Source organism: Halichoeres trimaculatus, unplaced genomic scaffold (genome assembly GCF_033239565.1).
Source record: "Halichoeres trimaculatus isolate MK-OKI-2021-1 unplaced genomic scaffold, fHalTri1.1 fHalTri1_scaffold_3, whole genome shotgun sequence".
NCBI classification, from domain to species: domain Eukaryota; kingdom Metazoa; phylum Chordata; class Actinopteri; order Labriformes; family Labridae; genus Halichoeres; species Halichoeres trimaculatus.
The window spans coordinates 14,533,455-14,677,633 of NW_027437181.1; the positions used below are offsets into that span (position 1 = coordinate 14,533,455).

The 144,179-nt window shown below is 39.9% G+C and overlaps 1 protein-coding gene across 1 annotated transcript; it reads right to left on the bottom strand.

The window, feature by feature from the left end:
* Positions 1-42,285: 42,285 nt before the first annotated feature.
* pcdh17 (protocadherin 17) lies at positions 42,286-101,805 on the bottom strand. Its single transcript, XM_074666414.1, has 5 exons — positions 101,132-101,805; positions 97,572-100,371; positions 77,482-77,540; positions 76,946-77,118; positions 42,286-46,848 (listed from the first exon to the last, which is right to left on the bottom strand). The coding sequence occupies exons 2-5, from the start codon at positions 100,065-100,067 to the stop codon at positions 46,148-46,150; spliced, it is 3,429 nt and encodes a 1,142-aa protein (XP_074522515.1). The 5' UTR covers positions 100,068-100,371; positions 101,132-101,805; the 3' UTR covers positions 42,286-46,147.
* Positions 101,806-144,179: the final 42,374 nt, after the last annotated feature.

Below are 144,179 nucleotides of genomic sequence, written 5' to 3' on the forward strand. Positions count from 1 at the left end.
ATGGTGCACAGAACAAAAGGGCAAGAGACCATTGCTGTAATTAGAGGAGCCTTCTTGTTTTGGAGCAAGAAATAGTGCAAGCTGTCATCCTAAACAAGTTAAAGGCTGCTGAAAAGCAGGAGATAGTGATGCTGAATTGAGTTTGTGGAGATATTAAAAGTCTGGTCATCAAGATATTTCTGTGTAATGGTGCACAGTTTAGTTTGAAGCTTTATCATCCATAAATAATGACATTGCAGTTACTGCCTGTGTAATATAATTCAATTAGTACAATAAAACCACTTAGGGTTTGGAGGAATTGCTTTTCATATTCACAGTTTCAAGCTCAAAGTAAAGACTGCTGATGAAATCATTCTGGATTGTAGACTTTCCAACCCTGGTTTCAATTCACTTAAAGAAAACACCTCTGTACGGTGCATGTAGTTTCAGGGGGATAAGTGATGACTTGCTACAAGGAAACTAACAGCTGCATCCTGAGGACATAATAAAACATGTTTGAGAATGGTGTATTTACTAACCCTTTTAAGTTAATTCTATTGGTAGCCCTTAATAGAATGGACCCTCACCAGTTTCTCGTGTTTTAACGGCTAAGGATGGGATACAGCTGCTGGGTTGGATGGAAGCATTTCCACCTCTAAAAATTGATGTAATTATTTTAAGTGTGTCGGGGGAGACACTGTGCAGAGACCCAGGGCAGAACAATGTGGCTAAGGTTAGTAATAAAACAAAAAGTAATTGTTTCAGTTTCCTTAGAGACTGCTTGTAATCCATATGGGAACCTCAAGATTAAAGCTTTTGACCCCAGTATGGACCTTTGTAAGCAGTCAGAGCAAAGTTTCATTTGGTAGGATGAATGACACTGGGAAGAAGCACACTAAAATCACAATGATGACTTGACTTTTGAGCTTCTATTTCGCTGTAAGAGGAACCTTGCAGAGTGGTTTATTCATAACTCAAGTTTGTGTTTTTTAAAGCAGGTCCTTTTGGCATTAAACAAAACATTTAATTTCTAGTCCGTCAAGACAGGACAGTTCTTAAATTTATTCTTTCATAGCTAAAGTAAAAATTATAGCACAGTGCCTCACTCACATTAACTGTGGATAAGCAGAGTGTGTTATCAGACCTGTGGAGATGTCTCTGTGATTCCTCTGTGTTTTATGATAATGACAACCTTAGCTCCTCTTGATAATGTTTAGATAATTACACTGAAGAACACTCTGGGGCCATAATTTAAAGATCCCTGACAGACGAGTTTTAAGACATAAAGAAATACTGAGCTGGGTATAATCATTAATGTCTGATATGGTTTTCAATTAACTAACTTAATTAACAAGGAGTACTCCTTGCTGATTATTTTTTCTTTCCAAAGTCTAACTGCTGGACTCAAGATGTCTCAGTGAAAAGTTCATTATGCAAACTAGAGGCTATAAGTTTCTCTGTTACTCTCACCCTGCATACCAAATTTTGATTAGCTTTTATACAGCTGCAAATTTACACATCATGCCTCAAGTACATGTTTAAGGTCAGGATGAGGATCCCCTTTTTCCAGATGGACATGAAATCAAGCACTTTGAATCCAGACTTACATTTTAACCCCTTACTGCCTGAAATAATAAACAATTATAAAAACAGATTGTTTTTTATTTGTTTTTGCAGTCTGACAGATTTTAAACTGAATGGAGATCGTAAATTTGAGTACACAAAATAGTTATACCTAAGTTATATAATATATAGATATATAGACACGAGAAGTTCATCCCCTGACCAATATATTATGACATGGTGGATCGAATATGATTTGCAACAACAGGCATCAAGGGGTTAACTGCCCTAGATGAGATCATTGAACCAAGGATAAAAATGTTTTGGTCTTGAGAGGGACTTCAACATGCCTAAAGTACATGAATTAAGTGGCTAGTGGCTGGAACTTACTTATCTTCTTTTTACTAAATCTGTAACGCTAAACCTATTGGAATCAATGAGACGGTTTCTTTGAAAACCTAAAAGCACCCCAATTGAGTCCAAAATTACAAAAAAAGGAGGAAAAAGAAAAGAAAAAGTTTTTCCAACATTTTTTCTCTTTTCTTCTCTAATTCTATTTATTCATTCATCATAGATACAGATGTTAAAGGTAATCTGATCATGTCAGGCAAAATTAGTCTGTGTTTCTAAACATCTGGCCTGTTAATGACACAGAAGGTAGTCAGCTCAAAGAAAGCTGTTAAGCAAAGACAGAGAAACAGAGGGAGAAAATTAAAAGCACAGCAAGTGCACCTTAGACAAAGGGTAGTCACAGAGAAACTCTGGAAAAACCCTGACAGCATATAAACTCCTTCTCTGAGTGACAAACAAACTCACATACTCCTATAAATACATGGCATTCTCCTCACTTAGTGACAGCACTTTTGATACTGCAGTTCTGTGTCGTGCATCATCATCATTCAAAGAAATGTAAAACAGATGCACACAGTGGATGTCAGTCCTTGAATGTGAAGAGTTGTGTTTTAACTAAGGAAGAAATGCTGCTGTCGTACTGACTTACAGCTGCACATACTGACTTACAGTATTCAGAGGAGGATTACATAAGGGTGCCATGATTGTGTGGCCCAGATGGCTGCAGCAAGTAAGAGCCAATTGATATAACAGTGCCACTCAACAGCTCTGCCACCAAACCCATTTTGATTAAGCCTGAGATACTGAAGTCTGGCAGCTGCAGTGCTAGCAACACATTCTGATGTCTTGATGTCAGGATCTCCAGCCCCCTAGAACGAAACAATCACTCCCACGCAGGCTTGGTCTGGAGCCTCAAGACAAGGCCTCAAGAGTAAAGGGAAATCGAAAACTCGTTCAAATTGTGACAGAGTGCGACCGATTTTCTGAGTAATAAAAGGCGGTGAAACAAAAATAAAATGCTGTTTTTCAACCATTCCTGAGAAGCTGAGATGTATTTTTGTCATCAATACAACACCTGGATTCACACAATAACTTTTCTGTTCTCAAAAGAGACTAAATTTTGATAGATGTACTGTACCTTTAAAGGCACTGTTCCTCAGAGACCCTTTGTCATGACAACAGTAAGGGAAATTAATTTCAACTGAGACATGTCTGCACTAAAAAAAACATGGAGGAGTATTCCATTTTGATCATTTTCTTTGCTACTCCACTCCAAATATTTTATGTAAGTGTGGGGTTTTGCGCACAAATTTTTGGCTCTTGTGCCATTAACAGCAAATTAAAACATTGCCTCAGAGCACAGGAATGAGGAGGACAAGCTGTTTGAAGTTTCTGTTTCAAAGTAGAGAGTAATTGTGCGTTAAACAATGAGCTCAATAAATGTTTCAATTGTGATATGTTTAAGCTCTGTACTCATGTTTTAGATATGGGGCAATGAAAATACTCTCACTCCCAGGCTTAAGTGCTTACATTCTGCTTTAAACAACATATCATGAACATGGCTCTTACCACCACAGAAGGCTTATTCAACCTGCTACTTAGACGCTTTTAGACTGCATGTCAAAACCTACTTTCAAAAAAGGGGTTAACTTTTCTGACGAACACTTAAGAAACTCATGAAATGACTGCTTCTGTTTTAAGACAGACATTGGTGCCTCCTTAGTAGTTAATGAGGTTTTTACTAAGTCTCAACATGTTTTCCCTCGACTGCAGAACAACACGTTCAGACGTAAGATTGAGAGTGGATTTACTGTGATAAAATCCAATATAAAATCACAGCAGAAACTGAATCACTACAGTTAAACAAAAAAAGAGCAAAAGACCCATGAATTGTTCGTTTTCCACCAAATAAGTGCACCTGGAACAAACAACAGGCTATGAAAGTAGAGCCATGACTGTTACATTATATTCATAATCAATTTATTTGAGAAGTTTTAAAATAAATAAATAAATAAATAAATACAATTATTATTATTATTATTATTATTATTATTATTATTATTATTATTATTATTATTATTATTATTAGTAGTAGTAGTAGTAGTAGTAGTAATAATAATAATAATAATAATAATAATAATAATAATAATAATAATAACAAAATAAATAAACTTACAAGAAATTGCAGTTTTTCTGTGGCATGTTCTGCTCTTTTTTATGCAACCCACCTATCCCTTGCTTGATAGTATAAACCCCTTGGGTGTTATCTATTCTACATAAACCACAAGATTCATCCTAAAAGACACACTAATGGCCTAATAGCTACACATCCGCATAGAAACTAGATGTTGCTGAATGCCGTCGAAGAGTGAGTGTTTTGCATGTATAGGCAGGCCTCTGTACATTATTCTCTCATTCCCCGACCCCCCAAGCTCACAGGGTTGTCACAAAGAAATGAGAACACTTCATTTATACCCTAGTGCTGTCATGCCTCTGCACTTCCTTCATGAAATTCATAACCACTTGCTAAATATGTCATTCCAATCAATATGATTGCCAGTAAATAATTATTTTACAAGCACTCTGGTTGTCTGCTATGTAAGTGCAACTGTAACTCAGCATGCTTTGACAACAACACATGCTGAAGCAGGGGAAATAGAGCTTTAAGGTACAAAAACATCAGCATAGAGAACTGAACAAGTTCAGTAATGGCCCATCACATCAGCTCCTTTTATTCACTATAAAGGCAGCAGACAATTTTTCTAATGGGCAGGGGAAAAAAGTCTAAGGCAGCCTCTATTGAAAGAAAAAAGAAGCAAACAAAGCAAAAAGATTTGAGTCTCTCAAATGCTGCCAGAGGTAGATAAGATTTCCTTTCAAAACAAATTTGTTTGTACTATACCCTCAATCCCTGTTACAATGATTTCCATGCTGAGTTTGCATATGCCAGTGATGTTGGTTACGTATGTGACAGAATATTTAAAGTAAATAAATTGAAAAAAAAAAAAAGATACTTATTGCTTTTCATGGGAATTCTTTAAAGTATTTGCTTTTCAGCTGGTACACACATAATTAAATCATAGAAAGCCAATATGCTTAACTAGTTTTCCTCTGATTAAGATGCTAACATCGTGCAACAAATCGCTGTATCCTTTTCTTTTCTTTTACCCTCAAAATACTAAACTGGGGGCATTACATCACTTTCTTCCCGGTCAATTCCGGGCATTGACGGGAGATCAATACGACATGCTGCTCTCCTCTCGTGGTGTTTGGATGTCATGTCAGGATGGAGTGATGGATGGAAGGAGAACAGGCTCGGCAGTCGGGAAAAATGAGCTGGACGGGGAACAGGAGGTCGACGGGGTTAATGATGTTGGCCGTGATTATTTGCAGGTGTGAATGATCAGAGATTAATCATTCAGGAGTGAGCTTTGAATGACGGGAGGTGAGGAATGGCCGTGATCAAACTGGTGGAAATGTTCATGAGCTGTGCAAAACCTTCACTGAGGTCTTGCAGCAATGAAGGGGGGGTGGGGTGTCAATGCAGCTAACAATGCTCAACTGCATGTGGCATGAAAAAAGCTACATGTGTACTCTGCAACGATTTCAACAAATTGATTTTAGACCTTTAAAATCTTGTTAATTATCTTAACAACTTGTGTTGTTTGGTTAGTTTGAATAAGCATTTCCAATCAGGGGCCAGTGGGTGATGTCACTGGGACTAGGACATGTTTTATGCAGACTATGGCAGTTAACTGTAATATCAGTAATAATTTGCCTTCTTTTTCACTGTCGAAGATATGACTCGTACATATTCCCTTTGAAAGTTATAAGGAAAATGCACTTCTGGTCTGCTCCCTTTAAATTGCATGCATTAAAAACAGAGGTATAAAAAGAAACAATCTATTTTGTGAAGGTCTCATTCAACTGTGGAGATTATAAAGAAGGACCAGTTCTAGTTTCAGTCCCTTTCATTCCACTTTTTTTTTCAAAACTCCACACAGAAGCTTCAAGGAAATCAATGTCCTCCACATGAATGCAAAATCCTTTTTGCGTCAAACTAAAGACATGAACTCAAGGGCATTTTCAGCCAGGCATAATTATATAAACAGATGTATCTGCATTTTCCCCTATAAAAAATGAAAGTCTCAGGTGTATTGAAAGGAAAATAACCCAGCGCTGCACTCTCACTGACATGACGCACGTTGTGCTGTGTTGCCTGACTGGACCAAAGCAGATTACCCAAGGCTCTGACAAGTGGAGATACATATATGTTTTTAAGACACACTTGAGAGCCTCAGAAAGCAACTGATATAGATTTGTCAGCTCTGTTTAAGATGCAGCAGCACGTACATCCAGAGCCAGCTGTCTGTGTGGCGCAATGAGCAGCAGAGTTCTGGGAATACTTCTGCAAGTATGGAGAATGTGTGTATATGTGTGTGTACAATTCAAGAAGAAAATAGTCTCATATTGAAATCTGTATGTGAATTTTATATTCATATTTACAGTACGTCTCTCAGTGAAAATATACTCAAGTACAGACACAGAGATCCGAGCCAAACCTTTTTTTCTCTCTGAGCATTTTAAATCCAGCATTTGTTGTGTAACATCCACCTGGACCAGCATGTGGTTCTCTTCATTACATTTGCTTAAGCGTTGCAGCATATCTTGATGTGTTACCAACACCTGTTGATCTGTAAGATTGTGTAAAAGAATTGGCAGGAGAGTGAGACATGTAATTCACACTCACAGGCACATGGAGCCTCTTTATGCATGTTAATTAACTGGAAATTAAAAGTACTCCTATTCATGATTAATTTTTTCATCATTCTCAGCTTTAATATTCATTTATCACAAGCAAACAAATATAATAGTGCCTTATCCCTCTGGTCCGCTAGTGTTTTCACTGACCCATCAAAAATTGACCTGGTGGAGCACCAGTGGGATCAGTTGCCCCATGTATAGGAGTTATAGTCCGGGCACGTTGATGCACATTACTCCTCATCCTTCCCTGTTTCCTGCTCTGTTAAGTGTCCCCTCTCTTGATAATCACATGTGTGAATCAAATAAAAACAAAAAGACACACTTTTCTTTATATCATAGCCAAATCACCATCATCATAATACTTCCCAGGTAAAGTAGTTTTTCCCTGTACTTCTTTTAATGTTATTTTCATTGATTATTAATATCAACGAAATGCTATCTTGTTATTTGACTATTTTATTTTCACACCACAAATAATCAGTCAAAGGGTCCCCTTGAATGTGAACTAAGCAACTTCTTAATCCAATCTTTTTTAGTCTGCTCCTGCATCATATTGACAGGTGTCCCAGGCTGTGAAAGCTTTCTGTTTTTAGTGTTAAAATTACGTAGCATCTTTACATAACAATTTCTGTGAGGAGTGAGCGGTGAGTTAGGTAAGCCTTTTTTTAATTATTATTATTATTATTTTTTTTTTTTTTTTTTTTTTGTGATCATTGTTGAAGAGCAAGATAAAACTTAAAGATAGGGGTCTTTGAGGACCATGAATCTTAAGACATGATGGTATGCACACTTACACCCACTCATACAGTTTGAAGCCATCATTGTGACATGTACCCATATATTCATTTCCCATGATAGCCCTAAGATCCTGTGGTGATATTTAAAGCACCATCTGGCATTTAATGTAATGCAGAGATAATTCATTATTTCAGGACATATTGTCTATAAGTGTCAAGGGTTGCGTATGCAGATTGCGTCTGCGTTCAATGCATCAACCTGACTTATACGAACAACACGATTCGTCACAAGTATTGCACATGCTGTTTTATAGTGCAGCATTTACATTCCTATAATTTAATGATAATGACAAGGTCCATTTTCATAAGGCACACATTTTATCATCAGCACAGCGGCAGGATTTTTTCATCTTGGTGCCTGTCATAGAGAAAATGCACGCAGCATGAGTCTTATGCTAATCAATGGCGCGACCTCCCACAGAGCTGTTTATGTCTTATGTATCTGACACATAATCGATTGATAAAAGTGGGATTATGAAGTTAAACCAATCAGCTGTTCCTTCAGAGTTGCTAGTGATCCGTGCATGAGCTGCATGAGTGAGCAGCAGGCTGAAAAAACGTGATTGATGTGAGGCAGAGGACTCCATGAAGGCCACATCCAGAGCACTGTTGTACAGGGCTGCAGTAATAACTGTGGATGTTTTATAACGAGAAGGGATGATGACAGAGGACTCGGTGTACTGAGATATATCCTAGAATGCTGCAACAGTGATACATTAATGTATGCTTCATATCACCAATGCTATAAGCCTGCCATTTTATCCTCAATGGGAACATTGATTGCATAGTTAATCATGTGTTTTTAATTTAAAAAGAAATCACCTTTACCTTGAAGAGACTGTAAAATACGCCTATACACTTTATATTAGGCTGTTCCTTGCATTCCAAGTTTGTTTGTAGTTAAAATTTATGACACAGAGCTGCAAAACACTGTATCTCAGGTCCGGCGGGGTGTGCGGATGGAGCCAAATTACACATCATCTCAACTTCTAGGCTGCAGATTTGTTAAAAATTGATTGGGTGCTTTTCTTCACGTGTTTTCTGTTGTCTTTAGGTGTAAATTGATGACTACAGAGTCAATCAAAAACGTGTTTTTCTTAAAATGAGTGAATACTGAACTCAGAAAGGAGGAATATTTGAACTCTGGAATATATATATATATATATATATATATATATATATATATATATATATATATATATATATATATATATATATATATATATATATGTATATATACATATATATATATATATATTAACAATCTACTTAAGATATTGACTCTTGGGATGAGGAGTCTAATAGTAAAAATAAAATCCAGATAACCTGGGTTTAGCCCTTCTTTTGTCCGCAGAATATATTTCTCAGAGCCCCTGAGGTCCAATGAGGTAACCCTTTGTACACAAGGTACCTTATGTATACAAGTTCTCAACCCTTGCAAATGCATTAGTGGTAATACGTCTTCTTGCCATCAGTTACCATTAATTGTCATTAGTTACTATTAAGGCCCATTGATGTGCAATGTTAAAAACTGATCTTAGTACAGACAAAGCTTTCTGTCTGTGTTCTGTGTTCATTTCATCCATATTTTTGCACATTTCCACAAAGCTTACAGATATGTGCCAAATGGTTAGTACCACCAAAATCTGTGGGGGCAGTGTTACTGTTACTACCCATTAAACCATGGTCTGGGTGAATACTGGATTCTGATTGGCAGTTGGGTGTCCGTTAAAAAGTGTTAAAGGGCAATATAAAAAATTTCAGGTCAAATAGTCAGATTTTTCTAAATTATTGCGCTGGCTCAACGCTAAGTTGGTAACCGTGGCAACAGAAACTCAGAACATACCTTACCATATGTTATTTTACAGTTAATTTCAAGACCAGAGTGAATGGTGGATAACATTTCCTGCATTAAAAATGATTCAGGAAACCGTCTGTGGACTTTGATTCTTTGAAACAGAATTTTCCATCAACCTCTGGACACACACTAGTGGTAAGAGGTGCACTTGCCCTTTGAAATGATACTTTGTATCAAGTAACATAACGTTAAGGGTAGCACTTTAGATTACAGCCCGCGTCTTACAGTGTAGTTTCCCGTCTCTTACAGTGTAGTTTCGTCAACTGTAGGGGTAACTCTCACACATGTACCTTGACATTTTGCGGTACCTATCGGGTAGTTACGCTCTCGTCTTACAGTGTAGTTTCCCGTCTCTTACAGTGTAGTTTCCTCAACTGTAGGGGTAACTCTCACACATGTACCTTGACATTTTGCGGTACCTATCGGGTAGTTACGCTCTCGTCTTACAGTGTAGTTTCCCGTCTCTTACAGTGTAGTTTCCTCAACTGTAGGGGTAACTCTCACACATGTACCTTGACATTTTGCGGTACCTATCGGGTAGTTACGCTCTCGTCTTACAGTGTAGTTTCCCGTGTCTTACCATGAACTTGTCAAAACAGTGTAATTTTCCTGGGCATATGCTTTTGCAGTTAATGTGCCACTTCCTCTTAACAATTAGTATGGTGAATAAAGTAGACCAATGATGAACCTAAACACTGTAATGTATTGATGAGTATGTGTTTCACACAATAATGATAAGACTTGCAAATGTAAAAAAAAAAAAAAACTTTATTTTTTTAAACACACAGAGACCCCACATAGTAATTCACCTTTTAAGTAACCCGGCCATTAAGTTAACACTTGCCACTGCTTACTGTCTAACTGTCCAGTTCTTCCACTGCGACAACCCACTACTTTACCTGTAACTACTGGTCAACAACTGGAACCGGGCTGGATTATAAAGTGCACACTTGTTGGCTTGACTTACTGTGTAACTACCCACTACTTTACCTGTAACTACTGGTCAACAACTGGAACCAGGCTGGATTTTAAAGTGCACACTTGTTGGCTTTACTTACTGTGTAACTACCCACTACTTTACCTGTAACTACTGGTCAACAACTGGAACCGGGCTGGATTTTAAAGTGCACACTTGTTGGCTTTACTTACTGTGTAACTACCCACTACTTTACCTGTAACTACTGGTCAACAACTGGAACCGGGCTGGATTTTAAAGTGCACACTTGTTGGCTTTACTTACTGTGTAACTACCCACTACTTTACTGTAACTACTGGTCAACAACTGGAACCGGGCTGGATTTTAAAGTGCACACTTGTTGGCTTTACTTACTGTGTAACTACCCACTACTTTACTGTAACTACTGGTCAACATCTGGAACCGGGCTGGATTATAAAGTGCACACATGTTGGCCTTACTTACTGTGTAACTACCCACTACTTTACTGTAACTACTGGTCAACAACTGGAACCGGGCTGGATTTTAAAGTGCACACTTGTTGGCTTTACTTACTGTGTAACTACCCACTACTTTACCTGTAACTACTGGTCAACAACTGGAACCGGGCTGGATTTTAAAGTGCACACTTGTTGGCTTTACTTACTGTGTAACTACCCACTACTTTACCTGTAACTACTGGTCAACAACTGGAACCGGGCTGGATTTTAAAGTGCACACTTGTTGGCTTTACTTACTGTGTAACTACCCACTACTTTACTGTAACTACTGGTCAACAACTGGAACCGGGCTGGATTTTAAAGTGCACACTTGTTGGCTTTACTTACTGTGTAACTACCCACTACTTTACTGTAACTACTGGTCAACATCTGGAACCGGGCTGGATTATAAAGTGCACACATGTTGGCCTTACTTACTGTGTAACTACCCACTACTTTACTGTAACTACTGGTCAACAACTGGAACCGGGCTGGATTTTAAAGTGCACACTTGTTGGCTTTACTTACTGTGTAACTACCCACTACTTTACCTGTAACTACTGGTCAACAACTGGAACCGGGCTGGATTTTAAAGTGCACACATGTTGGCTTGACTTACTGTGTAACTACCCACTACTTTACTGTAACTACTGGTCAACAACTGGAACCGGGCTGGATTTTAAAGTGCACACTTGTTGGCTTTACTTACTGTGTAACTACCCACTACTTTACCTGTAACTACTGGTCAACAACTGGAACCGGGCTGGATTTTAAAGTGCACACTTGTTCGCTGTACTTAATGTTTAACTACCCTCTACTAGTGTGCATTTTATAATCTAGTCCAGTTCCAGGTGTTGACCAGTAGTTACAGGTAAAGTGCTGGGTTGTTGCAGTGGAACTGTTGAAGCTTCTGACATCTGTGTTTCTATGATGAATAATGCTTGGACACTTTATCCACACAGATACTCCGGTCAGAGAGTAAAGGCAGATACACAGTTCACAGTTCAGTCTTTTATGAATCCTTTCAGTAACAGCATTACAGCAACGGCCGGATGCATGGAGATTGAATGAACGAAGAGGATAAATAATGTGTGTGACATCAACGTCCAACAGCCACTTATCAGTAGTGCATCTCAACAGGGCTGGCAGTGTATGGTATCTGAAACAATAAATAACAGAAGGTGAATCAAAGACAGTGTCTACCAGACGTTAATGATGCGCCCACTAGCTATTTAGCATTAGCAGTGCAAGGGAAACAAGAGCCAAAATTCCTGCCACATAAACAAACAAACTAAATGTTTATTCCCCTCTCAACACTCCTTAAAGATAACTTGTAAGCTATTAAAGTACTTACTTCCTCAAGAATGCATCACTGATAACTTATAAGATGTTTTGAAGATGCTTTTAAACAATCGCGGAATCTCCGTTCGGGATATACAACTTTTAGGACCCCAGGCTGCCCGCATAAAGGCATGAACGCAAATACGCAAAATCATAAGGACCCCGGTCTGCCCTCCAAGTTGCCTGAATAAAATTATATACAAAATGCTTACAACACATCAACGAAGAACAAAGGCAATTTATAACAGAAAATACTGGATAGTTAGCCAGTAAGCAAAGACAAGTGTGATCTTAATGGATCAGTAACTTAAAAGGAGAATTACAATGTGGGGTCTCTGTGTGTATAAAAAAATAAAGATATTTTATACGTCTGAATATCATTATTATGTGAAACCCATACTCATCAATACATTACAGCTTTTAACTTTATCATTGGTCTACATAATCTTTATCCATGCTGATTCTTAAGAGGAAGTGATACATCAAGGTTTGCATAGTTAGAGCATATGTCCAGGAAAATTACACTGTTTTGATAAGTTCATGGTAAGACACGGGAAACTACACTGTAAGACTCCGGGACTTACACTGTAAGACGCAAGCATAACTACCCGATAGGTACCGCAAAATGTCAAGGTACATGTGTGAGAGTTACCCCTACAGTTGAGGAAACTACACTGTAAGAGACGGGAAACTACACTGTAAGACGAGAGCGTAACTACCCGATAGGTACCGCAAAATGTCAAGGTACATGTGTGAGAGTTACCCCTACAGTTGACGAAACTACACTGTAAGAGACGGGAAACTACACTGTAAGACGAGAGCGTAACTACCCGATAGGTACCGCAAAATGTCAAGGTACATGTGTGAGAGTTACCCCTACAGTTGACGAAACTACACTGTAAGAGATGGGAAACTACACTGTAAGACGCGGGCTGTAATCTAAAGTGCTACCACGTTAAGCAATCATCTCACTTCCCTCCAGTGATAAGGCCTAATATAACAGTTGCAGCCGACCAAGCTACAGATTCTGGGGCCAGAGCCGGTTACTTTGGCAAAGTGTCACAATGAGAGATATTAAATAGTCCACTTAGCCGCTTCTTGTGAAAAAAACTTTAACAGTAAAAAAGAACATTAACTTATTAATAATTGATCTAATATTTTTTTCTTTCATTAATGACTATGGTATAAGCAGGATAATGTCCTTCAAGGTGTCCATTATCAGAAATGAAAGAACTTTGCTGAGGCATGTCCATTCATTTCTGATAATGGATGCATCTTTAGGCATTACCCCATGCGTAGCTCTAGTTGAGACATCAAGGAGACACTACAATGGCAGAACTTTTGAAGAAAGGCATTTTGAGTTGGTGAGAAACTTCAAACAGCTATACTACAACACTGCCTCTGTTTTTGCTTTTTGTGCAAGAGATACATTAGCAAAACCTCCTTCACAGTCGCCATGTTTGTTTTTGAGTTTGTTGTAGCATAATACCCCCTCTCTTATCTCTATAGTGCAGATCAGTGGCAGCATTTTTGACCTGTTTAAGAAATTGAGTGGCTGAATTTTGTGGGAATTTTCATACATCACTGCAAACAACTGATCAGTATCATGCTTAACTGGCATTTATCATGCTTGGTGTAGCATGTAGGCCTTTAACACTTTCAGTCTAATTGTACACTGAGGTGCCAGGAGGTACACTTGATGAAGAACGACTGAGAGCGTTATCATCAAAACCCCTTGTTCATTCTTGGAATAAACTCTAAAGATTTTTAAGTGGATTTCCGTGGTAAGACTTGTAACTGCCCAGGTCTGTATGTTTGTGAATTAGTGTCTCCTACCCTCTGAGTGCCTTTTATTTTACAGAAAAGTGGTAAACACACACACATACAAAGGAAGACAGAGGAAAATGAGACAGGATCGATAAAGTGGCTATACAGACACATTTTTGACCCCACCAGTTGTACACTTTATATTTTTAGTTTCTTTCAGTGTTTTTAGTCTTCTCTCAATATTCTCTCAAGAAGTTGCCTGTCTGAACTTTGCTCTTCATTACAAAACTGTGGAGGCACTCTGGGAGACAGTTCAGTGCATCATTTAAAGAGAAGCCAAAGAGAGAGTTTAATTGGCCATGAATGATGACAAGATTCTTCCTCACCCAAAGCTAATTTATGTCCTAAATCCAACACCTTTTTACGACTGTGTGGCCTGTGGACCTGGTCGCAAATTGACCAACGCTACCTGTCTTAGAAAAGTAACAACTTAACTGCCGAGGCAGATAAATGGCACTACATATTTTAACAGAGATCCAGACGAGAAACAAGTGAACCCTAAGCCCGTAGCCCATAATAAGGTCTTTAGATAGTGTATAAAGTCCTTTTTTGTCAGAATAGTCTACAGGTGCCTACAAATAGACAACTCAGGATAGACACAAAAAAACCTACCAAAACTCATACTGTGCATTACTGCAGTCAATTTTAAAAGGCTTTGTCTTTCCTTCTTAGCCTTCCATTGAGGAGTGACAAAGACAGGCCAATCAGTCTACTGTTGCCCTGTCATCTGATTTTATGGATCACAAAGTGCAGTGGTCTGAAACCCCTCATTGATTTTGAATTTCCCCTGCAGTAACAAATTTGTGAGATTATAAAGTTTCAAATTTGTTGGAAAAGGTAGCAAATTATTGGGCAAACAAACTCTGAAAACATTATTTCTAGAAACCATGTTGCTTCACTTTGGAACATCCTGGTTATGCAGCAAACACAGAAAGTAACCAAGGGATGTCACAATAACACCATGTGAGGAGGTGTAACACGAGGAAACACGACTTCACCGGTTAAGTTTGCTGAAAGTTAAGTTTACAAAAAGTTAGTTTATAGTTAATTTGGGACCAATAATTTTATTCAGATGCTAAGTCCTTAATAAAGTCGATCATGGAAGGCTTGATGCAGAGCAGCTGTGAAAGGCGATGAAGTTGTGGTAAAATAATTCTGCATTTTCTTCTTTTTCAGTTTTGTTTTGTTTTATTTTTTTGTGTGTGCATATTTGTGGCTTTTTAATATAACACATTTCAATATAAAAAATAACAAATTAAGCATTTTCTCACAAATCTAAAGCATTGATCTCCTAATCTTCTTATTCCCCATATCATGGCCTATAGCAGGTTCCATAGACATATGCAGACATATCATTATGCTATATTTGGATGCTTTAGCTTGGGATAAGTTATTCTAACTTTTAGTTGTTGGTTAACAAGGGATTTACAGCTTGAACACCAGCAAAGGAAATGATTTAGAGATGGAGTATTCACTGCGGGCCAAAAAACAAGACCTTTCATAAACACCTTTAAGGTTAAACCTTAAATATTAAACTGTCAGATGAAGCCAGGGACATTTCAGTGTCTGAGAGAGATCGATCCAAGAAACAATTTGTAACTTAGTCCACGAGGTCACAGTTTCTGGACCTTTCAATCAAGCAGAAAAAATCTAGGGATTTACAGGCATGCAGTGCACATAAGGTAGCGATAATACCTAAAAGAAGAATCAAAATTTTATGTATATCCCTGTCCGTCTGGAAAGCTTAGAAACTTAAATGAGATTTACTATGGTAGTTACAAAGGCCTTACCATAATACTGGCACCTTTGAACTGTTATAATATGTTATTTCCAGTCTCTTTATACATTTGCCAATATTGCTTCTATATGTTCTGTGTTATCTTTAAGGTCCTCAGAGAAACCTTGAAAAATAATTCTCACTTTGCAGTATTCTAAAGGGGCAGTTCAAAATGAGTGCAAATGCAGGATTAGAACAAGATGTGCTGGATTCATAGTTTAAGTAATGGTAGGCCACTGATCAGAACAGATAGTCTTGATTTAAAAACACACCAGCTCACATACACAATATAATGGTTGTCAAAGGCTTGACTAGTATCTCTTTTTGAGATCATCTCCAGAATTGTTTTAGACTTACACCATTTTTCAAAATTTTCTCTTACACACATTATACATATGTTTGGCTACATTTGTGCAAAGCCTTATCACTTTGGAAATATAGAAAAAACTGTAACAGCCAGGCATAAACACATGGCACACACAATGTGTTGCTCCTAAACACAACATATCTGGATAATAGCATATATAACCACTGATTAAAAACAGAAAAATAGCTTGCAAGTTTAATGGCTTTTTCAGGCTCTAAGTTTCCTTGATGGTAAGAAAGTGGGAGTTTGTATACTTCAACTAAGACCATCAGCTCCTGAGTAGTCTTAAGATCTTCTTGGCTCCATGCCTCTCCCAAATCTCAAGCCCATTTTTTGTTGTTTCCAAACTGCTCTTAAACAAATTAAGGCAAAGAGAAACTTTACAATAACAAGGCTTTCTTCAATGCTGAGTGCCTCTTGATAACATATGATCCCCAGACAGAAGAGAGCAACAATTTTCTAAAGTGTTCTTTAAACAGGCCAACAGTTGAAGAAGTGAAATGGGGAGGAACAAAATGAAAGTTTGGCCTTAAAGCTGTCGTTTTTAGATATCATATAGAATGTAAGCAAAGGTGTAATCATCCTCAGAAATGTCAGATATTGGAATTACAACCAGGCGGATTGATGGTCATTAAGAAGTGAGCCTAAACACCTTTGCATCTGTCAGTGAATACGTTGAGATTAAGGAGGCTCTGGAGTAAAATATTACTTTTAAAAGACAATGCAAATCCAAGGTTCTTATTCATTCTGAGTGGGGGTGCCAGGGTTACAGGCAGACTCCCACTCCCTCCCCCTCTTCCCACTCCTCCCTACTCTAACTAATGAGAAGCTATAAACGAGGAGGTTTGGAAAGTGTTTATCTATGTGGCTCTGAGGGGGCCAAGGTGCCCTCACACACAGCAGCGTGTGGAGAGGGTGACTGCTGGGCATAATACTTCACACATCAGCTGCCGCTCACATATGGCTGTCCTCGCCTCGCCCTGGCTCCTGCCCCATCTGCCTTCCCCACCTCAGTCCCCAAAGTTTGTTTATCAAACCTGTGATTGGCTGCCTCCCAGTCCTTATTGTGCTGGCCCCAAAAGCCGACCATGTTACAGTTCCATGCCCTCTTCTACTTCATTGTCATATACACATTAAAAACAAAATCCGCCCTTTGCCACTTATTGTGAGCCCTGGCACCCTCCTCACCATCGTAACCTTCCCTCCGTCCCTGCCTCCCCTCTGGATCACTGCCCTCGCCCTGCCAGGCTTGGCGTAGGGTCACATCTGGAATAGAGAGTCATTGCTGCCCTCCCTTCCATTGAGTCACAGATGGCCTGTTGATTTTAAGCCCTCTACTGTACGCTGAATGCAGCCTGTTGGCATATAGAGGGTGGTTAATGTAGGAGGAAGCCTGTCGAGGCCTAATAGTTTTTCGGGAAACAGATGCAAGGATTATTACTAAACATTTCCCACTTATAATTTCTAGCAAAGTAATGATCTGCTCAGGTGACTGTGGGAATTGGCTTCCTGCTTGGTCGGACCAGACACCACACTCTGATGGATTAGATGGTTGGGGTTGATGAGGCAGAGTATGACCCGTTTGGCTCCAGCTTTGCTGGGGAGGGATGAGGTTAAACCTGACATATGTCGCTCTTGTCATAATCTTTATTACCATATTCTGAATAAACATAGCGCATGACACCATATTTGGTTTCAGTAACATGGTGTGTGTTTGTAATTCGACTGCTATAGTCAGCTAGGGTTGTGCTGGCATGGAAGTTGAATCCATGCAGCAATCAGGTAGGATTCTTGAATTGTATGGGGCATTGATTATTAATAGGAAAACAATTTGTGGGGACAAAATGTAAAGGTCCCCTACCATGTTTTTTTACCTGAGGTTCATATTGAACTGGTAAAGCTGGCGACTTGTCATTTTGTCATTTGAAGTTTTTTTTTTTTTTCTTTTTTTTTTTTTTTAAATAAACAGTAGCCGAATGCAAGCATAAACCACTTGGTAAATACGCTTAGTGCTGGTGCCAATCAAAAACCTCTGCATTCTAAACACAATAACTAATTCAAAGTTTGTTTTATTAATTTTATGAAACACCTGTGCATTTGTGCGTAGAAATTTACAAATCAAGTTTGAACATGGATGATCTTAAAACTGACATTGTTGAAGATTCACTGCAAGTGCACCCTTAAAATTGACAATATAGAAATTGAAAAAGTCTCTGAGATTATGTTCTGATGGACCATAAACTCAGCTAGAAACAACATGTTGCATTTTTGTGTTCCAAATTATCAAGAGGTGTGGGAATCATAAGTAAAACAAGACAAATATTGAATCAGATATCTCTTCTTATGTTGTACCATTCCCTCATTATTCCATATTTGTCACAGTGTGTTGAAATTTGGGGTAATACATACGTAGGCAACCTGAAACAGGGTATGCACATTGCATTAATGAGCAATTGAGCTAATTCATCTTACTAGTCATCTGGACCATAATAATAATTTCGTTTTTGCTTCAAAAACATTTAAATTTCTTCATCTTGTGAAATATAAGACTGGTCAATTTATGTTCAAAACACTGAAAAAATGAGGTTCCAGGAAACATCCAAAAGATGTTTTTCCATAGAGATGGGAGCCATTATTTAGGAGGTCATCGTATGCTGGAACATCCAGCAGTCCTCACGACAAAAAAAAGAAAAACACATGTGCATCTCAGTTTGTGTTGTAGCACAACAGAACAGCCTCGATGATGCATTAAAACTGACTAGGAACATCATTTTCAAATTCAGGTACGAACAGTTTTTTACATGCATGTGTAAGAGAAATGAATTGGAAATAGACTAAGAATATACTAGTGTCTTCTGATCTATAACATAAATTTTTTGTCCCTTAGTTTTGTACTGACACAAAATTTAGTTTACAATTTGAACTACCTGTCTTTAGTTTTATAATATGGAGTGTTTGCCTTATGATTTAAATAATAATAAATAAAAATAAAAAAAAAATATATACTTTATTCATCCCCGAAGGGGAATTCAGGTTGTTTGGGCTCATCTTCCGATAAAAGAATTATACACTCTGATGGCTGCAGGGAGGAACGATCTTCTATATCTCTCAGTCCCACAGCGCACAGAGGTGAGACGTCCCCTGCTGCTTTTTCTCCGGACAATGATGGTGTGAAGTGGGTGATCAGTGTGACGAATAGATGGTTGATAGATTATGCAGACAACTCAATTTTTGTTTGTAAAACAAATTATTTGGGTTCTTTGCAGAGTTATATGAATCATTTTGTGAAACACAAAATAGAATATAAATAATGTCTGTATGAAGCTTGATCAACAGGGGCAGGACATGGTAAGATTTGTTTATTTCTGTCCCTCCTTGTCCTGATCTGCTTTTATTTTCTTAACATACTTTTTGCTTATTTTTCTTTTTAATATTTTGTAAATGGAGATTATGTTTTGTTTGCTGTGAATGGTTATTTTTTTTCACTGTTGGTATAAAACAAAAATTAAAAAAAGGGCAAAAAATCTCTTGAAATGCTTCTTTTTAACTATTACTCAGGTCTATTTACAGATTTTTTTATTTTTTTATTCTAATTGAAGATCTCAAGTTAACCGTTTACATGTGATGTGATCTATCCTATGTGTCGACTATATGTGCCACGACATTTTACAGACAGGTCACATGCGCAGAGCCATTACAACGTCACATAATTATCAAAGATACAGTAGCTGTGACTGTTTTACATTTTTATTTGAGAAAGAGCTTGATCGTAATGCGCTCCTGCCGGAAGCACTGGGGATAAAGACGCGCAGAAAGGGGTACTTTGTAGAGTTTGCCTGTTCTGCCCAGTGTTTCCAATTCCTCAGTACAAAAAGTAGGATGTCCTATTGGCTGTCCCAGAAATCGCTAAAAGTTATCACCAAATTCTTTGAAAAAGAGTCCCTAGAGGGGTCTTATAAGCATGCACGGACAGAACACAGTCTGACAACTTATAATTCACCATTTACAAGACAAAACTTCACTTTTGATCAGTTTGATAAAAGGGGTAATCTATTTCTGTAAAACCAAATGAAATTCCTTTCGGTTTCAGCCTGTTTATTCCGATTGAGATGTTTGGTATGGAGCATTTTTATTTGTTTGGAACTCTAACCCATTTATAATAAGAATATTAAGCTCCATGTAAACCCAACTATTGTCACCTTGCTCACATTTGTACAGTATTAAAACAATCTTGCTAAATTGAATGTATTGCATTATAGTGCCTGGGGGTCCTTTTTCCAGCAGCTGATCTATATTTGATTTAAGCCACCCTTCATTCTATATTGATTGCATGTTGGACAGAAACACAACATGCTATTTCACACTTGCACATTTACTTGCAGATAATCCATGCACTAAATAGTTGAGGGGTATGTAATCAAACTATCAACTGGGTTTTGAATTTATGTAAATATTATCTTGTATTACATCTCTTTCTGATGTTGAATCCATGTAAACATTGTTTTCTATTATTGCTGCCTTCACGTCAGAAGAGCCTGGGGTTGGTATTTTCTAGCCAATTATGTGCATCAGGGATCTATGAACAGCTGCCGGATGCTCTCGTTTGAGGAAGGTGTTGTCGTTTACACCGAGGTGGTATGCGATGATTAAAAAACAAAAGCCACAAGTGGTAAGCTGCTTATCACTTTTGTCTCATGTTTCCTTATTGTGGAATTCCAGCTGTTTCAGTCATATGTTTACACTCATTATACACTGAAAATGAAATGGAGTAAAACTGACTGTGTAAAAGTAAGAAAATTGGGATAAGTTGAATCGTTTAAGGTGACAAGCATCATTTAGAGAGTGTTCTTTAACAGTTCATGAGTTTGCTGGATAAATGTTTGCTTTCACTGTGATTCGTGTAATCCGCTCTTCTGAAATCAAAACAAAGCTATGTGATTTTCACAGCCATATTTTTGGCATTGTCTGACAGATTTTTAAGTGAAGAAGACGGAAATTTTTTCAAAAGCATGGCTCATGCACAGCATATGCTCCTTTACCTTCATTTAGCCAAATATATGTTATTCTGAAACCATTTGCAGCTGTTTGTGCTCAGGAATTTGGCAATAATAGTGTACCCTGTCAAAACCAACTCAGCACCTAAAGCCAGAGAGGTGATTGTGATGCTTAAGAGTGGTGCCCCAAATCTGGACAATCTTTATTTCAGCTGCCTGAAAAAAAAAAGAAAAAAAACTTAACGGTGAGAACTGCAACCTTCACAATATGATGGACCATCACTGGGTGAGTATGAGACAAAGTTGCGACAGGGAATTTCTGTTACAATGGAAGTAATCATTGCAGCCCTGGAAGTTAAATCCCCACAGCAAACAGGTCAGGTCAAATTCTCAAAAAATAAAAAATAAAATTAATAAAATAAAAAAAGGATAGGTTAAATAATCATGATCATCCGAAAGTCTTTTCATAACCAAACTCTCTAATCTCCTGACCCCAGAACAGAGCGCTGTGATGCAACTACATTTTTATGTGGTAAACAAAGCAAAATGGGATGTTCCTATCTTTTTCTATTTACTGTAACTTGCTAAAGAGAGACAAAAGCACAGAAGGTTTTAAAAAAGAAAAGGTCACCAGTTTCATACTAATATTGGTGTATCCCCACATCAACTCTGACGTTTGTAGTCTTAAAAACAGGCAGTGCAGTAAAGTATCATGACTTGGTATTTACACAAGACTAAACCTTAACCACAAAAAAGGACAGTAAATGGGGTTTACAATGAAAAAAAGCTAATTTAATGCACCATGAAGTTAAAAAAACAAGGTTGTAAAAACTGTTTTAAAGCTTTGTCTGACATGTTTACCTTGAGGTGACCTCCCCTAGCTGTGGCATAAATGTGCTGAAATGCCTCAGAGAGAAAAAAAATAATAATAATAATAATGGAAAAAAGTCACCACTTTTCTTCTCACCCTAGATGATTGTAGAGACTTTCAAATTGTGTAACCTCCTCAGCAATGTTTCCATACAACCATCTTTGTTGACATGGCCGGTTTGTTTTTCTTTTCCCATTTCATGCATTGAAAAAGTAAAGGCAATCCTGTTATCCCCATTCTTCCAAGCCAAACAAAGGCATTGTGCCACGCAGGAAGAACAGTATATTAATAATAGATTTTAAAACACAAGGTGTCAAATGTAGGAACACACTGCAGAATAGAGCGGTGGCTTGATGTTCCCATTAAGCTGCTGCAACTTGATTCATCTGCAGCTGCCTCTTATGCACAATAAAACAGTTAGCCTGGGGAATTTCTGTCTAAATTCACATTTGGCAAGCTTCCCTTAAACACCTCTTTCCCCTGATAGCTCTGTGCTGCTACTGGCAGCAGAGGTCTATCTATATTTAGGATCAGTGATTATGATAGTATTACCACCAGATGTTTTATGATGCAACTTGTGCAATTTATTCAAAAGGTACAAAAATAGAGGATAATCTTTTAACATTGAATTGCACCTTGTTTCGCCCTCAGAACAGGGTTGGTTACTGCTGTGCAGATAGTGAAGGGTGATGAAACCACAAACAGACATCCTACTGTAGGGTAAGTTCTATATTTACACCTATGATAGGTTGGCTAAATGTGAAAACTTGCTACGGCTGCAGACGCCACTAAAAAGTCACACAGCTAACCTCATGGCTATGATTAAAGATAGGCCTTTTTGTGACATTTAGCTGCTAAAACTTTTATCTGTGACACAAGAGACAATAAAAATCTGCAGGGAGTTCTTTAGAATTCAATATAAGTTGATAGCTCAGAAATATCTAATGTAAACATTCAGATACATGCTAGCTAGTATAGTATCTAGCTAGAAGTTGCTGAAAGCTAATATTTGCTCACTACTTGGTTAAGTTACTTAGAACAAACTTTAAGTAAATTCCAAACTAGATAAATTAATTGCTAACTAAATGCTGGAAGTAATTCCTTAGCTAAAGGAATGGTTGGTAGAAAGCTGAGGCTGAAAGCAGTGTTGGTTCTTAGTCAGAACAGTGGGTAGTGGAAGGTGTCTCGAAAGTGCTGGCAGGGAATGACTACTGTTTGAGTCATTTTATGGTACGATATGGTATGGTAAGGTAAATCTAATAATGTATCTCAAGACCTTTTTTCATCTCTACCTTCATAGGGACCTCTCAAGGTTGTGCTTTAGAGGATCTTATCTGGAGTCAGCATGGACAGTTAGCGTACTATCTTGCTCATATATATGAGATTTACAGTCATATGGTCTTGAAACAAGGCCTTCCAGTTGAAGAGTGGCACCCCTGCTTATGCCAGCCTGCTGCTTATTTAATGGGACATACTGACAGGGCAGGCAGCGGTAAGTGGAGTTTGTTGTGTTTGTGGGACAGTTCGTGACCAGCTGTAGCCTTGTGGTGTGTGACATTATCATGCTATAAAAGTGAGAGATGGATTCATTACTGCAGTTAAAGTACGCACCAGCCTGGTAGTGATTGCAGTAGAACCTGTATGCTCATGCAGACATCTTAGTGACTCGTGACACATACAAGATTGTAAACAATTGGCTAATTTTAGGCCCTCTACCTCTTTACCTCCACAAAAACAAACACAGGGACAGAAAATGAGCTGTTGATACCATCTAATTAATTACAGGAGAGTAAGGTTGCAGACAGTGCCTTGCTTGTTTGTAGAAAGAGCTCATTTATTAACTTTTTTTTTTTCTTTTTTCTTTTTTTTTTTCTTTTTTTTTTGTAAAAGCAAGGAATTCATGCATGCTTTGAAAAAAAATCAGCAGGGTGATATTAAATCTTAAAGTAAATTTCATTGTCGAGTAAACTTGTTTTCTATGTGTCTTAAGGCACAATCTTAAGATGAACATTTTTCCTCTGTTATCTGTTCATTGTCGATTACTGGAAGTAATTGTAGTAAACCGTGCTTATTACTCCAATATCTTCTGGTTATTTTTTTATTGCATGTGGAAACAGTCACTTTGAGGGTATAAAAATGAATTTGGGCTTGAAAAGTGAAAAACAATCTTTACTTTGTCAAGCACAAATGGCAAGGTTAATAAAGAAGAAAAGGATTCTTTCTAAAATGTTTGATTATTCGACCATCCTTTATTAGATATTCAAGCCAAGAAAAAGAGCAGTTGTGTGTGTGTGTGTGTGTGTGTGTATTAGAGAGAGAAGAGAGCAAAAAAACCTGGGCTCGAATTGAACCAGGGCCATTGCAGCATAGACTGAGATCCAATGGTACGGACTGCACTCAGAGAGCTACCAGGGCGCACTGGGCTATTTTCTGTTTTCCTTGGACAACCCTCTGTCTGATTATAGTAGGAATGTAAAAAATATCAATATCTACTGTTATATACAATCAATACAAACAAGGTCACAAATGTTCAGAGACGCTGCAGTGTAAGGGTTGTAATGGCCTGCTAAAACATTTGAAACCACAATGAGCCTGTTTCTGCTACTCCTGCATTGACAGAGTCTTCTGGTAGCGGTCACTGTTAAGAAAATAGAATGGATAAAAGGTAAAATTTGCTATTTAAAAAGTCATGCTTCAATAGCCCTTCATCCCTAACAAGTCTGAGAATTCTGTAAGGCAGCAGAATGAATTATCACCAACTATATCCAACAAAACAGCAACCAGCTGCAAACGAACAGGTCTCTACTCTGCATCACCCTACTGGCTAACCTAAACTGGCATCAGTCTGCATTCTGCCTCCAAACAAAGTAAATATTTTCAAAAGAAGCTTTGATAGCTTGCTGGGATCATGCACACTTGACTCAAGCAGTAGCCTGGAGGTTAGAGAAAAAGCTCTGCAATTGAACGTTTGCCAGTTCTGGACCGGCTACAGAAAGCTGAGCTGAATGCAGCTCTTACCCTCACCAGCTCCCATCAAAGTGCGGTTGAGCAAGGCACTGAACCGTCAGTTGTTCTAAGGGAGCTTCGTGGTTGCCAACAGAGGAAAAGCCATAAAGATAAGTGGGCAAATGTGTGCATGTAAAACCCTGAGTGGGTGTCAGACTCTTTAGCTTTCAACTTTATGCCATGTGAGTAAAAATATCCTTTACACCAGCTTGCCTTGTTAAGTCAACATCATAAAATCAGATGTATTACAAAAAGGCTCTTCTTGGAAATCTGTCTTAGAAAATATACTGTAACTGTGAAAGTCAATTTTATTATTCATTGCATCACCTCAGCATCAGTTTTTGTATCATTGTGTGAACGGCAGACGATGTGAACTGACTACTGATGTACCTTCATTTTGCATTTGAAAGTCGCAGCGATTTGTGTTATTACGGCTCTGTCAGGCTGATGGAGGCGGGATTGATGGACCCGCTGAGCTGTTCTCGAGCGCCTTGTGTGAGAATAGAGGTTATGGTCTCTTTCTCATCACCACCTATGACACTGTGATGAGTGGAGGCTTGTAGTTTTGACTGACAACTAAATGCGGAGGCCTGCCATATACTTATACTTGCATAAGAGGCAGCATGTGACTGTAATTTCAGGAAAACACTGCAATCCACTGTGCATGGAAAGACATTGTTATGGAGCCATGTGAAGAGAGGTGATATAAAGGGGAGTACGAGTGCAGGGAGAAAGAGAAAAGTTGGCATTAGAGCGTGTGAAGTCAAGGAGAGCAGAGACAAAAAAAATCATAATCAAAGTGGAGCTCGAACAGGGAGGGGGAAATATATCATGAACTGGAGGGAAGAATGGTGAATATCTTTATTAGTCTGAGCTGGTAAAGAGCAGCATCATTGTAGACTGCAGCAGGCAGAGGTCCAGACAGAAGCAAAGAAAAACATGTCCAGCAAAAGCAGGAACAGAAAACAGCTCATGAAACTCTTGCACTATCCCAGCAGAGCTTGGCTACTCAATTGACCCCGATGAAAAGAAGGGGTAAACAAAACCAGGTGCAGCAAACAGTTTTGTCTGCGAGAATTGAGAGGTGATGACTGGCGCAGCAATGAGTGCCTGGTAGGAGAAATTGGACTTTAGTAGCACAAAGAGGAGCTTGATTTGGTCCAGGAACACATCCAGAGACTTTTTTTTTCCAGCACCTGTTTTCCCCATTTTTTTATTTTTTACTTTTTAGACAAGAAATAAAAAGCATTGACTCTACAGATGGAAAAAGAAATCGAATAAAGCTTACAACCAGAGATGAATTGGCTGTCAGGGGTTTGAGCATGCTGATGCAGGATTGAGGCCTGAGCAGCAACCAGTAGATGATGCATCCCAGATTTTTCCATGCCTTTTCTTTATGTGCAAGTAGTTGCATATCACTCTTCAGATGTTGGAACTGTGAAGAAAAAACAAGCATCATACAACATTTTGCTTGTAAGTTGCATTAGGTTTGCCATGCTCGGGCAAACTGCCTTGTACAGGAAGGTTTTGACTTTGTCAGAGACAGGGTATAACCACTAGGCCAAGATTTTTATCAATCATGTTTAAGTGGTACAGATTGCACACTGATTATATGAGTTTAAACAAATCCCAGTTAACTTATGAATTAAATGTAGTCACTTTCACTGACCCACACCAGAGTAGCTTATTGGATTAAAATCACTGCTTTTCCTATCATTGTTGGCCTGAAATGTTGGTCAACTAGCCCAGATGACAGATGGCACATTGTATCTATTTGGGTACAGTTTGGTGGAATTTTGATCTTGAAAGCTGAGATAAAGTTGCATGTGTACTGTGATTGGTTATTGTAACATATGAACAGTTATATAAGCAACGTGTGACCAGGCATGTAATTGTTTTCCTCAGAGGCTGACTAAAGGTTTGACATATTTGTTCTACGAACTCCCATCAGTCTTCCTAAAAAGAATAATGGGATGCTGTGACCATATACTGTATAATGCCTGATGCAGTTTTCTTGATGTTTAACATTTGTTTCTGATTCCAATTGTTGAAGCCCATCATCCGTGAATGCCATATCAAAAAGCTTCAAACTAGCTTGGTGTGAGTTTAGTTGAGGTAAAGAGGCGAGTTTATAACCCCGGCCTGTCAGACAAATCAGCCATACCCTTACATGGACAAACCCTGTAAATATAGACTATAAAGGCTTCATATCCCAAGACCAGGTGTTGCTACTGGTTTGTGACTTGTCTGTTAGCTGTTTCATAAAGGTTTGGTAATTTCACCTGAAGTGGCAGGACAACTGCAGCTCCTGTTGTCAAACAGTCTTCGGACAGTATCCAAGGAATCTTCCAGCATGATGGTTCTTTCATCCGAGTTTAATGTCTTCCAGGCCTGCTTCCCAATCTTTACTGCCTTTCTTATCAAACGATATCTATTGCTTTGCTAAGAGGATGACCTTGACCTTGTCCCCAGTCCCTGATTTAATTTTCTCTATTCCATTTTCCACTATAAATCAAGTCATATTCTGTGAAGACAGTAAATATGAAGAGGATTTTTTTTTTTTTTTTTTTTTGAGTTTTATGTATTTTTGGGCACTATCAAACCTGTATGAACTTATTTGGCACAAATAACGAATCCTTGCTTTGCAGTTAAATTCCTTCTCTTATGTCCACTGCTCAGGGCCTGGTAATAAACACTTTCAGTGGTAGTTAGCCATGTTAGTGAAAAGTTATCCTGTTTTTTACAACAGGAAACAACACAGCTTGACCTTTTCAGTGTCATGTTCAGCTGTTCAAACATCTGTTCATGAACAAAAAGCCAAAGAGAGAACCAAGCATGAGGACTTGAAAGGAAGACTGGTTGGTAATAAGCTGCCCTTTCTCTCCCTCTCTGTGTTTACATGGTGGATTTATGGTGACATGACCTCTATAATAATCAAAAGGGACAGGCAGAGGTTACACCAGAGGGTGTAAGAAGACATATTGTCAACATGATCCAGCCATACATGTCCTCCCTTTCATCTCTCTCTCTTTTTTTTTTTTTTTTGCTGCACTCTGAGTCCAGTGTCTTTTTGCATGAGTGCCTGTATCGCAGATCCTAGCCCTCTCTAAAGCAGACATCAGTTGGCAGTTTATCTAACTCCACAGGCCTCCTTCATCACAACAGACCTCCAGCTGTCATGGTAGACATCCTTCCAGCCGCCACACTGAGGGGAGAAGAGGTTCAGTCCAACAGCGCTGCTCAGGCTCCTCTCCGACACATCAGGCCCTCCTAGGAAGCAGGAAGCCAAAGCAAAGGGAGCTTTTTCCTTTCTCCTGTGGCTCGCTGTGCAAAGATAGTTATTATCCTCAGGAGGAGGTGAGGGAGCACCGTGTGAGACAACGAGGCGCAGAATGAATGCAACTCTTTCTTCCTTTTCTTTCTTTATCTTTTTCCTTGTACCCACCGTGCAGCATTTCTACCTCGCTGTGCTTCTTTCACCTTCTCCTCTCCAAGTAACTACCTCTTCCAAACAGCTGACACCGACACAGGTAATTCTGACTAATGTGACAAATAAACTCTTCTAATCTCAACAAAGTGGCTGTTGCTTTCTCCTGTGCACTCATCTGTGCTAAATCAAAGGTTTTATGCAAATAAAGGCTCATACTTTTCATCCAAATAAACAGCTAGATCGGGTTGTAAGCCGGACAGCTTTAAACTTACCGGGTAAACAAGTGTCAGGCTACGTACTGAAATGCAAAACCTCCCCGACATTCACCTGTCAAAAGCAGACTTTTTTCCTCTAAATTACACCTTTTCTAACCAAGCAAAACCTCCCGCCGAGAGGTTTAAGTTTTTAATCAGGTGTGTCTGCTCAGTGATTCACCTGCTCTGCTATTTGAAACTCCTCTGACCTTAAAGAGCTTAGCACAACATCTTCACTTCCACTGTGGAGCCTTACTGTACATGCAAAAGCTTAAGGCTGTCATCTGTGCAAACTAGATAAATAATGTCGCAAGAATGCTTAAATTCCACAAGCAAACACGCCAGATTTGTAGGTATGCTCAGTCAAGTCAATCATACTCCAGTCTGCAAAAAAAGCCAACTCACAACCTTGGTCTGTTTTTTTCTGGGAAGTACATTGCTGTGTTTTCTATTGGCATGCCAGTAGAGGCATTTAAACATTAACAACAATGCATCTGGATATATGGAGCCTGTCTGGGACTGTGTGCTGTGTTCAGCTGCAGCACATTGCCATCGCGCAGCTGTCTTGTCAGCGAGGGTTCACTGCAGCAGAAAGACAAAGCTTCACCTTGCAGTATTTATGAACAATTTTTCGAGAGGTGGCACTGAGTACTCTCCTTTGTACTCACCAGTCTACATATCTTGACCTACATAACCTATGTGTGACAACAGGCAGTCATCTGCATGGTGCTGTCTGCTCCCTGGGGAAAAGTCTTGTTTTCATGAAAAACTGACAGCTTTTTGGGCTCCATTTTAATGTGCCAGACAATTGATTCTTTGGAATTCAAGTACACACTGAAAGCTGCAACTTGTGTCAATTCAGCCTTAACACAAATAAATACATTTCCCCCAGAAGCAGTATCAAGCCATGCAGATAGCCCGGTGGTAGCTGCCAAGGTTTTGAGATCCCTGCCAGGGAGAATTATGCCACCACACAGACACAATGAGAGCAAAAAGAACTATGTAGTGCTCAAGGACTGGTGAATATACATTTTAAAAATTCATCAAGCGCATGCCTTTCCAGACGCTGTACATTGTTTTGAGGAGCAGCTTTTGTGTGAGAGCACTGTAGATAATTCATTTGCACTTTTCTCTGCCCTTTCATATTTTCAAAGAATGCATGTTTTCCCGACTGTAGAATCATGTTTAAACTAAAATGTAAACTTCAAAGTACTTCAGTTCATCTTTCAAATATGTCTAGCATTAAAAAAGGAATCTTCTTTGTAACACCATGACCAATAGTCAGGGAGCATGTGATGGTGATCCACTGGGCTTTAACAGAAGGAATAATGACATCACAGCCTTTCTATCCAAAACATGCTTCAGGCTGAATTGAGGTCAACATGTTTGGAAAACACTGGAGACAAAAAATGTCAGGTTAAGCTTTTATCATCCTAATAAAAATAGAAAATTATCTCATTTAACACTTTTACATATTTATTGACATTGTTTTGTGTTTACTTGTTTTCAAGCACTATTATTACACACATTTGACCTACATGTAAGCTCAGAGCAATCAGACTGTGCTGAATATTTCAGCAGTGAGAAGACATGCATACTTTAGCTTTCTAAAACAATACACCAGTAACAGAACATTCAGAGATAATACCCAGCCAAATTAGGTTCATTGTTTTTCTTGGAGTGCTCTAAATTTATAAGATGATCGTAATCATTGCCTCTACTTAACCCAGGCAGCGAGCAGTTCTTCATGCAACCCTGCCGGTCGTGATTGGGCATGAGTTTGTGCCCCACTGGTCCTGGATAGTGCCATCAGGAATGGATGTGGTCTAGATACCACACAGGCTTCTCAGTACTATGCCAGATGCAGCTTTGCCACCCGTGGCACCATCTCAACCTTCTGAAATTTAACGGTTCATGTACGTCAGGGCTGAACCATCTGGCCCACCAAAGGCTTTTTGCAATAAAAAAATGACTTTGGAGGTGATAAAATGGACAACCTGGGCATAAAATGTCTACAGTTTCTCCAGTTCTTTATTATGACTTTTATTCAGCTGGTGATTTCCTCAGACATTTTGACTGAATGCTGACAAAATGTCTTTCTTTGCCTTTCCTATGACTATGTAACAGTTTCCTTGTGTGAAGACAGCCCTTACTTTGAGTTTCTGTTTGGAAAAGAGGCAGTCTGTCCCCATCTTAAGACTGAAGCTGTTGCTTCACCAGTTTTTAATCTTTCCTAATGTTAATACGGAAAACTATCGTTTTAATGTCCTAACACATAAATTTAGAGTGGGTTTCTCAGTGGCTTATAGGCGTTTTCTGTTGCAGAAACAGACAAAAAAGTAAAACGATAAGATAAGATCATACTCAGGTTAAAAACATGGCCATTGTCTCTGTGATGTCATGCACTGATTTCTGAAGGAGCGTTTAAAGCCTAGTGTTGACAGATTTCATGATTAAAATGCTGACTCAGCCTAACTTTCAAGGCAAAATATTGTGATGAGGCTTGTAAGAGCCTTAAATGTAATAACAATTTACAAATTATAAAAAAGAAGAAGTAATAAAACCCAAAATGTAATAACCCTTTTCCCCCTAAACATAACAACCAGTTATATACATTTATTTTATTACATTTTGGGTCAGTTCATAAACAGCAAGCTACACAGCTTTAATATCTTCAGAGCTAATAACTTATTTATGGTAAATAACTCTATAACTGGGAAACATCTATTCTGATTTCTTAAGTCTATCATCCATGCCAAATCACAATGAATGGTATCCCAAGATGTTTCAAAACCCTTTATATTTTTAACAGATACTCAACATCAAGATAATGTAAAAGATTTCCATCCCATCTTGACCTACCATGAGTATGGCAAGGAAAAAAATCCTTTTACCGGCAGAAACCTTGAGCAGAACCAGACTCATGTTAGACAGCCATCTGCCTCAACTGTGTTGATTTTTTCAATCCAATCCAATCCACTTTATTTATAAAGCACATTTTACAAACAGAGCGTTACCAAAGTGCTGCACATCAAAAACATAATAATAAAAACAGTAAAACAGCTCCACCAATTCTCATTAAGGTAATAAAAACAAGTAACAGTAGACAAGAATACACTAAAACAATAAATAGTACATAAAATAATAAATACAAATAAAATAGATAAAATAAGGAGAACAACAATAAACTTAAAACTTTAAAATAATTAAAAGAAATAAAAGACACAGAGGACCACACAACTCACGCAGTGTTAAAAGCCAGAGAATAAAAGTGGGCCTTAAGACGAGACTTAAAACAGTCCACTGTGGGGGCAGATCGGATGTGGTGGGGCAGAGCGTTCCACGACTTAGGGCCGACCACAGAGAAGGCCCTGTCCCCTTTGTTTTAAGTCTCGTCTTAGGCACCACAAGCTTGGACTGGCCCTCGGACCTCAAAGCACGCGCTGGAGTATAGATTGAACCCTGGGGAACTCCACAGTGAAGGGGGGCAGAAGATGAGGAGTCGTCCTCCAGCCTCACTGAAAAGGACCTCCCACTCAGGTAAGACTCAAACCACCTTTTTGAACGAGGGATAGAGGAAAATGCAAAATAGAGAGAAAGAGACAGAGATGGGCAGTGTTTCAAAACAACATTGGTGTTGTAGCAGTGATGATAATAGCAAGACTTCAAGAGCCTTAGTAGCCAGAGACTGGCAGGTCCACAGCAGCAGGCTGTCTACAGCTTTGATCCAAAGGAACTTATGTACAAGGGAGCTCAGGGACTCCCAGAAAGATCTGTGATAGGTAATATTTTTGAAAGTCTGTGTATGTGGTAACAGTCCGCATTACCCAAGACTAGAGGTTGTTGTTTGGATAAGATGTTAAGATAATGGACACATCACATAAACCCCATCATAGATGCTAAAGACATCATGCAAACTACACATTGCTCATGCCAAACATCTTTATTTGAAGCATTTGAACATATAAGTAAATCTGCTGTTTTCATATTACTGATTTAGTGTGCACATACTATATCCCAGCTCTTTTGGGAATGTTAATGTGGAACTATTGACATGAAATATGGATGTCACTCATAAGCAACATTTTTTTTACGTGAGGTGTGTGATGCAGGCTGAGATGAATCAATTATTTTATGATTAGCTTTACCTACTGAGATCAATACATTGATGAATCAGTCAGCCAGGATTGATCAGAAGAAAAGTCATGCTGTCTGTCTTACATGTAGGGGTTAATATCTTTGGCTGTGCGACACCTTATTGTGAACTGGTGTCAGGCACATAGTGTCACACGGACAGTGAATCTGAGACAGCGCTGTCACTGTCCTTCTGCCACTCAACTGACACTCGAAAAACAGGGTGTTCAGATGTGCACTGGGCTGTGATCTGAGCTGTAACACTAGCTCACTCTCGCACATGCACACACACACACCTTCTAGAGCACACACACATACACCCTTGCCCTGGGTGGTCTGGAGGAAGAGAGAGAGGCAGTATATCTGACAGGAGAAACATTAGAAGGGCATCTCTTATGTTTTCCATTAAGGTAACAGAGATGTGATGGCAGGGATGTTGGACCAGATAAGAACAGAGAGAGACATAAATGGAAATGGAACAGGTTTTTTTTTTGTTGTTTGGGTTTTTTCCCCATTGACCTTAGGCTAGCATGATAGTTGTTTGAAATCTTAAAGCAGTATGTCAGTGTGAGGTAAGTTCTCTATTTGAACTGTGATTCCCATGTCGTACGCATCTCATACAAAATATAAAATAAAGTGTTTTTGTTTTTCAACCCCTGAGCAACCACTTTCCCAAATAAACTCTGAAAAGTTTCAAAAGACACTGCTAACATACTATTCTGATTTACGCTGCAGAACATGTCTTTATAGGCTGAAGTTTGGACACTTGTCTTCCTTTTTTAACACAATATTCAGTGATGTTTCTCTGACTGTATTTGAGCTCAGTAAGAAAAACACAGAAATGGGTTGGTTAACAGCATTGACACAAGATTAGTCTTGTGTTTATGGTTCAGAATCATCAATCATTTATTTCACAGTCAATGGATAAAAGGAAAGCCACAACTGACCACAACAATCTTCACGCTTTCTGATGTTGTTGGTCGTTTATATTGCGAGTTAAACGCTTTTTATTGACATGTTTTAGTTTACAGAAAACATTAACTAGTTTTGTCATTGAAAACGTGTAATGCTTAGTTACTACTCGTTTTTGAAAAGTGTAGTTTTTTTGGATAAGGTTAAAAAAAGAGATTGTATGAGTTGGGGTTACTAGTACACCACAGCATTTATATATGTTACACAGGTTTTCACTACAGTTCATGAAATGGAGAAACCTGACACAGGGTACTATCACTGTTGAGCCAAATTGAGAATCCTTAAACATAATTTCCCTCAAGCTGGTAAAGTAAATGTCAGATAACATTCGAATAAATCAAACACCAAACCCAGGGAGTCTTTGTGTTATGTGGCACAGATCTCTGGGGACAGCCTGTTATTTACACCCTCTCATCCTGTCTAGGTTGGTGCTGTGCAGATGCATCACATTCTCACTTTGTTGTAGATCAGCTTTGGACTGCTTTAACTGTCAGCCGTGGCCCTTTAAATCCCACAGGGCCCATTCTATTTGCACTAGCCATTAGCAGAGGAAAAGGCCTCTGTCTGACGCCCGGCTTATTTAGCAAGTCTTTGTTTGTTTTTCCCTTGCTGATTCCCATTTGATCGTTCATTCCTCACTCCTCATTGATGTGGCGTGCATTTTTATTTTTTTGGTTAGTGTTTCATAAGTTAAGGGAGTAGCTGGAAGGGTTGGGGTTCAAAGCTCAAAGGATGGTCTAATCACATGCAGGCATGCTGTCAGAGGCTTTAATCGCCTTTGTCAGCCATGTCTCTGGGTTCAGAGAAGGGCCGACATCCCTGCATGATACCCACTGCTGTGCTCGAACTAGAGATACATGAACTTTGAAAACAAAGAGAGGAAGGCAGAGGCAGAAGGCTTTGATCAGACAAAAAGTTGCCAGATGCCATTGTTGTACATACAATAGCATACAAAAGTTTGGTTGGGCTAAGACTGACTCTTTGAAAAGGTCCCAACAGACAAATCCCTCACAGATCTTCATTGTGGACAATTGACTTGCAGGGCCGAAGACCTAAGCCATCAAACTGAGGCATTATTCTGGCTGACATATTCTCCATGCAAGTAGACTTCAAAGTGAGTCACCGCAGCATTGCTACAGTTGACAAAGGAAAGAAAATTGTCCAACATCTCGCCTTTGCATCTCTAAAACACAATTTTTAAAATACATGCTTGTGACGTTACATTTCCTAACATTTTTTCCAATTTTTTTTTTTAACTTAACTGAGAAACAGGAACACTTCAACAGCCTAAATCACAACACAAAAAATAAGATTTTAAGGGTTAAATGAAATAAGGAAGGACTGGAGCTTGAGAACTGCTGAATAAAAACAAGGAACAGAGTGCAGGTGGGGGAAGAGGATGTCAGTTAAGGCCCATATGGAGCAGATAGGTACTTCAGTAATTGATAAAGAGGAGAAAACAGAGAAGATGTAAATATCAATAACAAGAAGAGGAGCTAAAGTTTAAAGAGGAAGGAATGATTAATAACTAATGCTAAGGTCAGACCATGATTTTAAAGTGCTTACAAGGGATTTAGATGTCATTTTTGTCTTTTCGTATATCAAGTGAAGACATTTTTTTGGACTTGTCAGGTGAATGTAGCTGATATTAGGTCTAAAAAGACTATTTTTTAAGCACATGCTTGGATGTTAGTTCTTGCAGTGCAGAGAGAAGTTTATTTAAGCAAACTTAGTTAAACTTAGGCAATGTTTGGCTCTACTTGTGTGTACCTACCACAAGATTTATTGAAGGCTTTTAACTCGTGACAGATCACAGGGCTGTGCTGTATTCTTTGCTCTTCATAGGGTCAACTGACTTTCATACAATCAATGCAAAACTCTTATGATTACCACTGCTTGGTTTTCGAATAGAAATGACTTCCAACAACAAAAAATGTTTCACGCCTGCTTTGAATGCAAAATCAGTTAGTAAAAGCCTGGAGTTTAATTGAAGTAAGACTCTTGCACCCTTTATCCAGTTTATATTTCTAATTTGTTAAGTTCCAGGTTTACATTTCTGTGCCATGCTGGATAAAACGTGTCTGACAAAAGCCACACTGATCCTGAAAAATACTGAACTCCCTCCATAAACTTGCATAATTGCATGTAAATCTCATTGATGTTCTTATTTCATCAGATAAAGTCAGTATGGGGGATAAAGAGAACAAGCTATTAAGGTACATTTAATCATCTGACCTCTAATTTATTCTTCCTAACATGAGATTCATCATGCAGCAGAGGTAATTGGTGTGGGTTTATGTGCATGACTCTGTGTGAGTTAAAGAACCAGCATTTGTTCACTAAAACCCCAAAACCTGTACATAGTCTGTCTGTTGACCTCAAGCCAGATGGAGAGTTTTCCCCTGGAGGCCTAGTTATCTTATTTTCCTCACCTGACATGACTCTAAAAAGGTTAAAAATATACACAAACAAACCTCAAAATCTTCTCCCGAAGAAAGTTTAATTACAGAGCACACCAAAAGGGTTGCTAAGGATATATCCAAAAGAACATTGTCAAAATGACATTGGGATAGAGCTCGGTTAATGATGCCATAGCTAATTGATATTAGAGCAAAGGATCAATGGTGCATTGCTGCCAAAAGAGAACAGCATCAGTTGTAAGACGTTCATCCCCAAGGTCATATTCTGTTACTGTAATATTGACCTCCCTGTTCCCTCCTGACATTCTGTCCAAATCACATCCTGTCGTTATCCTGCAGTCATCCAGGTATCTGTCTTCTCTTTCATCCAATACATCCTGTCTGTGTGACGGCCTCTATGGCAACACATCAAAATCCCGCTATAAAATCACAGCAGTATTGACTGGTGAAGTAACTGACCATATTCTACTTTGCTTGGCAAATGAATCAAAGTTGTAAATTTGACCATACATTTCAAGTTATAAGACTTTTAATGATATCTTTTGATGTCCTGACCGTACAAAGCTGTGGCCAAGCTAGGTGCTGTCACCCATTCTTCCTGAAGAGGGGCTTCTGAAGGTAAACAAAAGTGGTCACCATTGTGAACTTACAAATTAATTAAAAATCAAACCAAATCCATTTTAATAACAGGCTTTAAACATGTTAAGCTCTACTAAAAAAGGGACATTTTTGTCATTGGTGTTAATGAGGCATCCTGGATTTTGCGAAGTTAGCCCCAAGAGGACACCAGAGGAACTGCAGTTCATAGCTCTTCGCAGTTGCCTTTATTTTTCAGCTTGGCAGGTTGACGCTTGATCACACCTTGACATTTATCTAAAAGTCAAAAACACAATTAATCTATATCATGCATCTTCACTTTACGTGGCATGATGGTCTTGACCAGTGGTTCTGAAACTGGGGTTTGGGACTCAGGGGTCAGGGAATACTGACAGGGGCTCATAAAATGCAAAGTATTTACAGTTGCATAAAGTAATCCATTATTGTAAAAGAAAACTAAAACTATGGGCTGGATATTTTCTACCAATCAACTAATTTAAGTGCCTTAGACTTTTGATTGGCCTATGATTGTTTCCCTGATGGGGGGGTCAGCAGTCTCAAGCACAGCACTATTTTGGGGATGATCAGCTGAAAAGTCTTAAAACCTCTGGTCTAGACTGTACTCCAGATTATTTTACTGAGAGTTATTTATCAAAAGCAAACACTTAGAAAGAGTGTCAATAATAAAGTTCCCTCTTACAGGAAGGACCAGATTAACAACAGTTATTGTTGGATCAAGAAAGACTGCGAATAACTACAACATTTGGAAGATGGATGGTCCCGAGTTTTTACTGGTTAAGAAACTTTCTCTATGCTAGTGGTGCTTTAACTATGAAAGTAAATGTTAGTGTCAAAAAGAAGATCGACTTTCTGTCTTAGATATTTGTACACCTGTCAGCGCTGTTATCAGGTTTTATTTTGACAAAACTATTTGCAGAACGCCGACTGAACCTACTTTTGTTTACATTTCACTTCATAAACTTTCACAGTGAGTGATATGGTAGACAGATGAAAGGCAGCAAGGGTGAAACTTTCATGGGAGAATGCTTCCCAAGCATGAACAGAGCTGATCTTCAACAAGATAGTGAACACACAGTTTCACTTTGTTCACACAGGGTGTCAAAGTTGACTCATAGTAAAATGTCTATACAGTTGCTACAGTTACAGGTGTCCAAAACAATTAAACGAAGGGGAACTCTACACTTGACAATGGAGCAACTGATGCCTGTACAAATAATTATTTAAAAAAAAAAAAGATTAATGCGCTGCAACGTCAGGAAGTCCCCTTAATGAGTCATCCTGTGGCAAGATGCCTTAGCTGTCACAGAAGACACAAAAAACAAAATTATTGAAATCATTTTAAGTATATTTAAGAAACATTACAAGCAAATGGGATAACAGAATTGGTTTTAAAGTCCAGGTGGCATTTACAGAAAGGTCCTCTTACTTCCTGAGTATCACACCAGACATTGGATATTAGAGAATTGATTTGGTGGTGTCAGTCAGTTCCACACATTGCCTGGGGCACTAATCTATGTGATGGAATTCATATGTCTACTTCATATTAAGTTCCCTGTGTTGCTTATTGACCTTTTCATCTAGCATTTTTCCCTCCCTGATATGAGTTGGCCTCCTTCACAGAGGCTGTCTGGAGCCATTATTCGGCTGCTTTCTGTTCCGCTTCCGGTGAGAAACAGAAGAACACTTACCACTCGGCTTCATCTCGAGGTGACTGGCGATGGAGGGCTTGAATGATAAAGAGAACTGGCAGCATGAGGTGTGTGGTGCAGTCTGGAGAATGTGTGAATGTAAGAAACATATGTTAATTTTGGGTGCTTTATTTTGTTGCTGTATTAAATTGGATCCTTAAGGATGTAATTTGCAATGGTTTAATGTTTAAAAAACAAACAGTTTACAGATGATACAAGGGGGCCTTCTAGACAAGGCTGCATACACATTTATATTAAGCGTCTCAAAGACACTTATCACCATGGCACATTCATATGACCGTGTGTTGTTGTGTGACATTATTAAGGCATATAATTTGCCCTGATTGTGCACTCCATCATTTCTTCTTCTGTTTGATGAAAAGTGATACTTTCCAACACTCTCCAGCCTACCGTAGTTATGTTTCTATATTTTTATTTTTATTTTTCTCTTGGTGGCATCAAATCCAACATGACATGCATGACTGTTCCTGTTTTGAAATGTACATTCATATTCCCACCTCTCTGTTACACTAACAAACACGCACACACAGCCTCCCTGAGCCCACACACTCCTTTTCTGTCTCTCTTGAAGTCACGCACACATTCACGTTTTTCAATTTGCCCCTCCTTCTTAAACACTACCTCATATGAAAGGAAACCCCTGTCCTTTAACTGCAATGTGATGAATACCTTTTCTTCTGCATGTTGAAAGGATCTTCTCTCCATTTGCCCTTTTAGCCAGCTCGATATAGAGCAATACTTGATTAAATCCTATTTGCACCGTTGTTTGAGTCAAGGACCTTGATGAAATATGCAGAAATAAAATTTCTCTGTTCTTTTTTGTGTCCATTTAAAACATGTCCTTTTAAGAAATTTAAAGTTTAAAACTAGTGAGAGTTATCAGTTTCAAGTAAAGCTGTTAATTTTCTTGTCATGTGCAGTAATGAAAATCATTGTAGTTGCTTTTGATACATACATCTGCTTCTCTGCATGTTTGTCTAAGCCATGAGTCTGCAACCTCCACTCTCAAAGGAGCTATTTTTCCTCATTTCACCTGGATTCAACTCATTCAGAGGCCACAAAATCTACTTTATCTTCCCAGTAAAGATAATGTGGTGTATAAAATATGTTGTTAATTATTTACCACATATCAAGCATTTATATTAAGCAAGCACACTGACAGTTAAATGATTTCATCCACAAAAAATTCAATTATTATTTTCTTCCAGATTTGTCTTTTTGTTGATTTAGTTTTCTTACCCGGGGTGAGAAACTTTTGGTTAGCCACAGGTGTAGAGAAAGTTAGTAGATCGTTGGTGTTGTAGGACTTAAAGTGGAGAGGTGACAGGCTTTATTGCAAAATGTGATGGAAAATGTTAAATCATGATTTTATTTAGAATCTATGTTGTTAATCATTAATACCCTCTGCAAGAAAAATAATAAAAAAAATCTGTATGTCAATATGAAGCCACAGGGAGCCACTACAAAGGAATCAAAGAGCCGCATGAGACTCCAGAGCCACAGGTTGCAGACCCCTGGTCGAAGCTTTTGTTTGCCAGAAAGTTGTTGGCTTAAAAAAAACAACACAGAGCCAAATGAGACGCCATGTTAGCCGTGCAGTGCTTAAAAGTGGTGATTTCAAGAACACTCCTCTGCTATCTTTTTAATTATCATCTGCCTTGAGGCGACTGGTTGGATACAAACAGAATAAAACCTTGGTGCATACCAATGGTCTGCAAATCAGTGAAACATTCCCTCTGTGGTCAAAATGAAAATTAATTTGATCGAATGCTCTTCAAGTTATAAATAATTCCTGGAATAATTTATCTTGATGTATTTGAAATGGTTCTTTTTGGAAAATTAATTTTTTGTGCACGCTGAGCACTTACATTACCATCCCAGTTAGTTCTGAAAATTTGAAGTGTATTAAGATGGCTCTTTAGAGAAGTACAGGCACTGGAGACAGGAGTTTTCCCAACAAATTAGTTTCAAATTTGACTTTTTAAAAACTTTTCTTACATTTAGTCGCTTAAAGATAAAATCCACCTCCTGAATTATGATTGATTTTCTGCAGTCTTTGAAAAGCTTAAAACCACACCTGAAATAAAACACTGACAATCAAGTAGTTTTTAGGGAGTAATATCTTAGTGTAGAATGTGTTCATATTTTGCAAATATTTTAGATAGATAGATAGATAGATAGATAGATAGATAGATAGATAGATAGATAGATAGATAGATAGATAGATAGATAGATAGATAGATAGATAGATAGATAGAAAAATGAGATTAAGACTTCAGAATGGAAGATACTAAATTGAGTTAAGCGTCCTCCAGCTACAGACCTCAGTTAGCTGACTTTGTCCAGTGTCAGACACCAAACACAGGCCTACTGGCTTCAAAGATCCGTTAGCCATGTAGTTAGAGCTAGCTCCAGGCATCCCAGAACGGCCTTGGATCACTTGCTCAGGTCTCCTGAGATGAGAAAAATGATGCCTGACATCCATCCCTCTTCCATCCCTTCTGAGTTCTTACCATTTCTGGTGTCAGAGTTCCTTTTTTATCTCCTGGCTTCACTAATTGCATGAACATGAATTATATCTTTTGCAGTCGTTTCCTTATTTTGAATGTTTTTGACTTTGCGTGTGTGGGGTTGCAGATCTTTCATTTTTGTGCAAGCATGTTTTAATTCTTAATGCATTTTTACATTTGCTATTATCTTTTGCACATATATTTTTGAATATGCAGCAGCTTTGCCTTTTACGGATCGTCTGTATTTGTTGGCCATTTTAAGAGAAATTGAAAACAGCACTCACATACACATAAAAAAAAAGAAAAACATATTTGCACACTAGATTTTACAGCAGCAGTCAGCTCCAACAGATTCTCTGTTGACTTTTCTTTGGAGGCTAAACACAACGAAGGAGGTCACATCTTCTACTGCCAGTGCATCTTCCACTCCAACACCTACTACTCAGTAATTACAAATTAATCAAAGCAGATATGAATAAGCAAATAGGAGTCACACAGTTTACTTCTCTAACCATGGGCTAGTGTTAGGGAGACTTTAAATTGGCCTCTGAAAATGAATCTAGCTGAACAGCAGAGTGCAACACTTTATCTGAGGAACATTAGCACACATCATTTCTAGAACTGATTTACTTGCCTCTGAACAATTAAAAAAAGAAGGAAAAAAAACACTGCTGGAGCAGTAATCTGTGGAGTGGCAAAAATCTGAACTAATGTTATGAATAGAGAATCATTGCCCAAAGCAACATTTTAAGTGTGTGTGTGTATGTGTGTGTGCATGCATGGGAAAGAGGCGCATACCCATGTGCATTTAAAAGCCAATGAATGCAACTGAAAAAATCCAATTTTTATCTTTTCCTAAGTATTCCGGCACTTAGAAAGTAAACAGTGAATCTTATTTGACAAAGCAAAATTGGCTTGGAGGATGCCTGAGGGAACAGTGGAAATATCGGGGGTGCAAGGTTATCTCTGGAGAGGGAAGAAATTAAATCAAAGCCACAACTAGCCGTTCTTCAACCAACTCATACAAGGACAAGAACAAACATTATTATTAATTGCTTTTTTATTTGATCTTTTTCATCTTTTTTTCAGATAGATCACAATGAACACAGCTTTTAGACAATAGCAGTTGAAATAATCCATACAAATGAATGTCTCTGGCAATCTTTTTTGCACCAGATGCCCATTATAGCGTGGAGCCCTATGCTATCAGTGTGGGCTTTAGGGGGAAAGGAGAGAAAGGGTGAGGGAACAACACTGACAAACATTAGGTGCCTGTTTTAACTAACCGAAATGGCATGTTGTCTGTGTGTGTGTGTGTGTGAAGCGAGTGGCTGTCTGAGCCTGCGTGCACCTGCATCAGTGGGAGTCAGAGACCAGAGGTGCTTCGCCACATTCAACAAGGCCCCGTCCTAATCACTTGGTAAAATCAACAGTCTGGAGTGGGCAAAAAGAACCCACTCTAGAGCTGAGTAATGCACTGCCAACAGTCTATGATGCCAACAGGGCGTAATTAGTCAATAATGAGAGGCCTTACATTGCGCTCAATCTCCAACTATGAGTTGACCTCGGCCGCAGCGGCCTCTGCTCTATTAGACAGAAAATAGCCTGAGAGAGGGGCCATGGCTTTGAAGAGAACCCTCCATCCACTGGACCCTGGCTCGTTTCATGCCCACAGGTTGTGAGTACACAGACAGCAGCCGGGCCAGTGGATCGCCATTAGAGGGGACAGCACTTTAGATGTTGACAGTGACTGTTTGTGGCAGCCAGACTGAGTAACAGACACAATCCTGGTGTGACCTTTGCACTTTGTCTAAAATAATGCCCAAATGAAAGCTGGGGCGCAGCAATTGAGCTTTAATGTGAGTTGGAATTAAATCTTTAGCACACAGATGAAATAAATTAAATAAGAAGAAAGGAATTGCTCTGTCGACATGGAGGGGAGTCAAGCACATTCACACACACAAACACACACGCAGAGTAGAAAATGCTTGATCCAGCATGAAGACGGAGCACAATGAGATAAAGAGGAAATAAAGCATGAACACGAGTGTGGAAGTGTCACATTTGTCTGGGTAGTGTTTTGCCCTCTCTTTCAGCCTTCACTTTACCTTTAAGGGGCTATGCATTTAAATGAAAGGCAGTGTGCTGCTGAAGTGCCTGGGTTATTGTGTGTGGGTGTGTGCAAAGCATCAGTTTTGTTAGGATCTCACTTGCGGCATGCACTTTAAACAGCACATTTAAACCGTTTGTACTGAGTTTATGATGTTAATGTCAGGCCTGCTTGATTTATCGGAAAATTTGAAAGAGATCACCAAAAAAGAATCTTTTAGAAAACTCATAAATATTTTCTTCCTATGTCAAATCTTCTAAGCCCTCTCAAAAAAAACAACAGCTTTTTCCCTCACCAAAGGGAGAAAAAAAGAGCAAGGGTAAACCGAAACCAAATACCTAACAGACGAAAGAGCGGAGAAAAGCTAAGACTTACTTTGCTCCTCGGGGCGACAAAGCAAACAGCCGCAGAGAAAAGTAAGCAAATAAAAAGTGAATAAAAGAAACGGTGGCAAGTAGGCTAAAGATGGCAGAATGACAGAAGGATGTCCAAACATGTGAATCGATTAAGAAAATAAAGCAAGAGCAGACACACCAATATGCTCAGATGTGACATGTTTGGAGGTTGTGTTATATCTGCTGTCAAGATTCCAACTCAGCTCAGAGACACTGAACACACCAGTAGCTTAATGAATGTAAGTCACTGTTCCCTCTCATGGCTGAAATTTCCATAGATTTGGTGATTATGGTCATTTTCCCCAAGAACACATCTAATCTAGTAGCTGACTGTTCTGCTTATTTAACGCACAGAGAATATTAGAAAAAAGCACCTCCAATTCTTATCTCAGAGGGTGGCCGAAATGTGCCAAAATTTTCAAAAATAAATGTCTGTATCATTTTTTATTTAAGAAAGCCTGAATGTGAAGACACTTGGTTATATAAACCGTGTACCTAAACAGCTAAGACATCAAATCAGAAAGTAACTTCAGAGAGCATTTCAGATGTCAAGTTTCTCTGCAAAGAATGAGAAGTCTAACATGTATTGAGAAGGAGTACATACATAAACGACACCGACTGCTGAAAAAGAACCTCTTTTGGTCCTTTGTAGAAAATGCACATTCTGGTGGACCAGGGCTTTAGAAGCAGTCACAAGCTCCACAGATACAACAAGCTCTCTGCAGAGACAGTAAGGCAGTTTTATGATCACCAAGGAAACCACTCCACCTTCCATATGGCAGGTTTCTTTTTTTGGAAAGAAAGTAAAAATGTAATGAACACAAAATCCGCATTCTAGTTATTGTTAAAGAAAATAGCTGCCCTGTAAAAATCTTGCTCAGTAAAAATATTCAAACCGTCTTTTTTATGTTTTTTTTTTTCTTGTGGTTGTTGCTTTTTGTTGTTGGTTTTGAATTGTATTCCAGATCAGCTGGCTCATTAAGCTTTTAACAGTTATTGTATCTGATCCAGCTGGATCTCAGGGTAAAAAGAGGCGACATCTCAAAAGCACTGAAGCCAGCCTGCAAAGATGCAGAGTAGAGAGGAAAAAAAACACCAACAAAAAAACCCAAACTAAAGCAAACTCACAGAGTTCGACAGCTACTAAGGCAACTTTTGCCAAATACAATATAAGCCCATGTATATTGCAACACAACTATATATTAATTTAATAAAATACACAATATAGCTTTTGTACACATAACAATTTGGCTCAAATGCACAGAAATTGCAGTAAAATCAATAAAAATATGTCAATTTTTTGATGTAAACACATCTAAATTGGATACATTTACACATATAATGATATTATGTATAGTGATAATGTGAAGGGACATTTTCTTGTTGTTATATTTTTGGGTACGTCGAAACAATGGCAGTGTCCTTTGCAGTTCTTTGAGTTAATACCCCGTTCTTGACCTTTACTTGAGGACACTTTTTTGCTGAGATTCCTCATTTCTTTTTTCTTAAAAAATGTATAAATATTCAGTTAATATTTGGACACTATACATGGATTCATACATATAATTATCTATATAATCATATAGATATCATCTTTTCACAGTTGAGGAAAAATGTCCCTTTTTATACAACTTGTGATTGCCTTAAGGCAGAGTCACACACATGATTATTCACTGTACACAAGGGACTGAAGCTGATGATGTTCATGTAGAAGACAATTACACAGATGGCCACTTGTGTTTAAGCATAAGTGTGTGTATGTGTGTGTCGGTGTGTGTGTGTTGGTGTGTGTTTGGGGTGTCAGTGCATGTGAGTGTATCAGCACATGTATGCGCAAAGTGTAGTGCACATGTGTAAAATTGGTGTGTGCAGCTACACCGCTCAGCAACATGAATGTTTAAATAGAGGCGTGAGACAGACACAACTTACACATGTGGCTACAAATGACAGGTGAAACAATGGTTACACTGTTAATAATTCTCCTTCAGCGAAGCATTTAGGCCCCTACGACCCCCCCCCGAGTCCACAACCAACACAAGCAGACACCCTCCTGATACACCCATCTCTTCATATTGTGATACAGGATCCACCACATGAAACGCCAACATTAAAGTCAGAAAAGATAAGGTTGTTTCGTGTTTTCACCGTCCAAATAGATTTGAATTTTTCTGTTCGATTGTCGTGTCTGACCATTAAAGTCCTTTTTCATTCAGTTTCTATGGCCATCACACATAACAGAAATCCACCTACACACACTTAGATATGTAGGGTTTCACAAGAGACCATGAACAACACACTTATGAGCTGGTGGGCACTTAGATAATAGTTTGCGAGGTGCCAGAAGCAAAAGCCTCTGCAATTTGCTTAAGAATCCAAAACTAAGAGTTTATAAATTCAGTAGAATCCAGATGTTTGTACCAAGGTCCTTTCTGCTGGAAGAGATCTCATCACCAAAACTGGTGTGAAATCATTGACATTATAAATGTTCACATTTCCCGTCCAGTGTCGGTACTTTTCAACAACAAATACAGTGAAAAAAGCCCCTATCATAAGAGCCATTTAACCTTTCTGATTTGTTTTGGTGAAAGTTTTGGCATGAGAGTTTGTGGAATAACAATCTATTCCTCTCTCTTCCTCCCCACGTTTTTCTGTTTTAGTCACTTGTGTCACTTCCTGAGTGTGCCAGTGGTCTCGCTTCCTCTGCAGTCCTGCAATAGTTTGTCGATGTCCCTCACCACCTGGTCAGCGTCCATTCTATCGCGGTTTGCGTTCCCCGGCTCTGCGTGCTCGAGGACAGACTCCATCTCACCTGTTGCCTCTTGGCTTATCCTGGAGCGGGCCTCTGCGAGCACCTTGGCTACTGGATCTGAGGGAGGCAAGGGTGGATAGACACCTTGTTCTCTGCTTTGTTTGGTTGGTGACAGGTACTGGCCGTCAGGAGGCCCGTAGTGACCAGAGCAGGTAGCGGGAGGGGGTTTGCCTTCAGCTCCGTCGGCTGGGCTTTTGATTGAGGAGCAGGGAGACATGGTGGAGCAGCCTTTGGTGGGACTGCTGGAGGCTGAGGGAACCTCCTGGAGCAGTGGACTGAGGGCACGTTTTGCTTTCAAGTACGGCTTGACATTGGCGACCAGGATGGTGTGATCACGCCTTTCTTTTCCAAAGGTACAAAATGTCTTCTTGCCGTTGGGGTTGACTGTCTCGTAGGTTTCCGACTCCGGCACCGTCTCCATCCCTGCTGGTACGAACATATTGTTGCGGTAGTCGACGCCCTCTGCCTGGTTTCCTCCTGCAGGGAACTGGGGCATCCAACAACGGTCAGAATGACCCAGAACTCGGCACTCTTCCGTACAGTTCACGCAGTCCTCATCTGCAGGGAAAGAGAGGGGGGGTTGGATGGACAAGAAAAGGAAATTTATGTCAGTAGCGTAAAACCTCACAGAAAGAGGGTAACAGGATGATACAACTATAATGAACAAAAGCTCAGATCCCAAAGTCAGGGAAGTCAAGCCAAGCCTAATGAAATGATGTAAAACTGAAAGAGCCAGCAAAGGGTCTCCCTTTCCAAAACCTGTAGATGCATGCACACACATACATATACACACACTTTTCCAAGGGACTGGGGGGACACCTGCTAGCATTTTCCAATGCTCTGATCAAGGGGATGGCAGAGCATACAGAAGGGATGGAGAGGGAGAGGGAAAAAAACAACAACAGTTGAGGTTTGGCAAAGGCACAGTGCCGTTATCATAAATTCATGTCAGTGGGCTTTGAAGCCCTCCCTAGACAGCGAGACTGTGCCAAATGGCTTGTGCTTCTTCCCTGTGTGTTTGTGCCTGTTTATTTGCGTGCTCCTTGTTGTTGTCGTCTGCACAAGCATGTGTGTATAAGCGCATGTGTGTGTGTTTTTTTGTCTGTGTGTTCCCTCCTTTCATCTCTATTCAGGAGGATGCACACTCTGGCTGATTATGGGAGTATTCATGCCTGTGTCAAACAGATCCAGAACTTGGTTAAAATAATAATAATAAAATGAAAAAAGAGCAGATTTTTTTCCTCCTCTTGGGCGCAAAGTGAAAGTAGAGAGAGGAAAAACACAGAGCATCTGTTGTCCCATAAATGGAATTTTTCCATTGGCTGGGTGAGATGAAACCAAGGGGAGATGCACTGAAATACAAAATCCAAACAGCTGAGAAAGGAATCGGTACGACTACTTCCTTCTTTCTCATCTTCATCCATACACCAGAGAGTGCAATGTATCACATAGTGGTCAGAAATATCAGCACCTTAGACAGATATCAAAGCACTAATTTCTTTTATCACGTTCTGTGACAAAATTTAAACTGCTATCAACATATTTCATTGTCTTGCCTTGACATGCCTCTGTCAGTCACCACAAGAAATGTACACTGGACAGTACGGACAAACAAACTAAGTAATGCAAAAACACAGCCGCCTTTAACCCTCTCTCCCGTGAAATCCATAGCTTGTTTGCACAGGCCTCCAACCAAATGCAGCCGCTCAGGCCACTTTGCATATTGGTTTTGGGATATGCGATGCATCCCTGTCTGTCTGTGGAGCCAAGCACGGACAAACACTGCACTTCCCTGTAGCAATGCAACGCTGGCTGTCAGCGCAAAAAAGCTCCTTTTAGAACAAACTGAATGCAACAGAATGCAGGCGGCTTTCTTTGTGAAAAAGAATTAGGCGAGTCTATTCATAAGAGCTTAATGCCTGCACCATTGAAGCTTGTATAGCCCAGTGAAGTGTCAAAAACTCAAGTGGCATACAGATATTTTTTGAACTACTGCACTGGCATACACAAAGCTGAAGACCATTTCCACCTTACTCTCAACTTAATGTGAGAAGATAACAGTAATGTTTGTACGATGCAAAGCCACCCCATCAATTCCATTATGCGATGCATGGACCTTAGCAGCATGGCGAGAGTGCTACTCTATAAGACCACAAACTTGGGACTAATACAATCTTTCGTTGATGCAAATGAACGCGCAGAGTGGATGTGCTTGAGTGCACTTGGCTAGGCTGTTTCTGCTGTGTTGCGGGTCAGCAGCCTTGATTCCTAAGAGACTGCCCTCCTAAGCTGCAGAGATGAGCTTAACACTTCACAAATGTTTGAAGAAGCCAAACAGCGCCGGCAGAGAGAGGGAGAGAGCCTGACATTTCCCATGTCGAGGCAGTCATCTGAAGAGGAAATAAGGTGAGCTGGAAAAGCCGAGGCTGGACCAGTTTGAAATGGACTACATTTAAATGGTGTGTGGGGGGTGAACGGATGCATCAGCACGCACCGTGGAGCATTTGTGTGCGGCTGTGCAAGAATGATTTTAGATTTGAGTAAGAAAGTATAAACAACATGTCAAAGCACAAAGATCGATGATATAGTTGATAGCCTGTACAGTATGTATATAACACAAACCCGCACACACTTCTCAACCAGAACATGCTATTACTGTAATCCATCACCAACATAGACCCTTCGTGTAACCAAGCTGAACAGCTGGACAACCACTGCCTCACACAGCTCAGTCGCATGCAGTCCAGACACACACAATTAACTCGGCCTCTACGATGTCTTCATGCTCTCAGAGGTGATTGTCCATTCACCGAGTGCATATTAAAGCATAAATAATCCATGCAGACATATTTCCCTCTATTTAGTCGAAGGAAACCTCTGATAGATTATTCATGTCTCAGCTGCACGTTCAACCTTGAGGCGTTCTCCTCATATCTATGGCTAACAATATGACATATGAGAGCAAGGGTGACATTCATATCCCCCCCTCCTCCTCCCTCCCTCCCTCCCTCCCTCCTTCCCCTCTTTTTTCTTTGTCTCTTCCCTGGGCCTCCACTTGCTCTCTAGGTTAGCAACAGAAGCATCCACCAAGGACATATTTTCCTGTGATGATTTGGCTATTCGGGGGTATAGTCAGTCTCTCCAATATTTTTCACAGTGCTGAGTTTGGGCCAAGAGAAATTATACTGATAGAAAGTTGGAATATGCTGGACTTTGTTTCAACTCTGAGGCAGTCAAATTCTTCATGAGCATCACTGTTTTCTATAATCTTGTACCAGCATGCATTTCCAATCCTGTGACTGCATTTGATTATAGTGCTGTCGGTCATTCAATTAAAAATTGTAACATTTTGTGTTATTACTAAACTTTACTTAGCAGTAAGTGTCTACTTCAAATTGACAAAAGAACTGCCACACCGTGGCTCCTATGGAGATGGTCTGACTTCACAGCTTGATCAATATATTGAGATATGAGCTAAGCTTATGCTAACCCAAGTATGCTAGTACTAATTGACAGCTGTAGTTTCTCAAACTTAGATTAGAAGGCTCAACATACAACCGTCTGTTGGACATTATACGTTGTCTTGTTGTTTTGAAAGAAAAAAACATCAAAGTTGTCAGTGGGCAAAGTCATTCAACTTCTTTAGCTTTTGGTGCTGCATGTAACCATGTGAATGTTAGTTACTGCATGCTGTGTCCGACATATTGATTACATTTACTCGACGTCTGTCTCCATCCTCCCTTGTGTTTTCTGTTGATATCCTTTCTGTAGATGTCCTCCATCCATCATTACCTTTTCTCTTTGTATCCTTACAACAAAAGTGTTATTTGTTATAACGTCAAAACCCTGAGATAGCCTCAACCTTAAGATATCAATCTATGTTTACAAGAGGCACACACTATTTTATCTTTTAGAGTCCTCTCTCTATCAAGTCTGCAATCTTGAGCACGGATATTGTTTGGCTTTAGAAAAATGTGTCCTTAAGTTTCTTCTTGCATACAAGCCTTGAAAAAACCCAGCCTGTTTTGTATAATATACACACTGGCCCTGAACCAAATGTGAACAGATTGAAGAAAGACAGAGGACGATACTATGATATGCAGCAAGAATTTAAGAGCACTCAGTGTGTCTCAAATGTATGAGACACCAGAAAAAAAGCAGAAGAAGAATTCAGCTTTATTTACAAAGTAAGTGTCACCCCGACAATGATTGAATTGTCAGGAGGGAGGCACAGTTGATGTTTGTGTCTTTGCAGCCCCATTGAAGACACTTGACCCGAATGTCTGATTGAAATCAGATATTTATTACACCTCCATTGACAACAAAAGAAGTTTAATTAACTCCACACACTCTTTGTACTTGAGGACGCCTTTCTTTAAAAGCCCACGGACACAGCTATCTTAACACCTCTGGCAGGGTTAATTGACTCGCTGTAGGGCAAAATAGCAAGACTGGGTAACAATGAGCTAGATGGGATAGCTGTGTAGCTGTCAGTTATCTTGACTGCTAAAAGCACATGAAACAGTTCGTAAAGTAGCAAAGCTGCACTGAGAAATGTTTGAGCTAAAAGTGAAAGGACACAAAGTGTCAGGGAAACCTTAAGCGCTTCAGACAGACCTTAATTCAACATCTCTGCAAAAGAAGAAAATGATCCTGGCTCCCTGCATTTGTTTGTTAGCATCAAATCTTTCTGTACATGGGGTGAGAAGGGCAGTGAAAGTAAAAGATGGATGAATGGAAGATGTGTTACGTCATATCCAACCAATGATGTGGTTATCTAATATGTAGAAATCTGGTCTTGCATGTGGCTCTTTAGAGCTACTAGGACACTTTTAGAGGCAGTTCTCGCAGAATAAATTATGTATCATTTGAATGAATAAATCCAATAATGAACTCCATCCCAAATTGGAGTAGACCATCTCAAACATGGTGTGTAGTGACTGGCCAGTGCATTTAAACCAAGAAAGCACATGAGGCTCAGAGTATTAGGTTTTCACGTGGATTTTTACCAAAGTCAGCCCACAAAAACCTGGAAACTATTTAAGGAGCAAACTGACGGCATGGCTATTGTAGAAGATTGAATGAGCAAAAGAGAAAAAAAAGTGAAAGAGAAAAAAAGAAAGTGAGAAGAAAAGGGTACATTTAGTTATAGCCATACAACCGTACGTATCTTATCTCTGCACACACAACTTACTTTTCTGTAGAGAATTGTAGACCAACCCTAAACAGCTTCATGTTTTTATTTTTGTATTCATTCATTCATTCAATCATTCATTCATTTTTTGGAAAGGAGACCCTTAAATCAGGTTGCTACTTAACGCTAAAATGGTAGTGACAGTCTCTTAAGCCGCGTTTCCACCAAGCAGTCCGGGTCGGTTCGTCTCGGTACGGTGCGCTTTTAGCGGCGTTTCCACAGACTCATCCCAGGACAGATCCCTAAAAACCGAGACCAGCCGTCCTACTTTTTTGGGACCCTTTCGTATGGGTGCCAGACTGAACCGATCCGCTCTCGGGAGGTGGAGCAACACACAGCAGACGGTTGATTGGTCAAGTGAATTGTCACTCACCCCGACAGCGGCTGCATTTCTCTTGCTGGCACACAGACTTCTCTGAAACGAGGCTTGATTGCACTTTGTAACAGAGAGTTACATGAAAATCACAGAGAGGACGAAATGCTGCATGTCTTCCATCCGTGCTCTTTGTTTACTGTGTCGCGTTTTCTTCTTTGTTGGATTTAATCGCGGGGTAAGCCGCTACGGCGTCGCGCTATTGTTTACCAGCTGTGGCTTCCGGCATGCGGCTTACACGCCGCCCACCACGAGAGGGCACAGTTTGCTGTGGAAACGCAAACGGGATGAGACTTTACTGTCCCAAACCGTCCCAAACCGTACTGAACCGACCCGTACTGCTTGGTGGAAACGCAGCTTTAAATGTTAAAAGCTGTGACATTTGACTCATCTTTATTATTTGATTAAGGACAGAAACATCAGTATAAAAACTCCTGCAGGTATTCATTTAGTTTACAGTCAATTCTTTCTCAAAATCTGATAAGAATTTGTAGCCAAGTGTTATTGTCCTTGAAGTAGGAGGAACTATCTTTTAAAGCAGTAATGATAATTTCTAAAATATTTAAACAATGTTTAAATCAATATTTTGTGGCAACATTTTTATGTCTTAAGTTGTTAGCCAGAAAAAAAACAGGAATGTACAGCGAACAGGTGGTTGAATAAAACAGAACGTCTACAGTATGTTCCTGCTTACGCTGTAAGAAATTAAACTTCCAAAATCACCTATTTGCTATACATTACCATTTTCTTTGCATATAAGATACTGAGATTTACAAAATTGTTTTTTGTAACTCCTGGAGGGAACACCACAAAGATTTGAAGCTGATGGCACCAATTCATGCATATATGCCCACTCATCCACACACATACACACACACACACACACACACACACACACACACACACACACACACACACACACACACACACACACACACACACACACACACACACACACACACACACAAAATCAACTATCACAACTCCACTTGATATGATTCACAACCCAGTGGTCACTGTAAAATGTCACAGCAAAATGAGGTTGTTATTAAAAAACTTCAATAACCCACAGGGGTCACAAATAACAGTTAACGAAAAAAAAAAAAAAAAAAAAAAAAAAACTCAATACAGTGGAACCCACTGGAGCAGTAAACACTGTGTTCTGCTGTCATTTAGCTGGTAATCATGTACAAACAGATGCATTTTATCACCATCTGATATCACAGGGAGTTATTACCATCCTGAAACCCTCCCACAGGTTTCTCACCATCACATCACAAGTGAAGGTGCTTCTTCTCCTGAGCTGTAAAATACCTCTCACATCTCTCTAACTCATTAAAAACACATCTCTATTTTCATTCCTTCAGTATATCAACACTTCATTAATGAAGAACACATAGGTGGGCTGAAAAGCAGAGGCATCCTTCTCCCTTTTTCCCTCAGTAATAGAAAGTAAATTGTAGAGTTTCCTGGGGTCCCAAGTCCTGTTTTTTTCTGCTTTCCTCCATCTAATTTTTCAAACTTTCAAGCTCGAAGCTTTCAGTATGCAGCGTGAAGGATGTGCACCTAAACCTGTGGCTGTAAAAGTGTGCTTGTGTATCAGTGTGTGTCATAAAGCATGGTGTGATTTCCCTAAACACCCTTTTCTCCCTCCAGACGCCTGCCCCCCCTGGCCCTACATGCCCATCCCTCCTCGCTTTATTACCCAGCCCTGTGATTAATGTCCCTCTGTCACACACTCTGCTTCCCGGAGAGGGAGGGAGGGGAGAGAAAGCTGTACATACAGGCTAACACTATAGCAGAAACAGGACAAACTCACAGTGTGGGAGAGCGAAAAGATAGAAACAGAGTGATTCAGCGTCTATCGCAGGGAGGGTGAATCGCTTAACCATCATACACACCTGGGTAGGTGTTAGACAACTGAACATGCTAGAAAAGCAGGCTGTAAAGATGGTGATGTAGGATAATGTATATATGTATTTGTGTGTTTAGAGGTTTTGATGTGATGAATTTTAACCCCCCACCACTACCAACCTACCCAAGGTGGACAGGAGGAATGGCAGCTGACGAATCACGCTGAGCATCTGTGACAGACCATGACTGCACCTGTTCACCTGAGGGAGCTCGCAGTGTGTGTTTATGCGCACATGATGTGTGTGTGTGATATTGTGTTTTTTAATCTCCTCCCTGACTGTTTTCTAGACCAGCTGATCCATACCCCCCTCCTCCCAGCCCCCACCCTTAATTCTCAGCCAATCAGGGTGACTAAATATTTGAACTGCACAGATGAGAGAGTCTCCTCTTTGACTGGGCTGAATGTTTAGTAAATATATTGTGACTTCTCAGGGTTACCTGCCGACAAAATGAAAGCAGGTAAAGAGAGGATTTCAAACTGGGTTAGCACAGAAAATCAGAGTACTATGTGGACTGTAGAGCAGATTTGTCTTCAGGCTACACACAGGAAAAAAACAAACCTGAATAAAGTATGCACTGTTGAAGTAAATCTTGCAGATGCTTGTATTTGGAACTGTGGAAATGATTAGGTGTTGATGTTTTCTCCTGAACCTCCCCCGGTTATTTATTTTGCCCTGAATGTGGTTTTACCAGGACACAGACCCAGAGTAATAACAAAAAACTGTGATATTTCTGCGGCACTTCAAACAGAGCATTCAAGTTTATATTCCTTTTCACAGGATTGTTTTGGTGGAAATTAGAACATTACTCAAGAGTATTACTGCATCTGATGTTGTTACGATTCTCAAACAGAGCAGTGCTGGGGAAACAGGTTGTTCTCCACAGTTGGCCAGTCTGTTTTGTCAACATCATTTCAAGAGGTTTCAGTCTGGGGGTATTTCTGTGAAACTGCTGGTTTGGTGTGTTCTATGTTGCTGCAGTATCTGCATTTCACAGTTTACTGGCCTACTTCTTCACTTCAAATCTACCAAGAACAGAGAATGCTGCTCCCGCTGAACATGATGTTTCAGAATAAATTCATTTTTTTTCTTTAGATTATGTTTAAGTGCTAGGCTGATAAAATCTATAGCATGAGATCATTACAAAATATCTAAAAAATGGAGCTGTGCAAATTAAAACATTTTTACACTATTATCTGACACATTAGCATACAATTATTCATTTAAAGTTATTCTGTGGTGCATTTGAGGGGATAGGTCTGAATTGTTTAGTGCAGCGAGTAGATTAGCACAATGAGACGGCTACCTCTTTCCAGTGTAATAGCTTTTATCACAGTGGGAGGCAGGAGAATACCGATGCATAGCAGGAAATGCTTGGCAGCAGCGGCAGGAGGGGGTGCCTGGCGGCTGGCAAAGCTGAGACTAAATCAAGGACATATATCTCAGGATCAAACACGTCCTCTCTTCAGGCATTCCCTCACAAACTGCAGGCCCCTCTCCGACAGCTAATGCCTGGCTAAGTTGTTCAAAGAACACCCGGAGGAGGGAGTATTTATGCATGGGAGAAAGAGGGATAGAGGGATAAAAAACAGGAGAGGAGGAAGGGGAGGAGGAGGAAGAGGAGCATAAGCTCATATTCAAACAAAAACAAACACACAAAGCCTAATCAATGATGAGCAAGCGGGGCTGTGTGCTGTGGGTGGCAAGAGAGGTCTGTGGGTTTGTGGAGATGAGGGGCATCTGGACAACCAGATTGATGTTCTCAAACAGTACTTTCAGCATGAAGCAGGAATGAGGGCCCTGGAGTACACTGTGTGGCCCTTCTGAATATAGCCTTTTATTTGCAAGGGAGCTACCTGGTTACATAAATGCTGCCTTGTGTGTGTGTGTATTTCCTGTTTTCTGAAAGGGTCAGTATGAACCGTGCACTCAGATCCAGTGATAGTATGTCTGAAGCTTGGATATTGGCTCTTTTTCATAAGCTCATTAAAAGACACTCCATTTAAATGTGAATAGCTTCCTCTTGCATCCTGTATGGTTTCACTTCATGCTCTAGAGTCTTCATTCACAGCTGAGACATGCGCTTCCGCTATAATCTCACTTATCAAAGGTTGCTGCTAGTTTTAATTATCAGTGAAGGTCGGCCTTGAGACACCTGTATGAAAAAAAAGATGGAGGGGAAAGAAGGGATCTTACCGTTTCTTTGTTATCTCATATTGACAATCAGACCTCAGACTTGGAAAAACTCGACAAACAGGTTTTCATCAGTAATGAACGGCCATGGGAACCTGTCCAAGGCTGAAAAATGCTGAGAACAGACAATCCGATGTTTATCTGTAACCACATCCGTGATGTGTGACAGCCCACTTCAGAAAATTCCCACTGCTGTGTTGGAGCAACACATTCAGCTGAGTTTAGAGTGTACTTCACCCAGGTGCTTTCAAAAAGAGTAAGAGGAAGAAAACACAAGGAAGAGACCGCCTTTTGAAATGCATACATTCATCAGAGGACCTAAATACTACAAGGTCAGTCAAGGAAGGTTGTTGCTTTAGCCAATCGGAAAACCTGAGCCTCGTTTTCCAACCTTTTTCCAACCTGACTTAAGACCTTGTATAATTCCCATTTCCTCTGGCTACAGCTTGCTCTTCGGCTCCTTTTCCCCTCACTGCTTAAGTGTTCTAATGGTGGAGCAATTGCAGCAGAGAAGCCACAGGCAAGCTATCAAACAAAGATGTCTGAGAGGAATGTCTCAACATCCTTCCTGCTGTCATCGGGCTATTTTTATCAACCAATTAACTTGGGGGAGAATAAATAACAAAAGTTCAAAACAAAAGTTCAACACTGCAGTATTTCACTGTAATCTATGCACATTTGCAGCCCAGACTGTCAAACCACAAATACTTATTCACTGTTCCACTGAATTCTGAATTGCAAATGTTAATACCATTTTTAATCACATGTTGCTGCTTTTTTGCATTTAAAAACAGTTTTTAAATAAAAAATTGAAAGTTAAATTATTACAAGTGTCTAGATTTTGAAATCAAATGAATGCAATTGAGTTTCCTTTCTGACTTTGATTTCTATATTTTTATTCAAACAAACGCTGCAATGCGGCACTAGTGTGGTCTGAAACCAGAAAGCAGGGGAAAGATGGAGCTTTACAGGGCTATTGAAATGTAGGAAAAAATGAAACAGTGTTGATTTGATCTTTTTATTTTAAAAGCTGATACAGCTACACACTTAGAAGAATGAAACAGTGCATGTTCAGGTTAGATTCTCAGGTATGCTTACCTATGTTTTTTGTGTTGTTGTTTTTTTTATTTTAGTATGGCATAGGATTACTTTAAATTTATCAACTGAAGTGAAATGTGACATTTAAAAAAACAGTTTTTTTAATTTCTAAGGAAAGTTGCAGAACCAAGCAGGAAGACACTGCAGTAATGTAATTATGTGTGCCAAAGGGGACAAGATAGCATAAAGTGAATGAATGTGTAAATTGACCTTAACCACATTATGCTGACAACCCCAATATGAACTCATACTTACACTAATGGTATAGAGAACATTTTTACCATGTCTACATAATATGTGCATTTTTATTTCTAACAAAGGTATGAAACTGCACATTAAGTTTAACTTTGTTAATAAAACAAGATTTTACGTTTATGCCATTACCGATTGTCATGTACCTGTACTAATGTTTTTAGAGAATTATAAACCAGCTCCACAGTTTGTGAGCCAGGAAGGACTGGGCAGACTGATTCCAAGGTAGATGGGCTGTTTTTTTTTCTCTAGCCTTTAACTACTCTGGAGACTTTTCTATTGCATGTCACATTCACCCATTCACACACTGATGGTATGGGCTGCTAGCTAAAGCACCCATCACTATCAGCTAATCTCATTAAGACACACCACTGGCACAGCAGGGAGCAGTTTTGGGGTTAAGTGAGATGAGCGACTCTACCAATGAGGCACGGCCGCTCCGGAGTCTGCTGCTTTCAGAGAACTAACTAGCTAAACACCAGAGAGATGAGAGGCAGCGTGCATTAATGAGAATACAGAGGAAAAAAGTGATACAGCTAAAATTACTTGACTGAGCAACTAATAGTTTATAATTCTCACTGATAGTGGTTAGTGGAACTATTTACTAAATTTCAGTACCTTTCCCAACACTGATAAAAACACTGTACACAGAGCTATTAAATGTGTCAACACATGCAAACCAAAACACACAAAGCACAGTCATAATAGAAGGTGATCAGATGCATTTCTTTTGTAAAGACATTTTTACTTCAAAATGTTGAAAATAATGTTGAGAACAGCTAACAAGATGCGTCTGCAGCCTGGATTACTGTAAAAGAAAAGGGATTAGGGGTGTTGTCTTAGGCAGACATGTTAGCAAAGGCGGAACAAAGGATGACAGGAAGCCACAGGTCAATAGTATCTCTCTACCTTTACCTGGAGAGAGACATGGGGGGCAGTATAAAGGGTGGCAAGGAGACAAGAAGAGGACTTATTAGAAGATGAGGCGAGAAGCGTGGTGAATCAGTGGCTAATCCTCCGTTTCCTCTAAGCCTGTGTAATTAGGACATGGGGGATTGCACCGTGACAGGGGATGCTTCTGGACCGCCTTGCTTCTTTTTCCCCCCTCTCCTCTTCTCCGTCTTTTGTTTATTTCTTTCCTCTTTAGCCTGAGTTTATGGCAGTGTGTAGTCTAAATATAGCATGCTTTTTGTCTGTCTTACTTTTGTGTGTTGCATTGCAGCATATTCACTCATAAGCAACACAAACAGACCCAGCATGCCTGCGAAATGTTTTCATTTCTGCTCTTTACTACGTACTGTTTGCAGATGTGAATGAGAGTGCATGCTTTTTTGGTCGCTGCGTGACATCCTTAGATTGTATTGAGGAATATTTGAGGAAGTCAAATGGGCTGTGTCAGTCAAAAAACACTTCCTATAACCCATGCAGACTCGTACCAAACAAATAAACTCATCATTTTTAGAGGTGCCTGACTGAGGAGCCTCAGGAGAGGGAGCCCAGTTTAGACCTGACATTAGACCAGAGCCCAGAAAGGCTGATCAGCATCCTTCTGCCTGTTAATAGCCTTAATCTACTTCCTTCCCCCAGTAGACGGCAAGGAAAAGTTGCCTTGGCCCATTTAGGGAGATAGTGAGCGTAAGAAATGAAGTGAGGAAGAGTAAGAGAGATAGAGAGAGGTGAGGGGAAGGGGAAACAGAGGGGGGGGATGGGAGTTTTAAAGAAATTAAGCCAAGAGAGTCTATGACTCACTGGCTCATTACAGAAATCCTGTTTTTATCTAAGGAGAAAACAGGTTTAAAGCAGGCTTCTAAAGCAAGAAGGAATGAAATAAAGCCTTTTGTTGCTAATTCACTGTACAGGTTGTCTTTTGAAATGCTTCACTCGTATAAATCTTCACATTTCAGCCCTGCAACTTAAACGCCGCCTCTTTCAACCCTTTAGATTTGTAGAAACCCCTTCTTAAACTGATTGGATTTAGGGCCTTAAATGAGGCGCTGTGGCAGTGTCCTGATAACTGGACCCAAAACAACAAGGATAAACAGATTTAGTTTTGTGGAGGCTTCACTCAGGCAAACCATACAATAACGAAATCCACCAGACACCACACAATCCTGTCACATTTGCTGAATTAAATCACTTTCTTTCATTGTCTCCCTCTCTCTGTCTGTCTGCCTCTCTGTTTGTCGCTCTCTTTTTGAACAAAGAGATTTGAAGAACTCAGGGTGTCATGGCTTTGTGCGAGTAATCATTCCCATGTGTACTGCTTTAGAAGGATTAGGGAAAGTGCTTCTCATTTTCTGTGTCTCTCCCTCGCTCTAATAAAACATGTAAATAGAGTGTTCAATAATACAGCGATACTATTGTAATACAGTTTGATACCATCAAATGACCTTAATCCTTTTAAGGTTTTTCACATGTAGGATAAGGATAAGCTCTGAGATAAACATTGCAGAAGTTCTTAAAAATGCAAACATGTAAATATGGAATATCCATGTCTTCCTCTTGGTGTCAGAAACAGACAGGTTAGGTAGATGAAACATGTCAAGGAGCCTGACACTCAAGCCTGATGCAATCCAAGCAGGAGCCAAAACCCTGAAGATTGGATTTGTCACGGCGGCTGCTGACCTGGGGTTAGAAAAATATTTCAGACATAAAAAGGGACCGAAAATATCAGAAATCATGTTGGATTTTTTTTTACCGCATTTACAAACAAGTTCATGCTGCAGAGTGATTCCTATTTTCCAAGGCTGACTGTAGATGGATAACAAGCCAGATGTTCTGATCACTTTCAATGTTTTCTTTCAGATTCAGCTCTGCAGATTGTGATATCACTACCAGAAGCTGCAGTAGTTCTTGTGAGAGCAGCTGTGACACTTTTTTAAGATCTGTCGTGTACTCCTCCTTACATTAATTCAGCAAAACTAACAGCATCTGCAGCTGTGTAAAAATATCCCAAGCTTAAGCACACACCTGAAACGACACCAGTCGGATGTTTCAAACGGCCTAATCTGACAGACCGGCTTACAAGTGTGTACAAGTTTTTTTTTTTTCTGTTCTATTTTTCTACAACTTTTGAATTACTGAAGATAAATTTCACTATACCATAATTTTATACAGTATGTAGAGCTGCTCCTGACCCCAAATTTTCTCAGTTGGTTCAGATTTGTGTGTTCATTTTTGAGCTACAACTGACAGTTGCCACACCAAACCCCACTTTTAGCCTACAGTGGTCTCATATTTTCCTCTCCATTGTCTTTCAAATTTATTTTCTGAAGAGTTTTCTTGAACATCCTTTTTTGTCTTAATTTCCTTTCATTTTTTTAAATAAAGAATTCCAAATGACGAGCTATAGCCGCAGCTCTGCTAAAGAGTATTTCAGTGTCTGCTTTTTATACACCACATCTCTTTATTCAGCCTTTTAGCTCTTTGTAAGAGTCGCTGAGTATGCTGCATGTTTTCAAAAAGGGGAGACCTCTAAGTATAATCTAGCTACAAATAAGACTCATGAACCCTGAACACTGAAGGATCGTTTTTAGATTTTCTTTATGTTTACATACTGTTGCTTCTGCTTCACTCTGTAGAATGAGGCAGCTTACAAAAAATAAAAACACTTTGATATTTAACCGACAAAATTCAAGTTGACTCTGGGTCAACTTGCATTAAGGCACCGTTGAGGCATTTTCAACAACCAAGATAGCTGAATCTACTGACGTGTCAGTGTTACACAAACTGGGTGTCACTCGATGTTACATAAAAGTGCAGCTTGCTGGTTACCAAATCATGTCATACCAAATGTTTGTTTTTAATGTTGAACTTGTTTCAAATGAAGGCTGAAACAAGCTACTTAACATAGCTTGCTGCTACGTTACATCATGTACCTTCATTTTTTCTCCAGATGCATTAAGAACAAACACCTTTTAGAGATGGGTCATAAAGGAAGCAGTTGTGCATAGGTCTTGTCTCGTCATGCAAACCATTTGACAGTTAAGGAGAATATCAAAGTGGAAAAAAGTCTTTCACCAAATTTTTATTGCACAAACCTCAGCAATACTTTAGATCTAAGAAATGAAGTTTGAGTCATTACCTCTCCTCATGCTTATCAGTTCACCAATGCTGTGTGAAGTATCAAACCACCAAATAAATGGCTCATTAGCTCCTATAATAAAACACTACCACCCTCAGCCTGACAGCTTCCTAACCAGTGTGATACATCTTGCGAAAGAGGCAGAAAAGTGAGCGGACACTCCACCTTTAAAGCTACCTACCATCTGCAAATCAGCACAACACACTAAATTTGTCCCCTGGCATATGTGCCCATGAGACCAATACCTGCAATAAGAAAACTGTACACTTTAGCATGTCGGCATTTGATCAATTGTGCCAATGAACAGCAGTGTAGCTCCCCTAAGGATATTGGCGGGTGTTGAACAGAGGCTAAGTGGAAAGGTGGAGAGAGGTAGGTTGAGTCGATGGTGTTGGCTTTCTCAGCCTCGGGGCCTAACACATTTAGAGAGCTAACTGACACACTTTGGATGTATTAGCCACAGTGAGCTCTGCCAACCGCTCCTCTTTTTTGCTGCGGCACCTCCTCCTCCTCCTCCTATCCCCATCTGTCTGTCACTGCAATCTCCCCTCCATGCAAGACGAAGGAACATGCCTTGTGTTTCAGCAACATTGCTTTAGCATTGATGTTCCTCCAGTGCTGCAGCCAAATTGGTGTTTGGCGTCTAGACACTGGTTGCTTGTGTCTGTGTGTGGATAAACATACGCACACTCCAACACTCTCGCGTGTCTGTTTATAAGCGTGATTAGATTAAAAGAAACTGACGGAAATGCAATAACGGTCTATTAGTATACCCGTCAGGGGGGATAATCATTTCAAATAGAAATGTGTTTTCCATCTCACTATCTAATTTATACTTTCTTTGCCTCTCCATATGCTTCACTCCAGAGACTCGTGGGTTATAAGCACAGGCTTTAAAACGGGCTGAGGTTCAAGACCAGGCCATGGCAATAAACACAAATAAAAAGAAAACAGCAATAAGTACCTCTCAGGCTCAACACTTAGAAAAAAAAAACAACCCAAAGGCTATAGGAGACTTTTTTTTCTTTCTGACGAAGGTAGCCATTGAATTTGAAGGTGAGACAAACAACTCCACTCAGTCCACGCTGTCCCACTCCACTCTATGTGGTGGTTTAAGATTAGGGTCAAAGATTAGAAGGCTTACACAAGATAAGAACGGGATTAAAAGAGCTCAGAGATGTAAAATTACAGATCAGAGGACTGGTAAAAACACACCTGAATGGTAAACAAACTCATAACACCGCCACCACCTGTCCTGCTGGGCAAATCCTGGCAACGTGGGGGGGGGGGGAAACAATACATTCCTGATGAGAGAATAGGATGTGAATATTATGGAAGCAAGCATCCAATATTCCAGAGAGGGATTCAGCACACATCAAAGGCTGCCTCTGCAGTAAGTCAGTTAGATTTGGGATTAATGGACTCCAGAGGGGCCTGGACACACACGCAGGCACACACACAAACACACGCAGGCACACACCAACACACACACACGCACACACACACACAGACACACACACACACACACACACACACACACACACACACACACACACACACACACACACACACACACACACACACACACACACACACACACACACAGACACACACAATCCACTACCAATACCCCGCCTGATAAGATTCACAACCCCGGCTAGCAAAGCACTGCAGTGCAGAGTGTATCTATTCCACCAACTCTCCACAGTAGACTCTACTGCGGCATTATTAGTTGTAACAATGTGCTGGAGGTCACTTCAGGTGTTCGGCATAATTTCGAAACATTCTCTGAAATTCCGGACAACAAATGCTCAAACTACCCAGGTGTTTCACCTGCAAGACTTCTGTGAATGCAGCACAGGCTCTTTCCAGTCATGTTTGCTGGATTGTTTGGACAAGTTCTTTATTTTGTTTGTCAAATTGCGGAACCCATGCCCAGACACACACACACACACACACACACACACACACACACACACACACACACACACACCCATGCTCGCATGCATACATGCACACACAACCGTAAGTTGCCTCCGAGCTCCAATGGGTTCATGCAAATTACAAAAATGCAAATTTGGGTGGCAAGGCTCAGCTGGCCTCTGATGCATTTTGAGGAAACACAACAAAATGTGTGTGTGAGGGAAACTCACAATGAATCTATTTTCTTTAATCTAGACGGACAGACAGACAGACAGACAGCCTAATCCCGACCCTGACTGCATTTCCACCCCGGTGCCCAGCCTTTCCCCCAATTGGCCACCCCCTACCACCGCACCCCCTGCCCCCTGGGCTAAAACCACAGGTGCAGGCGAATGCAAACCACTGGGTGGAAAATGCTCGTTGACAGCATTCTGGTGTGTTTGCGATTGGTCAGTGAACAATGAGGGAGTTCCCTGAACCACTTGTCGTGCTGATGGAACAGCTGGACACCAGCACCAGACACGGATCAGGGTGGGAAGAGACCATGCGGAACAACAGGGAACTTAAAACCAAAATGAGATTCAGCAGAGCTTAAGCTCAGTGTCATTACACAAACTGTGAAAATGTATTTTCCCTGCGACTCACAAAGACCACAAACAAAGAAAATAATGTTATCAGGAGGATATTCTCTTCTTATGAGCACTCTGATTATTTTTCAGGCTGAAAATGTTTTCTCTTAGTGTGGTATTTTTCTAAATTTCTGCTATTTCATTATTTGTATTTGAGCAGAAGTTGTCATAATACACCAGATTGGAGCTGAAAAGGGAAGATGGTTGAAATCACCTGTTGTTCGATATGTCTTGAATTCTGATGTGTGGTTGCCAGGATACAGCAACACACAGTGTGTGTTTTACATCACTCTATGTGTCCTAATTCACTGGCCTGTTATTGTCTGCTCCTCTTACAAAGCAGCATGAACTCAGAACCATGTGCACCCAAACCCCGCTCTCATCCACATGATCATCCTGAGCAGCATTATCACAATCTAGGGAACTAGATTATCCTTGAGCTCAAAACTTCATCCTCTTTGATCCCCACTTGGGAGGGGATGAGAGGCAGCACAGGCGACCATCACCCAGATTTGCCACATGTTAATCAAGTCAGATTTTGATCACCTTCAGCGCCAGATGGACAACTGTTTTCAAAACACCGCCATACAACAGGCATTACTCTATCCAGGATACTTCCTCAAGAAACAACATCACAGTTTTTCTGTGCTCTAATATTATGGACTCAAACTAAATCAGATTCAGCTGCAGACTTTTCGATTAATATGATGTATTGTTTTGCGCCTTAAAAAATGTGGAAATGTGCATCTTTTATTTCAAGATTTAATGAAATACTGCTTAAAATTATGCATATAGGAAGCCCTAATAAATAGATTTAACTTTCCACGACTCATATGCTCATTTGAAACTTCAACATGCATTAATCTGGTGCTTACCAGTTGAGCAAACGTATACATATTTATCAACTTAGTGCTGCTGTCTTTAAAGTCTGTTACAGAAGAAAAACCCTACACATCTGCATCACGTTTCCACTATCCAGCCCATCGTGGTCTGAATCCCAATGAAGCATGTGCGTGTGAGTCAAAAGGGGAGGTACAAACACCCATAAGCACTGTACAGAGATCCATCACACTTAGTTGTTTACACTGCAAGCCTTCTAAATCTCCATAATAGATCTTTGTTGTGGTTTGAGGTGGGATGGCGAGGTCAGCTGTTAATTGGCTGCTGGTAATTACAGATGCATCTTAAGCTTGCTGACATTGTCCATGGGGCTTTGGAGACTTGCAACTAATGCACCGCAGAGATTACTGCAATGGACAGACAATTGCACAACTCTTGTTCATGCATACTGAAGCAGCAATTAAGAGTCCTTATTTAAGTCTCATCGCGTTCTCGCTGCCGTTGTGGTCATTACATGTTTAGAAATGAATGCATTTGATGCTCAAATTACACTAAGGGCGCAAACTGTTTTTTTTCTCACACATTAAAGATGCGATCTCTCTGTCCTTGCCCCTGTCGCTTCGTTTAAATGTTCAGGCTCGTCATTCAATCAGCATCCTCATCCTTTGCCAGTAGCCATGGGGTCTGTTTTTTTCCCCTCTGTGGGGCTGCTTCCCTGGAAGGCAGGCAGCGCAGGGACAATAGCAGCCACCCAATTAAAGCTGTGTTGGCCTCGCAATTCCTCAAGGTATTGCCATGTGACAGTTTAATTAACCAAGCCCCTTATCTTAATTTAGCAGGATCAAAAAGTAACAAACTGAGGTTATCGGCGAAAAACACTCCCAGTCGCCATCCACACATACTCGCACATGCACACACTCTCTCTCTTCCCATCTCTGAGTTGGAAAAGCTCAAGTACAGTATCTCAAATGCAACAGAGACATCTGATGAAACTCATACAGCTGCTTTCCATGTAGATAGGACAAAGCTCTATTTATAGCTCACATTCTCTTAAGAATATTTATTACAGCTGTAGAAGCAGTCGCCACAGTGTGTCCCAGAGTGCATGTACATGTGACTGAGTCAAGGCCTGTCTTAGCAGGGATGTGTTTACATTGACATGCTTTTTTTTCTTTTTGAATTTGAACCGGTGGCTCAGTGACGGCAGGATGCCAGGCACCATGCTACTTAAGCCAATCTCCCATGGAGCCCGCCTGCTGTCCCGCCCATCTTCATCTATCCATCCATCCATCCACCCATGAGCTCTTCCCTCTTATCATCCTGTTACTTATCAACTGGTTGCCATGCTTCTTCTCTCCTTAATTGAAGCCTGTTTCTTAGATTTTCCTTCTGTCAAGGCGCCTGTTGGGGTTTATATCTATATGACATATCTAAGCTTTTAAAACTGGGGATGTTCTGTCGCCTTTTTCCCCCCTTCCTGTTACTGATACAGATGCTGAGAGTTGAGAAGTGGCTGATACTGAGTGGCCTTTGATGTCATTTGAATGATATATGTAAAGTTAAAAACACTGATTGCTAACATGTTGCTATCAGTGACTCACTTTACACTCTTTAATAGCTTTGCACAGTGGGTATTTGTTGTTTTCACATGATAAAACCCCTGAAAAAAAGTTCATTTTTAGGGCTAGTGTTTTTCATTCATGGCAGATGTCATGCATTGGAGAAAATGCTGATACCATATTCAATGTTCATTTTTTTTCTGACATTTCTGATGATTTCATCTACTGCCTTATAATCCCATCTACTTTCTTTGTTTGAGCATTTCCTCTGTCAAGACTCCATTATCTAAAGCACTGCAGGCAGTGGATAAAAGGACATTGCTAGTTATGGTTGAGCAGAGAAGGAGTCCTGATGCCTTGGACAGGCCAGCCCCATTTATCTCTCTGGTTTCCTGATGCAGTGTAACATGGGGGAAACAATGCCCTAAGGCTCCACAAATATACATTTACATCAGCCTATGAAACAGGCCAGACAAAAAAGGGTCTTTACTAGTATCCTATGAATACAGTGCATTATATCAGGAAAATTCCTACCAGGCTTTTAGTTTTCAGATAACCAAAGCTGAGCAATTTTGCCCAGTTTGTAAGAGCCTGCATGGGATTGATCAAGCAATCTGTTTTAAATTAACAATGTTGCTGCATCCAATATAGCATTAGCAGGCACAATGAGTCAGACCCTAGCAGGGTCTGATCTGAAGCTCAGCCGACTGTTCAACAAATATAAGTTGTACGTCATCAATCACAGAGATGCCTGTACCAAGTGTTGTAGGTTACTGAACAGTTCAATGATACAGAGCTCTACACACAAACACACACACAAAAAAAAGTGCCAACAGGTTTGCTAATTCAAAGTAACAGTTCTGCTATGGAAGCAAAGAAAAAATCAGCGATAACCCACAAGGGGAAGGGATTCAACAGGCTAGCAGTGAAATTGTCAGTGAAAGGCGTATGGTGAGATCACACAGAAAGCCATGTTAAGAGAAAACATCTGTGCCACCCATGACTTCACCTCCCACAACAATGCTAGGAGCTGATGAGAGAATCAGCCCCTCTGATTGGAAGAGTAGGCTATAGGTGTGAAATTGTCTCATGTAATACATCACCAATGTTAAAGTCTTTGCCTTTCATTCTGCCTCTTTATGATAGATCATAACATTGCAGCTGCTTGGTATGATATAGTATTTTTTAGACGTTAACTTTAGCTGGAGGAAACCCTGAGCTCGTTAGAATCCAAAGTGTACTCGGCCTGTGAAGACATCAAGGGCAGCTTGTTCCTGCACCAATTACACTTCACAGCTCGAGCAGCACAAAAGAACATGTAAAAGTACAGTATATAAGTACAATTCACAGAGCCATAATCTTTATTACAACCCCAGAACATAATTAAACCCTAAACTGTTACACGTCATTATCGTTTTTTCTGTAATGTTTCATTAGTTTTATGACATGGGCTCTTGGAAGATTAGTTTTCTGTGGTTTGAACGAAATCCAACTCCAGAGACTAAAGACTACTGATGGCAGCTTGGCTTTCGCTGCCACAATACTGTGACAAATCTGCAGAGGGAGTAACATTACAACTACATTTTATACTCATCTTCTCAATTAATCAGTTGGATGACAAATAAGAGGGATTAATTAATGAATACCTGTTTTGTGTCAATATTTCACCTCATTAAGGATATCTGTTTATATTGATTCTTTCTTTAAGAGGGGATCAAATCCTCTACATGTTGGAAAGCCACACCATTAAAGGGATGAGAATAAATATGTTTACCACTGAAAAATAATAGGGAGGTGGTAAAAATGGCAATCAAAGCATATGTAAAAGACTGTGGTTGATGTCTGGAATTACATCCTCCACTCTCTCTCTCAACACACACATGCACACACGCACACACAAAAATGCAGCAATGCCCGGCTGTCCGTGGACAGAGGACAGATGGCCATTGAGTGGCTCTGTTCCAGGAAGTGACGATGTTCTGTATCATTATAATCTGCTCCGTAGTATCCTCCCTACTGCTGTGCTGGACAACATGTTTCACCCACTGCGAGCAGATACTGGAACAGCTCTTCTGCTGCTCTGTCACACATACTCTTAGAGAGGTGCTGTGACAACAAAGTGTCTTGTTTTATGTGAGCTTCTTTGTTTCATCCCTAAAAACTTGAGAAAAAAGCTGTCTGTCTGACACCAAGACTTGTGATTTTACTAAAGTTCGTACAAAAATGTACACAAGGGCAGAGCAGATGCGCCCTCAAAGACATCGTGTCTTAAAAAAATCACTCTTGGATTAGTCATAGAAGTTATATCCAGCAGTCAGTCTTCGTACCTTACAAACACACAGACGCAAGCACTGAGTCACTTTTCAGCCTGTTTATTTTTTTCCAGTTTAATCTAACTTAGCACCACCCATGAGCTGAAAAAAAAAACAGAAAACTGCACCAACATCTCTTTGAATTCAGAGCCAGACCTTCAGTCTTAAAATATCTCTGCATCAACAGTTATGATCGCATCCTAATTATGTATGCTGCTATCACAAATTTAACTAAGCTTTTCAATTAGAGATAGAATAAATAAAAAAAGGGGAAAGAAAACGTGGGCTGAAGCGCCATGGGGCACAGTCACACAATGTTAATTAATTTCATTTATAGCATAGACACCACATCTACCAGGTTGTTGCTCATGTGATTACAAAGAGAGGAAACAACTGGGAGCAGAAACATGTCTGTCCTGATAATGGAGGAGATAAATAAACTGGATTTTCCCCTGCTGCTGCTGCTTTGAGAAAATCACTTCTGTCTGGTAGAACCAGTTTGGCATGAGGGTGTTTTTTTCCCATTCCCCTCCAAACGTGCACTCTTGGTGATAATGTGAGTTACTAGTGTGTTTACAGCAAGCAGGCAAGTCTGTGTGCATGTTTAAAGCATAAACATGAAATATGCAAACTAATCAAACTGCCTTGCCTTACTTTCTGACTTTTATTACACTCAAATGAGGCATTCGCACAAACAAATTCAAATTCGTCTGCAGGCGACTTTTCTGACAAGAACACTGACAAAAGCAACATCTCCAGCTGGAGCTGCAGTTCAGCAGAGAAAAGTGTGTTTAACACTGTGAGTGTGAAATTTGTTTCCCAAAGCAGAGCAAGAAAAAAAAAAACAAAAATCAAAAACTGATGATGATAATAAAAAGATCACAGAGTTCTTACAGGACCTTGGAGTGGATAAAACTTCAACAATACGTTTGAAGAGTGATTAACTCTAAATCTGTATGACTCTGGCCTAATCCGCACATTCAGAGTGCCTTCATTTTTTAATGGGCCTTCCCCAGAATTTAATGGCTTTGTGTGTTTTTTCAGTGTCTAATATGAGTGAGCACACTCCTGGATTAATGCCCTGTTATGTTCTCATTACAGAGCAGTGTGCATGAGGAGAGAGGGCTGGGCAGCCGTAAGCATTTAGGGGCACTGAAAAGCACTCTCAGTGGGATCTAAAGCAGGTTTTTTTTAAAGATGAAAAGTCCAGTCATGCCATGATAAGAGGCTGTAATGGTGCTCGGAGTGAAATAAGACATATTTTTACACATTGCTTCTATAAACATGCCATAATTATTCTGTGCAGCGACCAGGGTGAAGGGATAATGTCAGAGATTTATAGCCCAAGTGGTTAGAGTCCCAGATATTCATCAATCCTCTCCAACGCTGTGGTGCCACAGTGCTTGAGACGGCCTCGCTGGCTGAATGAGGATCAGGGGGTGAGCCGCCGTGCAGGCGAGGCTCTGAGTTTAGACCTGGAAATCACACCCCCCACTACCACCGCCAAAGCCGCCAAGCCAACTATCACACACACTCAGCTCAAGAGGAGGGACACAAGAATGGACATTACCCTTCATGAACCACAATCATTACAATGGAATTTAATAAAAGTTGGTGTATTAAAGAAAATAGACTAATCCCTTTAAATCTTCCATAATGAGAGGGAAGAAATCCTAAGACTGTGATATTTTCCCTCCCTTCACCCCACAAGATTTTAGGCTTTCCACAGGATTCCACTAGCTTAGCCGCAAATCGCCTCACTGCTGTGCGATACCACCATATCCTCTAAGAATGGGGTGAATGCACGCTCTGGCACAAGTGTATAGGCGCACTACACTCACACACTCTTACACATATACACACACACACACACACACACACACACACACACACACACACACACACACACACACACACACACACACACACACACACACACTCTCTCACACTGAAATCTTGTTTGACTTTGAGTGACGCTTTCTGGAGAAGTCCAGATTGCTGATGGTTCTCATTTTCCACACCAAGAAAGTAGCTGGTGATGTAGCCATGAATCAGGCTATCAGCCCAGCCAGGGATGGGCCGTGGCGAGAGCCGAAGGAAGATGAGGAGCAGGACAAGATGAAAGGCTCAGAGACAAATCCGGCTCGCACACACAGTGAGAAGAAACATGAGCATCTGGCTGCTGTTTTCAGATGTGGCTTGTTTCTTTCTAATCTGGGCAACTCCCCAAGGCCAAGCTACAGACTTTTAGATGGGTTCTGTAAGCTTTGATATTGCCCCGACAGACACTTCATGAAGTAGAGATAAAAAGTTAATATTTACATGAATTATTTCTGATAAAAAACAGCAGTTGGTGACATGTTAGCCAAAGCAAAGCTCTGTTACACATCAAGTCCGGTTACAAAGAGTGTAAACACACTCTGATGGCCTCAATTAATCATGTGTAAACAGACGGATGTGATCGCATCACACGAAACCACGACTCCCCCATATGCTACCTGTTCGGAGTGATGTTTGTAAACTAACTAATTACACAGCGCTCACAAATGAGGCTTCTCTCTTCTCAGCAGATGTTTGTACCATTAACCTGCAGAACAATTACTCTAACACTGCACATCGTGTGAAGAATTGCACATTTGCAATCCTTTAAATGCACTGCAGGAACATCGTGTCAGAGCATGCTAACATGTTAATAGGAGCTGTTTGGAAAATAATTAAGTTGTTGCTGCAGCAGTATCACAAAATAATGGTCTAGTTTTTAACCAGTATGTTTGAATGTTTTCCTCACCCAGGTATAAATCTATAAAGAACTTTGTGCTTTGCTTACTGTCCCCAGTGATGTATGCATTTAATGAGCTGAAGTCTCTGTATTTAATAACCAAAGGGTATAGAAGGTATGAATATGATATATTCCAGGATCGGATGTCTATTCTTTATGGTTAAATATACTCTTTGCCAGCCTTTTTACAGAGCATCATGACAACAATGGTGTGGTTTTGTGGCTTTCTTTTGATGAATTAAAGTCTAAAAGTCAGCTCTTGTCCATAAGACTGAGTCACTTTCTGGCTGAGCTGTGGCTCCATCACATCTCCACTCTCTTTCCAATGCCCGCTGGAAATGTTTCAGAAGAAGTGCGTCTTCAAGCAGCCTGTCTTTCAGCAGCCAGATTTTGTGTTGCTTTGTTCATTTGTTTTTTTGGGATTCAATTGTGTTGCGTCTGAACAGCGTGGGTCTCTGCCTCTCGCTCTTTCTCTCTCAGTCTGCCTTACTCTTTGTCTTCATCTCCAACGGAAAACTTCACTGTAGAGACAATGAATTACCCCCAAAAAGGAAACCCTCGTTAGATGACGACTTTGTACTATAATAATACTATATATAAATACTATTATAATAAACTAATGATGGACTCTGAATGTGATCCGTGAATGTATGACTGAGATAATCAAACCAAACTTATTATTTAGTTAGTTATTAGTATTATTCATTTCAGTCTTAATATGAATTTAAAGTACATTCTTGGTAAACTATTTGTAACAGAAATGTAAAGCATGTCAATAATAGACGTCTCACAGGCTCATCTAGCTGCATCTTGGGTAAAAATTGCAGATGCAATATGCATCTGTGAAAAACATGCCTGGATTTGTCTGTCCATGAAATTTGAATGATGCTGAATGGAGTGCCCTTTTCCAACAGTCAGATAAAGGTTTATTGAAGGCCACAGCTAGCAGGATAGAGGTTGCCATGGCTACAAGTGTGAAAAGGGCATCTGATCTGACTTCTGACCAGTCAATTAATCTTTGGATATTTTTTTTTCATCAAATGTTCATTCACAAATTAAAAAATGTATTGAAAAGTAGAGGTTGTGATTGTGGGAGGGACTTCAAACACTTGGTTAAAGTACAAGTAGTGCTAACATCCTAAGATTGAAAGTGGCACGAGGGAAGCTGGGTGACTTTGAAGGTTTGATTTGTTTGGTTGGCTGTATTGTTGGCATTGTTTAAGAAAAAAAATACATGAATACCTTGTTGTCTTGTAATTCAGGACATCATAATCCCTTTGTTATGCTGCTAATGAATTATAAGACAAGTCATAATGCAAACAAAGGTATTATTGATAGTATAAAATAGAAACATCGTTTTAAAGCATACATTTTCTGTACCTGCCTTTACAATGAGGACGGTAAAAATGGAGGAGAAAATAATTCAGCCATGGGAATAAATCGGCCTTGACATTTTTTTATATTTTTAAATCTAACAGTATGATATCTTTTAATGTGAAAGGTAAACTCCACATTTGAAACCACAAGGCTTTGCAGAGCGTCAGGATAAAAGAGGACAACATTCCTCCAGACTAACGTCAAAAATGTCAAATGAGGCTATACAAAGAGGCTGGTAAAGAAAAGCATTCAAGAGCTAACACGTGTCAAAAACTTGTAGTACATATCAGAAATGAAAAGCAAATTTTTTCCATTCAAAATGCTTTAAATGAGAGATTTAAACTGAACCAAGGCCTTCCATTTTTTTCTTTCTGTTTCAGCCTTTGAGTTAAAATGAACCAGAGTATAACAAAAAAAAGACCTCAACATCCCATCAGTCCTTCCTCATCCAACCACACTAATGTTATACTCTATATACTCTCTATATGTTCGGTAGGTTTTCAGACATCAAGGAACCAGCTGATCACCTCCTCAAAATTACATGCCATTTATACAACTGTGCTTACACTGTGTTCAAAGGACATCCTGACATCCTCAGCATCATAAATCACACAACACCCACAGAGAAGAAAAGCATCATGTAAACACAGAGGTTATTAAGAACAATTATATAGACTGCTAACATCATCAAGTATTTGTGTACAGTGCATATATTCCTGCACGTGTGCACTCACAAAAATTTTGGTGAGCTAACCGAGAGCTTGCATGTGTGCGAGAGCATTTGATAAATCCTTGGCATTTCCCTTATTTAAGCTATTCACAAGCTGAAGGATGATGTGGGGGTTGGGGTTTCTATCAAATAACAGGGAAAAGCCAATTTCATCGCCTTTTACTGCGCTGTTACGGAAGCACATCTCACGCTGCCTCTCCTCACTGTATCCAGCCTGTCCTTGTAGTATCACATCCTCCTCTTCTTCACCCCTCCTCCTTCTCTGTCCCACTCATGCCTCCTGCTTTTAAAACAAGGCAGGAGGCGGTTTGATTATCACACTCCGATCGCAGCTAATTAGGCTGGGTCAGCTGGTACAGTCAAGCCGTATCCCTGTCAAACAGTGTCCCTCCACGCTCTTCCTCCTCCTCTTCCATCATCCCTCCCTCTCTCTCTCCCCATTCCCTCGGACAGCCCTATCAGTGGGTAACATCTCCCTACACCACTGCCGCCTGTCTGTTCGTGATAGCGACTGTGGCAGTCATCTCCACAGAGGCGAGCGATGTGCTGCCAGCCACTCCGCCGGAGCCAGACGAGCTCGTATCAGCGTCTGCTAGAGACGCGTCAGAGCATCAATTAATCGCCGTTTAAACTGGCAAAAAATGGATTTGATATACTTAAGCTTAATTAATACATTGCTACCAATTTTGCAGGGCTAATTAATCAATTTGAGACTAGTCCCTAGCGCGAAGATGTCCAGATTATGTTGTCTGGAAGAAAAGTGCGACGAATATCAGAGAAGATGAATTACATGCATGGAGAAATGGGGGTTGTGTAGTTTTCCCTCACAATGCCTATTAGCATAGGAGGAAAAAAGTGGTGAAATACAAGTAGAGGAAGAAGTTAAGGAAAGAAAATTGTGTTGCAGGGTTGTGAAATCACACAATGAAATGAGAAGGGCAAAAGTATGTCTGCACTGTATGCTACAAACTAGCAACCATAGCGTCCAAGAAGTGACACGGGGTTGGGGATTGATTGGAACTTGAACTACATGCTTTGGGCACTTGTAGTTCTGTTTATACTCTGCCAGTGAATGAGGCCACAGTGTCCTGGCAGGCAAGCAGAGACAGCTACAGATAGTAATTGGGAGGGCTATGCTTGGAGGGAAACAGAGGACTTAAGATGGGATGAAGAAGAGGAGAGAGGGGAGGGGGGTGAGGAGAGAGACCTATGAGGTAGATGCTAAGTGCTGAGATGTGAAGAAAATAAGCCTGTAGGAGGACGACCCCAGGGACGGTGACCAGTGACAAGCTGCTTTTTCTTTTTTCTGTCGATGTCTGATAAAAGATACCCCGTACCTGTGTGATGTGGTGGCACGTAGAATGGTTTTTACAAACACAGTTAACATTGGCTAAATTTAGAGCAGCACATTACACCCTATTTCCTTGTGTTACATATCCTCCTATTTAAGCTTTTACGTCTTACTGAGCCTCCTTAATAAGCCGACAATTACTGTAATAAATTACCTGTACAAGAGTGGGTCTGCTCTAGATAAAGAAGCATATGGGACTACTCCTGAGCTTAACAGGCAGGGGACCGTCTCGAGATTCATCCACAGGAGGAAATGTAACATACAGTAAATTCAGACCTTTCCAACCAGATGACAAATTAATTTGAGAGGCTGAAAATCTCACCGTCGCATTGCTATCTTGGGTAAACATTAACTCAGAGTAAGAAATTATTTGCTGCTTTTGAGTATTCAATAGGTAGCCTTGCAACTTAATAAAGACACACTGGAACAGAGCCAGAGTGATGTTCGCCGCCCCTCACTCCTCATCACCGCTTTTGCAACGATGCCTTGGCCTCCTGCCCCTGCCCTCCCCCACAAGCTTAGCTAAGCCCACATGTTATTGGCTAAACACAGCCAGCTGCAGCCAGTTAACTGTCTAATCTCACATCAATCGATTTCCCCAAACAAGGAGAGGTGGAGAAGTGGAACGCGAGTCGCGGAGCGGGGGTGAAAACACAGCAGCAGGGCGAGAGTAAATGGGAGGGCAGAGATGAGTGAGAATCAGGCGAAGACAGGTTACAGCCTTCTGCCGAGTTTCCACCGTCGATGAGCTTTGTGTGTGTGTGTGCGATTCTATTTGTGGATTGTTGCGACAATCTCTTGTGGGAGTCTGTCAAAAGGAGACAGGTGGAACAAAACTCACATAAAGGTGCGTGGACAGGCAATAGTTGGCAGAATCCATCTATAGCAGTATAGTTCCATGAATAATATTGTATAGTGGTGGCTTTTAATGCCCGACTTTGGCCTAGCACAACATTTTGTCATGTGTTTTGTGCGTATAAATGTGATTCTTTCAGTCCCCCACGGACAATTAAATGGGAACATTTTCAAAATGAGAAACATATGGAGCTTTTTAATTGGCCAATTTCTCTTGCCAACGTGTGTGGCTTTTTTTCATTCTAAAAACCAATGAAAAGGAGAAAAAAAACGCTATCTAGTCAGACTTGCATATTGCAGCACAGAGTGTTTCACAAATTGTCATTGTCCTTCCGCAAGGAGTAAAACAGGCCTTCTGTTCCCTGGATTAATAGCACCATTACACAGGATCCATGTTCAGTATAGAGCTCTGTGCTGCTGGATCTAGTCACTGAGATACATTCTGCTTGGATAGAGACTTTAGTGAATTTGTATTTCTGCGGGAATATCTGTTTTCCCAGGCAGGTAATGGGCCACACCGAGCTACATGACTGGATGAAGCTGCAGTGAGAAATCTACCATATCCTCCTGCCCCATTTCTTCTCTCTATACCATTATACCCTGTATAATCATGTCTTTCTTGGCTCTCCTCATCCTGCACTAATCATGCGAGGTGGCTGAGGTGAGGAGGACTGCAACAACTTATATCTGGGGAGTTATTGTTCTACACATGTCATGTGTAATCTGCCCGACCCACAGCGCTTAGAATAATTATTCATATTTAATCACCGCACTACGAAGCAACATCGCCTGCCGCTCACTAAGTCATTTTCCATGTTCCATTATCAAAGTTTCAGAGACGGCTGCTCAGGGAAGGGGGACTAAATGGAGAGGCTGAAGTAGTTGGGCTTATAAAAACATAATGGGCTTGTCTGCTTTGATAAACTGAGGACGTGTATGGAATGCGCACTTGCTCACACCCTAGAACACACCACACATAGACATACACTCACATTAAATGAGTGCAGAGAAAAAAGTAAAGGAGAATAAAGTAGTCGAGTAGAGGTTCAGATTGTGAGCATTCAGGCAAGTCAGGAGCTCAATCGTTAATACAAATAACTTCAGCGCAGGGAGCGGATTGATAGTCATTTGGTCTAAGTGTGTTTGGCAGTCTTTCATTTCTCATGCAGTCAAATCTGAAAAAGAGGGCTCACCTTGCTCCAGAGGTGGGGGTCTAACACCCGTGGCCTTTAACTTGAGGGCTTCTTTTGCAGACATGTCACAGCAGGAGCCTTTGTTGGTGTCCTGGTCACTGTCGGCCTGGTCACTGTCCCCATGGCCGCTGTCTCTCAGGCTGGCTCGCTCTGGGTCTTTAAATGTCGAACTACTAGACAGGTGAAAAAAAAAGAGCTTTCAAACACCAGTGTGGCTGTATTTGTCTACTACTCAGCAGAAGCAGGGACGTAAATGGGCAGACCTGGAAAAATAAAAAGAATCAACAAAAAGAATTACAGTAGATTGAAGTTAAATACTTCTTATATCTTATCTTATAAGTACTCATTGCTAACTATTAAAAATGATAAATCATGTGTTAAAGACAAAACTGAGTTGAACGTTCTCATCTTAATCCCTTTTCACATTTAATTACCAGTTAACTCACTGTTTGTGTTATGACACTTTGTTTGGACTATTGCAGAACAGAAAACAAAGGTTTGCGATGTAATGACGGGTATGGATCCCCATGCCTTACCTCTGAACAAACTGTTGTCTGCTACCCATATAATTAGGCTCAGTGGGGAAATTGTCCGTCTGTGGAGAAGAGAGAAAGAGAAAAAAGCATGTAGTGGGCTTTACGGAAATAAATCGTGCTGTGAAACAAGATCTCCCGGTGACACATAATTAATTATGCGGAAAGAAAATGTGGCAGAGGACGTAGTAGGGGGCAAATAAAAGACTGGGGGATGTGAGCTCTATAGCATTTAGGTTTGAGCATTTCATTAACCACATAAAGCAGGCTAATTAGCCATTTGAGAGTAAACCGCAGAGCTGAGCATCAAATCTGGCAGGCATAATATGATCAATAACTGCTAGGACAATAGTCCTGATGAGCAGAGAAACTTTGCACTTATTAAGTTGAAGTGTTAGCTAAACTTTGGTAACTAAATAACAGCACAGTCTGTGAAGAAATTAAAATGCAATGTCCTCGTGTTTTTAACAAAGCTTCTTTGAAATACTGTTAACTTTTTTTTTTTTGCTTTTAATTCTCCAGAAACTGTTTGTGAAGATTGGAGGCCTGTATGTGTTAACCATCTGGTGTTTATTTGATATGGGGGCTACCTGATCATGCACTGGGGGCTTTATGATATGTGGATCAATACAGGTAAAAACACACCATCAGGGTAAGATCTAACGTATACAACAACATGGAGAAACAGTAGAGCATGTGCAGCAAGTATAACAGAATACTCCTATAAACCCTATACTGCACAAACACTCTTCAATCCTCTGCACTGTATGCAGCAGTGCATTACAGACTGGATCAATCACGCTGGCACTGGAAACTCTCTCTCCCAGTCTGCTGCTCTCTACTTTATTATATCAAAGTGTGGAGTATTATAGTTTTAATGCTGTCAGTTGAATTAAAGGTCACAATGAAACCAGTTTCTCTGTGGCATTTACAGACATGCATGTCGATGTTGCTAATAATAAGAAAGTAAGAAAGCAAAGAATTCACCATAGGAACACAGAAAGACAAAAATAATGTGTTTGTGTTTGGTCTAAAGTATTACAGTGATATCTCAAAGTTCTTGTTGTGCAGAGTTAGGAAAAGTGAACACCTCAAAGAGAAATGGCTTTCTTACTGTTGAAACAGTGTTCATCATAGTAACACAAATAATTACCCCGTATGTAGCGCGCAACTCTCAGGCTCTGAATTGATAGCAGTGAAATGTCATGTTTAGTGAGTAATGTCTCCTTGTGCCAGGCTTTTTCACATGCACAGCTTGACTCTCAGTCGATAGAGTATTTCAATGTCATCCGTGCTCTGCAGTGGCACAGTATGAGGCAGCGTGTGTGAAGGTCAGACAGGCCACCTCAGTACTTTGACCTTCCATGCTTCTGCCAACACCTTTATCCCTACCTAAACACTCGATTGCACTTCAGCCTTCGCCGAGATTAAAAGAAAACACCCACGAAAGATATCAAAAGGAATCTGACCACGGAGTAGAAGGAGAGTGAATGTTGGAGATAGTTTGGCACTGAAATGATAACAGCAAGCGCTTTTCAATGAAAAAGGAGAGGTGGAAGCCTTTATATTGATGTGCCCCTTCTGTACTTTTATGGCCAAAGACATGTCCTTGGACATACTTTCAATATATTCAGCTTTGTTGGCCCTGAATCAGATCAGCATGAAAGGACATTAACGAAGAATGGTTCTTTTATTCTGAAAGGGCTTAACGCTCTGTGCACCTGTGTAGTAGAACAAATAGTAAACGATATCCGTGTGCATGTAACACCATTTCTATTCTATTAAAAAAGGTCACATTAACACACTATGCTAAATTCACCTAGACATGTTTTAGAGTACTTTACATTCAAAAGAAATCCTTTGTTCTCTGGATTATACACTCGTCTCTCAGAAATAAAGTGAAAACAAACTTGTTGCACTCAAAGTAGCATGTGTGCTACATCCTTCCACCATCTACCTCCCATACAAGCCAATAAAAAGCACATTACGCCACTTCATAGAAACCTCTTTCCTGCCAATTAGAGCCCAGGCTGATCTTAAGCCTCCATCTCTTCCTGTCTGTCCGTACTGCCCAGCCCGTGCACTACAATGGGCCACTTTCCAATTAATGGATCGATAATGGCCAGCATGAGCTGCTTTGTACTTAGCCAGTCAGAGCCCACAATGAATACAAGATAATTCCAGGGGGCGGTGATAAATTTAGGGGAAATGTCCAGTTGCTTTATTATCATTATTAGACAGTGTGTCACAGAGTACATAAATTAAATTAGCAGAGCAGGTATCATTGGGTGTTCATGTTGCTTCCTGTTGAAGGGGAAGGAAGATAAAATTGTCAGTGCATCATTTCTATTCATATCTGTTCTTGATCACAAATCTGTGCTTTTTTGAAAGTTTTCCAGAAAGAGGCTCAGCTTTATAAACTACAAACAGATGTGTTAGATGTCCCTGGTGTCCTTGGTTTAAATGATACATGTTTTTTTCATTGTGCATGAGCTTAACATGAGGACATCTCCTGGACATCTTTGGCATTTTGCCTGGGTGCAAATGTTTGGGAGGACGTAATGAAAAATACATTTTCTACATCATTTCTCTGTTCAGTGATATAAAAAGGATGGCTTTGTCTGTGTGTGATAAGAAAGGAAAATTATTTTTTCCAGCTTTCATTTAAGTCCTGCCTCTTCACCAGCTTTCTATGATAAACCCATTATTCTCCAATACATCAGTGTTGTCTGTTGCTTTTTAAGTAAAAGCGTGGTTTTCAAAAAAATTTCCAAATCACCTGCACAATCTGCATTGTAATTTCTGTCCCCAGTACTCAGCCTAACCTAACTGAACTCACGTAAAGTAAACTGAGCTGAACTAAATCTACGTAGTCTAAATTGAACTGAGCAACTCCAACATCTGTATATTTGCCCTTTATGGTTTCATAATCTGACTTGCTTATTGACCAGAACAGTAAGTCTTTGACCTTTAAGGTTCAGAGGAGTACTGAACCTATTCAGAACTAAATGAACTTCGCTGTTCAAGGTCAATTTGCTTTGTGTAGATATCAACTGAGGTCAGTTTGAAAGGAAGCATGGCTGAGAATTGCAGAGGCATGTTGTTGGATTGCACTGTGAATGATGTGTTGTATCTTGCTCAATGCAGCAAGGCCACAAAGGTCAGAGAGATACTGAGTATGGTGAGGCTGAGTAAGTGTAAAAAGCTGCACTCTGTTCTGTATTCCCATTGAGACCCTAAGACTGACCAAGCGGACAGCAGGCCGATTGAGACAAATGGGACAGGAATATTGGAGAGCGTTTCTATTCTCAGGCCTTGTTGGTGCATTTTGGGACACTGTTCATTTCTACCAGCCTGTGTTTGTGTGTACGTGTGTGTTTTGATATCCAAGGTAGGGGTGGTGGGAGAGGACAAATTGCAGCTTCTCTTTCACACATCATTGGACACCTCTCTTTTATTCACAGGAACAAGAGTACACACCCCCACCCCTTCCTCCCCTGCAAGGTATGATACATGCATTTGTCCTCTACTGTCTTCCAAAAACACACATAGTGCAGTCTGTATGCAGTTGTGTGTGTGCGTCTGTGTGTTTCCTCATGCAGATCTGGATGGCTGTTTTTAAATTAATAAACCATGTCTCAGTGTGCACAAATGTCTGTTTGTGTGTGTGTGTGTGTGTGTGTGTGTGTGTGTGTGTGTTACACCAACATGACATTACCAACAAGGGAACTCTGGCTTATTCCTTTTGGATAACTGTCAATGTAGCTCAGCAGCCGCCAAATGGGAAGAATGGGGAAAAGGATAAAACAGATTGAAATTGAGCTCCAAGGAAAGAAAACCCACTGGTGAAAAGGGATGCAAACAAAAAGCATGAAATAAACGATGAAAATAGAGGAAGGGGTGATCAAAACAGCAAAGTAAGAAACTGATAAAGGAAGTAAGGGAAAATGGGAGGAGAATCTAGACAATAATTAGACTGCATTGATTACTCAGTGGCCAAGGAGCAATTGTAAGTGATCAAATCTAATTAGCTGCTCCTATACATCTTCCTGCAGATAAGAGACCAATCAATCATGGGGCTTAAGTGAACTTTAAGCCATCACAGTCGACTGCCTGCTAAATATCCACTATCTACCAAATAACTTACTAAAGGTCCGGTTCAAACGACTTTCAGACAAGTTAGGAAGTGCAGTGGGTGTCATTAGATGGAAACTAGACAGATTTCAACCACATTATCACCACCTCACTGAGTACCCTCGACTTTATTATAAAGAGGACTCTAAAGAAACTACCTAGCATATTCATATTTTAAAAACTGTGGGATCACAGTTATACTGTCTAAAGGGATGCACAATAGTAAATGCTCACAAATGCTGAAGTCAACAAATAACACAGCAGTTGAACTCTGGTGTGACAGAAAACTAATCTGTTGACTCAGAAACAGTTTGTCATTGAGCAGAAGATGCCACACACAAGAGAAAATTTAGTATTCAGACACTTAGACACTTTTTGTCCAAAGCAGCGTAAAATGTAGAGCACAGGGATGGGTACCTTTCACATTTGAAACGATAGGGTATCAATGCCTATAACATGGCAATCGGTTTCGTCTCATCAGTACCAATTTTCGGTACTTTTGTGTGTTTTTGTGGAAATAAATATTAACTTGTCAAATAAAAAGTCTCAAATTTTTTCAGTTTAAAATTTGTATTCTTCAATATGTTACCTTGCATTGCTGTGTTCATATCCAGCACAGAAAACCTACTCTTCCACTCCTTCACAATCACAAGGATGCATTCGGGTATCTTTTGATTTTATGTAAGTTAGTACTCTGTACTACATATGGAACTCTTCGGTACCCATAAAAGTACCTAATTCGGTACCCATCCCTAGTTGAGCAGTTGGGGGGTATAGTACCTTTCTCAAGGGCACCTCGACAGTGCTCAGAAAATTTTGCTGACATCTCTCCAGCTATCAGCACAATTCCCAATCTTAGTCCATGCTGGGACTTGAACCAGCGACCCTCTGGTTTAAAACCCTAAGTCCCTGTGGGCTGAGCTACCACTGTCCCCCTGATTTGTACTTCTGAGAAAGGTCAGTAACGTGCATTTAAAAAGACATGTTCCAGATACACTGTAAGTAGGACTTTGAAGGAGAGACAACTAGCAATTATCTCATTACATCAAGTCTCATAACTAGTTTAGGACAGATATGGAAAAAATCATGCAGAGGAAACACAAACCTAAGGTACTGGTTTCAGCTCTGGGTTAATTATAATTTCAAACACCTGCATTCCCTGATTTCTGTATCGATTCATCTCAGGCACATTATGTGGGATGATTTTATGGTGTGATAGCATTGGAGAATGTCTTCTTCAAAGAAACAATCCTTTCTGCCTTTTTGAAAATATGTCTCAGATGTGTTTATCTGACTTCTTTGGTCTGCCATCCAGAACCATTTTGAAGAATTCATTGGTCTTTGTTTGGCATTTCTTTGTTGATACTTTTCCATTCGTGCTTGTACCATGTAATTTGCATACTATTTACAAATGATCCTACAGTGGAAGCTTGAATTATTATTATTATGTTGCAAGACTGGTAAAAAATAGTGCAACTTCAACGCAAGTCCACCACCTCTGTACACGAATGATTCTTGAAGCATGTTCCACTTTGAATTAGAAATCAAAGAAAACTGAGCTCTATATTAGCATACTGTTGGTTGCAATTTTAGCATCAGCTTCATTCTCAACACAACAACTTGTATAATTCCCAGGTTTGCTGGGGACAAATGTTGGAAACTGTATTTAAGATAGCATCTTCCAAGCATGAAGGAGCGTTACATATGACATGAGGCACGGCTGAAATCAAGTACGCATGCTCCACAAACTGCTGGTTAAATTTCAAGAAAACACAAGAGAGGTTTTATATTTTGCAGTGAGAAAAAATCATGGTTAAGGGAATGTTTGCACCAAAACTGATGAGTCATTCATCTGAACCACACAGCTTGTGCGCTCACATGATGCTGAGTTTCAGCTGAAAATCTAAAAGCTTTTCCTTTTTTTGTCTTTTTGACAGCAGGATTTATGGCTAACTTTATTGTTTTTTACTACATATTAAAGGATGCTCTGAGCTTGGTTTTCCAGACAGTGAAGAGAATATCCAACTTTGCATTTTGTGTAGACCTACAGCCCTCATTATCGGCATATGTTGAGATGCAAGACATATAATCTCCTGTAGCTTGTTATCTAGGAGGCATAAAGTCCAGTTGCAGTTTTATGCGCCTTGCTGGTCAGACTCCAGCAGGAAAATAAACAAGCCCCTGCAGCAGTGGTTTGTGCAGAATTACTTGCTGCAGTGACGCCTGCATAAACGCTGCTGATTTCCCGCTGTACCATGATGTTTGTGTAAGTCGCCACTCTTGTCATATGAGTGATTGAGCTGACACTCTGAGTGACTTAAACTGTGAGTTGTGTTGATTTAAAGCAGTGTAATACTGAGAGCCAATACACTTCACCCATGTATGTGTTCCTACCTGGTGTTATGGATAGGCATACGTTTAGTTTATGAGCGTTTAACTCTGAAGTATTGAGGGGCATAGTTCAGGAGTATCAGTAGGAAATACTTCAGCTGAGCAGAGAAACGTGCTGGAAATTAGTGCCAGTGCGACATAACAAACGACTACAGACTGTTCCAGAACATATCGATTATTTGTCTCTGCCAGTGATCAGTCATTTCAAGTATCTTGCCAACCGACACTCTCCGCTCTCCATCTTTTCTCTAATTGTGTTGAATTTGACTCCAGTGCTACAAATCTAATACAACTCAAGGTGAATACAGTCACCAACATGTGAGTGTGTTAGAATTGCCATCCTTGAAATATTGTGTCTCTGTTATTATTTTCCTCTTTTTATAGCACTACTGAAGGACTTTTTGTCAAATCGATGTTTTATTTCGAAGCTGGGAACTCAGGCAGCTAAAACCAAGCTCAATAGTCTCATCGTGCTAATCACGGTATGCCATAATTCATAATTCATGACAGAACTGCATCCCTTTATTTATTTTTTGTGCTCATTTGGTGTGGGAATAGTGGCCTTTTCCTTCATTAAATAGATCTAAGTAGCACTTTGGAGGCTTTTATATACAGTTGCATAAATAGCATGACCTCTCATTGCATATGCACCGCTCCCCAGCAAAGGAACAATAATCATAATTAATAGGCCACAACTCATATTGATTGTCTATTATTTTGGTTGACCATACAGTATCATTAGAGATGCTTGTTTGCAGCTCTTTGGGAAGCAGAAAGATGTCTTCAGGGTGCAACTTTTTCTTTTATCTTTAGCCTGAACAAATAACTCCACCTAATGATAGAATGGTGAACGAATCAAAGAGTTGACCCGTTATTGTAACCACATGGTGAAAGAGGGAGCTGAAATCATAAATAGGTGAAAAGCAAAAGAAGGGGTTCACCGTGCAGTAGGAGGGTGCTGAGGGGGTTGTGCCTGCATCTCCCTTTATCAAGAGAGATGAGACAAAAACACAACTTCAAAGCTGATTTCCTTCAACCTGTGTGGTTACTGCTGCTTTATTATTCCTTTTGAGGGAGAGCCTGACTGAGTATGGATATAACTTCCCCTTCTGTCTACAAATCACTGCTTTGGTCCCATTTTATAGATATTATCCATATGTACCAGCAGGAAAGCTGCATTTGCCTTTAAGAGCAACAGCTGTGTCAGAGTCTATCCTTGTGCTTTTTTTCAACCTTCTCCTTTTGTATGGCTCATTCAACCTTCACAAAATGTTTGTCATTTAATTTTTCTCTGGACCAAACCACCCTTAAAGAGCCTGAAGAAAACTCTAAGAACTCAGACCCAACTTCCGAGACATGGTCAACAAAGCGTTTTTAAACTCTATCCTTAAGCCTGTCATTATCGTCTTCAGAATCATCTCACATAGAAAATAATAAAATGCAAACCTCCAGAGAGAGTGTGTACCCTTGAACCTGTTTTTCTTCCCCCTCTTTCTTGCTTACACACATTCACACATACACACTGACACACACAGGTATGCTATTACAGGTGCTAAGGATCTCACAGTCCAGCCTGTTTTGTGATGGATGGAAAATGAAATGATGGGCTGAACTAAATCCTGGCCCAGAATGTTCATCCTAATAAGCATATAGTGACACAGAATAATCTCTTTACTACAAATAACATAAAATAAATAATCAAGAGTTTTTTAACGCCTATGCATATAATTGATTTATTAATGGGATGATGAAGCCATTATTGAATGAATCATCCTTATCCAACTAAAAAGGATCTTGCCCATAAAGTGTTATGATGTTGACCAACATCCCCTCAGGGAAAGATTACAATAAGCTGCTACATTGGAAACATACAGCTGAGACTGGATGCTAAAGCAGTTACTGCCTATGTATACACATACATATTTTTGCACATGGAGAGAAATAAAAATGAGTGACCTATTTTACAGTGCAGTTTTAGTCAGAAATCAGATGAATTAAATTCAGGATGTGATTTGCACTCATGAAGCCTGTACCTTTGTGACAGAATAAAAGACTCTTTTTTTCAATTTCTAACAAGAGCCTTAAAAAAAAGATTATTTGGAAGAGCAGATTGAACAGGTTTTTATGCAGATGGGGGAGTGATGCTAATGATCTAGTGGTTACATCCTGCAATTCCTTTAGCAGCTTAAAAAAAAAGTTTGAGCCTTCCAATAAACAATTGTTTTGATTTTCAAGTGTATCTAGAACACAGCAGTTATGTTTTGGCAACTACTGAAATGCTGTCTCTGTACCCTAATTAGCTTCACTTTGCCAAGTTTCAGCTCCAGCAAATACAATGTTGATTAATTACAGAGGCAAAGGTGAATAGTTTGGTGAAGCATCCAACTATGATGACGAGACTTGAGCTTCAGGTACTATGCTTTTGATGGTAAGTTTAACTGAGACTCCACTGAGCTGGTTTTTAGTTAGTTAGTGATGTAATTTACTAATCCAGGATTTTTCAAAACAGCTTGATTTCTAATAGCAGGAGCAGAAAATATGGACAAGCTGGATAATGTAAAGTTAAGAAAATGTTTACAAAATAAGGTGAAATCGATGATGATTCATTCAACGCAGCTTAGCACAGAATTGATTGATAAGTGTGGTTAACACTAGTAGAGCTAGCACCTCTAGTCCTCAGTTGTCCTAACAGACTCACACCAACATCCCTGTGCTGGTTAAGTATTGCTCCGGCTGAGTGGTTTTGTACAAGTTAACCAGAAATGACTTGCATAGTTAACTTAATCTTCATTTTCTCCATTGTAATCTCTGCAGGGTTAAGTCCAAGTATAGGGCATTATACTAAACATATGGCTGTGCTAGAGGTTAAACACCACAGTTGACTGAAATCACACAATAACAAAAATATAAGCAATGACATAATTCAACTATAACGCTGATATTGCTGGTGTCAAGAAGTTAGGATGACAACACTTCTCATGCACATGTGGAAATCCATCAATTCCATCCATAGAACACTCTGTGAACCAACATAATATATGTTTATTTACTGCCATAAACATATGTGAATAAACTGGTGCTTGAGATTGAGTGTGTATATTTCTCAGTACAGAGTCATTATTATGAGGTGCAGTCACACCTGTATGCAGTGCAGTATAATGAGGCAGACTGTCGGCGTGGGCAGTCAAAACAACACTGGACATGAAATTCATTAAATAGGAGCTAGACATAAAATACAGAAGCATTATAATCGAAATGCACTAAACAAAAAGAGTCTGGCTGGAACAGGTTGTGACCCTGACTTTATTTTGAAAAGGGGGTGGGGGATTTTTGATGGCCTCAAGTTGAGGAGAGCAAGAAGTACTTACCATTCAAATCACATCCCTGTTAGATTTGCAATTATCTCCTGCAGTATTGCTTCAGGATGTCTGCAGCTCCTACCCGGCATCATCTTTCATAAATATGAAAACACTGACAACAATTCAGCCGCCAACTCAGTCTCTGCTGCTGTCTCTGAAGCCAGCACAGACGAAAGTTTCCCCGCTCTGAAGAGGAGGGGCGACACAAGACGCCGTGTTTGTACTCATATCAACACAATCCACATCTGTGGCAGTTGAGCCCCAGGAGTAAGTGATAAATGTTGCTTTTGGCATAGATATTTATTTCCACACACAGAAAGCCCTAACACAGCAGTTTGCCAGCACTCCTAAAATAGCTGTGTTGTTTTCCCTCACTACTTGAGACACTTTGTGTAGACACATTTTAACCAGCTGGTCTGGTTAGCTTTCAGCTGGGATCACTCTTATGATTATTGATGAAGGGAAAATATGTCAGCTTTTAAGTAAAGGGGAAAGGGGAAAAGAAGACAGAGGACTTAAGTTGATGTTAAATTATTTATCCACAGTTGAAACTGTGGGGAAAGCAGTAAAGAAGAGGAGGTGCAGAATGTGATGTCGGTAAGCCACTAATCATTCTGTACTTGCTCATCAATACCTACAACAGCTTGGCCGTTAACTGAAGTGTCGAGTCAGCACTGACCTTACTTCACCCTCATTAATCCAAAGCCAACGCAGCCCAAATATCTGATGCTGTTGCAGAGGTATGCAATCTACAGACTTTTAAGACATGACTGCATGAATGTAATCATGCAGTGCATGGGATAAGAACAGGTGCAGAATTCCAATTTAGTAAAATGCTTCTATACAAGACTTTGTGGATAATCAAGGAACTCCTCGTGGCAACTGCAAGACAAAGGGACTTCTGTGACTAATGCTTAGAAAGCATCTTGGCCCGTTACTTCTACTATGAACAAGAAAGACATGAAGAGAGATTTTTAGAGAATTACAAGGGTTGAAACTGAAAACACTGCAAGGAGCTAAGCTAACGCTCTCCCTATTTCCAGTTTGTATGTTGTGCTTTCCAACAGCTGGCTGTAGCTCTTCAAAGTGACTGGAAAACGGTTTCCCTTCTTTTGTTTATCTTTCAGATAATAAGAATATATGCCTGTTGTCAAGTTCAGTTCAACGACAGCCGCATAATCTCTCTTTGGATGTAGATATTAAAACATGTAATTATAAGTTCCTACTGACAATGTGTGCCCAGCAAAATGCATATTTTTTAATAACATAAAACCTGTCTTGGCCTCTGTTCAAAGTGTTGTTTATGAAGTGTTAACTTTGTGAAAACATGCATTTCATTAACAGTGAAAAGCTGACTCTGTGGAGTGAGTGTTTGCAGGCTGGCAGACTTAAACAAAAACACCATTAGCCTGTTTTTTTCAGCTACAAAATGAACACATTTACTACGCCTTCCAACTTATATCATTAAGTCCTCATATGGGGTATTAGTATCAAATCAGACCAAAGAAACAAGTACTTCCTAATTTACTTTGGAAACAAACCTTCCACTAAATGCTGCCTGGTGTGTGAGTTAACAAGACAGAAGCTGAGAGCTCAGAACAAAAACATTAAAGAACAAAATTATTCCATTTGAATTGATGTAGGGAAGAGGCGTTCCATGGATGAAAGGATTGTAGATATTTCCCCAAAGCCCCAAGCCGAGGCCAGACGCAGATAAAAAGGAAACACACAACCAGACACACAGGGTGCATGTACACACGTCAAATATCAATACATGCACAAGTGCACAACACATGCACACACCTGCGTTCTTCCCTGCTCTCTATCTTCCCACACATGCACAGCAGATGGACTATGTCTAATTTCACTTCAAGGTGACCTATCTACTGTATATGTAACGGGTCAGAGGATTTGGAGTAGAGGAGGGGCTGAGAATAGGAGGAAAGGAAGGAAGCTATCCGTGCACCTGGGTGAAATCTGACAGGAAAGGCTTTAGCATAATGCTCTGTTGTCAGAGCGTCGGACGCCACTTCCTCTCAGACTCTTTTAAGTGCGTCTATTGTGCATTAAGGATCTGTCAGAGCAGCTTTAGCATTAATCAGCTAGCCCACGGAAGAAACAATCGCACATAATCTCGAGCTCTAAACCCTGCTGACCTTCTCTTCAAATATACAGATAACTTCCCCTTGAAACCTCAGTCATTTAGAGACACACACAGGCCTGAGCTCTAGCGCTGCTGGGAATTATTTTTCTTCTCCCCCTCCTCTCTTTGCTCTCTCTCACCCTCCCCTTGTAGTCTATGTGATTGGTTCCTCCCACAGCAGCACCCATGTCTCTCCACCTGGGAGTACATCGACTCAGCATGTCAGTATGACCTCAAAGAGGACGTATTTCAAACAATGTGTGTGTGTGTGTGTGTGTGTGTGTGTGTGTGTGTGTGTGTGTGTGTGTGTGTGTGTGTGTGTGTGTGTGTGTGGAGAGAAGGGGGGGGGGCTGTTTTACCCCATCAATCTGAAAGTAGAAGAGCAGAGAGGTGGGGAGAGGAGAGGAAAAAGGAATAGAGAAGGGGAAGGGCATAATACACAAGTTCCATTCATCATCTCAGCAGTGTTGAGAGTGTATAAATAGCCAAGATGTGTTCAGAGTTATCACTGAGCCAACGCTTCCATCGTGGTACTTCATTTATTAAGACTGCGCAAGGATCAATACGGCAGACATATACACTCTGTACTGTTGACAAGATAATCTCATCATTATGAATTTGGCTTGGGTCGTCAGTAACATGAGCAATTGCAACGCTTATCTGAGATGACAAGAGCAGAGAGAAAGAAAGGGAATCCAAAATAGGAAAAGAGAGCAGGAGTCAGGGAGGGAGGAGGAGAGAGGGAGTGAGTGAGTGAGAGTGGGAGCAAATTTGTTTTTTTTGTTTTTTTCTTTTTAGCTAAGCAATGCTCAGAGCGATAGATAATGAAATACAGTATTTCAGTACCAAACAGAGCAAAAATCAATAAGAAACACAGCAAACCAGCAATTGATCTGAATGCTAAAGGCCCCAAAAAGATTTCTCTCTAAGACACAAACCCAGTGAGGGGCCAATCGAGTACATCTGTGCCGTACAATGGAAAAAGATGAAACCAGCCTAATACACAATTTTCAATACGCCATTAGCACTCAGCATAGCCACTGCTACCCTGAAGAGCAGACACAGCCGAACGTTTGGGGACATATCTCGTGTGCCCACCACTTAGCAGACCTTTTGTTTAGGCAATAACATCTGAGAGGACTGGCTCATTTTGCCTCTGTTGCCACAAAACACAAAACAGCCTCTGCAAAACACAGCGGCTGTCAATTCCCCTCAGACACACAGAGGACTTTAGACATGGGAGTCAGATTTCAAACTGTGCCACAGATATAAGCAGGAGCAGAGGAGGCAGTGGGATCTCTCCTATTAGAGTGTCAGATCTTCTTTGAGACACACACAAACATGGAAACAATACACGGGCAGGATTACGCTGTTTGGAAAAATACTCCTCAAATTGCGAGGCAAATTGTCGTTTTGTGGAATGAGTGACTGTAATGTGCTCCGGTGCTTGCGTAAAGGAGAAGAGGGAGTTTCATAGTGTCTTGCTTTGACATGTAGTTAGCTGAAATTAAAACAAATAAAATGGTGCTCATGGTATATCCCTTCAATCAATTCATCACGTTGCTGATGAAGCTGAGGAAGTGCTGAACTGTAAAAGGCAAGGACAAGGAGAGAGAGATCCAGGGGAGAAAGGGATAAATCATTTCTCTTAGACTAATGAGATAGAAGGTGAGAACAGATTCACATAACTCATTCTTTGAGCTGCGTGTTGTTTCTACAGCACATGCCTAGGGGGCAAAGTGAAGGAAGATGTGGCAGAAATAAAAAGCTCTCTCGGAATTGGATGCGTGCCAAGACACAGCGAAACGGGTACCACTTTGTTTGACTTTGAAAGAGTTTGATTTACAGCAAGGAGACCCAGCTGCTGGCAGTTCAAAGCATACATCGCCACGTTGTGTTTGCCTATGTAGCCTTCTGTGCGCTGTGCATCTCGGCTCACATTACCGTGAGGTCACTCTGATATACACTCATCAAGCGCTGCAGCTTCAGCGCCCTGCTGCTCAAAGCGTTGAAGTCTAAAGACCCCAGGAGGGATCTAAGAGCCCTCAGGGGGCAGGCGGCCACTACAGGGGAGCCCATTCCAATCTGAGAGAACCAGCGAGACTGGCGCTTCAGAGCACAGCTGGTGGTAGCTCAGGTGCATGTGTGTGTACGCCTTCTCTCACACACACTTAAATACATGACAGCTGCATCTTCGATTCCTCCACTAGGGAGGTTATGTTTTGTTTTCTTCTTTTTGTGACCTCTGGTGATGCTAGGTTGGCTCTTTGTGCCTGAGTAATTCAAGCACAATTCTAGCAGCACCAAGGTAAATGTTTCAAATTCTGGCAGGGGCATGCACAAATATTTTCTTCTTCTGTACAGGAGCATTTACTCATGAAATGTTCGATAACAGGCAACACGTAACCGTCTAACAGTGCAAAGGTTCACCCAGTCCATGCTTTCACATGCAAGACAACAGAAATATCGACAAGCTAGCTTGGAGCCAGGAAACAGGGTGACTGTCATGCAAGAACAAAACTCACAATACAACAACCATTTATGTTTTGAGTGCCACTATTGAACTACTACATTTTTAAGCTTTAACTTTAGATAGTTTAAACAAGCAGAAACGCTAAATAGAGCAGCTGCACGCTGAAACTTGGAGGTTACTTCAATGTCAAAAGATAATGTGAGCCAAGCTTTGGTTAAAGTTTGGCTTGTTCTTGAACGCTTGTCAAAATCTTTTTGGTTAAAAAAAAGGGAAGTTGAAATAACAGAGTTGGATCATAACTTACACCATGCTAGACAGAAGCACTGTCTTCTCAGTAAAATACAAAAATGATCATAATGTTTTAAAGCTCAACATCCTTAAGATGCATTTCTCCTCTAACACAAGCAAGCATGCACACACAAGCACAACAACTCCACTTTGAATGCCTCCCAACAATTTGCAGTCTTATTATCATGCCCATGCCATCTCCAGTGCGCTGCTTCCTGTTGGGCCAAGCAAATTGGATCTATGTATCCAGCCTATCTGGCTACCACTGGGGTCAGCTCGTGTCCTCATATCCTGTCTCTTTCTCTGCACTTGAGAAAAAAATAAATTCCTTTGTTGCCTCACATTGCCAGGTCAGGAGGTCAGTTGAATTATGCAATTATGCCGTTCAGAAACATGATTTATCCACATGAATGCACGGCAGCTGGCTAAAAGGATTCCTCGTGGCTGACCAAGAAGACCAACATAGTGTACACATTCATTATTGTCTATCACGCCTTCTATTTCTGTCCATCTATTTCCGTCTACATTTTAATACGACTGGATTTGTGAAGTAACAAGAGGAGGCGGTGTAGAGTGGCAGTGTTAGAGCTCTACATTTAAACTCAATTATTTAGCAGGGTTACTTGGCATTTTAGAACTTGCAATGAATAAAACATTCACTTCCACAACTCCCTCCAATCTTATACAAAGTTTCTGGGTGCCATGCATCTGCAGATGAACTATTAATTGTGTAAGTCTCTGAAGAATTTTAAGTCTGTGTATTTTAAAGTTTTTCTTGGAAATGGTGGTCAAAGAAAACATTAAAGTAAGGATAAAAGATAAAGACATGGTTGTGTTAATAACTACCACAGCAGATTTTCTCAGGCTCTTTTTGAAAGCTTAAAAACTTCATTACTGCACTGAGAGACTGCTTCAGTTATCTCTACTTTCTCTCCTACTTCCTCATGTTGTTGCTGGAAGAATAGAGAAAGTAAATGAATGCTCAAATTCTGCTTATACTAGAAAACAAGTGTCTTCTGTCCCAATTACCCCGTGTTCTGCCCTCCTCCTCCTCCTTCCAGGCTATGTTAACAAATAGCCAGAGACCTCTAATGTTTATCGTGACATCTTAGCGCTTTCTCTCTGATTTGTTAAATGGTATGATTTATTAATGAAAGAGGATGCAAATATAGATGCTGTTTTCGTGCTGTGTGTTACACTGCTGCAACAGCTTGAAGACACACTGATGCACCAGTGGTGCAACAAGCAGCTCTGCAAACAGAAGCAACAGCAGCGAATGAACTAAACATCAGTAACTAAATTTTTATTTTTTTGTTATGTTGAGATAACATAATTTGCGGTTCTTCCCCAGAGCAAGATTTTGTGGTCTGACTGCACTTCCTCCTACTTGTATCTATCATATGAGCTTGAGGGAGATGAAGAAAAATAAAACTACCTATTAATAATTCAGAATTCCAGTGTGTAGTGTTACGTACAGTAGCAGCAGGTTTATTTGAGGAAATATGAAGATACACCCTAAGGCTGGCTGATAATTCTCTTTTTTATGTACAGGCAGGCACAAATGAAACAAATCATGCCAAGTGGCCCCGAAGAGCTCAACTGTGGGACCCAAAATACACAAATTACAAACGGCTTCCTGAACTGTCCCTCATCCCTAAAAATGACTGTGTGTGCATTGTGTTGCTGAGCTGCTCAGTCCTGTCTGGAGGAGGGCTTCGCTACATACAGGTTAACCAAATTCTCCCCATAGAAAGCTCCAGAGGAAAGCAGTTATCTAAAGATGAAGGGAGAGGGAGAGAAATGAAATAAAGAGCGCTTTTCAATTCATTTCCTCGGTGGCCACTGAAGTGTGGGAGCAATTTCAATACAATATACAGCAGAGGCTTTGATAAGACTTTTTTGCTTGGATCCTTAAAAACAGTCAAAGCCTGGTTACATGTGCATCCCTGTGTTTGTGTGCACCAGTGTGTGTGTGTGCATTTCTGGGAGGAAGGGTGTTTCAAGGTTCGGACAAATGCAAGATTGTCCCGCTCATAAAAAAGAGAGGGGCTCTGTCACAGAGCCTGCCAGCTAAAGGCTTAAATCACATGCCTGGAATACACAATGACGTTACAGCCACATACACACACACTCTCAAGCCCATAAATGCACACATACATACGCACACACACAATGTCTTTAAATTATGCAGAGTAAGACCATTCCTGGAAGCATTCATTTCCAACATCTGCTTCAAGTACATTGTTTGAATGCATATGCTCAACCTAAACAGATCAAGGAAGGGAGGGATTTATCTCCTATATTTTATCCACCTTGCTTAAGTGATCACAGACACACATCCAAACTGCTCTTTTCAGCATTCTTTGAAATCACCCAACAGGTTTATAGCTGTGAGTGTTTTCTAGAATATATTCCAAGACAATGGTTTATTATTGCACAAATTGTTATCATATTCACTTTTCTACTATGTATTCAACTATAAGTCAGTTTCAAATACCCAGGATTCAGTGTCTGCTTGGTAACATAAATTACTGTCATTCAAAACAATTCCAAAAATACTATCATGCGAGCAATCCAAGAATAATGTCTTCTATTTTCCCTGCGTGTAACACATATTCATGCCTGACATTTTCCATTAGAGCAAAAGGAGCTTCCTCACCGAGTGACAATGTCAAGTCAGCAGAGGCAGGAACCCCTTTTCTCCTTGACACCCTTGTCTCAATGCCACCAACACAAGGCAGAATGCCGCCACCTAAAGGCAGCCTTTCTCGGCTCCTCCCAGACTCCCCCTTTGCCTCTCTACCACCTGCACCTTATTAACATGGATGCTCTCCCATCGAGACAGGAGTCTTTTTAATTAGAGTTTCATGGTGAATCAAATTACAACACTCAAAACTTATCAAAACAAATCAATATGATAAATTATGGGCCAATTAAAAGTAATGACACAGGAGTCTTTGTATGTTTGTTAACAATGTGGGCAGCTTGGAGGAAAAAAAATGGTCAGAGAGCAGCAGAGAAACTAAAAAACCAGTCAGTAGGCCACTGCCTGGGACAGCTGCTGGAGCTAACATTCTGTGGGCCAAAATCCTAAAACATACTCAAGACCGAATAGGCGCAGGCTCACTCTTTGGTGCGATTTACTCAAATCCCTTCTTCCTGAGTATTGAGGAATTTTGCAGCAGATTGGGTTTAACCTTGATTCCACACTAAGTAATTCCCTTCGACGCCTTAAGCGGAATTAGGCATCATTACGTATCATCCATCTCCTTATCCCAGGAATTCTCTTTAGAAATGAAATGAAGCTCTCCACCAGGACAGGCACTGGCACGGTGGTGACAATGATAAGGCCAGCAGAGCTCTACTGATATGTTCATATTATTCCACTCTCCCAGCAAGAGACCAAACCCAGCCTGTCTACCAGTGCACCACTATAAAACATCATTAGAGGCCAGCAGCACTGTGGAGAGAGACTGGGAGTTACAGGAAGCTACAGTAGGTTCAAATAAAGACAGCACTACTAAGGTGCCCTTGTGAAACTGCCTGAGCCGGCGGTATGCTCTCATGCTTTATCCATCTCTTTATTTATTTTTCCTATTTAGCCTTGCCTCCCGTGGCAACTGTAGTGACAGATGGGCTGAAAGGCCTTGGGATCGATGGAAGGGGAATTCTGTCTTTGTTTCCTGACATTTTTCCCATAGCCACTCTCTTCTGACTCAGGTTACTTACTGTCCACACGGTTGGAGAGATGAGGCAGAAGCTGAGAGGAGGGGGGGGTGATACGCTTCTGTACAGCTTGTGAAGAAACTTAATGCCTCAGGCCATCTCCCTCTACACAGGTTTCTGTTGAATAATACAATAGAGCACCCTGCAAGCCTGATGCGTCGAGGGGACCCTCTGTAAACAAGACACTAAGGAATGCGTTGTTGCTGCACTTGCTTGTTTTCCCTTTGAACGTCGGAAGAGGGGGGAAAAGTAAGAGCACAAAATGGGTGTGCAACAGCCCAACACAGTCTAATTCATCATCACTACATTAGCAGAGAAACAGAGCGCAGAATGGCTTGGCAATTATTCTGTCCCTCTGATTAGGAAACCTTAACGGTCTCTGTGCTGACCCTTGCCCTATGCAGCTGGCTCATAATAGAGGCAAGGCTGAGACTGAGAGTGGGAACAACAGACAGTGGCCTTCCTCCCTGGTGGGAACACGTCACATTTGATCACAGTCATCACCACATCCATGTCCAGTGCAAAAGTAGGACTGAAAAGGCACCAGAGAGCTTAATCAAGAGGCTAATAGTTACAGTCCTTCAGCACGTAACAGGGGAATGATGCTCTCTAATTCAAACAAAAGGTAGAAGGCCAAATAAAGAATACTGACCAGCGCATTTTATTCTTCTTATCAAGTTTTATCAGTACCATGAAAGAAGTAAACAGACTAAGGGTATGTTTTTCTACAACTGGCCATTATCCCCACTGTTACATACCGCTGTCTGAAGCAGACTTAATCCTCGTCTGACACGACAGACTTTTAATGGGCTTAAGGCCAAAGACATAGAGAAGTTATCAGGTTAGAGGCTTATACACCAAAGTACTCAACACAAAGACGTGTTGAGTAGCTGGAAAAATAAGTACAATGTGTTAATCTCTAGGAATTAAAATCACTCAAAAAAAAAACCCTGGGAAGCTATAGAACTTGACTGATGTAGTGTCTCAAAACACAGCTTGAAAAGATGCAAATAAGCATCTGTCACAGTTGGAGAAATATTATCCTCTTAATGTGACTTTGTAGCTGTTCCAGGTAAATTAATGTTACGTATCAGACAGTATTTTTCATGAGAGACTGGGTCAGAGGATCAGGACATGCAAATATATTTTGGATAATTGGGTGGTTTACCTAATAAAAAAGTCGTACCTGCTCATAACTTACATCGACCTGAACCTTTTATTCCACGGGAAGGAAATGACAGTGATAGTTATTAATGAAAAATATTCTACATGAAAACGGATCTCAAAAGCCTGCCGTGACATATTTCAAGCTCAACTGATTTGTGTTGATGTCAGTGGCTCTGTTCTATGAGAATACTGGAATGACTGTTTAATCCTTCTAATGCTCAGCCCTCCCTCCCTCCCCTCTTCTCTCCCTCTGCTTCTGGGCCTCTCTGCTTCTGCCTGTCCTTATCTTCTCTTTCTTTTATTTTACAAAACGGGGGGGAGGGAGGTTGATATAGGAAATGGGAGCTCTCTCAGTGTTGTGATGTGAAAATGGTGGCAATACAGTGAAGGAGAAGAGTGCAATTTCTCTTACCTGTATGATGGACATGCGGTTAGTAGGTGTGTCTGTAGTGCTGGTGACTGGGCCTGTGAAGCTGGTGTGGCATCCCACGTGGCCTTGGGGCACGCTGAGGTTATTGGCAGTGGGCTTGAGGTACATGACCTCTGACCTTGGTGAGCTGAGTGGCAGGCGTGTCTGGTAGTCAAAGTACATGGGAGAGGTGGCCAAGGAAGGGCTGCTTACCACATTCATCACATTCATGGCATCCCGCTCCTCCACCTCGCTCTGCACCAGCATGATGTCGTTCTTGTTAATCTTCTTCTTCTTGCCTTTTCCTAGCTGAGGGTGCGAGTACTCTGCAATGCGACAATTATAGGTGCGAATCTCCTTGTTTTCTCGCTTGCACTTGATTGCTATGGTCACCATAGCGGCCAGAAGCATGATGGATATTATGCTGAGGGTTACAATAAGGGGGAGGGACATGTCCCAGTTCTGATTGTCCTTTGTGCGTGGCAGTCCATCAGGCGGTCGTCCATCAGAGGCCTTGATTATGAGCCTGGCAGCGGCGGTGAGAGTCGGCTTGCCATGGTCAGATACTCTGATAATCAACTCAACAATTGGGTTCACATCATCCCAGAATGGGTGGGCTGTTCGCACTTCCCCCGTAACTGGATCAATTTCAAAGAGGTGCTCCTCGTTGCCATCTGAGATCTCATAGGTGAGCCTGCCACTCTCACCATAGTCGTTATCTACCGCTCTCACTGTGGTGACTATGTAGCCAACGCCAACATTACGGGGCACATGGATTTCAGCTGTGTCATTTAGGAGCAAGGGCAGAACTATGACAGGGATGTTGTCATTGACATCCAGTACACTGATGCGGACTGTAGCATTACTTTCCAGGTGAGGAGATCCATTATCTTTAGCAAGAACCTTAAAGTCAAAATACTTAATTTGCTCATAGTTAAAGGACCTCACAGCATAGATGGCTCCATTTGCAGCGTTGACATTCACATAGGTGTTGACATCACCCCCACTTACGTTGGAGTTGACTATGCTGTAGTACACAGTGCCATTTTGGCCAAGGTCTGGATCATGTGCCAGAACTGAACCCAGGTACTCCCCAGGAATGTTGTTCTCAGGTATCTGAAGAAGGTATACTGATTTCGTGAAGCGGGGAACATTATCATTCTCATCCAGAATCTTCACCGTAAAGGATTTTGTGGAATTAAGAGGAGGAATTCCATTGTCTTTGGCCACAATGGTGACATTGTACTCATCCTGCACCTCTCTGTCCAAGGGCCTGTCTGTCACCACGGTATAGAAGTTATCATAGTTCTCCTCAAGTTTAAAAGGGACATTACCCAGCACTCTGCACTGAAGCTGCCCATTCCTGCCTGAGTCCTTGTCGGTGACACGGACCAGAGCAATGACAGTGCCTGGAGGTGCTGCCTCGCTGATGGCTCCCTGTCTCACTGACACAAAGCCTATAGATGGCCAGTTATCATTTCTGTCGAGCACTTTAACGGTGACTTTACAATGGCCTGGGATTGGATTGGGACCCAGATCCTTTGCTTGAATGTCAATCTCAATAACCGGGCTCTCTTCATAGTCGATTTCACCTTGAATCTTTATGACTCCTGTCCTGGAATCTATGGAAAAGAGCTCCCGGATTCTCTCTGGGGCATAACCACTAAAAGAATAGACGACTTGTCCATTGTTGCCCTCATCAGGATCTGTTGCATTCAAATCAATCAGAACTTTACCAGGAGGGGAATTTTCAGGAATTTCTACTATATATGAAGGCTGATCAAACACAGGGCTGTTATCATTGGAATCAATAACTTTCACATTAATCTGCATGGTACCTGATCTGGGATATTCCCCTCCATCTGTGGCTGACAAAATAAGAGTGTGGTGGCTCCGTTCCTCTCGGTCCAGTGGTCTTTGAATAACTAACTCAGGAAATTTAGTTCCATCCCCGCGGGATTTTACCTCCAGTGAGAAGAGATTGTAGTCATCGCGTGTTATTTGATAGGTTTTCAGGCCGTTTTCTCCTGCATCTGGGTCATGAGCACTGGTCAAGGGAAAGCGTGTCCCTGGCACTGCATTTTCAGAAATGTCAATATCGATCTGATCAGAGGGGAAAGTTGGTGAATTGTCATTAATGTCCTGAATATCTATTTTGATCATGCAGATCTCCTTGTCATTGGCAAACACCTCCATGGAGAGCTGGCACTTGGGGTTTCTCTTACACAATGTTTCCCTGTCAATGCGCTGCTTTGTGTACAACAGTCCGCTTTGGGGATCTACGTCGATGAGATGTGGAGCTGAGTTTTCCAGCACCCTGAAGTTGGCTTTCTTACCCTGTCCTCCCTGCCCGATCTGCTCCAATCCAAGTCTGGCATCTTTGGCAATGTTCCCAATCACAGTCCCCGGACCCTGTTCCTCCGGGACAGAGTAATTCAAGTTTTTCAATGTCAGGGCTTGAGCCCATAAGAGAAGGAAAAAGAAAATAGAGAGATACATCCCGACTCCGTGAAAGCAGCTATTATCTGTTGGGTTTATGCCTCCTTTGACCTGTTGATTTCTTCTTCAAATTTGGTATTTCTATTATTCGGGATCAAATAAAGAGTTCTGTTCATCATGTGAGGCCTTGGCATTTGTCTTTGCGGATTGTCTTTGCTCTGTCTCCCTCTTCCTCTGCCTCTTCCAGCAATCTGTGGAGCCGAACACCTAATTTATATTCAGCTGAGCACCCAGACTCATCTGAGCAATAATCGCGATCCAGTCCCCAAACAGAATAGTCATTGTAAGTGTTCGCTCATTCCACCTAAGGAGAAAAAGAAAAAAATATGTTTATTATAAAGTCTGTTTCAATTGGTCCCCTAAATAAAAATAGACTTAGCTGCACAAGCCATACTGCCAGTAAGACATCAGATCTACCGCTGAGCCAAAAATGAAACAGGGCTCATGTGTAATTCATCTCCACAATTATGGAGGAAGCTTGTCAATTAGTTAACCTTGGGAAGACGCTCGGCGCAGCCCTGATACACATGGATGTAATGACTCTTATTTTCTACATGCACTACAAAAAGCATGAGATTCAGGATGCCGTTTTCGAATGTACCCTTCATCCAATGTGCGATGCACGACCTGACCCTGGCGCGATGATGGCACATTCACACAATACGAGTCTGTTGATGAAACTGTAATAGGGCAACTTTAATAATATGGCAACACTGCAGGCGCACAACTGAAGACGGCCTATTGTGGCGGCTATTTAAATAAGTGTGTATAAAATGAGCCTCTTACACGCATTAACAAATCCGCATAATCCGGATATTCACAATGAGCCTTATAAAAATTCGGAAATGAGCTGCCAACATCTCGGCACAGCCGTGTAATTCTCTCTCTACTGATGCTCTCACTCTCTCACTCTCTTTCTCTGCAAGACTCATCGGTCCTTGAGAGAAGCTGTTGCATTCGCATACACGGGGATGATATAAAAATAAAATCGTTTGGAGGAGAGCAACACACTGAGAAACTACCGATGAGATCCACAAAAGATAAGTCAGAGATTGTTGACTTACCGACAGAAAGTGTTGGAATAGTCCAGAGAATAAAACAGTAGAATTGGAAATAGTCAGTTCCAGCAGGGTTCAAGGAGAGTTTCATCCCCTCAGCCACAGCAGAGCAGGTACCTCCCCTATCCTCTGTCCCCTCTCTGTGCAAACGGAAAAGCCACAAGCTCCCGATGCACGCTCAGGCTACAGTGCAGCGCAGTGGAAATAAAAAAAAGTGCTCCAGAAAAGTATGACTGTAATGTCAATGAGCTGAAGTCCTCTCCGCTGTCTGATTAGGATGCAGCGGCTCGCCTTCTGCCTGCAGTGAGTCACCGCTCATCAGGAAGGAAAACTGTTCGGAGAAGAGGGTGGAGGAGAAAAATCCAGATGTGTAAGGTAGATCCAAAGTTAGATTTTTTTAATTCAAAAAGCGGTGCGCCTTGTTTTCTCCGTGTCCGAAACAGCGCTGAGGGACCGATTCCCGGTGTGGCATTTTGTCCTTGTCCGCGTCCCCCGTCAAAGTCCACACACGCAGAGATAGAGAGACAGCTGCTGAGGAGGTGGTCAGCAACAACTCCGCATTCTGCTACAAGTCTTTCCGTAGCTGTCAGAAAAGCAGGAGGTTGCTTTACTTGGATGTGTACGCACTGTCGTTCTTTAGTATTTCCCGCACGTAAAACAGTCCTAAGCACATTGAACGCTTCCTCTCACTGACTGAACTCCGGACACCGCATGGTGTATTAAACATTGTCGCTACTCCTCCGGCAGCCAATGAATTTGAAGAGGTGGGGAGAAGAGGAGGGATTCAAAAGCCGCTTCGGGTACAGACTACAAATGATTGGTAGCTCGCAGTTCACCGGTGGTGCATCTGTGTTTTTTCAAATATCACAGTTCATTGTTGTTTACAATAGAGGAAACCGTGCAGTTGGACAGAAGTGCAGAAGGACGTTTAGGGGGCTGACTTTAGCGGTTTGGAAATGTCGGTTAGGTGAATCAAAAGTAGACAATGAGGTTTAAATGTATCGACGAGGAATCCCTCTGAACTAAGGCAATTTTATCAGGATATACACATGTATCCAGAACAGAGAAAAAAGTTTAATCTTGTGATGCAGAAAGGAAAAAACTTAATCTTGATTATTATGTCTGAACAATTTGAGGATAATATTAAAATTACATGACAATACTACAGTGTGTGATGTACCACAGCCCCCCTCTCAAGCTGATTTCCACTTAGAGACAACTTTTCACTTTAGAGATTCCCGTAGAGGCCCAAATTATTAAACTGAACACCTGAAATTCTCTCTGTGCACATGCCAGTATTTGTGGAATCATCCCTCATTTAGATGCAGATCTGTTCTACCACATGCAGCAATAACAACGTCAAATGTTTCTATGTAATTAAAATGATGGAATACCTGGGTTTCATATGATGGAAAACAATTTGATGATTACAGCAGGTATTTAAAGTGACAACCAAACCCCTATTGTTTCCCTCAGTTCATACCTTTTCAATTTCAGCCAAAAAAAAAAAAAAAAAAAAAACTTCATTACTTCTTGCCTTTTGAGTCCTTGTCCTAAAGTGAAGAAGTAACAGCAACGGTCATTTATTTTCTGGCTCTATAATTACTACAAGACCATTAAGAAAATAATTGGCGACGATTTCAGGGAACTAATCTTTTTTTTATTATTATTCCGCTTCAGAAAGTCAATTTTGAAGCACACCAGCCCAACATTTCAAATATCTAGCCTCTTGGTGGTGTCTTGTCTTTGTCTAATGTGATAGTTAATCCACCCCTTTTGTGTTTTCAACTGCTTGAAAAAAAGGGGTTCATAGTCATGGCATGGGACTTCATGTTTTCTTGTGTGTGTGTGTGTGTGTGTGTGTGTGTGTGTGTGTGTGTGTGTGTGTGTGTGTGTGTGTTTTATACCACAATTAACCAAGATTATAAAGATAATCAATTCTGAAAATTAGCTGCTATTGCAACAAAGGACTTTTAGGAGTGTATGCAAACATGGGACAGGTTTTTCATACATAAAAGAACGTCAAAAGGATGCCAATCTGTTTACACTTATGGCACTCACCTTAGGGACTTGATAGATAAATAATAAATAATCAACTAATTACCCATCCAGGGAAATGTTAGATCAAAGCCTTTGGGAATCTTTTGTCATGATTTGACTTGACAGTTTTAATACAGCTGCTGTTTTGTTAGACTTTGACCGTGCCCTTCATTTGGTATTGCTATTTCAACATGTCAGCTTTGTTCAGCATAATCTTGGAGTCAATCCGTGTATAAACACGGGTCTCGACCTCTTTGACTTTCTCCCTGACCTTTATCTCTGACAGGAGGGAATGACAAGAGTGTCAGAAGCATTCGTTAGCCTGATGGTGACCAAAGCTCATTATTAAACAGCAGGTTTGATGTACTAATGTCAAGATGCTGATAACTGATGAAGGTAAATGTCACATCGCTGACTCTATCTCCATACAGTGTGTGTGTATCTGCATCCAGCCTGTGTGGGCCTATTCAAATGCAATGCATATTTTGTGTGCTGTTTACCTTCTTTTGAAGTTGTGTAGGTGGTCCCAAACAAAATACATCTGGAGTAAAGATACAGAGAAAATAAGCCAGATGTTTTAGAAAGTATGATTAGCAACGTGTGGGGTGTATACTTCTGTCTTCCATTTTCAAAAAAGTACATTTTCCTGGCAAAAGATTTTGTCGTTCATTCAAAAAACATGTTTATTTCCTTAGCTTCCAGGATATGCAACTCGTCTGGTTTAAACAACGCCAGGAAAATCACCTGCCTTGATGAAATGTCACCGGTGCCGCCAGAGATAAACCCAGCCATTAGCAGCTTTCTTCATTAGCCCAATTAAATGGCCCTCAGGAAATGCACTGACAGAAAGCGTATTTGCAATGGGCTGCTGGTGAACAGCTGCATTAAAACACAATTTCGTAAATTAAATTTCAATCTAATGGCAATGGCCTTTCTTCAGGTGGTAATAAGAGCGAGAGAGAAGGCCTTTTCCTGCCTGCACTATTTAACCGCTTTTTAAAATTCTCTTCCCCTCCCTTACCTGCCTTCTCTGATTTCAATTCTTATTCTCTTTCTTCCCATGAGCAATGAAAAATATGTTTCACTTTTCCACTATGGAGGAATTTAAACCATGAAGATGGACCGTGCGGAGTCTGAGTGTGAGCTTTTTCTCTGCTACCTCTGTCAGAGAGAGGGAGAGAGAAATCAGAGCTGACTTTTACACATGGTGAGTTTTTCCAGCAGCAAACTGTCACCTTTTTCACCACTACTTTCTGCTTGCCTGTTGTTTGTCTCCCACATAAAATCCTCCATGTTGCTATCTGAATCCTCTTCTCTTCTCTTTTGTATGCCATTCAACTGGTAGCTCTGTTGATGGGTAAGCAGTGTCTTATTGTTTGTTTTATTTTAAAATAGAAAAAATACTGATAAAAGCTTCTTCTATGGACATGCCTCTTTTGTTCATTATTTGCATCTGTTATTTGCACACATATTCAGTCACGGCACAGTATAATGCAGTCCAGATTCAGAGAGAGGTTAATATTAATGTTTTAACAGCAGGTGACCTGCCCACGACATGCTTCACTTATGGTTAATTCAACCTGGATTTAAACCCCAGTGACCGTAATCCCTGAACGAGGCTATCGAAGACATAATTCCCTACAATTTAATGCCAGAACCTTCGACCTGCATTGAACTCTGTGTGTGTGTGTGTGTGTGTGTGTGTGTGTGTGTGTGTGTGTGTGTGTGTGTGTGTGTGTGTGTGTGTGTGTGTGTGTGTGTGTGTGTGTGTGTGACAGGGCTTGACTGATCATATTTCTTCCGTCCTTCTGCTTTCAAGGTTTTGTCCTATTCATTGATTCTTAGTTTTTGTTTCATTTCTTACATACATTTTGATGCTATCACTGTAGTTGATAATGCTCTTTTAAAAGCTTCTGCTATTGTAATACATCCTGTATCTTTGTTTTTTATTGTATTATTCCTTTAATCAAGTGCAGCTGCACTGATGCAGATTCTAAACCATCTTCATCCACTGAAAAGCACTTTGGGTCAAGTCCTTAAGTTTTTTTTTCTTCATAAATAAAAAGACTTATTCTTAGTTCCACCATATTTATGGTTATAAGTATATGTTAAGTGTTGTCCAAACACTTGCCTTAAGCTATGGAAAAAAAAGTTAATGCTTGCTTTAAATGGCCAGACTTATAATGGACTTATAAGTAGGGCCAAAAGCAGCAGAGGCAGAAAAAAACTTCAAAAGACTTTATGAATATATACATACATACATACATACATTCATACACACACACACACACACACACACACACACACACACACACACACACACACACACACACACACACACACACACACACATATATATATGGCACTTTCAGACAGTTATTTATGATGTTGCACTTGATGTGCATATCGTTTAATTTTTATAGGGAGTAAAAAGTAGAAAGATCAATATTTTAAACACAAGCATTTTGTTGGATGATGGGAATTCTCTTTGATGTCCTTAAAACTCTAAAATTTCTAAACCACATGTATCAAAAAAGTCAAATCAGAAGTCGATGTTTTGATTTATTCAAATAGACCACCTAAATAAACGTATCTGATTTCACTATATTGGTCTGACAGGGATCTGAGAGGTAAATACTAATGAAACTGGTCGGGGTTTATAGCATGAGCCATGGAAATCTATCTACATGCTCACAACACAGCCTCTGTTTGTGTCTGCTCTTGTTCTATTGCTGCCTTTGCACAAGAGCAGCTCAAATCCCTGACCCGGCTTAGCAACGGCTTCAAGCCTCCAGAAAAACATGCTTTATTTAAGAAGGTTGATAGACAGAATACAACCCACATGCACTATGAATGGTGTGTATGTCTCTTTAGGAGAGTGTTTATATTGATATCTCATGTATCTCAACAGAGTCACAACTAGGCAAAAGAGATGCATTTGATGGTCAGACTCAAGATGTGTCTTTCTTTTACTTCTTTTTGTTTGTTTGCCTGTTTCTGTTCACTTGTATGCTTAAGTCTGTGCAGAGCACATGGTCATGTTGGTCCTAAACAATGCGGACTGTGAAACTGATTGTTTCTCAGCACAGCCTTCACTGAGGTTTTGTGAACCATAATTGGTTTCAGCTGGTGGACGGCTGGACAACAGATTACCAGAATAAAGGGGCCTTAATTGAATTTATGAAATAATCTTTGAGGTGGTTATACGCTGATGTGCCTGAATTCAGTTTCTTTAAGCATGGATAATTAAGTTGGTGGCATGTAATTTTTTACTGACACCTCAAGTAAAGTAGTTGAATTGGGTGCGTAGGATATTGCTCTAAGCATTTTCTTAGCAGAGTAACCATCCTTCCCTAGAACAGAGCACGTCTTAGAGATGATTCGTAATAATCTTGTAGTGTTTTTATGCATCACCTAGCATTCCTGAGCAGCCACATAGCATCGGGACGGATGTGTCTCTGCACAGGAAATCGGTGCTGTGATGAGAAGCATGCTCATGGTTAAATCAACATTGTGTCTTTTATTCCCCCTGAGGTGCCAATAATTACCTCTCCCTTCACCTGCAGAGCCAGGTATCATGCTGAGACAAGCTGCCTTTGGCAAAGGTGGGCTTTCAAATGAAAGCTGAACATCACATGATCAAATACCAACACACATAACAGCAGTTTTAATCACCATCATCTGCATTAAAAATGGCCATAAGCCATCTGCTCAGTCTGGCTTCCACCAGACTTACAAAATACTACATCTTCACCTCCATATTTTTTAACACTATCTTTTAGGATCAGGTCACACTTAGTTTTTCATGCAGCACTTTCAAAACCTGTTGGAAGAAATCAAGTTGAGCAGTCTTTGGTTAAACCTTTGCCAATGGTTTGCTTTGCTCATTATTAACAGAGAGAATAATTAAAGTAACAGAGGTTTTCATCTGGTGCCATAAAAAAAATTCAGAATGTAAAAAAGATGAACTACACTCACATGATAGTTTTTTATTGACACGTATTGCAGAAAATCATCACCTTTTCTAACCTAAAACAGCTACAACTTTAGTCTCATAAAAGCTAATTTTCCACATGTGCATTTTGTATCTCACAAATATAAGAAATGCTTTACATAGCTCTATGATGAGTATCTTCAGCCCTGCACTGATCAAAATACAATCTTGACTGTTGCTTGTCAAATAACAGTTTGCATTTTTGACTGTACTGATTCTAAAACACCTGATCACTAAAAATAAAATCAGCCATAGCTTGAGGATGAACTGCCAGCAGCACCATTGTATGGGATGATGAGCAATGCAACCTGTGTAGGCAGGAAAACGTGCAAAAAGAGTGGGGAGGAGGAATTGTATAAGAAATTTACAACAGACATGTCTGGCTCAAAGTAAATTGTGATGAAGCAATCTACTTCTGAGTCATTTTCCTGCACATCTTCTGACACCTTGGTCCCAATCTGGAACATACCATGTGCTCAGGGAAATGGGGGTAACTCATTAAAGATAGAGTCTGCAGGATTTTCCTAAAAAGTAAAATTTCAGTTTTCTCAAGAATAAACATGCTTAATGGTTACTTCTGGGCCTCTATAAATGTTTGTTGATGGCTGTTTTCCAAACCACCAACTACTGTGGTAGTGCCTACTATTTTGGCTAAATTCAGTATGTGGTAGGGAGTATGTGAAAACTTGCAAATTCTGCAGTATGCCAAAAATCACTGGATGTCCTAATGATTCAGGAAAATTTCTCAGTATGCATTGAAACAGTCTACCTGGCATTCCCACAATGCATGGCGCTAAAGCTGTTTGTCTATGTGGGTGGCAGGTTTTGGTGAATTACCACCATCTACTGGAATGAGTCGGCATTATAACCAAGATACAACAACACCAACATTAGACGGTCCGCGAGATAGAAATGAAGTGATGCAAAAGAAACACAAGTGAATCTTGTAATTTCCAGTGATAGAAGAGGCGTAAACTTCAATAAATTCATTAAAGCCCATATAAACCATGGATTCACTTTTTTAAACCATATGTGGATATATGAATGTGGTTTTTCCATTAGCTGTAAAAATAAAAATCCCTTCTAGATTTATTTTCAGTTAACAATATAGCTTTTGGTGTAAGATTAAAACAAAATATGATGTTTCTGCTATGAAATGATTAACAAAATGACTAAAATGTCAAGATCTACTCAAAATTTGTGTGGTACTTTTATGATAAAGGCAAAATAAAATCCATCACCTGTAGCTCCATTTTCTGAAACTGAAAAGCAAAGTAGTATACTACAAAACAGACCCAACAGAACAGTCACACTACATACTACATGCAAAAGCAGTAGGCAGTATGCTGTGCCAACTACATACTACATTCACACTGTATAAAACATGGATGTAGTCTCTGTGACGTCACCTATCTGTTCCTGAAACTCGGAAATGAAGCCAATCCATGGACGCAGCCACATTTGATATGATGCTTGCAGTGAGTTTCCTTCTGAACAGCTACAGGATGCTCGTCAGTCACGTGAAGGGAGCTGTGTCTCTGATTGGACTGTCAAACGATACCAATAACTTCTAAACCCCCCGAATTTGAAAAAAAAAATCACTCCTCTTCAGTGTGTGCACGCGTGAAATCAGCATTTTAGACCTAAGCTGTTTTTAGAACTAGGCTTTTACTATGCTTTTTAATGCCGTAAAAGTCCATTTTTATAACTGGGTGTGCATGTGGAGAGCACTGTGCTGCGCAGCATTGCATACTATGCTGTAACTTAGAAATCACTACAGTCAATCATTGCATTTACACAGCATGCGCTGCAGTCCGCCAGAGCCATGATCACAATTGGCTGAGTGGGGCTGTTTCGCTGCATATCTATTTTAGCCGGAGTCCGCTATAGAAACGCATCATTCTTTGCAGAGCAGATCATACCAAACAGGAAATTAGACACACACAAAAAATAAAAAAACGATCAGGGTATCGGGTCATTTCATAATAAAGCATCATGATCATAAATCTCATCCTTGTTTATCAAAAATACCTCTCTGGCACATAGCCAGAAGTCATCAGCAGATCAGATCCAGATAAAATCCGACCTTTTGGACAAGGAAAGTTAATCTTGGAGATGAAAAACTTTATAATTCCATATGACACAACATATCATTTCTATAAGGACACCAACAGAAAGGAGAAGGCATGGACTGAAGGAGCTGAAGTTTTGGGAGGGCCAAGTAAGTTTAACGTGCTAATTAATCACCATGCAAGTACGTTGTCATGGGTGGGATCCCTGCAGGAACACGTGATTCTTCTGTGATCTTGGGCATCCATGCGCTGCCCTGCGCTGCGCGGCGCTCCAGAGACGCATCCGTTATGAACTGGCACGCGCCCCAAAACCACGGCGCTGCGCAGCGCGGCGCTCACGCTTTATGTGTAAACTAGGGCGAGCTGGTCACCACAGCCAATCACAGTGCGCCGAGTGCGCGAGTTACTTCACCTGTTGGTTAGCAGTGAAAGGAGCTATCCCGAGCGTCTGAGAGTGGACGTATCGCGGAAAAATGAAAGCACATCTAAAGTGAAACGAAACGCCAAACAGACAGAGGTTTTTACCAAACGAGGGAAACGCTTGGCTCGACTTTCACTCGCTTTGGGGCACTTGGAGAGGAGCACGGGACGAAGAGTGACACGAGTTGGCTTTCTGCGAACCAGGTATGTGTCAAATAACCCAGTGATTAGCATGTGCTAACATGCCAAGTCAGGTGCTGCACGGCTCTGAAGTTTCTCCCACGAAGAAACGTGATGCTACAGGTGTTTGCTGGGCTATGTATTCACTTTGTCATGGTTGGAGGCTGTGGGTATATGAGCTGCCCCTGACACTAAGTCAAGGTGGAGGAGCACAGCTTGAACTGTATTTACTAACAAGTAACGAAAATTCCTGCAGACCCCACCTTTAAGTTCTGCAGTTCCAAAGAAATTAAAATACAGGCTTTTCACTTGGAAAGGCGCTGGGCGCTGGTTGACTTTGAGATTACTTTTAATCCAAGAAATAACTTTTAAAAGAGTTGAATCAAAAGTAGGCATTGTTTACTTGTAAATTTGGCAACCCTACATGAGTTTTATAAAGATATTTTCAACTTAATTTACTTTTTCTCTTATTTAATTTTCTTGTGAGTGCCTCGATTAGTTACAATGATGTGTGTGATACAAGTGTGAGCTTTTGATTTTAAAACTATACTTTGAAGATAACAGACTGAAATGTATTTATTAACACCTGGTCGACTTAATGACATGCTGCCTTATTCACATGATGCAGAGGATATGACTGTATTGTTGTTAAAGCCCCTCTCAATATAAAATCTGGCCTACTTTACATCAGACACTGTCTTCATAACACTAGACAGTTAGCAGACGTTTCTTGGAGATTAATGTAATATATTTCTCAGAATGGCACTGACTAATGCCTGTACTTGTGTAAAACTGTTCATCTGTTTCATCTAATTCATCCATGTTATAAGATAAAAGGCAGGAATAAGAACATGGACTACTTTACATCAAAATGGGTCAAAGTGATTTTCTACAGAGGAGATAGAATCATATGGGTCACTGCATTATTTCTGGAAATTCACAGAGAACAAGTGTTGTAGGATTGTTGAAAATTACCGACCAATTTTATATAGGTGACCTCATAGAGGCTCTATATTTGGGTTTCCTTTGGCTTACTGTATGTGGAGAGGAGTGGATTTGTCTCTCTCTTCCTCTTTTTCTCATCTCATCTCGCTTCATGTGGCCTTTATCGTCTTTGCTCCCTTTCTACACGGTTGCCTGTCTGCGTTAGCTGAATATGTCTACAAAACCATAATAAATTAGCTCCATGAAAGATTTCCCTTGCCTCGTATTTTGACATAAATCAAAGTCTTGCTTTATAGAAATGACTCTCTATCGTGCCTGGTATCAAAGGCTAATCTTGAAATGATCCTTAATTAACTCTTAATTGTTCTGTCTGGGTTAACAGCAGTGATAAGCATTGTCACTTTAATTTCAAGAGATTGAGGATTTGGAAACAGGATTTTGAATTGACTCTTTGATGTTTGGCTTGACTTGGACTCAACTAGGCCAGCTCAGTTTGTCTTGTCTAAGGCGATTTCGACTCGAGGGGACGGTCACAGTCTCACCCTCAGCGGCTGAGCATCTCTGTCTCTTCTTCTTTATCTCCCCTCCAGCCCCCTCCTCTGGCTGCTATCTCCTTTTCTCTGTCTGTGCACGATACCATCCACCAACCACCCCTCCTCCCTCTCCCTCTCCCTCATCTCCTTCCCTCCTTCCCTCACTCTCTCTCGGTGCCCTCTGCCTCGGTCACCCTGTAGCGAACAGGTGTATCTGTCTCTCTCCTGATGAGTTTATTACTCTGAAGTGTCCCCACAGTCCCCGCGGACCCCCTGCCTCCTAATACGCTTAGACCTCACAGCTTATGTCAGCCAGAGTGGGTGGTCTGATAACGCTCCACTTGATCAAGCCGTCCACATCAGGGTCCATCTGGTCCGTAGTCACTCCGGTCAGCTTGCATGTCAGGGAGTAGACACGTAGACAGACAGACACCCACACAGAGACGCTCTCCCTACACCCGTCAAAGGTGATGGGAGTGACATTTCAGTGTGGTGCCGACGCGGCCAGCTTTCCAGACTTGCATGGGGGACATTTTTAGACATGTTCCTCTCTTTCTGATCCAGCAGGTATGGAGATTAATGCAGAGTGACTCAGCCCGGTTCCCTCACATTCCTGCATATCAGGCTGCTGTGCTCTCAAAAGGCTGAAAGTCTGAGTCTAGTGTTTACTGAGGAGCTAATCAACAGTATTTCTTAATTCCCTCTCAGAGCTATTTTGTATTAGTATTAAATCCTATGCTTAAATGGGGCAAGTTTCTCTGCTCACAACCCCAAAGTCAAGAACACTGAACATTAAGTGACATATAGTTAACACTTGTTTTCACACGGGTTTAATAACCTGAAAAGCAATGCTGGCTGTTTGATGGCCATCTCTAGCCCTTGTCTTTGAAGCACAAGGGTATGCATTTTGTTAAAACACATCCTTCAGTTTTGAACTGTAACCTGCACAGTAAAGAATTTCACTCCTGGCAGCCACAAAATAGTGAGCTCTGGTCTGGTGTGCACTATTGACTCAGAAACACTCAGCTCTTAAAGCTCCTGTGAGGAACTTTCTGTTAGTTGACCCTTGTCAACATAATTCTGAGCTGACTGTTGTAGATGCTGTGATTTTTTTTTTTTTTTTTTTTGGACAAGGAAAGTTAAACTGCTTCTTTAAATTGTTTAATGTGTCATTCAACAACAACCTTTGCTGAGTAAAATTGACACAGGAAACAATGACACCAAAACGACATGTTTCAGAAACTTGTCATCACTTTGTCACCTTCCACATGTTTCACGTGTTTTCATATTAAAAAGACTAAGAAAATGTTGTGTCTTGTTGCTGATGCATGGATGTCATGAAGATACATAATTATCAATTAAATCTTGTTTTATAACAACTCGTCCAACACCTAGAGGCTGGGTCAAATCTGGCATTTAAGCTAATATGTAGAAAAATTAGTTTGGAGTTGTTTGTCTTGCTAGCTGACTCTGCTTTTGGCTCTAGTTTGGTCCTCACCAGTTCATGGTTTAGTTAGTTTTACTCAGCTAGCAGGTCAGTGTGCTATTCAGTCCTGGAAAGATTTATTATGCCACATTTTGGGGTGCCAGATTGGCCTTTAGCAGTTAAGCTAAGCACCTCATGTAATGAGGCTATAGTCCTCAAGCAGTTGTGTTTGACTCAAGTTTCCTGCATGATATTCCCACTTCCTCTCTTTTTCCTGCATTATTTATTGTCCTTCTCTGAGTAGAGACATACAATACTGAACTTATTAATTAAAAAAGGGAAAAAGAATAGTGTATCTCTCTGAGTTTCTTTTACAAACCTCGAGACAGCTACCTGCCTCTCTCACACCTATCATCATTTGTTTCTCATTTGTACAGAGTTTTAAAGTCATCTGATACAGTACACACTCATCATATGACACATTAACGTCCTAGTGATATGATAATGATAAAATATGATTAAAAAAAGACAGAGAAACAGTGATACAGAGGTCAGTGTCATATGTCAAAAGGTCACAGAGTTCATGTGGTTTCAGTGACGGTGCTATATGTGGCGTATTCACAGTGACTGAGCATGCATCCATCATTTTAACTCACAAGCCCTGGTGTTTCTTTTCCACACAGCAGTGTATAAATAACAGCGAGCTAACACGTGTACTGAGTAATCCAAGTGCTCTGATCCTGGGCAGCAGCGGCAAAACAGGAGGTAAATGTTTTGCTTCCCATCAACCGAGGAATGATCCCACCCTCCACCCACTCTGTCTCCTTCACTCTATCTTTCTCTCCGTCTTCTGCATTTTTTGCTGAAATTCTTTACATGCAAACGCCTTCTCTTCCTAATCCCCCACTACCCCCACCATTGCCTTCCCACCAGGAGTTATCAAAGGGGTTGAGCACAAGACAAAGACTACCAACCCATCCCCATAGAGTGGAGCAGCACCTGTGCTTGGATGTGTTATCATGCTGAAGTGAGAGTGCAGCACCTGATTCTCTCAGAACTGCTGCGAGTCTTTGAAAACTCCCGAGGCCTTGAAGTATGCACATGGGCTGTGTTCATCATCAGTAGATACACACAACAGCGGGAGACAACCCTGTGACTCTGTGACGTGCCTACAGGTGTAACTCACAGTGATGTGTCACATGCAAAATAACCCCGGCAGTGCTGCTTATATCCGGTACAAATCCCACAAGTATCAGAGTTATTTACGGTGTGCTATTTGTTGCAGCAGAAGCTTCTCTGCTTCCCCACAAGATAAATGCATCAAGAAGTAATAGCTTATTTACAGTGATAAGTTGTGTTCAATTTACACTGTTTCCATTATCCATTCCCAGTGTTTCCACATCCCTGCAGACCTCATCAATAATAAAATTCTACTTTTCACCATAATTTAATGTTTGGTTGTTCATAGCAACCACACTTTTTTTCTCCACCCTCTGTGGTTGTTGGAAAGAACAGAAATGCACACCTCAAAGATCTAAGAACTGAGCCTCTGAAAATTCTATTTTTTCACTTCTTTTTTCTAACAAACTCATCCAGGTTTCCCTTTTTTATTTATTTATTTTTTGAATGTTTTTTTATCCACAAAAAATGCTTTATTAATGTGTTTGACCTTAAAAGGTAAAAAAGGCATCCATCTGTCAGTGTGGGGTGGGAAACACATTACCACCATCTAGTGGTAAGTTTGAAAGAGCCTTTGTGTTCTTATTGCAAAGGCTGACATGCACAGGAAAATAAATAATTAAATAAATAATTATCTATCTATCTATCTATCTATCTATCTATCTATCTATCTATCTATCTATCTATCTATCTATCTATCTATCTATCTATCGATCTATCTATCTATCTATCTATCTATCTATCTATCTATCTATCTATCTATCTATCTATCTATCTATCTATCTGTCTGTCCGTCTGTCTATATATCTATCATGCTGGCTTCTCAGATCAAGTGCTCTGATTAGGGTGAGTCTCGTTCAAGAGCTAATTATAAGTAGATAATAAATAATCCTGAATGTCAAGTAAATTATGAATTCACTTCCAGTGTGTTCATGTAATTATCTTCAAATGTGTATTTTTAAAAAATCCCCCTCTGTCTGAAAGTACTGTGGCTTTATGTTACATAGAATGGATCAGCGCATTTATCGGAGCATGCGGAGTCTGCTAATAAGCCCCGCTCAGGAAGGTCACAAGCTGGTCACCAAACCATCCAAATCAAAGGTTCAAAAGCAAAAAAAACCTGCCTGTCCTTGCAGATGCCATGGTACTCTCACCATGTGATTTGGAGGGATTTTCTAGTTTGTGTCACTCATAATGCAATGGATGTGTCTGTCCCTGAATCAGGGGTCTAATTCCAGTTAAAGGGTTTAGCTTGTTCCTTTGAGAGTTGTATGTGTCTTTGGTTAAAGTTTGCTTGTGTGACTATGAGGGAAGTAGCATTAGGCAGAAGTTCAGCAAGGTAAATTTTAAATCAGTCTAAGCTAATGTTAAACCGCTGTCTCATTCCACCTGGGGTATATTTGTTTTCCTAGCATCCACATTTTTTGTTTGAAGAATTAACTGTGCAAATATTTATTTAATAGTTAATGCAGGAGACTTCAAGTCAAACTTAAATACATAAGTCCACACCTGAGGAGTCATTGGGTGTTTATCTTTATTGGAGATTTGCTATCAAGGTCAGAATATTAATTTGGCTCAGTTGTAAGATTATGTGCTAAAGGTGTTGTGTGTTGGAAACTTTAAGGAGTAGTTTGTCTTAAAAAATTCAAGGAAACATTAAAAGTTTTACACTATCTGTGACAGCTTCTCTCTTTGTGTGTTTTTCCAGGTAGTCAAAATGGAGCAATAACAGAATTTCCAGTTCCTGAATTTAATTTTCTATAAAAGTCACTCCACAAATGTCAACTCAACTCTGTACAATGGTTTCTGTAATTATGAAAAAAGGGGGTGACAGTTGTTTTCTATCAGCAGTTTTTACATCAGTAGTTGAGGTGGCTGTCAGAAAAAAAAATAGTCTGTAGCTTTTGTCTCCTACAAAAAAGAAAAAAAAAAGAAAAATAATCCTTTTTAAAGCTCCTGGAAAGTTTTTGACTGGCAATGTAGCCAACTGTGACTATGTTTGTGTCACAGTTTGCTGTTATGTCAGACAAGATGATCTATAGCTGCAGGAAACAGCTCTTAATTTTCTACTTTTGTCATTGTGCATATTGAGTGATACATTTCACTGTTAACACTGTAAGATGGCATTTTAAAAGTTTTATAAGGATGCCAAAACTGAAACAAAGTTCCTCACAGGAGGCTTTTTAAAAATGGAATGAATGAATTAAAAAAAACGCTTTTGGGTCTAACCAATAGGCTTTTGCATTTATAAGGCTGATTTTCAATTATTTCTGAAAAAGCTAAGGACTTTTTGAAATGAATGAGAAGTGAGGGACCTCTTTAGTCAACCTGTATGAATCAGAAGGTCTCTGTTCATGCAATGAGCTAATCTCTCTCTGAATCTAACATCTACCTCAGGTCTGCATCCATTATTTCTTTTTACACACCTGAAATGTATATTTCTTAAACATATTTACAAAAACATGTAAAAAATTTCCAAAACCTTAAACAAACTTGTAATTATTTTTAGGAATATAAGTTGCATAAAACAAACCGTTTTTTTTTTTTTTTTTTTCTGAAAGAGCTGGACAAATCCAATATATTTTTTATGCACTTGCTCGACTTAATGATCTTTTTCGGGTGGCAGTATCATCCGAACATGTTTTCATTACCACAAATAGCTGAAAAACAAACAAAAAATGCATTTCATACTTAACTAGGTTGCAGCTGATATAGTTAAATGAATACAGCAGCAGTGATATTTCCACAACAGTCATAAAATATTGCATGATGAAAACTGTTACTGTAATTTTATTTCTGTGTTCTGTTCTGGACTACCATTTTCCCTTCCCTGGAGGTGTTATACCTGTGGTGAAGGGCATACTTGAGGCATGAGTAAACATAGTAATTTTTGGTCACTGTGTGTAATTGTAGTCATCTGCCAGGGCCCACGGAAAAAGGAGGCATAACATCACTGTGTAATATTTTTTGGGGTCTTATTTCACGCACATGTGAACCCTAGAAGACATGAAAAACAGAAATAGATGTTAACAGAAAAGTATGAAATGTCAGTCTAACAATGAACATATTATTAAAGTATCTTCAGGACATGTTAATGACGGTCAATTTTCTGTTTTACATCATCTCAGATGAGTTTTTGACAGAATGGGGCGAGGTTTGAAATAGATTTTTAACATGTTGTCTTTTTGGACATGTCTTTCTAGGCAGAAGAGGTATCAGTAGCTGACATCAAACTAAACTGTTGCTTCTATTTCTATGTTTGCTTTTCAGCTTAGCCTCCTACAGGCTATAGACTTCAACATTTTGCAGGGGAAATAAACTGTTTTGCTGTACAAGTAACAAAAACAACCCTAAAAACATCCTTCAAATACACATTTGTTCCTGCATCAAAAATTTGACCGATGGTCTTTTGGAAGATAATCTTTGCAGGTTGGACTGCGGCAAGGAAGCCGATAATACATTCTTGGTTCTCTGTTGAATCTCCATTGATAGAGGAAAGGTTTAAGTATGTTAGAGACAACTCTCTTATTGAAAGATCATTTGCTGTAATTCACAACAGACATCCATTTTACGGGCTTGAGAAGATTAAAGGTCTTTCAGAATAAACTTTGGGAACATCTGACTTTGAAATGTGCTTATTCCCGCTGTAAGCACATACCCAGTTGCATCGTCTCTAGAGTGGCCTTTACAGTGAAGTCATGCCAGGTCTGCACATTGAAGCGCTCTCCATGGTGCTGATCTGGTGGCTGTGGCATACAGAGGAGCTGCTTATGTGCTCTTTTCTCTGCAAACACCAGAGGCAATCTTGATTTGAGCAGAACGTTTAGGCTAATGATGTACTTTGTCTGGTTATTGACCCTGATGTGAAGCCATCCAAAGAAAGTTTTACTTTTGGCCGCATCTCGAGGTCACCTCTCATGGCTGCTTGCTCTAGAATAAAGAATAGCTGTTGAAGTTGTGTTTGCTTTTTTCTGTGACTTGGGCAAGGTTGAGCATTTAAAAAGTGTTGTTGTGTTTGAGATCTACCAGAGTCGAAATGTTAGGTGTCTTCCGCTTCCTTCTGTCTGATCTAACTCCACCTTGGCCCTGGCCACCATGGCCAAAGCATTTAAGTTGATGATTGTTTACATTTTCTGGAGGTCATACTGAATTACTTCAAATAAAGTTTATCCTGGCATCATCCTCACTTCAATAGAAGGTGCATTTTCATTATCATGGGCGTAAAATTATTGTTTTGATTGTGTGGTTAATAGTGATGAGTTCATCTCAGAACAAGGCAGTTTACATTCTCCTGTCATATTTCACCAGTTCTTCAAGCACTACTATTCTTCATGAAAGTGTTTCTTTAAGGATACATTATTTACAATCTTGCCAAGTTCTTAATACAGAGTTGGAGTTGAAAAATGTTTAAGTTGACAAACTGCTGAGAAAATACTCTTAGGGATAGTTTTGTAAGTCAGTTAAACATCAAGTTTCTTTTGTTTTTGTTTATGAGTGATTCAGTCATGGAGTATTGGTTGTGAACATTGTTTTGTATCTGAAACACTAGTGACACAAACATCAATTGGAATATTTCTATTATCCCCAGTTGTGTTTGTCTGTGATTTAAAGGTGAAGCCTCTGACCTTTAATAGAATATCACATCAAAATAAAAGACAGCTTCGCGAGAAACTGATATTTTTTGGACTTCAAAGATAAGCACTACGCTCACTGTTGACTTCATGTTGACAAGTCAGACTGACTGTCCCTTAATCTCAGGTCAGACCAGGTTGTAGTAGGTGGGTGTCCACTTATGAGGGTGACCATTCTTTGCGATTTTGCAGATGAAAGCAGCTGCAATTATGCACATTTTTGTGGATCTGTATTTAATTTTGAATAAGAGGTTCATACATTTAATTGGTTTTCTGCTCCTGGCTTTCCAATAAAGCTTGGAGTCATGATGAATATTGATAGGATGAAATTAATAAGGTAAGCTGTTAATTGATATTATACAAGCTGTACTGATAAAAAATGAAGGGAGAAAAAGAGACTAGGAGGGTTTGTTTCTGTAGCTTAAAATTGAGCATTGACGTGGATGTTTTACCACCTTACTTTTCACAGCAAACCAACAAGTGTCAGCTCCTCACAAATATAATTTACAAATAATATTAATACAATGTGATGATCGTGACTGAAAAGAATTTGAGGAAAGGATTGGCCTTACTGAAAAGAAGTACTTAAAGTAAAACAGTCAAGGACAGTAAAATTGTCATCAAATAAATCATGGTTCAAAAGCTGTCTCTCACTCATCAATATGCAGCAAGTGTTGCTATACTGGTGTTCATACAGAGTATACAATGTTTCTTTCACTGCCTGAGAAAGGATAAACCAGCTGATGCCATTGCTGTGACTCAGCTTGTATCCAGACGTCTGATGTGAATGTTACTGAGGAGTTTTTATTTTTCAGAATATGATTGTAAAGTTTGTGCTTTTATGCATTGGCAGTGCTATACTGTATGTACTTCTGCCAATGAGGCCCTTCAAACTGGATGGTGTTACAGTTTGTGTGCAGATTTGAGATGAAAAGGAGCTGAAATACTCAAGACAGTCTGTGGATTTGTAGTCACGTCAAAGTGAGTGCGTTTATGATGAAACGTTGCTGTCAAGAGTGAGGAACTTCAGTTTTCCTGATTGGTGTAAACAAAGGGAGGTAGTGTATGCATAATCAGACTGTTGTAAAATTTGCTGGTGTTGAACATTAGAAACTGTATTTTTGCTCTTACATTGATCTTGTCTCAACACCTCTCTCAAAATGGCATCCACTGGTCAGATTCACTTTTCACACCTGATATGAAATGATATCGTAAATAAAAAAAACCCGATATTTCTAAGAGGAAAAAGAGAAAAATGTCTATGCCTAATTTCTTCTTCTCAAAGTATTAATAATCTTTGATCTCCCAAACCTGAAATTTCAGCATTGTGTTGTGATTTTTCTACAACTGCCCATTTAATAAGACAGCAAGTTGTTAATTAGTTTCAAATCAAATTCATGTTCAAATTGATTCCCTTGAAAAGAGTTGGAAGAACCCTCTTTGACTTGCAAAAAGATTGTTTTTTTTTTTCTCCAAAATGTTGATCTTTCTCTCTGCTTCTGTCTATTGTGATGGTCTGCCAGACAGTTTCTTAGCAACCAAAAATACACATTAGCCCTCGACAGCAGCATCCCCTCACAGCTTCCATCCCAGTCCTCACAAAAACATGAGTATGCTCCTCTTCAGCATCTGTTTCCCCGGGTCTCCCGCTAAAGAGTCAGAAAATGAGCCTCCACTTTGATGTGGGAGCGTAATGCATGCAGCACATTGAACAGTGTACACCACTGTGCTAATGGAGAACAAAGCTCATGGAGGTGAGCGGGTGTGACCCTCGACTTCTCAATCCTCCTTTTGCCTTTCTTAATACTACCTCCTACAATCAGCAGCACTTCTCATTAAAGGGCACTTCCCATTAGAGTGAGTCAGTCCTTCCGAGGCTCCTGTTACAAGGCTCGGGTTATTTCTCATCAGTCCCACGCTGTATTCATTATTCCTTCTTTCCTCTTTGCAGGTTCAGATTAATATTTCTGAAACTTAAGTAGCATACAAAAATGTACTGGATAACGTAGCTTCAGTCTAAAAACAGTAAATATGCTAAGAATTACAGCTGATTTGACCCATATGTATAAATTATTTAAAAAATGTACATTTGAAATAGAAATACAGAATTGATTTAGACAAAGATCTGGGTTAAAAACAGGTTCCTCCAGGGTCTTTTTGTGAAAAGTTCTCACTGGTTGAATAAGAGATACCTCAGATGCTTTGTGCTGAATTCCAGAAATACTGTGCACAGATGGCCTCAAAGTAATCACAAGAAACCTTCAGGTTGCTGCCAAAGACATTATTATGATCATATAGAGCAAAGAACAAAGTGAGTCTCACCCATTCCTGAGCCAAGACAAAATACTCTTAGGTACCAAACTTTAACTAATAATATTTTCAACACAAAGTCAGATAAAGATACTATTTATAGATTATCATTGGATTTCTTTGTTTATTATGATGCTGTTGGATTTTTTCTGTACACCTTCTGAAAGGGATGTAGCCAACATTGGAATCTTCTTAAGGGTCCATAAATATCTAATTGGTCTGATAATCTCTACTCCTGTCTTATGATATATGCCATTGATGTCATCTCACGTTCACATTATATACCTTTCACCTGTTTTTACAAAGGGGGCCTAAGCCTGATGTAAGACTCAGGTATCTGTTTAAGTGGTCTAACTCAAAGCAACTTGTACAGACATATCTCTGAACAGGCATAGATTAGCCTTTCTTGATTGAAATAACTGTAGTTTCAAGAGGAGAGATAAAAGTACTTGTGATCTGAGTGAAAGCTTTTACTGAGTCTTCTTCTTTTACTAGAAATTCATTCATTCATCTTCTACTGTTTATCCTCTTCAGGGTCATAGGTTGCTGGAGCTGTCTTCGGGCAATAAGTGGGGTACGCCCCCCACCAGTTGCCAATCAGTCACAGGGCTGACACATTGAGACAGACAACCTCTCACACTCAATCTCACAATTAACCAATTAACCTAATGAGCATGTTTTTTGGATTGTGGGAGTAAGCCAGAGTACCTGGAGAGAACCCACGCATGTACAGAGAGAACATGCAAACTCCACTCAGAAAGGCCCACTTTGCCTGAACCACTGCACCACAGATTTCTTCTTTTTCAATATTTTATTAGTGAAGGGCACTGGCTTTCTCAACAAACAGCACCAATATGTAAAGTAGCCCTTCACTTCGAGGTCATGGCAAACTTCCCATGGTGAACAGCCTTCCAGCTAGATGAAACGCTGTTGCTTAGATATTTACAATGGTGTCATCTGCATACACTGACACCCAACCTTACTATTATCATCATAGAGATGCAAGTTTGTGGAGGCAATTTTTCCAAGTAAAGCAGGGTGAAAGATATACCATGAAATACCAGATTTTAACATTTACTTTATTTTTGTCATGCAAAAAAATGCCAGTGGGCGTTTGACAGGAGCCAAAACATGGGGCTAGGGATTTATAGACAGACATAGCGGTTTACACAGTGGTACCTGTCCAATTATCATGATCCTCGTGATGCTGTTATGAGGCAGAAGGGCTGGGCTTGATGACATCTGGAAATGCAAACAGTAGTTAGAAAACTGGCCCTTAAGACTGTGGGCCATTTCCCAGCTATTTTTTCTTTTCTTTTATTTGAGGATGTTGTAACCTGAACCAGACTTTTCCTCCTTTTTATTTTGTTGCACCTACTTACACATTCAGTTTAACTTTGCCATTTTGTTTGTTTACATTTGTGACAATGTATCTGAAGAGGGCTTTGGGCTGTTATTGGTCAACTTAACTGACATATAGGAAATTGTAAGAGCCAGGCTGAAAAGATCAGACGTTAGACTTTCTGTAGAAAGCACCACAGATTTTGTATTGGAACACCAATTAAAAAATACAGTTGAATTCTGGGGTTGAGGCCTATGTCTGCCCTGTTAAACATAGGTGAAATAAATAGCACCAGTCTAGAACACTGTGGGGTTAAGTACAATGACATCAGGTAAGAACATAAGCCAGGCACTGGAACATACAGCAGTCATAACAACGTAGAGGTAAACCACATCTTAAATCAGTCAGAGATATATCCAAGTGTTCAGACATGTTTGGCCCCCTCTGACAAAAATGAAGCACTTAGTGTACTTAACAACAAAGACACAAAGAGCCAATACAAGAGGCTGCCAGTAACGCTGCCCCTTAACTGGCCCATAAGCAGGTAACAGGTCCATAAAAAAGATAGAACACAGAGACCATCACCCTTCAGTTCCAGTTCATACTTAACAGGTTTAATACAAGTACAAACTCAATACAGCAATCGGAAGGGAATGGGAGTATGCGACAGGAATGAAAACAAGGGAGCAGGCTAAAAGGGACCTCTGCTGATTTATAGCTCTTCTTCCAGCAATGAGAGGCTGGGTGTTTGGATGGCAGTAATCCTTGTCTTTCCCTGTCTCTCTATCATACCAAAGAAGAGGAAAGCAGCAAAGATGGCCTCTTAGTCCACAGGACCATCTATTGGATTACCTTTGCTTTTAAAAGGAATTACCTGTGTTATTGAGTTGTGTTCCCATTTTTGTTGGCAAATTGTGTTTTGTGCCCTTGACGACTTTAGTTTAATCCATTGTCTTGCCAGAAATGGACTTGTTTTATGGAATCCAGAGATGCCATTGTGTGGGTCCACACCCTAAAACACTCCCGAGAGACTTTCAGAGAGTAGAACAGAGTCGGCGTAGCAGGGATTACTTTTTTGAAAACATTGCCCATTCTTTTATTGGGAAAAGGCTACTTGGACATAAATTCAAGACATAAAACTCTACTTGTTATTCTTTTATTTATCAAAGACCTTTACCATGTAATATCCAGATAGTTTGAAATAAGAATGATCAAGGTGAAGTCAATCTGACTGTGTGTCTAGGGAATAGTATGGAAAGCAAAGGGAAGAGAGATACTGTATACTCCAAATGTACAGCTACTCTGTTGTTCAACCAGAAAAACAGCATAGCACAAAATACACATTTTAAGCCAATTACATTTAGAGGAGACTTGGGCAAAAATAACAAAACACAAAGTGTCAAAATATCATCTTGTTAAAGTCTTTTTTATTCTTGTTGCAAATTAACTATTTCACCTGGAGTAACAGAACAGCACAGTAGTAAAATCTTTCATTACACCACAATGGGCCACCATTGTGCGTGTCTGTGGGGAGTGCTACTCTGTCTCACCGTGCAGGTTTTTATTTTCATTCACCACTTTTATGCACCTGAAAATGTGCTCCAAAAAGCCTGTGTAAAAAAGAAGCCAACAAATAAAAACAGAGAAAATAAGAAAATAAAACAAAAACAAAAAGGCAACATGACTGCTGTGTCCATCATACATCTGTAATGCTTTTGACTTTATTGTCCTTATTTTGCAGCATGAATTATTTTTGTTCTTGAGCAAAGCCACCTTGCTGCACTTTGTAAAAGAAGGATTCATAATTTAGTTTTAGGCTTCTAAAAGCACATTGTAATGGTTTGCACTGCAAAGTGCACCATCATCTTGGTTAGTGCCTTTAAGAAGAAAAATATTCACAGAGTTTTATCTCTGCACTGTCACGGGTTGAGGCTTTTTCTTCTAATCTCTCTTTTATATGGGTTTCTGTTTAAAATAAGGTAGACAAAGATTTTAAGCACTAGAATACTTCACTTCCAAATTCACAGCTGAGCAATAAAGTTAAAACTATTTTATGTGAAACACATTACTTGTTTAATTAAGCAAATATTAATTCAGAGGAGTTTTATCTGCATGTATCAGTTCCACATTTTACAAACCTCATTTAACATTAATCATTGCTTTAACTGATGATGATGATGATGATGATGAACAAGAACAACATTAGATTTGCATGTTAAACAGAGAATGAGATAATGCTATGAAAATCCATTAGAAACACTAGAGTTACATTTAATTTAACCACATCGCTTTGACAAAGAGCCTTACAGTTACACCCATTCTGAGGATGAAGTTGTTCCATCACATTTTTCAGTGTTTTTTCTTTTACTGTTTTTATTTATTTTTAATAGAATGTCTGGTAGATGTAGAGAACAGTCTGTCAACAGACATCTCCACCCACAGTGAGTCATATTACGTGCGGCTGCACAGCAAACAGCTAAAACAATACTCTTTCTTTTTAAATCAAGTCTTGCTTCACCAGCTTTTGATGGCAAGATAAAATGTTGGACCACAACCAAAGAAAGGGATTTTTGATATTGTTAATTGGAGATTAAAGATAATTATAACACTTGAAAATTGAGTTTTACCACAACTTTCAGCTGGTGTAAATCAATGCTGGTCAATTTCCACAAGTCTTAATCCAAGCATGTAATTATGAGCGTCTCCTGATATCAGTGAAAACAATGAATGCAACTTATTTGTCTCTGTTTTGCTTCTCTTGAGGTTTAGTTTTCATGCTGGAAATGGACAGATACAGACTGCACACATGGCTGCTGTAGTCTATAATTACATCTACAAGGTCAGCACCTTGCAAGGAGAGTGAAGAATACAACATCACTGTGGCTCTGTTCATTGAGTTATGTCTGATATTTCTGTTTCCAAACTATGCCTACAAGCAGTCAGCTCCCAGGGTGAAAAGATTTTGGTCAATGGAAAATGCAAACTTGTGATGGTTTCTGACAATGCCATCCAGAGCCATTATGAGGGAAAACTATGCGTGCAAACCTGAAATAACCACATGTGAATCCAATGACAGCTGGGGAAATTGCATGTGCTCCAGAGTTGCCATCGACACTGAGGGCCTGACTCTGCAGGGGAAAAGTCTGTAATCCTGTCACACGCTGATTGGTTCTGATTCTTCTGAATGACAGCGCTCACCTCATCAGGTGTAAGTTCATGTTTGTGTTCGCTCTCACTCGTATCTGACTTGCATTCTAAAAGAAGCAGCATTCTCACATTAGCATCCCCGTGGAGCCCTGGAAGAGGCTTTCTGGTCATTTGCATGCAGCACTCACACTTACCTCCCCCATGCTCAAACTGACTGACAAATATAAACAGGAAGTTATTATCCATTGGCACAACACTGTATACTGATTTACTTCAAATCTCTGCAGTGACTCTGTCTTAGGTAGCTCGCGGCATTCAGAGCCATTAGCCAGAGCAGTTTAATAAACTACTTTGTATCCTGTGTTGAAGTAAACATTTCAAACAGTGTGCTTTTATTGTCGTAAATGCCCAGCAAGGCAGTACTTTTCCTCAGCAACATGACTGTCACAAACTCATTTATGAAGACTTCTTAAGTGTTACTGCTGCAGTGCTGCTGATGGAATATAACGGACACCAAGAGATTTGGTGGGTTTTATGTCATTTGTGTTGATGTGGGTAATTCTGCATAAAATAAATGATTGGAAATGTGGATGGTTTTGTTTTTTGTGTAAGATAAGTAGTGAATAGGGACATGGATGCATAACGGTTGAAGTGGGTCACTCAGGGGTGATTTCAGGTGGGCTTTGCTAAAGAAACTATCCTTTCAACATTTTTTATAACAAATGCTACTTGTTCCACCAGAGTTTGTGACTCTGTATTGTTGATGTACATTTTTAGGATTCCAAACACTTGCTGTGCAATTTTATGCAGCTAGCTTGTCATTTGAGCAAATCCCCCTTGTTCTAGTTTTTTTTTTTTTTTTTATGTTCTGATTGCTGTTTGACTTGTTGAGTTTATATCTTTTCCAGTTTCAGACTGTTTTTCTTGGTGGGGATCTTCAGAGTCATGCCCTTGTCTGTCACCATGCACAACAGCTCCTTTATAACTTGTGTTTTTTTACAAATAACTTTCAACTTTGATCGACAACTTCTGTCTACATTGGTGTTAAACTAAGCAGAAGTCCATCGGGTTGTCTCCCATAGGCTGCATTAATATTGCTGCTCTGTGATTCAAGTGAAATATATGCAAAAAACAAACAAACTTAGCTAGGGTTCGAATTACACAGTGGCTTTTGGGGGAGCCCTATTTTTTTCCATGTGCACCACGACTTTTTAACTCACATGTATTTGCATATTTTATTACCCATATGTGGACAATAACAGGTATACAGAGAGAAAAAAAATCACCATAACAAAAGCAATTTCCTAATACTGTATTAAAAATTTCAAATAGGCACCATAGCAGCAATCCAAAAAGTGTCAGAATTTTTCTGTTGAATTCAAGAGTTGCTAAAATTCACAGGAACTTTGAATCACAGTGTGATAAATCAAATCTTTATACAACGTGCAACATGGAGAGAAGATCTCTGCAAAGTAGCCTCTGCAGATAGAAAAGTTGTTTTGGCTTAAGTACTGTCAGATTTAAAGCAATAAAAATACCACAGGACATCCCCTCTGCAACCGTATCACGTCAACTGTTCAGACGAATGTGGCAGTGGCAGCTTTCCTGGCTCCCAAACCTCTAAAACGCCCCTCGTTTGAGTTTTATAGAAATCAAGAAGCATGCAAGACTTAAACAGCTGGTCAAATCCCCCACAAAGGTATGTAGTGAGTTAATTCCAGTGCAAATGTAGTCTGTGCTCAGGTGCAACAGAGTACTGTGACGTCACACACAACAACAGGGTTATCTGTGGTTCTGAAACAAGCACCGATATCAAGTGAGGCTCATTAAAAATCAATTCCATCTCAGTTTGGAAACAGGCACATTGCAAATTATATAAATTTCAGAGCTCCCCCTGAATGTGACATGTAAGGCTTTCAGGGGAGCGCTTGACCCTTTCAGGGGTGCGGAGCTCTCCTTAGCTCCCCCATAATTCGAACCCTGAACTTAGCATATTTTATGATTGGTAACCCCAACATATTAGGAGCAATCATTTGTTGCATTTAGTGGCAAGGATATAAGCTGCGATCCGTGCCTTCACACCCCCAGTGTTTGTCTCTATATGTCGGGTTATTATTTATCATAATCATCTGTGATTCATTCAGCAGTCAATGTTAAGTGTTCCCTTAAAAGCGAGGTTATCCTGCAATGGTTGCTGGCTGTAACTGTCTTCCATTGTGTAGCTAATTAGCCTCCCATGCACAACATAGTGGCTTTTCATGTGTATGGTTATTCAGCAGGTTGTTTTTGTTGTCACCTTTAATTAGTGTGAGTATAAGTATTATTGCCTAAGTATGAAAATACACAAGGACTTTGACTCAAAAGCTTAATAAAAAGAGCTAAATCACTATTGGTATGAATCAGTGCTTGCAGGATTTCTTTAGAAATAATTCATAATTGAAAGTTTTTATCACTAATTTCACCCTGTTAAATGAGAAATCTCAGGGCTCAGACTGGCTGAACAGTGTAATAGCCTAATTGATGACTGTGTTTAGCTGGGTTAATGTAGCTTTATGCTAAAGAGACAGTGGACCAGTACGGGCTCTGTGTAATGATAAATAGGTTCAACTGTTAAAGGAATGAAAATGCTTTGTTGTTTGGTCCGTTACTGTAATTAGTAAATTTATGTGTTGTTTCTCACAAACATGTTGCATTAGAGGCTCCAATTTAAATCATGGCTGAAACCTTTCTGAAGACTTGTAGTGCTTCATAAAATTTTACTGGAGCAAATTAGTTTTCTTCTTTGTATGAAAAGTTCTTTGCAGACATCTTTGTTTGGATAGTCCTAATATTGTTCCCATTTAAAAGTGTTAGCTGCTTGAGGGGGGTTCAAAATTAAATGACATATCTAATAAATGGAAATAGATCATGCTCATATTTTCTCACATATTAAAACAACCTTTTTTGTTCTGTAAGAGGAAGTGGTGCAAGCGGTTGGGGGTGCCCTCTTGGAAACCAAAACATCCGCTTAAATGAATTTCTGGTTGGCAAAACACACTAATCTGCCCTCTTGGTTGGAAAAAAAACAAGCCAAACTGACCCCCCCCCAGGCCGGTTAAAGCATGATAAACTGCCCTCTTTGGTAGCAAAAACTTGTGCTAAAATGCACTTGTCAGTAGTGAAAACGCACTTTCTGTGCCTTTTTTCCCCACATCCCAATGTAAAGAGATTCTATTTGGCATAACAACCAGATAACTCTATATGATCCCAGCTACAAACTAAATACGTAAACAAGTTAGCTTAAAGTATTGATTAAAGGGGGGTTTCATAGATTTCAAATTGGTTTTATGTGTTTTTTTTCTTTCCATGTTTCTTACTGTCCCCTTGGTGCTCACTTTGTATCTTAACAAAATTGCAGCTCAATAAAATTCCTTCTTTTCTCACAGTGGTGTCTTAGAAACACCTGTGTTTGGCCTCTGTCTGAAACGCTGCTGTCTTTTTAAGGCTACCCACTCCACAAACCCCCATCCCTTTGATTGGCCAGCTCTTTGGAGGCCTGTCAAGGCAGAGCCATGGACAGACTTTCAGTGTCTCCAGTAAGGAAAGCCTCATGTAATCACCTCATGGTTCTTGCGAAGACTTGTGAAGATCTCAAGCTTTTTTCTAGAACATATTGTTTTAAGGGATTTACAGATAGTTCAAGGGATTTCTACAACATATGAATATGTGGCAGTTTGAAAATCTGTATATGTTTAGTACAGTCAGCCAGCATTATTACTTTATATCCATGTTGAAAATTTGGGTGCATATAATACCCCCTCTTTAAATTCGACAAGATAAACGGGTATTATCAATACCTCTCATGATTTAAGTTTATTTTTTTTATTATTATTATTTTTTTTTTACAATTGATCAGTGTTGATTCTTATTTCCATCTCTTGTAGATGTGTTTTTTTTTAATTCTTGTGAAAAAAATTATTCTATCTCAATAAAACATTGATAATATTATTGAATAATACAGCACTCTAAAAGATTTCCCCCTCAATTTGATTCACCACATCACTGCTTGATGACTGTTCATAGTGGTGCCAAAATAAACAGCATAAAAATAACTGAAGAAGTTAACTTTTAGATAGGAGAAGAAATAGACAGAAGGATGTCAGACAGCACTGAAAAGAAGCTAAGAGATACGCTAGCCACTTTCAAAACCTTTTGACAAAGAATACCGAGAGAAGAGGCTGTTCCAGTTTATGCTGAAGTGGAAAAGTGGAGGATGCACTCTAGTCTGCAGAAAGAGTTTTACTTATCTGTAATGGGTTGACTTCACTGTCCATGGAACCTACTTGATAAATATACTGGCCGTTTCATTGACCCTGAGAGAAAAATGCATTCACATGCTACAAACTGGCATGATTCACAAGACTAACACAAGTGTTTACATAGCAGAAGATAGCAAAGGAGGAGCAAAAGCTGGCTGAAAAGAAATCAAGGTATTATTACTTGCATAACTTGTGGCTGATATAGTCATAGAGGTTAACATAAAACATGTTGATAAAATTTGGGAATAAAATTTGAGACTGATATACATTGATCCTGTGCTTTGCCATTTAATGAGCATTTTTTAGTTTTGAATTTATGAGATATCAAGGTTTATCATTTGGTGATTGTCTTGAGGATTTTTCCAATCTCGGTATCCCCCATTTGTACAAAACATCACGTGAAAGAGACATTGTATCAGGAAAATTTTAAAATCCTGCCTGCTCTTTTACTTCTTTTTGCAGAGTGCTACACATTCCTTAGGTCATAAGATTTGCCCCGAGCTGAAATTTAGTGAAAAGAACCAACCAGTCCAGCCAGGGATAATCCCATTTTTTTCTCCGGATGCTGTGAAACTGCAGTATCAGAAAGCTGTTTTTTAGAATGATGGCGGATATTAGTAAGAAACATAAATATTTCTGAACCTGTAATGTTCTTATATAATTAAATCAATTAAATCTTTACAAAAGGTAACTAAATAAGATAGAAATGGCAACCATATGTTCATCATGGGTTTGACAATCACCAGGGAAGAGAGGTTTCAGAGAAGAGTAGAGATTTGTATCTTGTCAATTAAAAAGAAAACATGAAATTTGCATTGTTTTTCTGTTCTAATCTGTCTTATGATGAGAAATAAAGCACATTTAATTTAAATGCATGATCAATTATTTTCAATATGTAAATGTTAATACAAACATTCTAAAGCACAGATTGTCTCACAGGCCTGTGGAAGTTTTCTCCTCACATATTGTATCACATGAATAGAATATCAGAATTGTACCTTTTTCACTGTATGGCTCATTTGTAACATTGCAGGACATAATTTAGCATTATGATGTGATTTATCATGGTATGGTTTCATTTGAAAGTTGGAAACCAAAACACAACATTATGTAACAATACATTTAAGTTCATTACAACGCAGTGCATATAGCGCTTCACAAAAAGGTACAAAAATACTTACTGTCTTTAAAATGATTAATGTATTTTTTTCTCAAGTTTGACTGTAATACACTGCAATCCTAATAAACAGCCACAAATGGTACATTTCCTACATATTCCCCTTTTAATACCATATCTCAGGTCATTATCCCATTTTTAAGAGCTGTTATTTTGATTATGGATCAGTTATAAATAAAACTTAATGCTCAGCTTCAACACTTCTGCTCTTTTGAAGTCATTTTGTAGACTTTTAAAGCCTATGCAAGATAGAAAAAAATGGAATTGATTTTTCTCTTCTAAAAGGCCACTGTGATGTGAACTGTTTTGCAGGGTTTTTGGAAAGAGCTGGTATTGTTAATTGGAAAATGGGGTTGAGGTGGAAGATTGTACCAAAAGCAGCAGCACCAGGGTCCATGGAGGTATTAAAGCTTAACACTGGCATAACTTCTACATCTGGCCCGTTGCCACTGTCGGCTCTCAGTGGCTGAGCTGCTCTGCTAACTTCCACATACAGCTACACTTAACACAACCTGCCTGAGTTTCTCCTTACGCAGGCATTGCTTGAGAGGCATAATCCATTACAGCAAAAAATAGAGGAAAATTGTTGCCTTTGGTGTAATGAAATTGACACCTTATACAGGTGCTCATGCCAACAGCTTAATAATGGTGACTTCTGGTGGCTTTAAAGAGGTCTGAATATGTTGAAGAAAACCATTTTGATGTGTTTTGTTAAATGTTTGTGCTAAATCTGGAAAATACTACAAGATTTGGGGCTGAGACAGAATAAAAGGAGGGTAATGATGTCCATTAGGAACTCTCTACACATGTTCAGGTTAAAATGAATACTTAACATGACTGATGTGCCTGTTTATGTGCAACTGTATTGACTAGAGGAATACCTATCTGCCCCTCACTACCTACCACCCCCACTTAAATTAATCTACTGAGCTGATGCATGACTTGAATCACAACATTGTACAAGGTTCCTTTATTAAACAGCTTGTTACTCAGTCAAAACAATTAGGACCGTGCATTATAGAGGTGGTATCCTGGCAACTGGCTATGGCAATGCAAAAATAGAAAGAGACAGGAAGAGAAGAGCCCCTACATGCTGTCGCAACTGATTTGTTCACTTTGACTTCATGACTGTTGATCTGCTTGGTTTTATTCTATCAATGTTTGCTGCAATGAGAGGAGGACGGAGTCTCAATGTGTGGTGAGAGGGAGACTGGTGGTTTTGTCCAAGTTGCAAGCGGAGCCACAACTGTGAGTCCAACCCACAGGCTCTCCATAGAGCCAAGCAGCGCTACAGGGACTTGCTACAGAAGATAATTTTGACAGTGGCTGGAGGGCTTTTCACCACTGTTATTTAGTATTCCCACCACATACACACAAAAGTGCACGCGCTTGTGCAGCCCTTGCTTTTTCCAGTTCTCATCACACATGTGCTCTCACACACAGAAATACCACCTACCTATCATCTCCCAGAGCTTTCCAGGAAAAGAGATTGGTCTCTTTTTGATGTGAAGTGTGCCCCTGACGATGAAGAGCAATTAGACCACACACTTTACAATATCATTTGCATTTTGCCGTGCGGCTGGAGGGTTAGAAAACACACATGCTTGCAGATTACAATGCAACATGGAACCATGCTCAAACATTAACACAAGCACAGACACTTGTAATTTGTAATCTCATCATACTATCAAAAAGGAGTATTTTATTTTATTCAAAACACAAGAAATGGAAAGCAAATGTACCATTTTTTCAATTATACTAAGTTATACTAAATAACTGTCAAACAGAACACTCCATCCTTAAGGCTTTATTATTAACATGAAACGTAATCTAATACATAAATGGACTCAATGCTTATGACATGGAAGAAGAAATGCATGCCAAACAACATTATTTGCCCATTATTTAGACTATTCTTGTGCTCTGACCTTTAACAAGGGGTTAAAATAGATTAAATTTATATTAGGGGGTTAATGGACAATGTCTTTACTGCTAAACTAAATGAAAACACATTAAAATGACACCCACAGATGTAATGGTGCACAAGTGCTCCACAAATACACACAAGCACACACACACACAAACACACATAGCTGCACAGACATGCCACTTTTAGATACCCGTCATTAGCCACAGCAGGTTTCAAAGTGGCAGTTTAGGATGACGTGTCACTCACTCGGCTGCCTCCACCTTGCTATACTCAAGGCTGTCGGGCTAGTAAAGACAGGGGCACAGCAGCGCACAATGCCAACAGCTAAGCAGAACAAAAGGTGACATTGACACAGTCATTGCACCAGTTTTGGTTCCTCTCGTGACGTCAGTGTCCTTCGTCAGATAGAACATAGGATGTGGGCCACAGCTGAATCATGTGATCGGCCATCCCTATCTCTATTTTTCAGAGTCTGGGCTGTAGCACTTCTACCTGTATGTTGAGAGGACGGTTTGATGCATTGGAACAGCAAACATCAAGTGCTCGTCCAGAAAGAGGATGAGGGATGCAGACAGACAAAAAAAGAGAGGAAGGGAGGGAGAGGGCTTGTTGCCTTGCTGCAGCACCTGGAATCGAGTTCTGACGCTTTACGCCATCAGTCATGAAGCATCCATAAAACATGCAGAGATAAGGTTAAACAGCATTTAAAGCACATGGTTATAAATGGTTGACCGTGACCTTAAAGTCTCAAGGGAAGGGAGGAAAAAAACAAAGAATGGAAGCAGAGGGGAAGGAATGAAAAGTAGAAAGCTGGAGTAATGAATATAAAAAAGATAAAAAGGGACACGTAAAGGACGTGAATGAGAGAATGTTAAAGTGTGAATATAAAATGATGTTACAGGCGTATTGTCCAGGGTAGCAAGATAAAGAGAAAGAGTCAGGATGAGAGCAGCAGGAAGACAGGGGAAGGATTCATGAAAAGCCAATTTACTATCTTTGATTTCCTTTTGATTCATTCCTGTTTGTCTAGACAGGATTAATTGAAAATTCTGTTAAATAAATATAACATGAATACAACATTTAGAACACAACTTGTCATCTAATGGGTAAATAAATCAATTTGATGAATTTCTGATAAAGAAGCGATGAGTATCATGTGTCTGTTTTGTACAGATGAACAAGGAAACAGAGCTCAACATTAAGGTTTTTAATCATCTAAATTCTTTGCTCTTTCTCTTTGTTGAATGTGTAAGCCAGATTAATTACTTGTTGCATCTTTAGAGAGGAAGTATGTATCTCTTTAATACTGTCTTCATGTTAATTTGATATGCTTAAAAGGAATTCATTTTTATTCTTTAGGTAACAAAAATCCTATGACATTTTCACAGCTTTCCTCTTTCACTGTTTATAAAGAACTATTGGATATTACATGTTTTAAGAAGTCATAGTCGCTGAAACCGTGATAATGTACAACTTGGTAAAATATAAAAAGGGCTGATGTGAAGTCACACCAAAGGTGATAGCAGATAACAGAAGTGTAAGGTGAAATCAAAGTTATAAATTATTCTGTCCTTAATTATAAAGTTCTCAAAACTGTACATTTATCTCACATATATTGTTTTTAGTCTTTTAATAACGCCATTATGATTAATTTGAAACAACTGAATAACCACCAGGTCAACTCATTCCTTTTATATCTGATTGAAATGCTTTTGATTAGAGTTGTACTCAACTTGCATTTGCTGCTGTTTGTATGTTCTGTCCAAGACGATAGACAATATCGAAGATTTAACTGCCATCGGCTGTATTCTGTCATTATCAGCTCTGTTGGCCAAGTTTACAAAGAGTTGGATTTTAGTTTTCAAGTCTCTATTTGTGTGAACAAATACACAGTTAACTATATATGATTTTTGTTTTTTGTTTTGACAATCATTAAATTCTCACTGAGAGAACAGAAAAAGACAAAAGCAAATTATGACAATGAAAGAAGACATCAAACAATTAGGGCCTGTGTTTACATTTTTGAGCTTGAAGTGCCTGTTGTAAATAAAACCACTGCAGTTCAGTGTTGTTGGATGTTTTTTGTTTCTTTATACATCAGTGTCTGTAATACAAAATGCCATCAACACTACCAGAGGTCAGAATGGAGAAACTAACCACACTCATATTCTGAGTCAAATGCTAGCTTTTTATGCTTTTTTTCTTTTTTTTTTTTTTTTTTTTTTTTTTTGTTAAGTGGCACTGAACGGAAGCAAATACAGAGCGTACAGACAATTTTCAAAACAGACCCAAAATTCACAGCTAGGAAAGATGTGAGTACTGTATCCTTGCATCAGTAAGTGCCTTTGAGAAGCAATCTAAAACTGAGGTCATATGCAGCACCAGCACAGAAATGCTGTTAGTGGACACAGGCCCTAAATACGTAGCTTTTATCTGGGAAACATATATAACACAGGACAAACAGTTCTTAACCCTGGTTTTCAAATGTTTCAAGGTAATAAGGGGCTTTAGTTCAAGCTCGGGCTTAACTGAGGGAGCAAAAGCATCATTAATAATGTAACCAAAAAGGGGGCAAGCTTATGCAGAGGCTCAAACTGGAGACAGAACGCGACACAACATGTCATGCCAAATCCAGAGTTTTTAGTGAGGATTGCGTAGCATGCATATTAAAAACCATCATCATGGTCAGAACATACACACATCCACATGCTTGATATTCTTAGTTGACATTTAGGATGGAAGCAAACATTCAGTCCATATGTAGGATCCCATTTATTTTTTTTACCTGCTTTTTGTCAAAGAGTCAAACACAATGTCAAATCTGATTAAATTGCAAAACTGTTATCATAAGCAAATACAATTGGGGGTGAAGGCTGAGCCACTTCCATGCTTGTCAATAAAACCCCATTAAAATGAACACATCATAATTACAGCCTCTATTATCCTTCAAGATCTGGGACAGAGGCGCCTGCTTGTAATTGGCTGACTAACTACCCCATATGTGCACGTCCGATAGAAATAATTGTCCTTGTGTGTTGCTGTGACATGTTAACAGAGTCATATCAGAGTTTGTGACTAAACAATCAATTTCAAGGTGCTCTCGATCAACACGTCCCTATTTGCAATTATGGATTGAGTGCACAGAATGGTGCAAACATTATTAGCGAATAACTGCATGGTAGAAACAACACGGCTATGTTTATGGATTAATGCCTGCTAAGGTGGGTTTAGCAATTAGACTGAAAATCAGACTTGCAGGATTATTCTCTTTTGAAAAGGAAAGAAGGACCACCTGTTGTTTGCCTTGAGTGAAAGAATGTTTGTCATTACACTAACAGCTTAGCAATTACTAAACACAGGCATTTGCTTGTGTCGCTCAAAACAAATTATCTAGAATATCCATACAGCCAGATCATCGGCAAGACGCACACTCCATAAACAAGCCAAAGTGGACTCCTGCAGACACAGCAACGCCTGCAATCTTAGCGCATCTATAAGCTGCTTGAGCAGATTTGATTTATTCCCCATTTAAACTTTGAGAGCGCTTGTGGCTTAGTTGCACCAGTCCTGTGGCCCTATGCACACGTGCGCACACACACACACACACACATACACACACACACACACACACACACACACACACACACACACACACACACACACACACACACAAAAGAAGAGAAGAAGAGATTAAAAGACTAATGCTTTTAGAACAAAGTGGAGCTGCCAGTCTGTTGCGAGCTCTGACACTATGCTGCTTTAAATCTGTGAAAAATGAAGAGCTTACAGAGGTAAAGATGTAGTAATGCTCTCATCTCCTAAAGGAATTAACAGTCCTCATGATGAAGTGGGAAATGAATCTTTGATTAATAGTTTGGATGAGGCTGTGCACAGATGTAGATAGCATCTTTCTAATCTCTTCCTCTGATGTGTTACTCCCACCACTTTTTTTGTCCGCTTTGTGTGAACAGAATAGCATGAAAAGGCCAGATGGATTGTCCCATGTTTGAAGAAAGATTGTTTTGAGAGCCAGCTGTGAACCAGAATCATGTCCTGCATAAGTTACACAATCAGTACAGACCCACGCCTGCCAGAAAGATGTGGTCAAATCCCTGTTTTTCACTTTCTTCTGGGGAGATAAGATTAAGGTTTCTTGATATTAAATGCTCTTCCCTTTCGGTGCTTTCAACAAAATCTCCCTTTCAAGTCCAATCTTCAGGCATTGACCTTCAACCTGAGATGTTCTTATTACGTTTCAGATTTTCATTCATTATCCTTTGCATTGACCTCGCCTCAGTCTTCAGAAGGGTTTTCAGACGTTACTACTTACATGTTGTCCAATGTTCCTTCCTCTACAAGCTTTAGATAATCTTTTGATACAAGTGAGGAAGAAAGAAAATTGACATTTCAGATAACATAATTTGGTTTGCAAGCAGGCTTTTGAATTCACAGAAGTACTTGTAAAACTTTCTAATAGCGGTGAGGAATTACTATAATTGTGTCACAGCAGTGGCAGACACAGGAGGTTCCAGTTGTCTGATTCAAACTTTAATTTCGTCCAATTACTAAGCTCTATTTTTCTGAAAACACTGCACATTGAGGACTGGAATATTTTCTTGCCTTTTGCTGTTATTTTGAGTATTGATCAGGCGTAGTTTGATTAGCTCTTGTCTGAGGGACTGGTATAAACAGGATGAGTCATCAATAGTCACACTGATCAATAACTTAATAACTCTCAAAGGCCATTTGTGAGATCTGCTCTGTGTTTCCTCCAAGTAATTTCTGCTATTTCCTTGGCTCACTCTCTAGTGCAGTTTTTCACTGTACTTCTTTCTCTCACACCTTTTGGGCCCTTTTTAGCACACGCAAATAGGTCTGTGTAGACTTTTGACTTCATACTGCTCTTACAGCTTTTAGTCTTTCATTTTTTCTGATGATCAAACCTGTCACAGAACACAAGCTGCATCACTTAAAAAGTACTTCAGTTATTTATTCAAAAGTCTTCTTTTCCAGAAACACACTGAAAACTTTGACTTGACCTTTGCCAATGCCAATCCAATAAAGGTTATAACTATTATAATGAAAAAGCTAGACAAAAGATATTAACCCACAAAAATACTTAGTGAGGATCAGCATTAATGTGGTTTTTGAGCTTCTATAGCTTATAAATCTGTTGAAAGAAAACAGCTAAACGATAGGCTGTTCTTTTTCTTGTGAAAAAAAGTACAAGAAACTGCACCAGTCTCAACATTAAAGCAATAAGTTTGTGATTACTCCATCAGTAAGCAGTACATTATTAATATGAAAATATGCCATTCTGCATGCTTTTATTTTTGGTACTTAAAAGCCACTACAAGAATTTTAAGCTGGTACTGAAACTGACGGTAGAGAATGTTACCTCTTGTGCATGAGTACTCCTACTCTCTCTTTTTTTATTTGACATACATTGCACTACCTTTTTCTGCACAAATGTTACATTTTCTCCTTGATATTTTTTATACTTTTTACATTGACTTGTTCTTTATTCTATACTCTTCATTTTTATTTTGAACATTACCTTTTAGATTTTTGTACCGTTAACTGTAGCACCCTGGGCAATTGAGCATCGCAATTTCAGTCCTCTATGTGTTACACATATTGCAGAACTGACAATAAAACTACCTTGAACCTTGACTGAAATTAAAATAGATGCCTCTTCATAACCAACAGAAACAGTCTATCTGTGAGAGGCTTTATTGTTTCCATTGCATTTTAATACCATTAACTACTGTTAAGGAGTAGGTGTCAACACAGCTATCAGATTACTGAAGTAACACTTTCTACACCTTTGCATTAAAGCAACATTACAAGAACAAAGGTGAAACAAAATATGTTACACTGATTGTACATTTGGCCACAAAGGCAGATAATTTAAAAAAAAATGTAACAAAGGTCATAGGGTGGGATGTACAGTATATTTTCTGTAATTTAATTCTGCTACACCCTCATACAGCTGTGTTTTGGATGTCTTTTCTGTTTGTAGTCTGTGCTCGAGAGTAAAGGCAGCAAAAGAGTGTGTAAGTGTGTCGAAGTGTGTGCATACTGTAGCTCAATAAGTGGGTGGCCGAGTGATGGGAGCTCATCAACTCAGTGATAATCTAATTACTGCTCCAGACAAAGATAGATGGACCCATACAGCAAAACACACATCATTGTGAGATTTAATTTGTGTGTAAAAGTGACACAAATAATTTAGAGCTCCTGCCACAGATATGAATTTTGATGCATGTATATTCGAGTGTGCTGCTCTCAAATGGGGTTTGTTACATAAGTCACAGCATGCCAGCTTGTCGAGACAAAACTGAGAGTCTGTCGAAACAAACTGTGAGACAAACGGATTGGATACTGGCGGATCTGATTAAAAGCAGAGAGGAGCAACACATTGAGAGTTATTGATGAGTGGTGACAGATGTGGCGGCTGACAGTGACAGATACCACTCCCCCATCGCCGCTTTTATGTTTTACTTAATTTGCTTTTCAGGCTCTTTTTTTAAAGGAACGCTAATGGAAGATTTCAGAGGGAGGGTGGTACATGGTGAAAGTCTGATTTGTATGGCAAGTAGACGACCTCATATAAGCGAATCAAAGCTGAATTTTGGAGATGCATAAAAATGATGGCTTTTCCCAGTGGCTGTCAGTATTTTCATGACACCTGACCTCTGTAAAGCGATGGCTGTGTGTCCACTTTCCCATATTTTCATTATAGAAATGCGATCTGTCAGCTGGAGGCTTCAACACTTTAATAATTGGATTTTTGGAATAAATTGTCACCCAGTGAGGTCATTCCAAGCAATCCTTGTAATTACAAATTACAAATTGTTATGTGCCGAGGGAGCTTTGTGACACGGCTGCTGTAAAATGGTTCCAAGGCGCTGGACCGGTCCTGCTGTTACTCACTGTGGTGGAGAAAGAAATGCCTCAGAACAGTCTTGTAATTTATGCATGTCATTTCTCAGGTCCTTTGCTCTGATTAATTAAATTAAATGGAGCTTAAATGAGAATTTAAATATCTAGTAATATTCTAATTCTGATCGTATTTAAAGTTGGTCTGAAGAATGGAGGAAAGTGACACAAACCACGTTGTGGAGGTGCCTTAATTAGATCTTATATTAATACATCCACTGCCTTTACCAAAACACCATCTGTTTCATCTCTGCGGTCACATCTCCTTTGAGTAAATGTATTTTATTTCAAAGTTTATTACCTGACAAATGATAAAACACATTCATTAGGTGTATATGACTCACTGAATACTCAATATCTAATCCCTCATAAATCATATAGATATATCAAACACGTACACCAGGATATCTCTTGAGCACCTAAGTGAAACCTTAAAGAAGTTTGAGGGACTTATCGAGAATAATTTCAAGAGGTAAACTTCTAACTTTGAAACTCTTCGCTTGCCTCCCCATCACTGTGTTACAATCAGGCAAATTTCCACAAAAATAAAAAAGTTACATTCCATCTCCTTAGTGAGAAATGATTAGTTAATGATGTACCTGCATATCATAAATGTTAGAAAATACATCACCTAGCCCCAAGCGAACTGATGATGAAATTGCAACTGCTCTCATTGAAATAAAGATCAAACTCAATGTGAAATCGCCTCAAATTTTTATACCGTTAAAAAGCATGAAGTCTCCCCCTCTAGCAGCAAGTCCAGTGCTAGAAAAAAATCAAGCACAAAACAAACACAAAGAATGAGAAGACGACATGTTGTGTTGTAGTTTTGCAAAATGGAGGATCCAAGCAGAAAGAGCAAAAGCAAAATTCTGCTGTATTTTTCAAATGATTTCTGCAGAGCCCAAGGTAAAAAGTTCAAGAGGTCTGCCTTTCAAGACTCCCTCCTATTGCTCAGCTGTGGAGGCTGACATTAAACGCACTGGCTGGCTGCTGGTCTCACAACACATTTGAGCAACAAACAGTAAAAAAGCTTCTTTCAGGCTTTGTCTGGGCAGACATCACAAAGGGGGGACATGTTCACAATTTCTAACAGTGCAGCATGTTGTATTGCTTCAAGTGTGAGTTATTACTGGTTTCAATGATTTGGTCAATAACAGGCAACAGGAGCAGGAATCTATTTCACTTGTAAAGCATCTGAGTCATATATACCTATCTTAAAGGATCATTGAAAGTGAGCAGGTGTTTTTTTTTCATAGTAGAGTTAAGTTTGAATGGCCAGGACCCTTATGCAGAGGAATCTTTGATTTTAAGATGATTTGAAGGGATTTGAAATACTTTATCTGGGACACTTAACACTGTCAGTATTCTTAACATCCTCCTCGGCAAATTGGTGTTTAACTGAGAAGTTCAATTCACAGCCAGGATATCAGTTATTTGATGGTATTCATATTAAACTTAACATTTCTATAAAGGGAAACTTTTATTAGTCATATTCACTCTTCATTATGACAATCTGGGACACCTATAGAGCAGATTTGGAGCTCTGAAATCTCTATCTCATGCTGGCATCCGTAAAAAAAACGTTCATTTCAGTACTTTTCAGCTGCTGCCTGAAAGACTTTGTTTTAAATGCTTTTCTAGTGGTACAAAGTTAGACAGAGCTTGTGGGTGTTACTTTTCTCACAGCTTATAGTCACAGAATGACCCTAAAATGACCAGGAAACATCTGAGGCTAGTCGTTAACTTATCTCCCCACATAGCCCTGTTGAAGCATATGTTTGTTCCTTTTACATTACCTTGCTGCTTTGATGTTGCGGCAGTAAGTTTGAGAAACATTTTTTGGAAGGTGTTAGACATGGAAGTAGGGCTTGGGGATATGGCATTTTATCTGTATCTCGATATTTTTAGGCCATGTCCCGATATACAATATAGACCTCAATATTTAGACTTAGCCTTGGGAAGTTGCTCCAATGCATACAATTGAACCAGAATTGTAACAATTGATATGTTTATTGAAATTGATTATGAATATTGTTATTAATTATGTATCCTTTTGATGTATGAACACACTGGACCTAAATTTGTAGGAGAAAAAATAGAGTGGGAAAAAGTCGTTTTTTCTATGTAGAAACCACAACCAGCAGCAATTCATTTTTATAACTTAAAATGCAAATATAAATAGTGAATTACAAGCACTAATGTACAAATTTAGCAAGCCATACCATTAACTATCAACAAGATTTGACAAAATAATTGCCATTAATTGCTTCATTGCTCTGACACACAAAACATTAAAACAAGTACTAAACACACCACTACACCAACGATGTAATCCAAACACGTCAAAAATCACAAATAGATCAAAAGTTTTAACTCCCAAAACTTTGATGAATAAGCCATTTTCACAGCAGAAATAAACATGCTTACAGCCTGGTAAAAAAACGTCGCCCGTCTCAATAGCTAATTTCTCTAACAGCACACAAAGTACAGGGGGTGAACTTTTTTCGAACTCAGCAGTTTTGCGGATATTAAGTCGATGAGTTCGCCCAATTAGAGGCAGAGATTGACAGGCAGGTACCCAATAGTTGTTAGTGTCGAAGTCGAAGTCTGCCCCATTTCCAAAATGGCCCCCGCCAACAAAACAGACGGGTGATGTCATGAAGACCATGTCTATTTCTTGTGCAGTCTGTGGTTGAAATGTGTTGATTGGTAATCGATTACTTTTATGATTGGGCTTTGACCAATCAATGTCAACTATTAAACACAGTTGTTATGAAAACTTTTACATTGATGGCCAATTCACCATATAAGGGATTTATCTTAACGTTACTTTTATAGTTCAAGCATCTACTCATTTTTAAAACCTCTTTGATTTAGCTCATCTTAAACTAACTGGAGGACTTAAAGTACAAAAGCATACACACACTATTTTGTCTGACACAGTCACACAGCAAAAATATGTATATCTCAATCTAAATCACAGGTTTTAAAATAAAATAAACAGACTTTTGACAAGCTGTGCATTGGGTCATCAAGGATGACTATGTTCTATATATATATATATATATATATATATATATATATATATATATATATATATATATACAAAAGCCTCAAACTGTTACCACCAACACAACATGTGTGTAAAATGGAGAGTCATTCAAAGGTCAAGTGAGTGCTGAATTCCCAGCAGAACCCTCTGCCAACAGAAATTCATCTTCCAGCTCATGGCTGTTATTTCACCTCCAACAGCTTTTTTTCTCTTTTACTCCTCTGTGTACTCCTCAGTCAAACACCTCCCTGCAGTTTTAATCCCTCTTTTGGAATCAACTGTATTTTTTTGGAGTGTGTCTTGTTGACGGACCCGAAGAATATGATTGTGCTGCGGAGACAACTGCTCATCTTGTGTCTCTCTCATATCACTGCCTGTCCCTCGCTCTGCCTTCTCCATCTCCCCCATCCCTGTGTTGACAGAAGCCCATTTTAGATGGAGTGTCCTTTTGCGTCATGTACCTTTCTCATCAGCGAGAACGACTTTTTTTTCACGTACCCTACAAGGCCCTCTCAGCGTCAGATTTATTGTCAGTGTTGGGGCTGAAGTTGACTGCCGCCTCTCTGTGATGTATTTTCACTGATGCACTGACACTCCTGAGTGAAGAGATGAGCTTTTACCATAGATGAAAAACACTTTGGTTGGTGTAGAGAAACAGGGAGTGGAGTGCCTGAATTTTTTGTGACTCCCAAAAAAATGTTAAATAAAGGCACATTATTTTTTAATCTTAGATTCTGTTTTAATATTACCACCCTTTCACATGCACCTCTTCCAACACTTTTTTTAAGTTAGCCATATTTTTTGAGTTTTCTGCAGATCCACTTTTCTTCCTCCTGCTACATTTCACCTCCATGTCTCATCATCTCTCCCACCATTTCCTTCCATCCTCCTCATATTCATCTGATGGCTCCGTCCTTCACTTTGCCCTCCCAGGAAGTAGATCAATAAAGGTTGAGTGAGGCCAAGCAACAGCCAATCACTCAACGACTTCCCTTTGCCTTGGGTTAGGAAGGATGCTTCAAGCACATTTTAAGATCTGCCTGGTTGGATAAACCCTGGGAACTAACTTGGACTCAAAATTGTATTTTTGTCTCAGACAAATTGCACATTTCAAAATCAGTGTTAAGATTATTTTCACATTACAAAAGCAAAAGCATTTATTTGCAATATGTCATGGCAGCCGATTGAACGCTGGCGAAACTTGCCACCGCTGCTCACTGAGCATGTTTGTCTCTCTCACCATTGATTTGACACGTTTATCTTTCTAAGATCAATAGACCACTAGCTTCTGACAATCAGACTGTACAATCATATGGGATCACCCCTGTATACAGTCTCATCAACTTGATGATTGTGCTAAGTGCAGTATCCATATATGTGACTTGGCTTCAAACTCTTACCTATCCAGGTGGCTGCCTACACTTGCTTATGAA

Coding starts and splice junctions, on each gene's coding strand:
- pcdh17 (XM_074666414.1), bottom strand. CDS start 100,067: ATGTATCTCTCTATTTTCTTTTTCCTTCTCTTATGGGCTCAAGCCCTG. Junction 77,541..97,571: donor ACCGCATGTCCATCATACAG/GTAAGAGAAATT, acceptor TCTTCTCCACAG/ACGGACAATTTCCCCACTGA. Junction 77,119..77,481: donor AGACAACAGTTTGTTCAGAG/GTAAGGCATGGG, acceptor TCACCTGTCTAG/TAGTTCGACATTTAAAGACC.